The 115547-nt window shown below is 36.1% G+C and overlaps 2 protein-coding genes across 2 annotated transcripts; one reads left to right on the top strand and one right to left on the bottom strand.

The window, feature by feature from the left end:
- Positions 1 to 2047: 2047 nt before the first annotated feature.
- Positions 2048 to 12926, bottom strand: LOC149806735 (uncharacterized). Its single transcript, XM_089957015.1, has 4 exons — positions 12678 to 12926; positions 6071 to 6195; positions 3897 to 4104; positions 2048 to 2452 (listed from the first exon to the last, which is right to left on the bottom strand). Exons 1-4 carry the CDS (start codon positions 12769 to 12771, stop codon positions 2289 to 2291), a joined length of 591 nt encoding a protein of 196 aa, XP_089813141.1. The 5' UTR covers positions 12772 to 12926; the 3' UTR covers positions 2048 to 2288.
- A 165-nt stretch (positions 12927 to 13091) lies between these two features.
- LOC149806734 (putative ATP-dependent RNA helicase DDX53) lies at positions 13092 to 88095 on the top strand. Its single transcript, XM_089956987.1, has 20 exons — positions 13092 to 13717; positions 17000 to 17055; positions 25834 to 25990; positions 27652 to 27753; positions 37112 to 37193; positions 39595 to 39701; positions 41712 to 41767; positions 43192 to 43245; positions 46380 to 46444; positions 49199 to 49309; positions 53720 to 53861; positions 58568 to 58668; positions 59657 to 59744; positions 68341 to 68400; positions 72845 to 72915; positions 75223 to 75288; positions 78783 to 78890; positions 79519 to 79593; positions 81483 to 81570; positions 87160 to 88095. Exons 1-20 carry the CDS (start codon positions 13303 to 13305, stop codon positions 87322 to 87324), a joined length of 2169 nt encoding a protein of 722 aa, XP_089813113.1. The 5' UTR covers positions 13092 to 13302; the 3' UTR covers positions 87325 to 88095.
- Positions 88096 to 115547: the final 27452 nt, after the last annotated feature.

Raw genomic sequence — 115547 nt, 5'->3', positions numbered from 1 at the left:
ATGCTACCTCATTTTTTCCGAACTGTCAAAGACCTTTAAAGACTACAGGAACCCTGCGACCCATGATTTCCACTCTAACTGGAACTAATGTTACTAACTCTCCCTCTTAGGGAGATCAGCTTTGACTCAGTCTCAGTCCAGAATTCTACATGGGAATCCAAATGTCTACCAACAATACACCTAGAGATTGTCATTCAATCTCTCAAAAAGGCAGGATTATTCTGCAGAAGATGTCCAAAGGGTCTATAACACATTATGATCTTCCATTAATCTCATTTACATGTCCATATGGAAGCTGTATTGGAAGAGAAATATCTTAAACCATTTTTTTTCTTTATGGTTAGTTATAAATTTCATTACCCTGCCCCTTCAACTCAACGATTTCTAACTTTTGGGACAATTTTCAAACTTTAAAATGATGCAATATTGGGTCCACTACTTTCTATAGAAGACAGACACATGCACCACACAGACTAATATTAAGATTCTCAATCTATATTCTAGATGTATTCACTTTTACTTTTTTTTTCAGTTTCAATTTTCTTCATCTTGGTTTTTCAAATTATTGACGAGACATGCCTTTCAACATTCTTTTATGCTATGAAACGTGGTAATTGCCATGATTTGTATCCATGTTGATCAGAGTGTGGCCTTGATCCATTCAGGTTTTATCTAGGTTTTTGGACAGGAACAAATCTAACTCCTAAATTTAGACAATCTTGATACTGATTGTCAGAATTACAAAGCCCTCACTCAGACCTTTTCACCCTTATCAATAAAAATATTGATGAACCAGATTATAAATATTTATAATTATTAATTCACTATCAGGCTCGGCTAGCGTGGGTACGCAGGAAAGCCTGCCAGTAGCTTCTCGTGGGTCGGTGGTTCTTTCACTGGGTTTTCCAGGGTTCTTCTTCCACCAGTTATACTGGCCGCCATGTATAGCCTATCTTGTGCTGAAAAATGGTGTTAAACCCTAGAACAACAACAACAACAATTCATTATCACGAGGAAAATGGTGGACAAAAGAAATACCTGGAGGTATGTCCAATTATGATGGCTGATTTGTGAATTTATTAGTGTGATTGACAAGTGGAAATAGTCAAAGCTAAATGGCTCTATGCCAGCATACTTTTTGTCAAAATTCTTTTCTACAGTTTTCTATGCCAAAGTCATTTTAGTAAAGGTGACCATATTTATATAAAACTGAAATCCCTTATTACCAGAATGTATTCTGACAATTTTAGTTGATATTGGATGAACAGTTTCTAAGAAGCTACATCTAGTTCTGTTTAGTAATGGCATCCATATCTGATGGTGATTTGGCATCTTCAGCGTAGTCTGAAAGCCCTTTATGAAGGGATTCTTTCTATCAAATTTGGCTAAATTATGCTGAGCAAATGTTTGAGAACATGCCATTTATAGGTTTTTCTATTTATAGTAGCAGTGTCCATATTTGAGGCCAGATATTAGTCATATAAAACTGTAAACTATCTATGCCAGCATGCTTCTTGTCAAATTTAGCCAAATTCTGTTAAGCACTTTCTGAAAAGTCATTTAAAGGTTTTTCTATTTTAAATAAAAGTGATTGTATCTGAATGTGGAGGGTATAATGTAAACAAATCTGAGAGACATTTGTACGGTAACATTTAGACACATTCTGTTGAATCGATTTTGAGAAGAGGCAATGCAAATGCTTTCATATTTTTAGTACTGGTAGTAAAGTTTCATGCTGGATGAGAACCATCAAAAGATTGAAAGACCTTCATACCAGAATACTTTCTGTCAAATTCTGTTTAGAGGATTTTGAGAAGTCGGGTGTTTCTTTTTCTATTTTAAGTAATTGTAGCCATATTGATGGCAGATCCATATAATTTAACCAATACTCAATGCCAAGATGCTTTCTTTTAAATTTGGTCAAATTCTGGCCAGTGGTTTTTGAGAAGTTGTAAATCCTAACTGCGAACAGACCACCCTTGAGGGACCATACCTTAAAACTCAACTGGGCTTATGACCAGGTGAACTAATAAAAACTGTCACAATAATAATTTAATACATTTACTTGTGCTTCAAAACTACAGTTCTCTCTGACTTCTAACCATGCTTTTAAAAAACATATCCATTGAATCTGAACATCAGATGCAGGAATTAAATTGTTTTAATTCAGGTCATAGCAATAAAGCATTTCATCAAATAAATGGAAGTAAAACTGGTGAGACAGCATTGTTTAACTCTATATGCTGCCTGTGAATATATCTCTTGTTTTGTGTAACTGTGGCTGGTCATCATCTTCGTCGTTTTGCAGGTGGGGCATCGGGAGTAGCAGGACTGGCACTGGCAGATTGATTGTGTCTGGTGCGTTTCCTCTTGGGTGAGTTGTCAGGCGTGTTAACTGCATAAGTACTGGCAGAATGGCGAGTATCAGATCTGGAACCTTTATTGGTGCTACCTGAAAAAAATTGAAACGGCTATTGTATTTATACAAAAATGTAAATGAATGCATTAAATATGAATTGTACAACAGGTTCTCAAAATTATAGGCATTTTTAGAACAAAATTTTAAGTGTATTTACTATTAAAGCACAGGTGGATTAAAACTTCAAGACCTGCTAAAATCCACCAAGCTTTCAAAAGTGATCACTAACCCATGCTCTAAATTATATTAAGAACAGCATACTAGTAATATGGTATATTCACATGTACAGAAGATAATAAATGCTTGCTTAGTGACTGAGTAATTCACAACAGTATTAAGGTCAATACACATATATGGAAGATAATCAATGTTTGCTTTGTGACTGAATAATTTACAAGTGCCTAAGATCATCATGAAGTTACAAGTGTGTTCAGTAAACAAGTCAGTTCCTTGATCTTAGATGCTGGTGAATTATTCCAATTTTAGTAAATCATGCTTTTGAAATCATTATATTTGAGCAAATTTATAATTTTAGCATGTAAAAAAAAATACAAAATGAATCTGACATCAACAGACAAAATTCAATTTTGTTTTTATTGCTAATGGTTAAATGCTATCTAAAAATAAAAATATATATGAAATAATATCATGACAATCCAAAAAGACATTGTACCCAAGCTGTTGAGTCAGAAACTGTATATTCAACAAATGCCATAATAAGAGATAAATGCATGCAACAAATGAAACGATCACAAGTTGAGTCAAGTATGGCAGGCACATTGCCAATATACTGACAACTGTCCGATGTAAGGTTAAAATGTACATTGCCAATATACTGGCCAATGTCAGCTGTAATCTTAACATGCACACTACCAATATACAGAAACCTATCTGCTGTAAGCTTAACATTCACATTACTTTCAGCTGTAAGGTTATCATCCACATTGCAAAACTATAGATAGCTTTCAGCTGTAAGCTTAATGTGCACCTTAAGGAAATGGTTGTTTTTAAAATATGTTAGATTAAATGACATAATTTCAGTTACATTGTACAATGTATACATTTAAACAGGCTGGTGAACTTTACAGCCTTAATGAAGTCAAGACAAAGTGAAGGGAACAATACTTTTGTGCATGTTTTGTGAAAATGACAGGCTCAAAGATGATTATTTTTCCCAAATCACCCCATCTAGTAGTCTGGACCTTGATGAATACTGTGCATCAATATCAGATGAAGACATGATATCATAATAGATGGAATATCAAAGTGTGATGTATTTTGTAATATCATACTTTAGAAGCTTACCAATGATGTCAAGTAGTTTCCAGCAAAATGTCATATTTAGACATCTTTAATCTGATAACTGCCAAGTGAACACTTCCAAGTAAAACTCACCAACTAAATTTATCAGAAAAAAAAAGACCAAAAATTTCCCAACAAACCAATCTCAAATATGAAATAAAATCTTGACTCTTGCCTGATGATTCTTTCTCCTTGGCATCCTTGCTCTCCTTTGTCTCTTTAGAGGCATTCTCAGTCTTGATCTGCTCACTTTTACTACTCTCTTCCACACGAGAGGTAGGGGGCATGCGTGGGAAATCCTTCTGCATCAGATCTGAAAACTCTTCATCTGGAAGACTAAAATCCATCTCCTTGTTTGGGAATGGAAGTATCTCTGACTCATTCTGGTGAATAAATAATGATAAATTGTCAAGTCTTAAATGAACAAGTAAGCTAAAAACAAATTCATAACAGTATTATATGTTATTAAATAGATGCTACAATCAGTGGTGTACTTACACTTTTACAGCACTAAAGATGAAATATTTCATCTGCTTTTCATTTTCTCTGTTTAAAACAAATATTCTCTCTTAGATCTATAAATATGCAGATGCATATCTGTGGAAAGGATGCTAAGCTGTTGGTAATATTAGCAATTTGTGAAACATTCATATAAAAATTATACTAACATTAAAAATGACAAATTTTAAGATGCTAAGGCAAAATTAAAAAAATATGGTTCTGGTAATCCAACAGAACCTATCTGTTCCTGCTGTCCCTATATTTTCTTGGGGGGGGGGGGGTATAAATTGGGGAAAAAGGAAATAAAATGTCAGGAGAAGACAAGCTAAACAACAGGATGAAACTACCATCGAAATCATATTTAGGATGTGATTGATACTGATTTTCCACATTATGCGTCATTTAAAACCATCTGAACCAACAAATTAAAGTTTGTATTAACCAACTTACTCTAATTTTTTCAATGTAACCAGAACCACACAATTTATTTTTCCAACTAACATATATTTTACACAGATGTTTCCAATTAGGATTAAAAGAACATGCTGTACATTATTTACTATGTCAACTGATCAATGACATTATATAAATTTTTCAATGATTTTATTAGTGCATCAACAAAAATAAGTATCGGTGTGAACTATGAGAAAATACAAGGATGGAAATGATGTTGATAGTTTTAATAATAATAACAATTATCATCCTTTACATAAGATAAATGGCACAGAAAAATAAAAATCTAAAAGGGACTTTAAGAGAAATTTCAAAGAAAAACAGTCAAACAGCTATGTTGCCAACTTACTATTCTGGAAGTTTCAAATGACCATTTGGAGTGACTGGTGATACAAATCTTGGAACAAAACTACAGCACAGGCACAGGGAAGCTTAAAAACAAATTCTTAAAGCAATGGCCAAACTTTATGAAGACCCTTTTACAGATAGGCACAAAAAAAATATTATCAACTGGCATGGTAGATTCACTTAAAACATGTTCATACTCCAACAAAAGTATTAATTCATGCATGAAAAAAAAACTGATAAAAAGAGTTTTCCTTAAGATTTTAGGTTGGCACACATTCTATTATAAATTCAACTGAGAAAACAAAGGAAATGTCTGATAAATAAATTCTAATTGTTCTGGTTCATCGGTCAAGAAACTACCTGATCTCAGCTCAAGTGCAAAAACTCAAATAATGCTCATGTGGTTGATGTCAACAATATTTAAATAAATATTTTATGTGAATAGTTTTGAGCATTTTAAATTTAATACACTAATCAACCAGCCAAAAACCAAATTTGAATATACAATTATGACGAGATGTATTGGAACAGTGCATCAGGACAAGAAACTGTATCAAACTGATGAGCCCAGGACTTGTTCATAAAGTACTAGATGGACGTTGTCACTATTATTAGGACTTTTGTAGAACTATCAAAAAAGTACTCTTGATTCTCACCCCTTCCCTCCCTTAGAGTTTCAACATGGTTCTGAAAAAACTGTTTTTACCTATTACTCATAATTGTGAAACATAATATCAAACATGGCCACTCTTTTAAAACATCTGTAGGCAAAGTAACTCTATGTTTGGGTTACATGATAATATAATCCTGTTTCCCATGGCATCCATCTGGGCTGTATCCAGGGCTTGAAACATTTGCTGTCATCTAATCAGCCCTGTGAAACATCATACTAAATATGATCTATCTCTCTTAACTGGGGATGAAGGAGTCCAAGTAACACAGACATATGGATTCACGGGCATACCTGGACAACTATATCCACTAAAGTCAAAGTGCACATGGAAAAGAACATTGTTTCATAAAGGACAAAATCTACTTGAAACTTACCAATGCCTGTAAATCATACATGGTAGTGAGGTGATCCCATATCTGCTTTGCAGACAAGTGTTTGGTTCCCGATGCTCCATTCAGTTTTTCTTGTATAAACATCATCTGAAAATGCCTGTTTACACCTACAATAAAGCAGTACACGTACAAAGATCAAATGGCAATAAAGAAGCACACATCTAGATTTTAACAAATACTGTAAAGATATAACAACACACAATGTACTGATATTACTCTGGAGTTAAAAAAAACCTGAAAAAAATATCATAAAAATCATGATAAAACAAAAAGATCCATCTTATGACAGATTTGTGTAAAATAGTTACAATTTATTGCATTCATCCTTAGATAAGACTGGAAACAGCTTAATTAAATTTATCAAATGTATAAATGTCCAAGATGCATATATGGCAATACCTATTCACTGTATATCTTGGGACACAATAAAATAAATTATTTTTTCCAGTCCAAAAACTTATGATGAAACTTTTTAAAACTAGGTCCTATGTTATGCGGCTTAAGAAATGAAATAAATTTGTTTTGAATTTGTGCCCGCTCCTAAACTAACCTTGTGTTGTTACCATATATTCCTCAATTGTTTTCAACATCAGCAATTTATTTAGGACAAAAATATATCCACATACTCCATATATGTAATGCATGCATCCATAATGTGGTGTGTATCAATTGTTTCAGATAACATACCATACATTGTTCACTATGTGAATTTAGAGAAAAGAATCATGTTTGGTTTGAAGAAAAAGGTTTGAATTTGTTAGACTGAAAACTGGATCGAACAAAATCACAAATGAGAGACAGAGAGAGAAAACCTCTGAAATACAAGCTATTTAATTGATTATTAGAAACGATATTTGATTGACAGTTGGAAATGTTCTTACATAATGCCAGACATTTTTTTCCAGACAACTTGCTCTTTTTCCAGTTGCCAACTACCCCTTTTCATTTTTTGAAAACGTGTCTGCTTGATTTAATTTCAATATTTTATCATAGGGGCAAAAATATACCTGTGTACAAAGCTATTCATGTTGTTGTAGAGTTTAATGCCATTTTTCAGCACAAGATAGGCTACACATGGTGGCTAGTATTAATGGTGGAGGAAGAAACCGGGAAAACCCCGGAAAGAACCACCGACCCACGAGAAGCTACCGGTAAGCTTTCTCACATATCCACACTGGCCGAGACTGGGACTTGAATGTGTTGTCCCCAGATGTTGAGACCTTAGTCTGATTGGGAACGAAGTCCCAAATTGTTGTAATGTTGATATATTACTGATTATTTTCTGCTTTGTCCTTCACATGTAAGTTGTGCTCTTAAAGAGCTTTATATTTTCTAATATTTCATGTTGTCTGAATACTCTAGATAGGACTTCTGATGTCCAACAGATGTATGGCATATCAATGTTGTTTTTATTTGGTCTACTAATGTTTTTTTTCTTTCTCTGGAATTTTGAAAATCTACTCTGGATAGCCACTTACTTGTAGTGCAGCATTTGCATGCTCTACTTCTTTAATTCAATATGTCTCTTCAGTGACTACACTGCCTGAGCTAGATACTATGGGTGAGACTGGGGCATCCTTCTTATGAATTTTAGGTAACCCATACAGCTATGGGATGTTGGCACAATGTGTCAGATATAATTTGGTCTTTCTATCATTGTTTTAACATGTTAATCAGTTTGGTTTTTAGTGATAATGTTGGGTCTCTCTTTAATTTATGATGTATCATTAACCAACAGTTCTATGAGTTGTGTTTTGGGTAAGTCTTTGGAATGACATGGCAAGGGCTTGAAGGTGTGACCTCCTGCATCTAAGGCAAATGCTCTAATCAATTAGGCCACTGGTGTAGTACAAACAATACCATTTTATTAACATAATCAGCCCTATTGAGCAATATTGTGGTGCATCCTTTCTCGGCTGGTAAGATCACTATACTTTTAATTTTCTCTAAGTCCCATATGGCTATTTTCTCCTGGATGATTATATTACCTTGGTGGAGGGGGGAGTGACCCAAGTGGTCAAAGCACTACAGATCACTACCATCTCATCTCTGTCTACATGGGTTCAAGTCTCAGGCTAGGCAAATGTGGTTATGTGATAAAGCTTGTCTGTAACTACACGTGGGTCAGTGGTTCTTTCCAGGTTTTTCCTGGGTTCTTCCTCCACCATTAATACTGGCCACCATGTATAGCCTATCTTGCGCTGAAAAATGGCATTAAACCCTATATCAACAACAACCTCAGGGGCTTTACTACTCTTTAGATATTTTGCAACCTCACTCCCTAAGTTCTCTGCTACTGAGTGATTGGTAATCTGCTTACATGCCGCTTCAGTACATGAGATAATCTTGACTAACGGTATTGATCGTGGTGTGACACAAAAATTCAACCCCATCATCATTAGACTTTTCTTAAAGATTCACTATCCATTTTTCTTTTCTGATCTTATTTTACAGCCTTCTCATTGGGCAACTGAAAATAATAATAATGATAATAATAATAATAATAATAATGAGGACTTTGTATAGTGCCTAATCTTTAGAAGCTCTAAGTACTTTACAACATTTGACAACACCTATAACATAAAAAACGTGTAATATGATTACAAAAAACAAACACCATGAAATTAGAAACCATAAAAAACATGCTGAAATATTTAAGGTAGGAAACATTATTAGGTCTTTCAGTTTGTTCTTGCAGTCGAAATAAGTGAGTTTTAAGAGCACTCTTGAATGGGATCACTGTCTTTGTGTCAATGTTCAGAGGGCAATTCATTTCATGTTGCTGGGCCCTGGTATGCAAAAGAAAATTGTCCATATGACTTCATTTTCTTAGTGGGAATAATGAGTATACGATTGTCAGAAGAGGAGCGTAAGTATCTTGCTGGTGTGTACACATCGGTGAGGTCGGATAGGTGTAGAGCAGCTGAGTGTGTAGAATGAAGAGAACAGGCCCAAGAACAGACGGGTGTGGAACACCACAACATAGATTTACTGGGCTGGAGTGTATTCCATTTGCAGACACAATTTGTGTCCTGTTGACCAGGTAGGACTTGAACCACAGTAAGGCTGTATCATGAATGCCAAATATATGCTGGAGATGGTGAAGTAATATATCATGGTCTATTGTGTCAAATGTGCATTCTAATCAACGAGGGTGAGGACTTTTTAACTTGTCACATTTTTATTATGCCATTTTATGACACTGTGTTGCCTGTGTGAAAAATAATAAACGTTGCAGTTAAGACTGTCAGGCTCTGTATGCCTTTTTTCAGATGCAGTGTATTTAGAATTTGTCTCCCAATTACCCAGAGGTCTTGCTAGGATTTTAAAACTCAAAGTCCGGGACTCCTATTTTTACCATCAAAAGTTGCAGTCCCTTCTTTCCTACAAAATCAACACAGACGTGAGTTCATCTATTTTTAAATGGAGAGTTTTTCGTAATGTAATCAGTCACTATAATATAGCTTCATTACAACAGTCCGTTGACAGGATCGCAAATTTATGGTTTATTTATTTGCATATGTACTTGTAATTTTAGGCAATAGTATCTGATTTGCTGTTTTTACCCATATTTTCACAAATATATGTCAAGTCAGAAAACAGCTTAGACCTGATGTGGGCAGAATGGGTTTGTTCAGGGGCTGTGAAAATAACAAAAGGCGGGAATTTAATGAGGCAGGACATCGATTTGGTCGCCAAGTGGGTAAAAGAAGCGTGGAAGCGTGGGACTCAATTCCATTGGAAATGATTTCAAAATCATTCAGGTAGTGCTGTATCAGCAATGCCATGGATGGAACAGATCCGACAATGATGAGGAGAGTGAGAAGGAGAACGACACAATATCGGATGACCATGACGACGTATATGATGAAAGCACGCCCGTAACAGAAGCCGAGTTTCGTGAACTGTTTGGCGAGTCTTGATACAGAGCCAGATTTTGAAAGATTCTAAAACTGATAGAACTTTTATAATTCATGATTTTAGAATGAGAATTAATTAAATTTCCATTAAGACTGAACACTTTACAATTGTTTTTATTTCAACATATAAATTAGCTTTCTTACTTTCATTTTATTTAATAATGTGATTTGCCTAAATAAACATATTCAGAGCTCACTTTGTGCATCTTGTGATGTACTGGTAGTCTAAAAATTATGGGTCGACTTACATGCAGATCATGCACTTTATAACAGTTTTACCAATTAAGTTTGGGGGTGGTCGGCTTATACATGAACGGGCTTATATGCAAGTATATATGGTAAGTGTTTCTGAGATCCCTGTTACCCATCATTCATTATGGTGTGCGTAATAAACCCAACATTTTTCCTGGTAATTTGTGCAGCAAAGACACCATACAACAATAGTAGTTTTATTATCACTCTGTATGACTTGTCAGGCTGTGTATGCCTTTCTTATGAAACATCGAAAGATTTGTTGAGTTTGTCAACCTATGTTTTGGCAATCAGTCAAATGAACAGTTTATAAAACAACAAACATTTCAAATATCAAAATAACAAACATTTCAAATATCTTTTTTTTCTGACTTTTTCATTAATTATAATTATGTTGAAAACTAGTCCTTCCATTTGGTTAAATTATTCGTCAATATAATTTACAATATACATTTATCTAATATGACTTCATACAACTCTGTCAGGCTTTGCATGTCAGGCGTTGTATAATTAGGACATATTGAAATATTGCATTTTCTTTCGATACTCACTCAAATGAATAATTTATCAAATGATAAACATTTTACATTTGATTTTCTTATTATTCGAATTCGAACTTTGCCACCAAATTGTATTGGTTATTTAGTTCGGCATAATTATGTTGAAAAGAATTCTTCAGTTTAGTTAATTTATTAGTCAATATAATTTACTTGTCTAAAATGAATTTTATGACTGTCAGGCTTTGTGAGGCTTTGCATGACTTTGTGTGATTAGTATATATTGAAAAAAATTGCACTTTCTTTTCATAAGTTCAGTGAACAAATTATAAAGTAATAAACAGTTTACGTATGATTTTGTCATAATTTGTTATTACTTTTTCATTATTCAATTTCGAATTTGTACTCTGTAGTCCTATTTTTGGTCATTTAATGCATAAATATGTTAAAAACTACTCTTTTGGCTATGTTAATTTATTCATCAATATAACTTACAATATAAATACGCATTTTTTATTTGACTTTGCATGGCTTTGTGTGGCTTTGTCAGATTTAGCAGCATTAGCAGGACCCTTATTTACATGCCCCGAAAAATGCACATGACAAAATCAATGATAACGTATGTATACATATTTGAATGAAATGAACCTAAAGGTGTGATCCATTACAATCGGGATTGAATGCTGCACACGATGATGGCATAATAAATGCTATGCATATTGATAAACAAACTCGTACGACACTACTGGTTGGAGACCAATTCTCGCCACTTTTTCTTGGTTATTTTTAAATTGTCAACTACTGACATGAACTTGCTCATTGGCAGGAGAATACATAAAAGCAGGGCCTTTAACAATTTTTTTCATCATGTTAAATGCAAAATCAGCAACAATAACGGTTACGTGGGGATCGTTAATTAAAACGGTATTGGTGTTGAACTTTACGGGAGAGACAGTACCAATTTTTGCCACGTGTAGAAAATTAATGATCTGCTCACACATGGTTATTGGATTATATTTTTTCTTTCATTAAAAGAAAATTTCGTTATTTCTGATTAATTAATTTTTAATTTGTGTTGCTTTGTAATTCAAATTAATATTCTTTACCAGTTACGATTTATGATAGGAATACATGAAATTTTACTTAATCACCGGTTGAACAAACCAGGATTTTTTAACACATTATGTAACATGTAAAGGTTACATTAATGTCTACTTCTTAATTGAGGATGCTTTATTTTGGAAATGTTGTAATTCTCCTTTACAGCGTCTGCTATAAAAGCGGGAGCCTACATTAAGGTATTGTTTTATGACATAGTTATTGTCGACCTATGTATGCTAATTGTACCACATGACTCCCCACGTCAGTAAATGGAGGCGTAAGGGGCTAAAGTGGGGATTTTGGTTGTTTTCTTTACTAAATGGATTTACCGAATGTTTATTTGTTCTTGGACTTGTCGGCTTAAATCAATCTTCTTATTTTCTAGACAGGAACGAAAACTTCGCGTGCAGTTGCGAGTTATTATTACTATGGCGACAATTGGTATGCGGCGAGAATTGGTCTCTAACCAGTATATTGTGATGATTTCACTCGAAACGCTCTTTTCTTGACTCAAGTTTCCATGGCCACCACTGCGAAAGACCATAGAGATCGATAATGTTCGTCAGGAAGTTTCTTGATGACAGTTATGGTGCAGATCATTACAAAATCAGGAATGAATAAAGAAAAGTTTTGCTAGATTTAAAAATTATATTTAATTTAAAATGAGTAAATGCGCATACAAAATTCATGACTTGTACTATATATCCATACGTTACTTACTTCGTACACGTGTTCAAACTTTGAATAAATAACTTAATCCGTTCGAACAGTGCACCAGCATGACGTTCGTAAAGCTGTATTTAATGTATACGTCCTTACCTACAGGTTTATGGCCTCTCATGGCATGAAACAAGTTGACTTCAAACTCGACGCTGCCTATCGCACTCTGATCACCCATGAATGAGAACTGCATGCTATGAAACACTTGCTAAAGTCATTATACAATCTCAAAATGCATTTGTTAATCAAAATCCAGCGGGGTGTCACTTAAAGTGTGCCTTGTGACATACATTTAGACAGACTTTATTTTCAGCCAAGGAACACCGACTGACTCTTCGTTTTGTCGTCTTGAATCAATGAGACGCTTTGCTAAACCTCTTACAGATCGAGATTAGCAATTGTTTAGCTGCGTAAATTATTATTCTGGCTTTGCATTCTCGTCTTGCGTTAAAGAAACTTTAAAGTCTTTAAGTCAAACATCTTTCATTTAAATCATATGATTATTTAAGCTTTTATTAACTAAACCTGTTTGTAATTGTTACTCCTTGGTTATTCGAAACTACTTCAGCTCCTAGCTTTCCTTATTGCGGCAAAGTAACTTGTACGTTTTGCGGGAACAGTCGGTTTCGGTTTCACATAGTTTTATTTGTATTACAGTGTGACGTGCAAGTGCGTTTTGATATTATATTTATATAGTTTACAAAGCAATCATATTTTAGAAATCATGTCTGAAGACTGGGACGAGGAACTTGAAACTGGCGTCAAATCAGCATCCCGTTCAACAACCTCATGGCAGCCGTCTTTGGTCGCCAATTCTCGACAAGAAACGACTGCACCACATTTTGGATCAAGGCAGTGGTCACGTGGTGGTGGATTTCGGGCAAAATCAGAAGATGATAATAACTGGAGGAGCAGGAGAGGCAATGCCGATGAGGAGTTCGGTTCATCCCGAGGCGGAAGAGGAGAACTGCGTAGTAGGGGAGGAGGCAGGGGTTTCGGAAGAAACGATGACAGATTCCGGGACGGTGGCCGTGGTACGAGAGAGACTAGTCATGAAAACCGACCCAGAAATAGAGACTTCGACCGAGGTTCTGCAATGACAATGAGTGTTCCCAGTTCAAAGGTTGGACGTATAATTGGTAATTGTATTTTATGGATTAATAGAAATACACTCAAAAACCGAAATACACCTTTTTACCATAATATTCGTGGACATAAATGACTTATCAGGGCTCGAATTTAACACAAATTTCTTTGTAGCCAGAAGGACTAGTATATTGAGAAATTTACTAGTTCTGCCAAATCTTTACTAGTCCTGTTCACAAAACAATGTCACATTTTTCAGGTAGTTTACCGATTGAATTTTGAAGTTCAAACAACCCACAACAAAACTGGATTTTTTATGTGTGTTTGTTTTTGCGAATTGCGTACACCAGTTACACCCATCCCTTGATTTTCTTTGTAATGAGCCCCTGTGGTTACACTACATAACGTTCCTTTCTTCATCATAATTCAGCCATTTCCTGTCTTTTGTCCATTTATTCTGACATTTTCCATTACACTTTTCTCTATCATAAGAATTATTCCTCATCATTCTTGTTCAACTTTTTCTTTTTTTTCTGGTGGCTGAACAACACCTATCAAATGCCACATTTTGCCTGTCTTATAAGGAGGGAATTGTGCCGTGTTTTGAAATACGAGATGTTATAGAACATCTGACTAATTATTTAAAGCAAGAAAAGGAATGACACAGTTTACTATATATATAATAAAGTCAGAGCAAGAAACGTGTTTGAAAACACGTGTCTTTGCCCCCTCCCACAATTAAATGGCATCTTCCTAACAAAGATTTGACTTCAACGGGTGTTCGCATGATCAGAGCAGTGGCTGTTGTAAACACTGTTAGAAAATATTAACATCAAAAGATAGTGTTAGTTTCAGCTTGGAAAAGGTGAGTTCCCATCAAATGAAGCATCTGACACTCGGCGCATTGTGTTTAACAGCTCCAATTACAGTATTATAAGTTGTAGGTTTGGTAATTGTTCCTAATTAATTGAACCTCAGTGTATTGATGAAATTAATAATAAGGCAGAAAATTTTCAGATCTTAGATGCCCGTGCTCAGAGATTTTAATTCCCAACAAATGTACGGCATTCTGCTTGGATATCTCTACGTGTATTCAATTATTTGTTCATTCTTGTAAGGGAAAAATATAAAAACTATTCTTATCATCATAGAAAAAGTAGTTGTATGGAAAGGATGTGTAAATAACGTAATCACAATAAACTGATCTAATTCTTATAATTATTTTGATGGAAATTTAAAATATGTAGTTTCCTGTTTGTGACTGTTGGAGTGTTTGGGGAGCAAGCAACAACAAAAAAAACGTGAGAACTAATTCATTTGAATAGTTTTTGCCGTGTTCTTTTGTGTGGTGTACCGCTTTGTAGTTTGTTACTGTGGTCGAGGGAATAAAGTGAAATCACGTCATTTTTTCATTTAATTTGTTACCAGATTAATTAGGATCAATTACCAAACTTCTGTTGTTAATTACAGGACCATAATTTCACTGTTAAGTGAAATGCACAAAATCAGATGGATTCTTGTTATAGAAACGCACCTTTCCGAGGCAGAAATTGACTTCATCTTCTCGTGCTAATATGTTATGACTGTGTTTACAATGACCACTGCTGATTCAAATTAGTCACCTTAGAGTCTGTCATTTCACTTCAAATGGACCCGTCAATTTTACAATACGCCCACCCCATTTTGTTTCAATACAGTTCATTAATAATCAAAGTTAAATGTTGACTTTTGGTCAGTTTTTCCTTAACAAAAGATGCACGTGGAAAGAAAGGAAAAGAAGTTTTACATTCTGTAGTAAGTTTGGTGCTCATTTGATGATAATAGATACCAGAAATTGTGTTGCAACCTGCAGAATTCATACCAAAAATTAACAGATGAACCTTGTAAAAACAGATCAAAAAAGACTTTTCTTGCCAAGTTTGAAGCAAATAATGTATTATCCAATATTTCATCTTATATTTTGAAAAGAGGAGTTTTGCTGTCAAAGATATTGCTGATATTTAACTGTATCTTTGTTTGCATGGTTGCCATTGTCTATTATAAAAAGTGTGGTGAAGCAAAATGTGAAAAGTTTATATATTTGCACAAATGTTTCATAATATTTCATCATCAGTTTAATAATCTTACACAAAAGAATGCAAAGACATTAGTTTGACATGACAAATTTGAACTTTCACCCTATTTTTGCTAGCGTTGCCCTATTCTGGCTGAAGAGGGGTAATTTTTCACAAAGACGGGTAATTTAGCCCAAATACTAGTGTCCAGCTTGGACCCCAGTACTGAAAGAACATAATTTTGGGAAACAGGTCCAGTTCTTGCATCTCTGAAAAATTACAATCCTTGACTCAAATTCCTTATGCCCAGAATCGCCCCTTTTAATAAATATTAGTCACAAACAGTTGCAATTGCTATACTTCAAATATGACATGATAAAAACAAAATCATATTATACAGACTTGTGTGTTTAATGCGATCTAGAAATAATTCACGTAAAATCGAGTGTATGTTAAAGCATGGCTGAGTTTTAATCAAAGACTCCAAAGCTACCATGACCATCTCTGGTAAAATCAAATGTATGTTAAAGCATGGCCGAGTTTTAATCAAAGGTAAAATCAAGTGTATATTAAAGCAAAGCAAGCACTTTTTACAGGTAACAAAGGTTGAGCTAGACTTTGAATTTTAGGGAAAAGTGATTTTTCCTATTAGATACAACAGGGAAAAGTGAGAGCTAAACAGGGAGAAGTGGAAGCAAAGCAAGATACACAAAGAAAAGCAAGAAATTGCTTCTCTCTCTAAAATTCAGTTCTAGTCATGTAATTCCTTCCACAAACAAGAGCTTACTAGGTAACTTTTATATAATTGAGCAGTTAGATGCTTTCATTATTAAAAGATTATTACCACTTGCACTTGACGAGCATGTAGAATGGTTGACATGCATTTTTATTGGTTATGTCTACTGTTGCATGCAGTTCAGATGCTGATAGTGTAGTGCCATTACATTGCAGATAATCGTTCCCAATGTGCCGCTAATGGCGATAACAACTGTTTTATAATTATTCATTTAAAGTTATCACACACATACATACATCAAGGCACTCAAACATACAAAATTTTGTAGATGTCAAACACATATAATTAAGTACTTAAGGGAGAAATGGATAAAAGTCTTGACTAACACAGATTGGGTAGCACACTGGAATGTTTCCTAGGGTTATATATTTTGTGACCATGTATATATGACTGCATTATTTCATGGACCTGGACCAGTTGTGTCCAGTTGACTTGTATGTAAACATGTAGACAGTTATTTCATCTTTTGCATATGTAATTTTCAGGAAAAGGTGGTACAAAGATCAGAGAACTACAAGAATCAAGTGGTGCCCGGATTAAGGTATACTTTCAAGATAAATGTAAATCTGTAAGCTCTTGAGTTTTGTTGAGGTCACAGTAGTATGGGAGCAAGACATAGCAGTAAATTTCAGACAGTTTGTTAAGGCTTTGGTGTGAGTTGTTTATTTGCATATATTTCCTAAACCTCTTAATCAGTGTTTCCCTTTATCCTTACTTGTTCATCAGAGACCCCCAGTTGTTTAACTTAATCCTCAGTTCTGACACAGGTGGGATTTTTTCACCCTAACTCTTACACCCCTAGAGGAAACACTGACCTTGATACATTCTCATTATACATGCCATGAAAAATATAAAGCTAAGACAGTTCATTGTGCAACATGCTTTTCTGTTTCTTTGACCTTGGGGTCAGGGTCACAGTCATATACAATTGATATTGATCCTTTGGTTACAGTTTTTAATTTATATATCCTACATGCCTTGATTGACTCTAATATTCTACTCATTATGAATCTTGGACTATTAATTCCGTGCCATATTTGCCAAACCTTTTGAAATTGGGGGAAAGTAACATATTTTACAGCAATGTTTTGAATGAGGGCTTGACATGCAGACCCTAGTCATGTTGATTTTTGTGTGTGTGTGAGTTGGATATTTAACGTAGCTTTACCAGTTTTTCAGTCATATCGCTACGATGTCTGCAGTGCGGCAGTTTATAGTAATGTCTAACTTTGGGGCATCATGCTTCAGACATGTAGCATCATGTTCCACCCAATCACATCCTAACACCAGGCTAATCAGTCCTAACATTAACCTCTTAATGCTGAGCACCTAGCGAGGCAGTTGTTATTTCCAATTTTATAAGTCTTTGTTATGACTTGGCTGGGGTTTGATCTCCCACATCAGAGGCGGATGCTCTAACCACTAGGCCACTGGAGCAGTCAATTTTTGTTTGAAAACTACTTGCTGCTTATAAATTCACCATCTTTAATTTCACATCTTGAAAAAAGCCATCAAATGGTAAATGGAACTTATTTGATACTTGTCATTATTTTGAACTTTTTAAATGCGTTTTCCAACTTTACAATAGTAGTCAGGGATGGTCCTGGCTTTTAAAAAGCTGTCGCCAAAAAAATTGCCAACCTCAATAATTTGTCGCCAATTTTCAAAAAGTGTCGCCAAAACAAGTAGTGTACATTTTTCCAAGTGTTAATTTAGTCTATTAATGTAACAGGCAATGAAAATTACAAAAGATGGGTTAGTTAATACTTTAATTACAACAAGCATTAACAAAATGTTACAAAGTGTTACATGAAGATCCGTCGCGATTTTAGGGCTGCCCACTTGTTGAATGCAGTTTCAAAGTCTAATTTTTCACATCTGTACATGCTGATTCTCATTAAATTCTCGAGAGATGAGATGCAGAGCTTATTTCTGATGTCAGTTTTTATGAGGTTCATCTTACTGAATCCACGTTTACAGTCTCCAGTGATGACTGGTGACACCAGTAGTCTCTCAGCAGCCCCCCCCCCCCCCCCATGGCTAGCTTCACAAAGCTTGTAGTGAATTGCTTCCTAAATCCCAAGAATGATCACTGAATGCTGTATAAATTTTCTCGACAAGCAAAATAGGATCACCATTCCCACGAATGAAACTTACAGGAGTCAACACCTGGCAATATTGGACCGTATATGTAAGCATAAATGCACACCCAATTTAGGGATTCTTTCACGCCTGTATTTTGAGAAATAAATAATTATTATTAATTATGCAAAACCGGTTTGTTTTTTTTGCTACTTCTTGTTGCGGAGTTTAAGCCTCTGCAGCCGTAACACGGGAATTGATGGTAAAAGGAAAAGATCAATGAGTAAAATGCTGCACTGGCGACAGATATAATTGTGATTGAGATTTTTTCCATTTGCTTTGTATTTATACACAGTAGTCGGTACTTCAAAGGTTATCAGTTTTCTATGAAGGTTCAGCAAAACTATTGTATTGGCATATATAAAAAAAAAAAAAAAAAAAAAAAAAAAGAAGGATTAGCCATACAATTAATTGTATCTGTTCTGTTCGCGTCTTCAGAAGTCAGTCAGTTGTAGGTATACACCGCTCCCTCGATAACTCGCGCCCGGATAACTCGCGATCCCGCTTATAACGCGGTGTCCGTCTTGGCTCCCGATTTTTTCCAGAGAAAATGTATTTAAAATATCTTTAAAATATGCTGAACATGAAAAAAATTACAATAAGAATTGATAAATTAAACCTTGATACATTGCTCGTTTTATTATCGAAAATGGTGATTAATGCCCGTAAAAATATAATCCATATTTTGAAATTTGCAAGTTCTAGAGAAGAATTAATTTCAGAGATCTCGAAAACGCTTAATTACGCGTATTTGGACGCCAATTTTTGATCTGGGACGCAGAAAAGGCGGGAGTCCTCCGTACGCATGTAATAGGTGCGCGGGAAAATTCAAAGATTTGCCGGTCCTGTTTCAGCCACCTGCTTTGTGGGAAAATGTGTTGATCAGTTTACTGTGCTGATATTTACAATGACAGAATTCAGTGACTGAAAGACTCTTTGATGTACTGTTGCTATTTCATAAGAGTACATTAAAAAAAAAAAAAAAACATGATGCAACAGCTAGGCGGCTAGTTCAAAGGCTTTGACTTGGCGGCCGAGTGAAAAAATATACTGATATTTAGTGATTGAATTCAGAGGCAGAAAGACCCAGTTTTAAAATCCTAGCGAGACCTCTGTTTAAAGATATCATATATTATGTAAGTTTTTAGGATAAATAGTTGTCATTATACTGTAAATAAACAGTCTGGTGAAATAGCGATCAATGAAAACTTCTGGTAAATGTTAACAGGTGGCAACAGAGAATGAAATAAACACCAATTAAACGACTTCCTGTGTGAAAGTCACGTTCTAATCCTTTAATTCCGTTTCAGTGTAAACATTATAATTACAACATAGTCTGTTCATTGAAAACATGAAAAGAGTCAATCGACCGTCACATCGAAACCCGTGAGTACTTCTGTGAGAACCTAATTACATGTACATGCCAGCTTTGTTTTGATCAACAACTTGGAGAAGTGTTTGTTGCATTAAAAAAAAAATCGATTACAAGAGACCTCGGGTGCTGGATTAAGGGTCTTGGAGCTGCCTTTGACGTAAAGCTAAACAGTAACAGAGACAACGACGACGATAGTGACTTCGAATGTTTCAGTGAACTGATGTCATTAATGCCGAGGCTGTTTGGGAGAAATTAGTACAGACTCATGGTCCTGAGATGGGCGTTTCTCTTGATGGAGGAGTGGATTTGTTCTGACAATGATTGCCCTACAGCCGCATACATGTCAGATGAAACTATAATTATTTCTATAGCGAACAAATTTGCAGCAGAAGACGATTCTAACTGGAATAACACAAGTGTTGAAAGTGATGCAGACACAGATGTTGCACCCCCACCCCTCTGCACAGGAAGCAAATATTTTGATATTGCCATAAGGTGGCTGGAGACCCAAAATGTTGACTACGTAAAGCTCATGCAGTTGAGAAATCTGGGGGATTTTGCTCGGCGGCAGAGAAACCAAGGAGTAACACACACAAAAAAAATTAACTGATATTTTCAAAAAGTGAATTGATATTTGTCAAGCGCGGCACAAACGGCAAGTATTAACTTGTTCTAATTTACGTTGTTTTAAATTTGAGACCAATTAAATATGTTAGTACTGATTAACTCTTGTTTTTTTTTTCCCCATTTTACTTCTATCGCATTCAAATCTATCTATCTATCTATCGTTCGATCGACACTGTTTCTCGAAAAGAGTCGATCTTTTGTGTAAAAAAAATTATAATTTGGCTCAAACAATAAAACTAGAATGTATACAATTCAACATAAAAATTAGTGACGTAGTACACAATGTGTGACACTTACACATGTTCAGCGAACGGAAACCACGTGGAATAATGTTTTCGATGATCGCCTCAATATACTGTAATTTATCCTGAAATTTTTAATGTTGTCCTATGAGAAAATAATAAAGTACACCGTTATGAAGAGATATTTATTAACAGTTAATCTCAGAACGATTATAAAGTGAATATTCAACAGTATAATCTGCCTACCCCCCCCCCCCCATTTTTACGTTATGTCGTCAATCACTTTATTGGTTTTGGGCTTATTTTATAGGTCCCTCGATAACTCGCCCCTCGCTTATAGTGCGGTCGATGTTTCTGGACCCCGATGTGCGCGAGTTATCGAGGGAGTGGTGTAGTGTGGTAGCATGATTGACTGTATCGCAGCATACAGCACTCAGCCCAGATGTCGGCATAAGCAGATTATGATGTAACAGTGCACTGTAAAGATGGGGTTGTCAATACGAACAAAGGATCGTTTGTGTAACAGATTGATTCCAATGCATTGCTTAGTCAGGTTTGTGGCTTCCTTTCGTTCTCCCTTTTAATTTATCCAGTCCAAATCCATGATTGTATGTACAAATTAAATAACCAAAAAGTATGTCGCCAAAAAAATCGCCAGATGGGATATTTTTGTCGCCAATAAGGAAAAAAAAATCGCAATTTGCGACATTGGCGAAGCCCAGTACGATCCCTGGTAGTACATGATATTTTGAAAACTGATCCAACTTACTGAAAAAAATCAACTGTCTTAATGAGATGGTCTTGCTACGGTTAGGTCTGTAAAAATAGTAAAGCAGAATTTATATAGTACGTACATGAAAATATAGTACAATTGTCAAACTCTGCATAATTCTGTGATTGTTTCTCATTCGAAAATACTTTATCTGCATTTTTCAGAATTATTTGAAAAATAAGTTTATCTTTTCTGTAAACACCCATGGGAAAAGGATTGCAGTTTTTCCAAAGATGGATATTTCATGGAATATCAAATAAAAATGAACTTTTGATTTAAACAGTCCATTATGCTGTTTCTTTTAACATGTTGCATTATGAATTGTTATGACAATATGGTCTTAAGTAACAGAAAGAAGCAAAATTAACAACTTGTGTAAAGCTTAACAGATAATTTAATTATAAAATGAAAATTTAAGAGGAACTTACAGTATTGTGAATTAAATCCAAAATAGTCCTAAAAAGTTCCATCACAGGTCCTCAGAAGTGTTGATGTATTAGTAGCCTTAAATATGCTGAAGTGCCAACAGTATTGATGTATCAGTGGCATTGTCCAAAATTTCTTTGACTGAATAAACAATAATCCCAGAATAATACTTTTGTCCAAAATCAATAGGCACTTCATAATTCCATTGAATATTACCAACAAATGTTTCCTCTCATATAATATCTTAACACAACATTAAATACATTTGCTGTCTGATATTAAAACAAGAACATAGGATATAGGAATGAATGAATTGTCCACTTTTTCATCCTTACATACACATTACAGCTTTACATCGTAATATTTTGCAGCTCGATCTATTTTGCAATACCTCCTATGTGACATTTTACAATACATTCCATAGCAACAGAACCCACCTGACTCAATGATCCACTGGGAAAGTACCCAAAACTCGTCAACAGTTTCAGTATTAAGATTGTTTTTAAAACTTGTATACACCTATTTAAAGCTTTTCCAATCTACAGTAATGCAGCAAAAGTAGAAAAGACACAATATAGACATACATAAGAGAATGACGGTGTTGCTTGATATGATGTTGAGGAGTTCCCACCCATCTGCAGGGGTTGTTCGATCACCCATAGTCTCATACCGGTCTCATTATCTTTGTAACTCATGAGAGGGAATTGGTCTTGTTGATTCATATTTTCAACTCAAAAGACTGTTGGCACTTCAGCCTCCAATCTCATCCAGTTCTGTGAAAGAAGAGGCTATCCAACTCCAATTTTAGCAGAATGCTTTATCCAAAGCAGGCCAAAAAAAAATGTCATTTAAATATACTAAATCCATCACAGAAGGATAGAAGATACCAGCTATCATTCATACGATAAAGATAATTATTTTCTTCATTGTTTATTATAATCTCTCAGGCTGGTTGTCAAACTGACTCTTCCAGAGATATTCCAAAATCAACTGATCTTTGCACCAAGGATTGATTTTAAATTAAGAAATCAATGAATAAAAGCTAAGTTTTCAAGTAAGCACCCATGCTTGATGGGTATTCATCAACAAAGTACTAGATTGCGAGACCTTTAATTGCAGTTTTGCATGAAAATGGATAAATGTAAAATATTCAGAACAGTGTATCCCCCAGGGGTGTAAAATTGAGGGTTAAAAAAATACTTGGTGTCAGAACTGGGGGTCAAATAATATACTGAATCAACAATCGACACACGTTGAAAGAAAATCTCTGGTTATGTCTAACATAAATACATGAGTGGCCCATGAGCTAGCATAAACGACATCGGATGTACAAAGTAGTTTCGGTCCATGGTCTATTCCTACCCTTGGAAGTTGACCTTTGGGTCACACATTTTAAGACTGCATAGGACAAAATAGGAAAGCGAAAATAAATATGTTTGATAAACATTCATTTTCTGAACTGATTTGCAAATGTGCACAAGTCAGACATTCTGGATGTTTTATTTTCAGACAGTGCAATACTTCTAAATGTACTGAAAAAATTTCATCTGACCCGTACATTTTCAGCTTGAAATAGGATATTGCAACTTGCGCAAGATTCTCTCTATCTCTCTCTCTCTCTCTCTCTCTCTCTCTCTCTCTCTCTCTCTCTTGAAGCAATATTATAGACCAACACATTACATATAAGCCAATACAAACAGCCAAATAAATCTTTTTAACCAAATGGCAGTTAATTTACCGTCTGTCATAAAATGTGTACTATCATTGGTTTCATCGTACTTCGTCCTAGAACACATTTATCAAAAAATCAGGGAGGATAATGATTCATCTTCTTTCTAATAGGTTACACTGAAAATTAAGATATTTCTTTTATATCTCAGCAAAGCTAAAAACCATCAAAATTTGCAATTACCCTCTGACCTTATAATCCAAATAATGCATTTGTCTTGGCAAGTTTACTGATTTCATTGTTGTGAAAAAATGTCTTGGGTTATAGTGTATTCTCTAGCTATCTTGTGGCAAAGGAGGGCAGATTTTTTAATAATTTTTAAACTCTGTCATGAAAGGATTATTCACTTTTGCAGTCTTTGCAATCACACAATTACAAGTCACACTGGTAATCCTAATGGATGTGCTGTATTCCAGTCAAGGGAATTATTGTCTCCATTTTTCATTAAAGTTAGATCTACAGTTCCAGTTTTAAGTTGGAGATCACTTTCTAGTGCAACAAGCATTGAGACCTGACATTTTGCTGAGCTCGATGGAAATCGCATGAGAGCTCGCGAGATATGGTGAAGCTACTCTATAACATTGCCTATGCTAGTCTGGTTCCCTGTTTCTTATGCTTCATGCGTTGCACTCCACTATATGAATAGAAGAGTGTAATGCAGGGAGCAAACAAAGCAGGGAATCAGTCACTGCCTATGTCCGAAGTATAAACGATGCCATCCCTCATCCAAAGCATTGGATATTAAATAAATTCTGATTGCATTATGCGAATCCTTTGTGTTAAAAAAAAAACGCATGGCATGTTAATTTTCTTCAGCATGTGTCCCTGACGCACAAATGTGCGTAAAGGAAAACACTGATTCAGAATCACATTTGCAAACCTTAAATATGCTTCAGAATTAAGAGGTCATTGTAAAAATGTCGTTTACTTGTACATCTTTACTGAAAGGGAATCCCAAGTGAGAATAAAAGAACATCACTGGGATATCTGTAATAAAAAGAATACCCCAGTGTCTAAGTACATTAACCAATCTTACCACAACATAAACTGTGTTCATTGTTTGATAATAGAAATCATACAGTCTGATTCAGAGCTTTCTAGTAGCATTTTAATCGGACAGATAGAGAACTTTATTGGATACACCAATTACATACTCAGCTGGTAGGGATCAACATCTCTGTTTAAATGGGAGTCCAGGCATTTCTAACTTAATGCATAACAGAATGCATTGTATACAACCAATCTTTTTAACCAAAACAGTATGCTGTCTTAATCTGTCTACAGCTTTCTTCCTCTTCATTGCCACTCTAGTTTAAAGACAAGACCTTTTCCTAATCAAGCTTGGATGACACTGTTAGTTAATGCCTACTTTTAATTCATAATTCTTTGGATGTTTTAAAAAATTCTTCTTGAGGGGTGTTCTGCACTCATCTTAATGAATGCAAGAACAGAATTTAATTACTTTAATTTTCCTTTTAAAAACACAAACAGGAAGTGGTAATAAAAGGCAAAAGGCATGTATTTTAAACATGTCATGTTATTGGCATACTCTGATATCATAAGTATGCTGACTGCCTACTATGGATGTCCAGACTTTACTATTTTTATTGAATGGTTTAGAAATTTTAACAGGATTTTGTAGCTCAAGTTCATTAATAATATAATACAATTCCTTCTGAGGCAACTTCCATTACAGCTATGTGTAAACCTATTTTTGACTTCTAAACATGTTTGAGAAACTTTTAATTAGATTTGGTAAAGACCTAGTTATAGAATGTGTGCGAAGTTTCAGTCTAAGGCATGTTCATTAACAACATCGTGGGTTCTGATGTAACATTGTTCAAAATTATTTTTTCCTTTAGCTAAACATGCACATACAGCTATATACATGTAGTTGGAACAGTTTGCAAGCTTTGCATTTGACCTGTTATGGCATCATTACTAATTTACTGATAACTTCATTGTCAGACTGTGTTTTGTATCGGTACCAATCCACTTTATTTCAGATTCAGACAGGAGAAGACAACCATGATGAAACTAGTATTGATCTAATTGGAACTGAAGAAGCCCAGACTAAAGCAAAGGAGCTGATTGAAGAACTGTGTGAAGAGTCCTATGGAAGAGGCCGCAATGGCAGTACCTATACCAACTCATTCAGAGGAGGTAGTATTGAAAATTCTTAAATGCTTCAGCCATATCCAGATAATTTGAAGAGGGTGTTTGTGTAATGTGAACTGTACACAGTGGCAAAGTTATACTTGGAAGTTGAGTCAAGATGTTGTTTTATACATGCTCATTAAGAGCCATGTCATGCAAAATTACAAACAAATCTACGTAAAGATCCACAGAAAAGATGGTGTTGCTGTTTAGCACAGAACAGTATATTTGTAGAACATTTTTGATACATCATCAACATTGCAGAAACCTTGTTTTCGGAAGGATGTTCTTTTTTTATTGCTTGTTGAAATATTTTATTATGAAGAAATAATGATCATATTCATTTTGAAAAGTTTATCATTAGCATGACGAAATGGGGAAGGGGATTTGTATCAGAATGTCATTGGTAGAAATATTTTCAGAAAGATAGATTGTTCAATTTGAAATCTTTCAGGCATTTCCAAATAAAATTTCTTTAAAATTATGTAAAAATGAGTGACAAAATTATCCATTTTCTTTTGTAATTTCATGCAGGCAACATAATTTTATTGCTTTTGCATCATGTCAACATATTTTAAAACCATTGCCAGCAAAGCTAGTTGTCCATCTGGGCTTTGAGTTTGAGTCCTTTGGTTGGCCAGTAAACTTGTAAGTTGTTTCAGACCACCAGGTAATAAATTTTTCTGCCCCTGTAAAAGGCCTTGTCTCTGGATTAGTTTGGCAAATCTGTATGTTATAATCTGTTACAGATATAAATTATCTACTCCTCATCTTTTATATGCAGTGCTTTTCAACATGGTTAGTAAGAAAGATACCAGTTGTAAAAATACATAAAAAATATATTGGAGTCCTAATTATCAGTACAAATTGAATAGTTATTGATCAAAACATATAAACATTTACTTGTATCTTAAATGATATCACATCATGGGATCAGGTGTCTGATTGGTCAACGGCATTGTTTCATAACCTGTCGGGTTATTCCATGGTATCTGTGACTGACTAAATAATATGTTTGACTCGTATAGTAAAAAAAAAATATTAAATGCATGTATTTTTTGTTTTGATGAATAAAATGTGAAATGATTTACAGTGGTTACTGAGTTCATAACAGTGTTTTGTCTTCATGTATTTTCTTTATTAACTAAAGGTACAAATATTAGCATGTGGTGATCGGTAAAAAGTTTTCAAGTTAAAAAGGTGTCTTCATACTTGAAAAGGTTGGTAACCACTGGTCTAAGGTATTCGCCTTTATTGATCACTGACATTTCACCTCTTTCTATCTGGTTTTGAGTCTTAGACTCAGTCAGTATGGGTATGTGAGAAAGCTTGCTAGTAGCTTTGAGGTTTGTCCCTGGCTTTTCCCAGATTCTTCCTCCTCCAGATATACTGACCATCATGTATAGCCTTTCATGTGCTGGTAAATGTCGCTAAACCCATAACAACAACATCACATCTATATCTTGGGGGGAAGAGAGAACACCAGTAAACTAAGAAGTCCTCAAAAAACTGAAAATTTAATTTTGTCTCGAGTGACCTCTGTTTTGAGAGGTTTCACTGTATTTTTGTTCGTATATTTCCCTCTTTTTCTCTTCGTGTTGCTTGAGCACATACCAGATATAACATGTATGCACATTATTGAAGCAGTGGTATTTACATTTTTTTAGGTGGTCAGATCAATGAAACTAGCAATTTGGTAGAGAAGCCGAAGATAAATTGGGCATCAATCTGGGCCAACAAGGAAGCTAATGATATTTTGAAGTTTAAAGGTAACATTTTTGTATGCCAGAAAGAAAATATTTATTTGTAAAAGATAGACTACAAGGTTCTAAGTCTTGAGCTTCAGAAATGAGGGGAAAAATGCTATAATTGCATGAAAATATAACAGGTCATATGGTAGGTTCATGGATTTGACAAATGCTCAGGCTAGCTTGATTTAGAGACCTTAGTGTGTCATTGGGAAAGGCACTTGGTTACCATTTCCTCAGCACCAATAAATGAAGCAGCTTGTTCTGCATGCAGATTACAGTACAAAAGCAAAATATTCATGTTTATTATTTACAGTATCATAATAATGAAGTCAACAGAATTCATTAGAGTGATACTTTCAGCATTTCATGACAGCATTTATTGGAGGTACTTCCCTATAACAACACTTTATTTTGATATTGGTTTCTGCATTATAGCTATATCTAAGTTTGGTACATTTTAACCAAATGGTGTATGTTGCTTCATATTGTTGAGACCTTTAATGACTTTGACTTTGAATGAGTTTCATTTCCAGCATTCTACCATATCATTACAAGAGTTATGTCCCATGATTAACTTTCTTCCTGGCTTTTGTTTCCACATCATATCTTTATGAACCAAATGTGATTTGCAGCATTAATATTTATGAGACCTTGAATGAGTTTGATTTTATTCCATGAGTTATACCTTAAGATTGTCCTTTTTAATTTGATTTTACTACACCAAGGATTGTTGTATTGAGTAATATTTGGCAGGTATTTCTCTACCAGAGGCTTTGAATGAGTTTAATTTTCAGCATTATCATTTTGAAGAGTTATTGACCTTGATTGTCCCATTGCAATGCATCTATTAGTAATTGCTCTACTGAGTGTTGTGCATCAGCAACACAAAATAATTTGGTTTGATTGAGGTAAGCCTGCTTAAAGTTATTTTGCTCACAACTTATTTCTGAGTTTCAACATTCAAAGCTAATAGATCTAGTTATTCCAAAGATATATTAACATTTTTATTATAATTGTATAAAAAAAAAATCTATTAAGTAAGTCACTGATGACTTTTTTTAAAAAAATCTTTAAATATGAGATTGTCTTGATAACATAGTCGTGTAATATGTTAATTGTTCTCATTTGTTTATGTTTCTTAAACCCCTTGATGGATTTTCTTCGTACTTGGGATAAATGATTTGGATGAAAAGATAACTCATTTAGTGACTTTGGCATACATGCCAACCATTACGTTTTTTTCCCACTAAATTAATCCTTACGCGGAAATGTATTCGGATTACGCATTTTCGATATATCCCCCTCCCAAAAAATTGATAATACTCTGTGTCCATCATATATCCAAATTTATTGTCAGTCCATCCATCCATGCACATTTGCTATTTTTGACTTACGACTTGCAGTGTTAAAATTGGATCGGACGAGACAGAAATTTTCCCCAGAACATGTTCTACCAAAATCATGTTCCCTGTTGGTGTTCCCCTAGCATTGGTTTCCAAAACAACAAAAATTGAAAATTCATTTCCATTTTCAGAAGAATTTCAGAGCTGATATGGAGGAAATTTGAAATGTTTCTTATGACATGCTGTATAAATATTGTATTTGGATGTCTCCTCTACCACTGTTGTAACTTTCTTAACAGTGAGGTGGAAAATGTATTTAGCTTCTTCTCTAGACCAGCTCTGCCAGATTTTGATCAGCTGATGAGGAATGTTAGGAAATCCTCAGTCAGAAATTGAGTCAGGGCTGGTTTACTTAGCAATATTGTAGCTTTCATTGCAGATATATGGTAACCCCATTTTTTCAACTTCTCCATAACTGGTCAGCCAATTCTAATTAAACGTAGTAACAGTGCTTCTAAGGAAATGGTGAACAAGTGCTGTGTATCATGTGGTTGCCTTGGCAATGGTATAGCTTCATAGTCAACCATGTGGAATATATTTTCAGCTTATTCTTTAGAATGGCCGTGCCAGTTCTGATGAAAATCTGGAAATGTGCCATAGGACATGCACTATCCGAATTCCAGAATTGTGTTTGGGATGGCACTGCCAGTAATTGGGTGATGGCCATGGCAGCCATATTGAAAACCTTTTTTTAAAAAATCTTTTCTAAGACAACTGAGCCTGTTTTGATAAAACTTTGTAGGAACTTTCTAATATTTGTATGCAAGGTGCTTTGGTGAGCTTCAACAAGAGCCATGTGGAAAACCAATTTTCAACTTCTCTTGAACATCCAAATGAATTTTTATTAAACTTGGTATGATCAGTTATAGGAGACAAATGAGAATCATTTTCCCTCCAAATATGCATAAATGTTTTCTGGTTATGCATTTTCAGTATATATCCCTCCCCAAAAAAGTTTTTAAAAAAATTCTTGTTTTTATTAACATCCCATTAATCTTTCAGACCTTATTCTAGAAAAGACGGCTTCTATGGAACTGCGACATAAGAATACGCATGTCCGTCCTTGCATGCACTTTCCTAACAGTATCAGAGCTGCCAACGCTCACGATTTTTTGCATGAATTACCGAGTTCTTAATAGAATATGGACTACCCCTAGTAGTAAAAGACTACATTGGTCCTTTGTTCAAATGGATGTTTTCTGATTCCAAAATTGCAGAAATATGCATCTGCAAGAACAAAATCATCTAATATTGTTAGGTTTTTAGCAGAAGATAATGTGCTTAAAATTGCAGAAGCCATGAATATTGGGCCATTTAGTGTTGCAACATTGATTAAGATGACTAAATGTTGTACCTAGTCTGTGTAAGTGAATTTGACAACGAAAAAGTCTTCTTTCATCACCATAAATAACAGTAGATTCCACTGGAGAAAACATTTTTTTTATTTGATAATGCTTTGAATAAACATAAGTTTTCGGAACTGTGTGGGGTTTTCAGCTAATAATGCATCAGTGGTTAGAATTCGTAACAAAGCTGCATTCTGTATTTTGAAAAATGTCTCCATCAGTGTACATACCAGGTTGTCCCTGTCATGTGATGCACCTTGCTGCAGGAAAGGCTGCTGATAAACTAGAAGGAGATCCCCAGGAGTATCAAGTTGGCATTCTACCTGAAAATGTACTTCAGGCAGACAGAGTTGATGTGCAATGGCACCTTATTTCCCAGCTAAAAGATCCAGTAACTGGAAAATATATATTTCCTCTATTTTTGTCAGGTTATGAAAGGAATATTGTTCATTACCCTTCTAATGCTGACTGTGAGAGATCGTTCAGATTGTCAAAAAAAATAAAACTGTATTAAGATCCAGGCTCTGTAACCCAGCACTTAGTGCTCTGCTGGTGTGCAAAACGTAATCTCAGCTGGTACAAATTGTTTTGAAATGCAGTATGAGAAACTGGTGCTTTTTAAAGCTCATAATGCTATATATGAAAATTTGAACCAGTAATTGATGTTAAAAGACCAGATGGGGTAAACAAATCATTTTGTACATATGCTTATTGAATTTATTATATCATATGTAGATTACTCTTTTTCAGCTCGGGTTACTCTTATTGTCCACATGGATTACACTTTCTCCTCATCAGCACTGGCATGTATGCACTTGCCCTCCTGATGATCTAGAAGGGATAAATGAGCCCACTCACCTAGGTGTTTGACTAATAGGCTCTCATGAGCAGTTTTTTTAATGAGAACAACCTCATTTTGACATCTCCCTGTCAAGAGAGAGGTAGGGGGAGGTACAGTCCTGTCTCAGTTTGAAGTGGGCTTAAGATGATGATTTCATCTTTTTGTTATTGTACAAGACGAACTGGTGGCAATGGTCCCTCCTCCATTCGGGTCTCCATCTCCATGTTAGTGTAATCTAGGAACTGGTGGCAATGGTCCCTCCTCCATTTGGGTCTCCATCTCCATGTTAGTGTACTCGAGGAACTGGTGGCAATGGTTCCTCCATTCGCGTCTCTGTCTCCATGTTAGTGTACTCTAGGAACTGGTGGCAATGGTCCCTCCTCCATTTGGGTCTCTATCTCCTGTCAACTGTCAAGCAATGTGTTAAAGGGTGAGGAAGTTTGGACAGCTGATAGTGAATGAAGGCTGCTGCAAGACTTGTCCTAAACCTTCTGACACTGAGAACAAGTTTCTCTTCACTTTTGGGAGGCTGTCTGGGGCAGCATCTTGTCCAGATCTTTATTTGCCACCACACTTGCCAGTAGTCCAGGAGCTTACATAGAAGTTTTCCCATGGTACAAGAATTAGCCAGGCAGTAGAAGGGGTGGTCAGTATTCTTTTTGCTTGAGCTGCTGGTTTCTCTTTCCTGCTACAAGGTCCAATCAGCTGTCTGTCCCCTTTAGGTGGAAATGCAGACAGTGTATTTAGCCTTACACGGTGTGCCAACCTTATCATTGCATGATGGTTGCTTCAGAAAACATGTCAGTTGTAGTTTACTTCTGTGAGATACACATGCTCCATCTCTTTAAGCAGAAATCTTGAAGCTCCTCTCATGGGCAGTCTTGGAGGGGAACACTCTCAAGGTCCACCATATTGTGGGCAAGAGGAATATCTGTGCAGTCTGTCCAGAGGGTGTCATGTAGTCCTCATGAAATGGCCTTGCACTTTTTTGACTGTGTGAAAGACCCTTGCTGGACTGCGGTTGCTATGAGACTGAACAACATGCTCCCTTATTTTTCTTCAGTACCAGATTAGAGGGTCAGGGCCATGGTCATTTTCAATTAAAGTGTGATCATCGGTATTCACATGTTATTCATCTTTCATTATAATACCATAGGTGTTCTCTCAAGTCAGGATTGCCTCAGTATGACTCATCTTGGTACCCTGTAACCCAAGTGGTCATAGTTCAACAGCCTAGGCCGCCTTTTGGGAGACAAGTCAAAGAGATTACCACAGAGGATGGACCTGTTGTCACAGAACATGGGTTCTTGCCTCCACAGCAGCCCATAGATCCTGTTTTCACTCCTGGCACATCTCTTGTGATCAATCCACCAGAATCCGTTTCTGAGCAAGGTTGTCAATTCCATCATCAGTAGGCATTCTACTTGCAAGATTTACAATACAGAAAATCATTTGTGATTGTTACAATAGCAAATTTGTTGATCCTAGCTGTCCACCTTTTAACCCAGTTGTAGATCTTCATTCTGAGGAAAAAGATGTTTGGTGTCCACTACTAAGGTCCACTTCCTAACACACAAGTTTGGTGTTTACTGTTAAGGTTTATAGGGCATCCGTTCCTAACACTGAGGTTCAGTGACCACTGTTTCCATATGGATTGTCCTTGCAATCAATTGGGCTTTTCAGTTCCTCACTGAAATAGACCCTTTTTTCATGAGAATTAAAGCTCTTGATGTTAGTGCTGCTGCTGCATCTTGGGTCTTTTTTAATCACTCATGTTGAGATGTTATGAGAACCACCTTGGATCAATCTCACACTACTTTATCTTTTATCTTAGATCTTTGCGGCATCAGATTGAGAGTATTATAGGGTGATGCCTATAGTGACAGTACAATATGGCCCAGCCTTCTACTAGGTTACAGTAGTAAACACCTACCATAAGGGTAAGTACAATATACCATTCCCTCGATAACCTGCACTCTGATAACTCACGAACACACTTATAACGTGGGTCAATCGTGGATCCCATTTTTTTAATTAGAAAAAGTACCAATAATTTGACCCCGAATTGTTCAACATAAAAATTGTGATAAAAAATGGTAAATGAAACCTTATGATATCACTCATTTTATCGTCAAAAACGGCCGATGTGACCTGGAAGTTTGGATCAATATTATGAAATTGTCAACTTTTAATAAGAAGTCATGTATTTATAATTTCTTTCCAAACTTCATTCTTGGTACACCATAAATAACAGTATGCAATGAAATTTTGATCAATGAAAACTATGCTAACGCCCACTTGAGGCAGCTCAGTAATAAATACATACCAATTAAATAAGTTTTTTTATGAAGTGAAATGCACGTATTTTATCTTTTTGTTTGGTTTAAGTGTGATGCTCATAATTACAATTTTCCATGTTGTATTCAAACATGAAATATGTCACTCTACCGTAACAGCTATGACCATGAGCGTTTCGCTGAGAACCTAATTGCCGACATTTTGATACCTAATTTTCGTAAATATTTGTTGCAGTAAGATTGGTATTGTATTGTTGCACCGAATTAAATGCTGACCTTGTATTACCACATTAATTAGTCTTTTGTATTAAATAAAGGGGGTGGAATAAATGAAAAGTTAAAATGCATGCAAATTCAACCTGCATGAGAGTTAGTGGCCCCTCTTGAGTGAACACTTAAAATTTTTATTTTTTATTTTGTGACTGTAATATAATTAAACTACCTTAAATTAGCATACTCATTCACAACTGTAATCAAAGATAGCAAGGCAACCAAAGAAAATGAATACTTGATGACATAAAATTATGTTTCACAGATACATTTTATTAATGAGAAACTAGTTTCAGAGTTTGTAGTTAATTTGTAATTACTGAATTGGTACTTGGAGATTTCCTAATGGATGAGAAGTATCACTGTTACTTGTAATGAAATCATTGCATCAATATTTTAATAGAACAATAAAAAAAATGACTTCCAACGGTCACGGCTGTTTCACAAGCCAAGTCTTCAGGGGTTTTGTTGTGATCTTGCTTTTTTAATGAAAGGAATCTTGTTTGATTGTGAATTTTGAATCAGTAAGTAATCTTGTTCCCTGATTTGTATGCTCCTTGCGTTGAATTCCACTGTCACAGAGAGCAAATCTGGGAGTGTAAGGATCAGGGCACCAGACTACTCAACAACAGCATAAAGCAGTGATGTAATACACAGTGTTTTCACGTACAAGTGATGGTTGTTGAAACCAGCTGGAACATTTTTAACAATCTCTCACTGGTTGGTCATCTTGGAAATTTAAGGTCATTTTTACATAAAAACAAATAACTTTGTTAGAAAAGCACTCTATTGACAATTGTTCCCAACACAACATTAAAACGTACATTTAATAGACCAATTTTTATTTTTTTAGGCTTTCGGCCTCCTTTCTAACTGGTAAATTCAGCAATACAGTAGTAGCAGATAATGTATGACTGCTATTAAAATGTATTGAGGTGGGGGATAAGACTAATTTTGATACTTGATACTTATTGACTTATACTGCAAAGGTTCCCTCCTCCCACTCTGATGTTCTGTGATGTGGGTTATAGTCCAAAGAGTATGGTACTCTTTGTGTTGGCTATGTCTGAAGTGTCAGACTAGGATAGTATTCTTTTCAGTTCAGGTCCTCCTGTACTAATTTTAAGATGGAATAATGAATTTGAACAGGGGAATTGAGTCCCAGAAATTTAAAGAAATGAATTAATGGCAAGTAAGAATTATATAATTCAAATTATTTGTATCCACTCCCAAAATATCTTTTTCAGGAAGTAAAAATTTTCATAGATGTTATGGTTGCCTTATTCCAGCCATGAATGTAAATGCCGAAGAAAGCGTTTCTGGGTGTCTGTGTGTGCAAAAGCTCAAAACTAGTGCCTACAAAAATAAATGAATTCAGAGCATCACCAATTTCTACCAGATGGCTGGAATATATCATTGGGTGTCTGCTGTACTGTGGGCACATGATTTATTACTACATTTGTGTTTTAGACCATTGTTTGCCAAGTGGATAACATCAGACGCACCAGGGCCACTTCTTAATTGGACAGGTTTCTTCTGAATGAATAAAAGTAGAATGAAACTCTGATTTAATTAAATACCAAATTTTAAAACTGCCTAGGATATCTTCAGCAAGTGTGAGGCCAGGCTTGTCTGTTAAAACAATGATGCATGTACAAGACATGTCACTTGTCCATTCGCGCATATCGGGGTCCACAAACATGGACTGCACTATAAGCGAGTGCGTGAGTTACCAAGGGACCTCCAAAAATTGAAAAAATTAGAGAACTGGGCTGTTTAATGACTGAATCCTAATTTTACAATCACATCAATAATAATTTTAAATAACGTGCTTTTTATAATGAAGTTGTTTGTTATTTTATTTATTAAATAACATTTATTTCAAAATGTCCAACATGTGAAAGATCGTTCCAACTGCTTTCAACAACAATCACACGTGCGCAAAAATCTGTGTATTACGTCACTGCATTTTGTTTTCTTGATGAGTCTGGTTCCCGTAGTGGCGTTTAATAGTATCCTGACAAATCAGGAGTACCTATAGCAGGAAACTAGACTAAATGTTGATATCCCACCAAACAAAATTACTTTTTTTCTTCTTCAAAAACAAGTGACATTTATTTTGTGAGACAATTGTCAACAGTGAAACTCAATTTTTCAGTTCAGTTAGTACATTATTGATGTCATGATTTCATTGGAAGTAATAATGAAACTTCTTATCATCCTTGAGGATATCTCTAAGTGCCAGTTTAAGAATTCTCAGAAACTCTGTTGCCCACAATGGTCCATATCTGTGAAATCAAGCTCTTTCTTTTACGAAGCATTCATTTCGCTTGGCTGCCATGCTATCTTTGATCAGTTATGAAAAAGTTGGTTAATTTAAGGCACATATGTTACATACACAATAACACTTATAACAGTGTTCGATTGATTAAATGAAGTGAGTTCGCCCGACATAAGACCGGGGCTGCTAGATTTTAATTTGTAGGATTTTCATGCCTTTTCTTTTATTCCACCTCCTTTATTTGATTCAAAGACATAATGTGATAATACAAAGGAGGCCAGCTTTGTATTCAGTGCAACAATACAACAAATACTTCTGCAAGTCAGTTATTAAAACAGTTGGAACTTAATTAGGTACATAGAGAAACACTCGTGGACATGGCTGTTACGGTAGATTGGCGCATTTTACATTTAATTACAAGAGGACACATTGCAATTATGACAATTACTCTTAAAAGGAACTAAAAGATAGAACTAGAACACAAATTTAAATTGATAATTTTTTAAAATTTAATTTGTATTTATTTATTAAAGTACTTTCTCCACTTAACCTAAGTGACATTTTCATTGATCAAGATTTCCTTACATATTGTTAATTGCGGTGTACTAGGAATGGTTAAAATTTCCAGGTCCTATCTATCGATGGCGACGATGCAACAAGTGATGTATCAAAGTTTCCGTTACCAATTTTGATCGTGATTTTCTTCAAGTTAAAAAACAAAGAGGGATCAATTTTTGGGGTAGTTTCTGGTTTACAAATTGGGATCCATGCCTGACTCCACGTTATAAGCAGGACCGCAAGTTCTCAGGGTGCAAGTTACTGAGGGATTGGTGTACACAGCATAATTAATCCTGTTTTTATGCCCAATCCTGAATTTTATATTCCTCACAGTAGAGTTTGATTTGTCAGTGCAATTAACATGTATTTCTATTAAACAGACCTTCCACCGATCAAAAAGAATTTTTACTTTGAGGATCCAAATGTTGCCAACATGTACCCAGAAGATGTAGCAGAAATCAGGTACCATCAGCTTATACAGCACCTTTAGCATGGAATCTGTGTTTTTAATAAAATTAAACCTCTTTACCTTTCTGAAAATTTGCTCTAAGTAAGGCAATGCTCATTTGCACAAGAAAATCTTTTCTTATGCACCAAAAAATAACATTTTACGGACTTTTCACATAAAATATAAGAAAGCAATCTAGAGAATTTGAGCAAAATCAAAGCAATACTATTTGTTGTTGCTTACAAGTCGGGTCACACTGCAAACTGCATAGTCTAATATCTGCAAATATTGCACCAGCAGATTATGTGATTGCAGTTTCTGTCCACGTTGGTATTTTAACCTGACTTATAAGCGAGTATATATGGCTTTTTCTGATACTATATATATACACACACACACACACTGCATTTTAGTCCAGGTTGGGGCAGCATTCTGTTATGTTGTCCTGCAGTGGCCGAGTGGTCTAAAGTGCTCTTCGTTACGGATCACTGCCATCTCACCTCTGTCTGCGCTGGTTCGAGTCTTGGATTCAGCCAATGTGGGTATGTGAGAAAGCTTGCCAGTAGCTTCCCGGTAGTCGGTGGTTCTTTCCGGGGTTTTCTCTGGTTCTTCCTCCACCATTAATACTGGCCGCCATATATAGCCTATCGTGTACTGTGTTAAACCCCACAACAACAACAACGTGTTGTCCTACATTATGTAACATGATACATCTTCTCAAACTTGAAATAAGCTGATATCAGATATTGCCCCATAGATATCTAGTATGGCTTCCGAATTGAACAAAAAAAAATTGTTTTGGGTGTGTGTATTGGCATGGGGTTTTCGCTAAAAGTCTTTTAATAGTGTCCTAAAATGGTGCCACTCTAACAGCCAAAATGTCTGCCACAGCAGCTAATTTTGAAAGTCTTGCCGATCAAGACTGTCTGAGATAACACAGCAGTTAAAAGATGGAATAGTAATATCGTAAATTCTTGGAAATTCTTTTCAGCAATAGAATATCAGTCTCTTCAAGGAACATTAGTTTTTGTTTATGCATCTCAATGAGTTATATATTGACAGTAACTTCTCCACATGGAGGCTTAGTAATTAGCTTAGACTCACAACCCATGGGTAACATATTTGAATCCATTGAAGACCAAGTGAATCGGCTTTTACGACAAATGTCTTTGCCTGGCTCTCAACTACCATTGCCTCAGCAACCGTCTCCTGTGAGAGCCATATTGTTATGGCTCTAGCTCGTAAAATATGTAACAGAAACAAGTGAAACCAACACTTTTAAGTAAAATCAACATGCAATTTATTTCTACTCAATACAGAATGAAAATTCAGGAGACGTTTACATTATTGTGAATTAAATACCTAATAATTCTAAACATTCTATCACAGGTCCAAAATTATAGAATGTACCAAATGAAGTCCGATAGTTATGAATGTTATGATAAAACATACTTATGCAGTCTAGAATTCCTTTTAATGAGGTCACAAAAATCCAAACATCAATGAGCACTTTATTAATTTCAATTAACATTTTAAATAAATGATCCTTCTTGAATTATTTTTGAGGTCCACAACACAACTTGACTCCCAGAGACTGATCTGAAATAGGAATTCATAATTTATTTATTTATCAAGTTCCTATTTATACACATTTTTACTTTACCTATAATGTGGTAGAATGTGATGATTTCTAATAGAAAAACCAAGTCTAATTGTAAACAAAACTGGTCTTTAACTCTTGCAACATACAGTCATGGTCAAAAGTTAAGCACACAATTAAATACACATAACACTTATACCAGAGTGAGACCACTCTTGTTTTCCTAGTGGCTAGAGCATCCATCATGGATGCAGGAGGTCGTGGGTTCAATCTTCAGCCAAGTCTTACCAAAGACTTACAAAATTGGCACTCAGCATTAAGAGGTTAGTGTTAGGACTGGTCGGACAGATGTCAGGATAATGTGTCTGGGTGGGACATATGCTACATGTCTGTGACATGATGCCCTAGTGCTAAACATCACTATAAACTGCCACACTGCCCAACATTGTAGCGATATGACTGAAAAATTGTTAAAGCTATGTTAAAAATCCAAATCACATACACACATACCAGAGTGTCGGCTATCCCAGTGTGCATTTGTTGGCAAGACGATTCATGTTTACATGTAGACACCTTGTTCATTATTAAATGGTTATCATTTCCAATATGAATATAGAAAGCCCTGTGACCTAAGTTGACATTTTGTGATGACATCTATTAATTCATTCCATTATCTCTGTTACTATAGGATTTCTTGCTTAAAATTCTGTAGGGTTCTAAGAAGGTGTCATTGTTAGGTGTTCTCAAGGAGCATGACTGTTATGTTCATTTTCTAATGGAAATTAGAACTTTGATAAGGTTTGTCTCTATTTCAGGCGTGGAAAGAATAATATCTCTGTGATAGATCTGTCAGAAGATGAAAACAACCCAGGAAGAATACCTAATCCAGTTCGCACATTTGAAGAAGCCTTCCAGCACTATCGTAAGTTTGCATAATACATTTGAACTTTCCAGTTAAGTCCAAGACTGATTGAAGTTAAAAATAGTGGTCTAAATAGGGAGGTGTCTGGTGTAGATATTGATATTAAGTAGATTAATTTTAATGGGAATGGTCCAGTATTTTTTTAATTAGTTGTTTTCTTAATTTGGTGGTGGTGGTTCTTTTATTAGTTTTTTGCGTTTAGATTACTTTATCACTTTCAATCATGCTTCATTTCTATAAACCATTAGAAGAATGCACAAGCAAATAAATTGAAAAGGACATGTCCAAATAAATTGTTTTGGTCTGAAGCTATATTGACCATGCAAATGGTAGAGTGCCTGTTTAGTGTTAGCAATGTTCTGTGTTTATCTCTCAGTCTCTCCATGCTTATCTATTCTAACTATGACAGTGGTAGGTCATACACTGTAAGCCACATCCATCGATACATCTGTAACAGCCCAGTTAAGGTTTCAAACCTCTCACTTATTCTGATTTTCTCTGAATCTTAATGATTTTTTTAAATAAAAAAATCTGAAAATTCTGATTTTCGAATTATTTTAACCCCAAATCCAGAGTTGTAAAAATTCCCCCCCCCCCCCCCCCCCGCATGAAATACGCTAGTCTTACCATGAAAATCCCTCAGTTTTCCATTTTCATCTTTTATGCTGAAATTAATTGATTTAACACTAATAATCAGCATAAAAGGTGAAAATGTAAAAACGATTTTCATGGTATGACTGTAGCATACATTTTTTTAATTTAAGTAACTAGCATAAGACACAGGGTTCATACAGTCTTTGAAGGTCTTTGACAATTTGGGAAAAATGAGGTAGCATTTTCAAGGCCTTGAAAGTTTGGGAAAATCGAGCAGATTACTCTGAGATCTTTAAATGTCTTTGAAAATTGAAATAAACCCAAACATTTTAATTTCTTTCCATAATCATGAATAATATTGCCCAAGGTTGTTAGATTCGGATCTAGTCTAGTTTTCCTGATTTCTTTCTTTCAATGACCCTTTCAGTTTCATGTCATCATTAAACAATATTGTAGTATTTTGCATTCATTGTTTTCTCATATAAAATAATTTGTATTAAAAATGTTAGTGAAAGTAGGTCTTGGAAATCGATGCTTGTGGTCTTTGAAAGTTTGGGAAAAGTCTTAAGTGTTTATCATTCAGAATTCTGTATGAACCCTGAGACAGCTTATATGTCAGTTCCTTTGTAAGGTTTTTGCTCATAAATGGTCGCAAGCACTGATCCAATTTTCTTTCTCCAAATCCTGATTATTTTCACTTTTGCATCCTGATTTTCAATCCACTGATGGTGGTAGATCTGGTTTTGGCATTCAGTTCAATTTTAGTTACTGTGGCATGGCACTTTTGTTCTCTAATTTCAAGTGATTCCCCTAAGACATGTTCCCAGTAAGGAAGACAAATATGTGCAGTTCGGATGTGATATGACCTGGAGATACTGTAACTATTCGAGTTCTTTACCTCCTGAACTGGGGCCCCGAGTGGCCGAGTGGTCTAAAGCGCTCTCTGTTACGGATCACTGCCATCTCACCTCTGTCTGCGTGGGTTCGAGTCTAGGATTCAGCCAATGTGGGTATGTAAGAAAGCTTGCCAGTAGCTTCTGGTGGGTCAGTGGTTCTTCCCCGGGTTTTCCTGGGTTCTTCCTCCACCATTAATACTGGCCGCCATGCATAGCCTATCGTGTGCTGAAATATGGCGTTAAACCCCACAACAACAACAACAACCTCCTGAACTCACTAAGATATCAGATGTTACCAACATATTGCCACTGCTTTTGTCAAGTTGTGTTGGTGACACTAGGGATCAGATTTCCATTAGTGATGCAGCAGCAGTTTTAAAGATTTTCTTTCAAATTTTTTATGTCATATTCATGTGACCTATTTAGACCAACTGACTCTAGTGGGTGAAAAAGGTATACATTACAAACATCACTCTACTTGGCAGAAAATAAATGGACCTACTTTTTTCTCTAATTTCAGCTGAAATTTTAGATACTATATATGCACAGAAATTTGCAGAACCATCTCCAGTTCAGGTACTTTTATAAATTTTTCGATTTTATATGCCCACCATAAGGATGTTATGAAGTTGTCAGTCCATCCTTCTAGTGTCAGTTTAATTTTCAGGACATTATGTTGAATTCTCCACAATCTCAGTTGCCAACTTTGTAGATGAACTGCACTTAGGATTATTAAAGACAGATAGATTTTGGGTCAGAAGGTCAAAGGTCAAGGCCACTGGAAGACAAAAATGGCTGCTGGTTTCTCTACACAGATTTGTCAGTTCTCAATGAGCACTTACTTTTCCAAACTTTGAGGATGATTTGCATGTTGGGTAAGAAAGATGGCTGTTGAGTTTTAGGGTTAGTGGTAAAGGTTATTGGGACTGAAGAAGAAAACACTTTGCCTAAGGACTGTAACTCTAGACCACATACATTGGAGGGCTTGCACTTAAGGAAGAAGTCTTTTAATGTCAGGATCACAAATATCAAAGTTCATTGTCATTGTGGCTCCACTATACAATAGTTTTGCAAAATTTTGATCTGGAGTAATTTTCTTGACCAAACTTTGTGAATGGTTTGTATTTCAATATTACTGAACTTTTAGATTTGGGGATCATACGGTCAGATGTCAGGGTCATGGTAGGTCCAATAAAAATAATGGTTTTGGCAGATCAAGTTTAGTACAAGACTGCACACCTTGGCCAAAGTTTTTGGTAAGTCAGTAATCCAGAGTCAACCATGCCCTGGTATTGCATAGAGGACTATAAAGCATGGGGTGGGTATATAATATACCGTTCCTGGTATTGGGGAGGGAGTGTTGGGATCCTTATGGTTTTCCTTTACATTAAATAAGAAACTCAACTGTCAGATTCATTACACTGTTGATCCGATTTGGTATTTGAGATTGTATCAACAAGATCTTTGATACACTGTAAAGAGAATCCAAGTTGATTAGATGATGAGAACTGAGTATTCTGGTCATAAGTCCAATGCCCTATCCCCTGAAGCAGTGCAGCTGTCTTGGATGGGATCTCAGTGGTTTCTAAGTTATGACTCCGGGTTTGAGTTCCCACTGGATATTGAGAGACCTAGTAATCCATACTGACTTTACAGATTAACTCCCTTTATAATAAGTGTGTGGAGTGATATTATAAACAGTTTCTGAGTTATGAATCCAGACTAGTCTGCAAGAGCAGGGAATAATCCAGGAGAGAATATTGCATGTATAAATTACTTGTCCTTTTTTTATAAGAAAATCTGCACCTATATTTTAATCTAGGAAAGAAGATAAAATGATGCAAACATCAATCAACAATTTAGGAATTATATGTTCAAGCTATTCATTCTTTTTCTGCACTTTCACTACATACATGAATTTGCATTCACAATTTGCTGATATGTGTCAATTGTGTAGGTAAGCAATATTCAAGTTGTTTATAATTTTTGTTTTATTTTAGTGCCAGTCTTGGCCAGTTCTTCTGCAAGGAAGAGATTTAATTGGTATAGCACAGGTATGTACATGTAGATAATATTTGTATTGGTGTATTTGTGCAAAGGAAAATTGGTAATGATGGTATTTGTGATCTAGTAGTGAAGCCCTTGTAGTTCAGTGAACTGTTTACAAGTACACAAAAACTAATGCCTGCCCAGCAAAACATAAATGTTGCATATTGGTCATGCTTATGAATAGCAATGAATGGGTATTACTTTTCTAATGGCAGCATCAACAATGGTCATTTTGTTAAAATCCTATGTTAAAGGTTTAGATCACCTGGTGAAAGGCCCGTAAAGCTATGGTCTGTTCCATTTAAATATACATGGCACCCAGGGAAGGCAGTTTTCCAAAAATATATTCCAGGGTACTTTAATTTCATAGCATTCATATTAAACTGTTAAGAAAATTCTAAATTGCATCCATGGGTGAATATCCTACATCAGAAATGCCTTCCCTGGGTCCCAGGTGTTTTACTGGAACAGCCCTTATGCTGTGACCCTGTGTACACTATGATACCTGAATTGTCTGCAGAGTTTGGGTTCCACGATATAACTGCATCACAGTCTGTCAGATTTCATCCAGATTTGGCATACAGTCTTACATTGATAAACATAAAATGAGGGGTTTCTAGCATTATCCTCCTGATTTTGGTTCTGCTGTGTTACTCTACCAAGACTTGATTACTTTCAACCAGATTTGGTATGCAGCTCTATTTTAATGAGGTTTTGAATCAGTTAGGTACACATTATCATACATGAGTTACTGCCCCTTAAATACCCACTCTTCGAATAATGTTTCCAGAAACAAGTTCCTTTGTTTAAGACCCTGCCAAGCATTGTTTACAAAAACTTTCGTCTGTTTAAGACCCTTCCAAGCAAATTGCAGTAAGCAGAGCTGTTTGTGATGCATTCATTGCTAGTAGATACAGCTTGTTGTGTATTATATACAAGGAATTATTTAGACATTTAAAATTTGACCCAGTGATATGGATAAACAATGACTTGCTGTGACACCTGCTATGCAAAGGCAAGACTTAGTCCATCATTGTCCAGTGGAATTACTTGTGTCATCTGCTATGCATTGTCAAGTTATAATCAATCATTGTCCAGTGGAATTACTTGTCTCACTTGCTATGCATTGTCAAGACATAATCCATCATTGTCCAGTGGAATTACTTGTCTCACTTGCTATGCATTGTCAAGACATAATCCATCATTGTCCAGTGGAATTACTTGTCTCACTTGCTATTCATTGTCAAGACATAATCCATCATTGTCCAGTGGAATTACTTGTCTCGCTTGCTATGCATTGTCAAGACATAATCCATCATTTTCCAGTATAATTACTTGTCTCATGTACTGTGTATAGGCAAGACTTAGTCCATCATTGTCCAGTGGAATTACTTGTCTCACTTGCTATGCATTGTCAAGACATAATACATCATTGTCCAGTGGAATTACTCGTCTCACTTGCTATGCATTGTCAAGACATAATCCATCATTGTCCAGTGGAATTACTTGTCTCACTTGCTATGCATTGTCAAGACATAATCCATCATTGTCCAGTGTAATTACTTGTCTCACTTGCTATGCATTGTCAAGACATAATCCATTATTGTCCAGTGGAATTACTTGTCTCACTTGCTATACATGGGCAGAACATAATCTGTCATTGTTTTTATTGACATCAGTGTTAAATTTGTTTTCAATTAGCCCAGTTTCTCTGGCACCGTTTTGCATATAGTCATGAAAATTGATTAGTTGAATTTGATTTAGAGGGTCACAGTGACTTATTTCCACACTCAAGTGATCATGGCTAGTTTTTATATTTCCTCAGCTTTTCTTCTATATACACTCATGAAACTGTGTGGGTATATTCATATTGAAGGGTACTGTTCACATTGGGCAAAAGTAATTTCAATACTCCAGTAATTAGTTATGAATCTGCTATATTAATTTCCATTTTCCAATTTCCTCTGGCTGCCCCTAGAATTTTATATTGAAATATCCAATCGAAAGTTAGCAAATCTTGCTTGCATGAACTTTTCCCTCATTCCATTCATATCCATAACTTGGGTTACTAGATTGAAACTGTAATTTTACCTTTTTCCCTAGGCACCCCCAACAATATGTTTCCTTTTGCACTGGTTTTAAAATTAGGATAGGCAAGTCAGATATGGAAATCCCACCCATGGATCAGACTTTGTAGACAAGAACCAGAGTTTGCAGAACCACATTTCTGCTTACCAAGTCTGACCCTTGGGTAGGATTTCCATTTCAGACACCAATACATGTTATGAATTATTTATCTCTCATTTCTCTGCATGAAATAGTCTTGGGAAATAAAGCTAGTGGTATTGGTTTTTATATATCTTCAGAAATAATATTTTCTGAGAGTTTTAAGTGGGTTGAAAAAGCTTACCAATTTGAGTTTACATTGAAGATTCTGTTGCAGACATGTTTATAGGCTGGCAAAATTGATGTTTTGAGACTTAACATGCAAGAAACAGTGTAGTCATTCATGACATGATAAGCAAAATGACTTCATGTAAAATGTCACTGAGTGCACTAATGTGAGATAGGATTTTCTGAGATGAGCAAATTTTCACATGTAAAGGAATGAGAGAAAATGTGTATCCTTTTTCTGATTGTGCTGACGTTGACGTTGGCAATGTTAAGTTGCTGTATTAAAGGTTTTGAAAGAACCATACAAGTCAGTTGCTGTATTTAACTGAAACTTTCCTAATATATTACTATTAATGTGTAAAGTTAGTACCTGATGAGTTCCTATCTTACAAGTTCAAATAGGGGCCCCGAGTGGCCGAGTGGTCTAAAGCGCTCACCGTTCCGGATCACTGCCATCTCACCTCTGTCTGCGTGAGTTCGAGTCCAAGGCTCGGCTAACGTGGGAAAGCCTGCCAGTAGCTTCTCGTGGGTCGGTGGTTCTTCCCTGGGTTTTCCAGGGTTCTTCCTCCACCAGTTATACTGGCCGCCATGTATAGCCTATCTTGTGCTGAAAAATGGCGTTAAACCCTAGAACAACAACAACAACAACAACAAGTTCAAATAAAAATAGCTTTGCCATCTTAACGTTGTTAATGCCACAAATACACTGAACAGTTTGGAACATGTTTTCTCTTTTTATTCACAGACAGGAACGGGTAAGACGTTGGCCTTCCTTCTGCCTGCTTTTATTCACATTGATGGTCAACCAGTGTAAGTAATGCAATGATATGCATGAATTATTTCTCATCATTATGTCTGTACCATTGCAGATAAATTACAATTTGTCCTATGTATCCATCTGTCTGTCATTTGAGATGAGTCTACACCATTGAGATGGTGATCATAATTTGGTAGATTGAACACAAAATGTTTTGGGTCCTGGATGTTGCATCAAAGGGCTCTATTATCACAGATGTACACTACTTTCGTGATTTGATTTGGATAAAAAATACTCACTGTGATCAAAATATAAGATTTCTTATCAGAAGTTAATGATTTCACAACGTTGATTCCAAACTTAGGCACACTTGTCATATATCATGTTTGGCAAATGGGATTGACACCTGTCTCTGCATTATAAACGGGATTGTGTGTTATCCAGGCATGCTAAAGCAAGGGATTGGTGTATAGTAAAGACTTCTAAAACTGAACTTCCTTTTGGAGCAAATAAAATTGTTTTTAAAGTGTTTTAGTGATGTTGACTAAATTAAGATTGATTAATTATCATTTTGCATACAAGTAAATGTTTTTATATTCTGGTAAAACATCACTGTTTAAAATTAATATATTTGATGATCAGATCTTGGTTGTATCTGTGTGCATGTCTGTGGTGGGTTTTATTTTTCTTTGTTTGGCTTTAGGTTGTGGAAAGAACATTGGCTATCCACATGCTCAGGTTTGGCATAATGTAGATCTCTTTCATGTAAAACTGATATTTAAGAGCCAAATTTCTTAAGGTTTTATTGGTAGATGGGTTTTGGTTTCATGAGTTCAAATTGATTAAAATTTAAAGGAAAAATTTCCAGGCTAGAAGCATTATTCAGTTTCAAGTTTGTTTTGGTTTACTGAGGTTTCTGTCTTTGGAGGTTTTACAGGATTAAATTATTGGAATCATGCTCATAAACTGAACTCCTGTGTACACCAGTTTATTGAGTGGGAACATGGTATGATGTTCCATCAGGCTCAATAAGTGACGTCAGATTAATCAAGAAAATTAAGGTCATAGTGGACTATCCCTTTTTATGTGTATTTGACTTACCAATGTCTTGCATAATGTTAACGCCCAAGCAGACTATTTGCCATTCACATATGTACGCAAAATATGAATCATGGATTCCCAAGCAGGAATTGCAATTTTTTTTTTGTGTTCTACCAAGATGAAGATGATGATTTGGCTCTCCATTGATGCATGGATAGATTTGAGTCATGGAAATTTGGCATGCATGAGGTTTCTGATGAATGCAATATGTGCATAAATTATGTTTACTGTACATGACATCAACCTAATTGGAACTTTTAACTCACCTGGCCTTAAGGTTTAACTAGCTTATGGTGTGGCTTTGTATCCTGTGTTGTCCATCAGTTGCTGTTTTCAGCTTCTTTTTAAAAACCATAGCACCAATTTTAACTAAGTGCTACAGAGAGTTTTGTAGTATGATGGCCTTTCTATGATCTTTTGAATAGAATTAGACCAAGTATGACAGCATTCTGGCAATAAGGTCTTTCCTTTAAATGTTACCCAGTCATAATACATATGGACAGACCCTTCCCTCTCAGGCATACAAATATGTTTGACATGTATTTTGGCCACTGAAATGCTACAATGTCATCTGTTTGCCAGTGTGAATGTTAGACAAGAGTGGTCTCCCATTTGATAGAGGGAATGACACCAATTCTTGTCAATTATCAATTACTGCATCTGTTCATGCTTGGAAGCGTGCTCTTTCTGGCTGAAGACAATCATGTTATATCTGTATAAATTTTATAATGCTGACCATACCAAACTACTAATTGACTATGAAATGCAAAATCAAGGACTTTGGTATTGTCAGCAGTGTTTCACTCTCACTGCAGCAAACATATATGACTTTTTTTGGCCCCATCTGGACCATTAGTAGATGTTTTATCAACAAAGACAAATCCCAGTATGATAGTTTCTGCCTGCCCCTCTGGCAACTTGTACCCATCCCAGCTGCACAAAACTTATTTATTTCATTTTGTTTTATAATCTCAAACTTGATTGCCACCAAGCGGTCCCTAATATTGTCACCTTTGTATTTCAAACCTGACAGAACTTCAAGACTAATACAGCGTCCATATTTGCATGGGCAAGTATGTAGTGTTCACACAACAGGGCTTGATTTGACCTGATGAGACCTATACTAGCAGCACTACATTTCCAGGACTTTCAGCAGCATCATTATACACAGCTTACTCTTCCCATGGATTTGTGGGACTGAAATGTTTTCTCTAACCTGCATCTATGCATAAACCCACTGCAAGTATCTTGTTTGAAACTTTGAAGATACTTCATGTATGTTAAGAGTCTGGAGTAATTGCTAACTCCTTGATAAGGCCACAAAACTCCTTTCTTTTACTTGTTCTTTTAGATTATTATCATTGGGGTACATGTTTGAAGAAGAAACCAATCTTTTAGAGTAAGATGTTTCTTTGTTAATACTCGTCAGATTTGTCTAAGTTGGACACATTTTCTCAGCTCCTTAGCACAGTTCTGTTTATGGAGGTGCATAAACATCTGCACCAGTGGTAACTAACAATTAATAGGATTTATTGACAGTCCCTATATCGAAATGGAGACCACTCTAGTCTGAGCTATTTAACTGCTCTTGCATTTGGTAATTAGACAGATATCAGCTAGGTGAGTATTCTCGAGCTTAGGCTTCCTATTTTGCTGTCTTTTAAAATGTGTACAAAGTAAATCTTTGCTTCTATGTGATCTTGTAGACCACGTGAAGAGAGAGGTGGTCCAAATGTTCTGGTTCTCTCACCAACAAGGGAGCTTGCACAGCAGATCGAGATGGAGGTGAAGAAATTTAATTACAAAGGAATCAAAAGGTGAGTTGTACAGTCATATATTTGTGTCCGTTTGTCTTTTAGTGAGACGGTTTGCCCATGTGAAAAAGCTATACTTGAGACACATTTTCATCATTAGTGCATTTGGTCACAGTATGGAAGGCATTACTCTTCTTATGATTGTCTTGTTTTTCTGTAGTCCTTTAGCAGTTCTGACTTTTAAAAAATGACTTTATTTGCTTATTAACAAAAGTTTGTTTGCAACAAAGATTTTGTTGCATGCTAAAGTTTTCATGCACTAATGTAGAAAATACTGTTTTATGGTTATACACAAGAAATGATCCTTATCAGAAAATGATACTTTCAGGATCAGAATATTTTGGCAAGAACAAGCAAAAAGTATTATTCCTGCCTTCAAATTCTGATCCTAGGGTTGGATCCTCATATCTGATATCAACACAGATGATGAGAAGTCATTGGTAGAACCTCAAGCATGTGACATTTAATATTATATATGCCAACCCCCATCAATGAAATAATTGGTTACCAACTGTAATTTATTGGTTCCTGACACTTTTTGGCAGGACCAGTCAAATGAAAGGAAAAATAGCCAGTTATTATACAGTTATAGAGCATAAAAACAAGGGTGTCATCTTTTAGGTTGCTGCTAAATTATCAAATTGTTTTAAAATCGAGGTCATCTTGTTAGTGTTTGCAAAAGGTAAATTGTTTAAGTTACGTAATGAGTATGTATCCACCACACAACACATTTTATAGAGAGGCTGAAGTTGGGGGGTGGGGTGGAGAATAAAACTTGGGTTCAGAAAAGTTTTGTGACTCAGAACAAAATGACTTTGTTTGTCCTCTGGCAGTTTCTGTAGTATAAAAAACAAAAAGTGTCATCATTTTAAGGTTAAAATAAAAATTGTTCATCCACATATGTGACCCATGGCTATAGCTCTTGGGTAATGTAACATGCGTCAGTAGTTTAACAATATATTGACTATCACAGTAGTAAGTCATAAAGGTGATAAATGATTTTGAAATAAAAAAACTGTTTATCATTCTGAAGTTTCATAAGCCTATTATTTGAAGTAACTCGATGTTCGTCATCCAGCCTATACACCCCGCAAATGTCTAATTTATGTTTTATCTGAGGTTATACTCCAGATATGCTGTAAAAGTGAAAATGAATACTTGAATTTTATTACAGTCTTTTTATATGCCATGACATGACTTTTTGCATCCATGTCCAGTTGACTGCTGTAAATTTAGTTGGCACTTAGTCCATTAGATACTGAAGGTCAGAGCTTACAACAAGGTCCAAATGTTAGTTTATGGGAGAGCATAAAAAAGCAGTATGAAGTTACTGCAGACCTGCCAACCCTAACAAGATTGTCTCAGTAAGGCAGCTGATTTTTTTCCCTTAAGTTTGACAAATTTTCAGTAAGGTGCAACAAAATATCATGTACTGCTATTGTCAAGTTGGAAAAATTGTATTTAAAAAGTTTGGTATTCCAAACTGATACATCGACTGTAAACATTATTTTCATCTAAAAAATTTGTAAAGTACACATACACCTTATTTACCTCTAGCACAGCTGCACAGACTTCAGTTCCAAACCCTATGCAGCTTGATGACTTGTGCTATTTCTCAACTTTATGTAATTCTTGGAATATTTTTTCTTCATTTCACATGATGGCAGTCGTATTGCCAGCCATGTGACATACTTAAATTGACAAGTGTTGTCCAATAAACATAATTGTGCCCCTTCCTGCTTATATTCAGAACAATCTGAATATTCCTTTTTATTCTTCTGTACTGATTATTCAAACTTTTTAAAGAGACTTAATTGTTCCTTTCGTTTTTAGCCAGTATCAATAGCTGGATGCCATTTATTTTAAAAATTCTCTAAATAACCGTTTGATCCTGCAGTCACTTCTCATGGAATAATATATGCAGTTTAAAGTGTGCGAGGTACTACTATAAAGTTATTCTGGTTCTCTAATTCCACTAAAACTTATTTGAAGCCTGGATCCAAATCAAACACTGATGAGCCAGTTATCAGGATTTTACTGCAACATTCATATTTCCATAGTTTTTCTTTTATTTCCTAGTCCAGATTTTAAGGGTCATTTTCGTAAGGGTTGGCAGGTCTATTACTGTAGGGATAAATGATCATCAGAATATAATTGATGATACACCTTTTGATAATCAGTTTGTGATTTTCATTCCAATCCTGTTCCTAAGCACAGGTGGACAATTCATCATATAACCTCAAAAAAGATGAATAGTTGTGTATTATTATTTGATTTTCTTTAGTGATAGGACCACTAATTAATTTCCCATGGGACTTATTGTAACTATGTTGAGAAATAAATAATTTCTGCATTGGATTTGCATACAAACCAACTGTTTCTCTTCAGCCTTGAAAAATGTGTTCTGCTGCAATATTTAGCCTCATGCTGTTAAACTGGTGGATCCCCCTGTTTTGCACCAAGCGACAGTCTGTTACAAAGAGTTTATGCTATTTCATCGAAGGAAATTAAACAGAAGATATCCAAATAACAGGAAATAGTTTGTTACCAGCTAATGTACTTCGATTGAAGTTTATGATTTCAAGAATGCAAAAGTCTTTAATTCCATTTACTAACCAATGGATGCATCTCAAAATATTTAGTACTTTATTTTTTATTCCCCCTCAGTAGGCTGGTTGTCTGGCTGTAAAATAATTGGTGGTCCAATACCTTGAACCCAATCTGTTGATTGTCTGAAATTAAATATTGCCCACCCCTTTTTAGCACTACTTGTGATAGAATAATTTATTGGATAGCCTGTTTTCTGTTGTCTGTCATCCATCTATCAGCACAAATTTAATATTGCTACTCCTCTTAAATTACTGGGAACATTGCCATGAAACTTTGTACATATAGTCATCTTATGGTATAGTTGGTGTCAAAGGAAAATGGTACTGCTCGGACATCCACTATAGCCACCACAATGGCCATCTTGAATATCTTGTTATTGCTACTTCTCCATAATGTATAGTCTTATCAGCATGATCACTATAAGACCTGGTTGGTCCTAACTTAAAATGGTACCCATCAGACATCCAGTATGGCTACCATGGCAGCTGTCTCAAAAATTGTTGTCATCCTTTCTTCTGCATGAAAAGACATTGATATGGGGTTTTCACTAAAGACTTCATATGATGTCCAGTTGATCGTAAATTAAAATAGTGCCTCTTGAATGTCAGAAAAATGGCTGTCACACTAGCCATCTTGAAAGTTTTGTTATTGTTACTTCTGCTTGGATGGTCGTATCATTATGTAAATTTTGCTAAAAGACTTCTTATGATATCTTGTTGGTCCTAATAAAATGGTGTCAAATATAAAAACATTAAAACAACTTTTGTCACAAAAACAACTCATTGGAATTTGACCAAATTTAAGAAAAAGCAATGTGGCACAAAGGGCTTTCATACAAATGATGCCAATCCACCCTTATATATGATCACCATTGATTTTTTGAAAAGGGCAAAAAAGAAAAAGCAACTTCTCAAGAATCACTTGAGAGAATTGGATCAGAGTTGAAAGATCCTGGCATGAAGAGCTTCAGTTTTGAGCAAATTATGCTGATCCGCAATCAAATATGGCTGCCCTTTGTGAATATTAAAAACCTTTAAATGACTTCTTTACAGAAGCATTTGAAAACAACTTAACCAAATTTTACCGCATGCTGGCATGAAGACCTCTCGGAGTTGTACAAGATTATGCTGATCCATTATCGTATGGCTGCCATTACTAAATACAGAAATGTCTATAAACCACTACTTTCAAGGCACTGAACAGAATTTGACCATATTAACAAAAAAAAGCATCTTGACATGAAGGGGTTTAAATTGTTTAATGGTGCTCAAAAACGTTTGAGTAACTAAAAAGAACTGGAGTGGGAATTTGATTAAATCTGACCAACTGCATCCTGCTAAGAACAGGTTTCAAGTTTGTACAAATGATGTTGAAATGCCATTACTAACCATTGAAAGCAACACTTGGGGTAACTTCTCATCACCAACTGCTGAACAGAATTGAACCAGATTTGATGGAAAATAGTCAGGCCTAAAACCTTTAAATTTGCACAAATAACATTCACTTTGGTCATTGTTGCGAGAATAAAAATTGAAAAAACTTTAAAGGATTTCTTCACAAAGACCGATAGGAATTAGAAATTTATAGAATTTTGGAGGAAAAATATACCATGCAGTGTAAGACAGCTTCATATTGCGCAGATGATGGTGATCTGCCATCTAGTATCTCTGTCATGATTTCAGAAAATATTAAAATCATTGAACGTTAGAAAGGTTTCATACTTACTCACTTGTTTTGATAGGTATATATCAGCTAGGTGAGTAATCTCATGCTGACTTGAGCCTCTTGTTCCTTCTTTTGTAGTGTGTGTGTCTATGGAGGTGGAGATCGAAGAGCACAGATTAATGTAGTAACAAAAGGAGTTGAGATAATTGTGGCTACACCGGGTCGTCTCAATGATCTTGTGATGAACAAAATTGTCAGTGTTAAATCAGTCACCTATCTCGTAAGTCTTAAAAGTTTTCTGCTATTATTAGATCCAAACATGTTAATTTGATTAATTCCTCGCTATTAAAAAAGTCACTATATTCAACTTGAATGTTAAACTTCAATTTTCTTTTTTTTTCTTCATTAATCTTAATTATTACTTTCTTATGAGAATTATACTTGGTTCATTCCATGCATATAATTCTGAATTTCTGAATAAGAAATGAAAATACAGATTGAATTCATGATCGGTAATAGAAATTGTACGTCGGTAAACTTGAAATATCTATATCTTAGATGATAGTTTTAGGACAGAAACTTCATATGAATGTTATCTAATCTTTTAATGGTGTAAATTGTGACTTCTACTTTATGTACAAACTTAAGAGTCAAGTCCAGCTGCAGTTACCCAGATCTATGGTTGCATAGTGTGCTGGCAGATCTGGGTCTATGAAGTTTACAAGGAGTAATCAGTAGAACAAACCCTTATCTGCCATAGCATTATGTGATGGTATGTTGTTTCAGTTGGGCTTGACTTTTAAGTGAGTATAGATGGTAGGTCACTTGTACCAAACCTGATACCTGAGTATCTGAAAACTGTTTCAATTAAATATACATTACCATGACACATCTTATATACACATCTTATATACATCATCAAGCATAACTATGTTACCATGACCCATCTTATATACATCACCAAATATAACTATGTTACCATGAGCCACTTTATATAGACCATCAAGCATAACTACATTACCATGTCCCACCTTATATACATCACCAACCATAACTATGTTACCATGACCCACCTTATATACATCACCAAACATAACTATGTTACCATGATCCACTTTATATAGACCATAAAGCATAACTACGTTTCCATGACCCACCTTATATACTTTTCCAAACATAACTATGTTACCATGACCCACCTTATATACATCACAAGGCATAACTATGTTACCATAATCCACTTTATATACATCACCAAGCATAACTGTGTTACCATAACCCACCCAGTATACATCATCAAGAATAACTATGTTGCCATAACAAGCCTTATATACATCACCAAGCATAACTATGTTGCCATAATCCACCTTGGAGTGTATGGGATGAATTTATTTGTGTTTTAATTTTCACACTTAAATATAAAAAATTTAACTTCATGGAAATTCAGAAGTTGGGTATATCAGATAATGGTAAATTAAAATCTGCACAATTAAACGTGGACATTTTTTTCAGATCATAAAGTTGAATATTTGACAACACAAATTTCTCTGTTTGCATTATATTAAATTGATACAACTGCCATGAGCTACTTGGAGCAAATGTATCATTCAACAACTTTTATGAATTCTGTGCCTATTAAACATAACTGCAACTGTAGTGTTGCTCACGATGCTGTTTTGTGATTTTCATGTGTGTCATATCACTAGAAATTGTTGCTCATGATGTTGCTGTGTAATTTTTATGTCATGTCACTGTTCATGGTGTTGCTATGTAATATTTACATGTCACTGCTAATAGTTGTTCATGATGTTGCTGTGTCCTGCATCATGTCATTGATAGTTGATTCATGCTCTTGCTGTGTGCTTTTGTCAGTTGCTGATAATGATGTATGGTATTTATGTGACATGTCGCACTGTTGTTATTTGTGATGTTTGTGTGTCATCAGTTTTGTTGCATAACATTATGACGCTGTTAAAAATTACGTAAACAAAAAAGAATACATGGCATCATAGTATTCATATTACACAACATTTACTTTGGGCTTTTCCATTTAAAGATATTGGAAGGCAGTTTTAAAAAAAAGATATGCCAGGGTACTTTGATTTCATAGAGTTCATATTAAAATGATAAGAAAATTCTAAATTGCATCTGTGGGTGAGTACCCCACTTTAAAAGTGCCTTCCCTGGGTCCCATGTATGTTTTATTCAGACAGCCCTTATTAGGAGATATGCTTTATCTTCCATACAGTATTTTTTTTGAAAGGGGGTAATGCTGTCCCAAATGTATTCAAAAATGGAAAGATTAATTTTTCTTTCTATACAGCCACCATCAAATGCATTATACCAGGTTGTAAAAAAAAAAACTTTTACCAAGCTTTGTAACAACCATTTAAATTATGAAGCAGAAAACTAGAAGTTATTACTTCATAGCACCAGAAAGGAACTCCTTCTTTATTCATGCACCCTTGTGTGCATTGACAGTATTTAACAATGGTGTCAGTATAGGTCTGTTACTTATTTCATGAGATTTTTTATTATTTGTATAACTATTTATGATTAGAAGAATTGAACTTTGTATTTTATAGGATTCATGAAGTTATAAAGCTTGAAAATTGAATACACAATATGCATGAATGGCTTTCAGTCTACTGTAATTACTCATGCGGTTTTTAATTGATTTTTAAGCTTCCAGACTTATTGGATCCTTTCAAATATGTTGAATTCTTAGATGATGTCCTCCATACATTTTTATTGGTCATCTGTTCCACTATCTATTGTAACAGTATTTTGTATATAGCTTGAATTTGTGATAAGAAGAACACTATCAGTTACAGGAGTCAAAGATCAAGGTCACTGCAGCTGAAACAAGAAATATAGTTTCTGCACAATAATATTAGTTCTACAGTACAGATTGTGAGCAAACTTTATGTATGGCTTTCACTTAGAGTAAGAAAATAATCATTTGGTTTTGGGGTCATTAGTTGAAGGTCATGGTCGCTGATTCAAAGAAGAAAAATGGTTAAGCTTTAATTCTATAGCACAGACTTATTGAAGTTTGTCGATGACTTAGTGCAGAGTAGAAAGCTATAGATTTTGGGTTCAGAAGGTCAGTGATCTTTTTGATTGGAAAACATGGTTTGTGCACAAACGTTTCAGTTTTTGACAATATACCTTCACGAAAGTTTGTGGATTACACTTTGGGGGGAAATCCCGCACTCCCAAAAAAAACTATCAGTCAGGACTTGTCATTACAGGCTTTGCCCCAAAGTAGACACCAACCCCTACAAGAAAAAGAGGTTTCGTGCACTAAATGAGGTGAAAAATAAAAAAAAAGGCTATTTAAAAATATACTTTTACTCTAATACAGATGTGCCAATCAGTCATTAAATTTCTAAATTGTGCAATGATTGAAAATTAAAATAATCGAAGAAGTGATCATTTCTGATATCACTGGTTGCTGTGCTCAATCTGCCTCTATTGACCACACCGGTGGCTTAAGTGGTTAGAGTAACTGCCTCAGATGCGATAGGTCACAGGTTTAAAGCCCAGCTGAGTTGTTCAAAGACTTATGAAAATGGTACTAACATCTGCCTTGCTTGGTGCTCAGCATTAGGAGGTTAGTGTTAGGACTAGTTGGCCTGGTGTCAGGATAATGGATCTGGGTGGGACATGATGCTGTGTGTTGTTGTTGTTGTTGTTGTTGTAGGGTTTAATGCCATTTTTCAGCACGCGATAGGCTATACATGGCGGCCAGTATTAATGGTGGAGGAAGAACCCAGGAAAAGCCTGGAAAGAACCACCGACATACGAGAAGCTACTGGCAAGCTTTCTCACATATCCACATTGGCTGAATCCGAGACTCGAACCCACACAGACAGAGGTGAGATGGCAGTGATCCGTAACGAAGAGTGCTTTAGACCACTCTGCCACTCGGGGCCCCGATGCTGTGTGTCTGCAGCATGATGCTCCATTGCTAGACTTTACTATAAACTGCCACATTGCAGACATCATAGTGATGTGACTGAAAAATTATTAAAGCTACATTTACCATCTAAATCACACACACATGTGCACACACATAAAATATTAAGGTAACTTCCTTCTCTGTTTTCAGTGTTTTATTAACATTTTTTACTGAAGTAGAATTTGTAGTTATTGCAATTTTTGTATGTCATGTGCTTCCAATCACATGATATAAACATGAAACAGCACCATTTGCAGTTAGAAAGGCAGCCAAGCTTGACTAAGTTGATATAACCAATTTCTTCAATGCTCAGGATGTTATGATTAAAATGACCATAGAGATGATGAATCAAGTGAACAAGCAGGTTAAACCTTGTAAAGCTACACCAATCAAACAAAAAGCATAACTTCTGATATCTTGTTTTATTTTGTAATGAAAGTTGACCACCATGATCACACCATTGGCCCATTTTTCCAGGGTAGTGGCCATTTTCCCAGACCTATATGAAACACACTGAAGAAAGAAGTCTTTTCATTTTATGTTAAAAGAAATAAATTGAAAGGTATAGGTTACTTTGACTGGTGAACACTTGTGGAGGGCTCACACTTAAAGTAAGGAAGAGGTCTATGGATTTGGGGTGAAAAGGTCAAAGATCTAAATCATTGTGAACTGAAGAAAAATTGATTTTGCATCATAACTTTTGTTCTAGATTAAGTTTGTAGACCAAACTTTGTAGTTGCCTTGCACTTACAATAATAAAGAAACCTATAGATTTTGGTGTCATAGTCCAAGGTCATGGTCAGACTAGAAAGAAAATGGCTTCAGCACAGTAAGTTTGGTTGAAGATGCATGCCTTGACCAAATGCCACAATCTTTTGATTCTTAATAAGAAGACACCCATGCCTTGCTAATGCTTATGTAGAGTGCTCCTAAACACTGGATGGGAGTGCTGATCATGTTACTTGTTCATTTTTTGTTTTAATGATAAAAGAAAACTCAGTTTTAGGATTGATTTCTTTTAGGTGCTGGATGAGGCAGATCGTATGCTGGACATGGGTTTTGAGCCTGAAATAAAGAAGATTTTATTAGATATACGTCCAGATAGACAGACTGTGATGACAAGGTAGATTATGGGAAACGTAATAATTTCTTCTTTCCATCATCTTTCATTTACCTAAGCAGTCTTTTAAAATATGCCTGATCTTGAAGAAATCTTGTTAGGGACTAGTTTTACGTAAGAAAACAAGAAATTCATGTTGTCATGCTTAAAAGAAATGTGTTTTTTTCTTCAGAATATGTTATAAAAAAATAATGAACAGTAATTGAGATACCAAGACATAAGTCAGCATACATCTTAATTTGGGTCATTTTATATTGAAAATGTACTCTTAATCAGACAAGTTATTTTATATTGAAATAAGACCACTTAAACCAACAGGTCATTTTATTTTCAAACAGTACATTTAATCAGATAAGTAAGTTCAGTTTGAAATAAGGCTACTCTACTGACAGGTCAAAATATCTGAAAACTGCAATTAATGTGACATGTCATTTTATATTGAAATAAAACCACTTAAATCAAAATCATATTATTTTTACAAAAGTACACTTAATCTTATAGATTCTTTATTGAAAAAAGTGCATCTGATTGTATAGTAATAGATTTTATGTGTCAAAAGAGCATGTTATTCTGAAATCCATTATTATAATGAGAAAGTATTGTATTGTGTACTTCATTGTAAGGTAGTATACTCTATGCTGTCATGGACATCATTATAATGAGAGAGTACTGTATTGTGTACTTCATTATAAGGTAGTATACTCTTATGCTGTCATGGACATCGTTATAATGAGAGAGTACTGTATTGTGTACTTCATTATAAGGTAGTATACTCTTTGATGTCATGGACATCATTATAATGAGAGTACTGTATTGTGTACTTCATTATAAGGTAGTATAATCTATGCTGTCATGGACATCATTATAATAAGAGAGTTCTGTATTGTGTACTTCATTATAAGGTAGTATACTCTATGCTGTCATGGACATCATTATAATAAGAGTACTATACTTTTGGTTTCTCTTACTGTAAGCTCATTTTTGTTATCAGTGCTACTTGGCCACCTGCAGTCCGTTGCTTAGGGGAAAGCTACCTGAAAAATCCAATACAGCTCTTTGTAGGATCTCTTGATTTAGCGGTAAGTATAGATATGTAGAAAGGTTTTTATTTCTACTGGTCATAGACCAGGTTTTTATTTCTACTGGTCATAGACCAGGTTTTTATTTCTGCTGGTCATGGACCAGGTTTTTATTTCTACTGGTCATAGACCAGGTTTTTATTTCTACTGGTCATGGACCAGGTTTTTATTTCTACTGGTCATAGACCAGGTTTTTATTTCTACTGGTCATAGACCAGGTTTTTATTTCTACTGGTCATAGACAAGGTTTTTATTTCTACTGGTCATGGACCAGGTTTTTATTTCTACTGGTCATAGACCAGGTTTTTATTTCTACTGGTCATAGACCAGGTTTTTATTTCTACTGGTCATAGACAAGGTTTTTATTTCTACTGGTCATGGACCAGGTTTTTATTTCTACTGGTCATAGACCACGTTTTTATTTCTACTGGTCATGGACCAGGTTTTTATTTCTACTGGTCATAGACCAGCTTTTTATTTCTACTGGTCATGGACCAGGTTTTTATTTCTACTGGTCATAGACCAGAAGAATGTATGAGTTTGCCTGATGTCCATCGTCAGTCTTACGACTTCCCAAAGTTTAGTTTGTCATAAGGAAAATGGTACAAAAAGCTACTTTCTCTTTGACCCTCCTGTAAGTCCTTGTCTATTTTGCAGGTGAGATCCATCTGAAAGGGTGACTTTTCAGTGAGTCATAGTTGTACTTTGGCAAAATAAACAAGGCTAACTGGATAGGTTAAAAAATATCATCAGAACCAACATAAAATACAATTATATTATTGAGTGGAAAATGTCACACATAAATTGACAACTTACCATTTGTCCTAATTAAATCTGTTGAGATCCATAATTCTTGACATTTTATATCTATTTATTATGATAAATCCATAAGTTCATTTATAGGTCACATACTTGAACAAAGATAGTTTACAATGATCCAATTCACAATATTCTATATATGTTAATTCAGTTCACCTTACAAATAAACAATGAATGTTAGGTGCACATTTTTTTTATTCACAGTATCCTATAAATGTCACTGTCTAATGTCATCTGGTACAAAATCCAATGATTTTCCTCATTGTTTGATAAAGTTATGAAATCCTCCACCATCATCTAGTTGTTACAAATCGTCATTATGTAGTCATTGTAAATATCGTTCAACTCCATTTCCTCAGCTTGACTTGTTATATGCAGTTGTTTACATATGGCTGAGCTTGGGGTCTGTAAGTACCGTATATACTCGTGTATAAGCCTGTTCGCATATAAGCCGACCCCGCAAACTGAATTGGTAAAACTGTTATAAAGTGCATGACCTGCGTATAAGCTGACCCATAATTTCTAGACTACCGGTACATCATAAGATGCACAAAGTGAGTTCTGAATACGTTTATTTCGGCAAATAACATTATTAAATAAAATGAAAGTAAGAAAGCTAATTTATATGTTGAAATAACAATTCTAAAGTGTTAAGTCTTAATGGAAATTTAATTAATCATCATTCTAAAATCATGAATTATAAAAGTTCTATCACTTTTAGAATCCTTCAAAATCTGGCTCTGTATCAGACTTGCCAAACAGTTCACGAAACTCAGCTTCTATTATGGGCATGCTTTCATCATATACAGCGTCATTGTCATCATGGTCATCCGATAGTGTGATTCAATTGATCAAAATATGATTGGTTTCAGCGTGGACATTATTCAAGTATTGTGACAGTTTATAACTTTGAGCAGAAACCATGTCCACTACCATATCTCATTAAACAATACATCTGAGAGTCGGCATGTATCAGTAAAGTCAGTGGCATTGTGCAACAAAACACACCTATCAGAGATCTCGGAAACGCTTAATTACACGTATCTGGACGCATGTTATCGGTGTGCGGCAAATTTCAAAGACTTGCCAGGTCCTGCTTCAGCCACCTGCTTTGTGGGAAAATGTGATGATTAATTAGCTATGCTGATATTTACAGTGACAGAATTCAGTGACTGAAAGACCCTTTATGTACATACATGTTGCCATTATATGAGTACATCAAAAAGAACTTGATGCAATAGCTGTGCGACAAGATCAAAGGCTTTGTTTGATTGGCGGCCGGATGCGAAAATGTACTGATATTTACAGTCATTGAATTCAGAGTCAGAAAGACCCAGAGATGTGCATCTGGTCATTTATAAAAGTACATCAAATAAACAATTCTAGCTTTCGTTACTGTGTTCATTTCCGAATGTATCGGAACAAGTAGTGCACGAGAATCAAGACATGTTGAGACTTAGACAAAATGCCATTCGTAATTTGTATAAGTATTTTGGGGTTAAACGGCAAACTTACGAAGATTGTAATGAGATTCAGAAGAGTGCTAAAGCTGCTAGAATTGATAGTTCGGATAGGACAGTAGCCAAGTGTAAGAAAGTGTGTGATGCCTAGCTTAGTGTTTGGAATAAGTCCTGACTTGGATTGACAAAATTCAGTATCACTCTGATGGATGAACAAGAGCTATTTAAGAGGTACACTGACTGACCATACTTTTTTTTAAATGCAGCTCGCCTTAGCCGGGTTAGTTCCAGTGTTGTAGCAAAATGTATTCATCAATACATCAGTTGCTAGGCCTAGTTTTTATATCAATTACGTTGACAAATTCTTACCCATTCACAAGCATATGTTTTGATAGCTGATTGACCATTAACCCTTTTCCGAGTAAGGTAGCAACTATCAATTTCCTGCATGATATCCTTTAATGATAAAACATACAAACTTTTCTTTTAAGATCAGAATCAGTGATTATTAACTGCCTCGTGTACAACTCTAAGTGAACCATTAGGCCTGACGGGAAATAATGGCGGACTTCGCTAAGTCTGCGATGTACCAGTTTATTAGATTGTCTGTTTTCTAAACTATCGGGCAACTATTTTCAGAAAAATATACAGATCATTGAAAGCAAAGCCAAGGTATTATTTTATTAAAGATTTAACTTTAAAATGCAAATTATGTAGGTCAGAAAACGTATGGGACAATGACATATTGTGGAGTTGGCTAGATGCGCTTTAAAGTCTAATCTGTTTTCTGACCTGACATGTATTTGCGAAAATACGGGAAAAAACAGCAAATAAGGTACTATTTAACAATTGCCTAAAATTACTACAAGGACGTAGACAAATAAATAAACCAAAAAAATTGTGATCATGTCAATGGACTATTTGTAAGGAAGCTATATTATAGTGAGTGATTACATTACAAAACCTCTCCTTCTAAAAATAGATGCACTCACGTTTGTGTTGATTCTGTAAGAAAGAAGGGACTGCAACATTTGATGGTGGGACTCCTATTTTTACCAAAATGGGAGTCCTGGACTCCTAGTTTTAAAATCCTAGCTAGATCTCTGCCTATTATTCCCGAGGCATTTACCACAGATTAAGCATATGGTAGCTATTGTACAACACTCTACCGCTAACAAACCACTTTGCTTACAAACAACTAAACAACAGTACTATATAAACTTGTGGCTGCCGATTACTTCTAAAACACCTGTCAAAGAAATCCCACAAATTATATTGTTTTACAATTATTCACGCTGACTCGTATATTGCCCCGTTATTTACCCTTCCTAAGCGTGTGCGCAACAAACCCCTATGGAGCCTCTCGCTACTGTTCCTTTAAGACCTTCAGTATCGTAATTCTTTTATTTTTTTTACGTAGATTCTTTTCATATTTACACTGAAAAAAAGCTAGCGTGCATTTGTACGATACCCTAGAGTTTAATGATTACTGATTAGCTGAGGGTTAAATACTTGACTGGAGATTACTAATATGGAATATACATGTACCACCGTGTCTCATATAACACATATGGCTGCATTTTCTGGTGGATGGATATCTGTCAAATAGACGCCAATACGTTAAAACATGTTTTTCATTCATTATCCTACCACTTAAGTTAGAAAAAAAATATTTGTTTCACTTCACGACAGCACAAATCTTATGAGCTATGTGGCATCATTAGACATGTGATCTCATCTTCGGCGATCGACAGAAACAATAAATACTGGAAATCAAGGGAAAAAAGCGTTAAAAATTTCAGACTTGGACCTTGGCCCGCAGATAAGCCGACCCCCCTTCTTCCAGGGCTTATTTATTTCCTACATTTTTCGGCTTATATGCGAGTATATACGGTAGCACCTTTTGATAATACAGTCTGTGAAATCTATTAAAGACTGCAACTGAATGTGTCAGTTGTGTGGCAAGGCAACATGAAGTTCAAATAACCACCCTTTGTTACTTGGCACAGAGCAAGTATCATACTTGTGGCTCAATCAAAGGTTGTCTTGTGGGAAAATAAAGACGATGTTACCTTACATGCTAAAAGTGATTACAGTGAAACATTCACTGAAAGATGTACGGTTCTACTTGGCACTGAACAAGTACATATACAGTGCGACCTCGCCATAACGTGCCCCGCAATAACACGAATTTGGATATAATACGGTCATGGCGTGGCGCTCACTGAATGTGGTATATTCATTTGCACATGAAAAAATATTTTTTGTTCAGAGTACATGAAATAGTGTATAAAAAATGTATTATTATTTTGGGGAAGAGATCGCATATGAATTTGAATATAATACAATCGTGGTATGGTTCCTGAAATTTTAAATACATGTATTTGTATTCAATATTTTTTTAATTACGAGAAATAGTGTGTAAAACGTTTATTATCATTTTGGGGAAGAGTGCATATGAATTTTAATATAATACAGTCTTGGCATATCTTCTGAAATTTAACAGCTTCACCAGGTTCTTGAAGTGTTATGCCAAAATAAACATTATTGGAAATGTTACTTATTACTGATCCATGAGTAAAACTAGTAAGTCGTCTTTGTGATTGTCTTCAATTAATTCTGTATACAATCGTTGCTCAAACAATAACCAGTATATGGTTCTTCTTTAACTGCATACACAACCAAGCAGCAGACAATGCAGTGGTTGATAAAATATTCTCACAATTTAATAAACATCAAGAAACTAAAGCCGCCAACAGGTTTGCTGGGCCTTGTGGTGTTATGAGATGCAATCAGTTGACCAGTAAATAATGTCCTCTTTATTAGCTGGAAGTTGAAAGGGTATGAAATAGTACATGTGTTCAGCTTAATTTTTTTTAATAAAAGTGACTTGTGAATATTGCAGGCCTGCTGCACTTAGTTCAGGGGTTTTACTAGTGTATGGGGTTTGCTTATGTACTCGTTATTAATTTTATATTTTTTATAAAATTATTTTACCTTTAAAGAAAAGCAAGTTTACAAATGCAAGTTGTTATCTGCACTTGCACAATGATTAGTATAGTAGTTTTCACACATTTCTTTCAATATTCCCAAAATTTGAAGTAAAAGTTAAATGTATGCTTAAAAGCATGTGTTTATTGTTAATTATTCTTGCTGTAGTTGTTCAAACGAATAGGCATACAAGCGTTAATTATTGGAAATTTACAATGGATAAATGTACACAGAAATGCATATGAGAAAATTTCAGCAGTATGAAATTTGTACAGACACTAATTATTATGAAACTGGACCATGGAATCTGATCTTTTTATACAGGTCTGCTATGAGAGACCACCTATTTTAGAGACCTCTTTTTGTTGGCAGAAGGGGCGGGCTCTCATAACAGGTTTTACTGTATTTAATTAACCCTTAATAATTTAAAATCCAAATAACAAATAATGCATGATGAATACTATCTTCAAACAAATAAACACAGTACGTATCATATATGCAATTCTGAATGGGCGTAATAGCAGGGATATATAAAAGTATTTGAATTCACAGTATTTTTGTGTACTGCAAACATTTTGAGTTCCCAATATTGCCCCTGGGTTATCACATTGTTTTATGTCGCACTTATAAGATGGCCCCTACACATGTTGAATAAAATTTTAAGTAAAAGAAAAGGTAAACTTTTAAGCAAGTATATACAGTAAATGAGAATGGTACCATTGTAATGTCCTATATGGCCATCAAGGCAACTGTCTTGAAAATCTTGTTATATGAAACTGGCTTTACATAGAAGACTTATTATGAACAATAATTGATTCTAAACAAAACATGGTGTAGATGGTCATCTAATATGACTACCATGGTACTTGTCTTTTGTTGAAAACCCCAGTTCAACATATATTTCCATGGGGAAGAAGTATTAGCAAGATTTTGAAGAAAGCAGCCATTGCAACCATACTGACTGTCACATTGACATCATTTTCATTTAGGTCCAACTAGATATTGCAAGAAGTCTTTTGGTGAAAACCCCATGTAAATATGACCATCATTCTAGATTTAGTGACAACATTTTCAGGATCACAATTGTGGTGGCCCTATTTGGGATCAGCACCATTTCCATTTGGAGGTAACTAGACATCATAAGAAGTCATACAGTTAAAGCCCTATATCAGTGTGACTTCCTGCTTAGGAGGTGTAGTGATGACAACTTTTTTCTTCAAAGATATACCTCTGTCTAAACAAGAAGATTATGGCATTAATGGACTTAAATCCTAACACAGCATTATAGAACAGCAAATCTGGCATAATAGCCAGTAAAGTACTAATTTTAGAAAATAAAACTTGCAGAGCTTAAAGTGAAAAAAATGTTTGGAAGCAGAAGTATCCAAAATACAGTATATTTGAGCTGTCAAAAATTGTACATAACAAACAGAAAGAACAGTTCTCAAACTTGTTTAGGCTGGCCAAAGTTATTATGTATATGCCGCATCAAACTTTATGGTGTAAAAGAGGCTTCTCAGCACAGAACAATATTCATACTTAGATAAGTAACAGATTAAGCTCAGAAACAGTCAACAGAATAATGATTACAAAACTAGTGGCAACATCTTTTAAAGATTTTGATTTCATTGGAGCTCTTACAGTGGAGCAGGAAGAAAGAGAGATGGATATTGAAGTGTTAGGTAAATATTGAGCTATGGCCGTTTCCTTCTCCCCCAAATTTTTGTTCTACCCTGCCCCACTCCCCATATATTTGTGACAATCGGGGAGCTCTGCTCCTTTAGATAAAATCCTGGCAACATCTCTCTTTTTAGTTGGACCTCTGGTATCATATCCCGATTGTATATACCTGTGTAAGGGTTGAAACCATTCTAGTTTTAGATGGAGTTCTGTTGGGTTTTTTTAAAGCAAATTGATTTTCTTTTTTTTTGCTAAAATTTCTGGTGGACTTTTTCCATTTTTGCTATTGTTGTAATCTGAATATTTTTCCTGGCTATAATTCAAGTGGGAAAGAAAGTAATAAGAGACAAAGACACCATATATCAAAAGTTAACTATGCATGCAGGAATTTCTTTTTTGCATTTTGTTGAAGTTTTGAGTTATGTCTCTGACACTCTAGACCTTTTGAAATAATTTCATGGCTTCTACAGAATTTAAGCTTGTTGAAAGTGGAAAGTGTATAAACATCACTAAAATTGTCCAGTCAGTAAAAAATCATTTCAAATTGAGCTTGTTAAACAAAAGATAACAGTAAGGAGTTTTTGGGAAAAATTTGGAAATGGATGAATCTGGACTTGCCTGGTGCATGGGCTGCAAGGACATAATTATTGATCATCTGGCGAAAAAGCTTTTCTTAACCATGTTAAAATGAAAAAGCACAGGCATTGAAGATCTGATGTAAAGACGCAGATGTGCAAATGGCAATAACCACCTCACTGCAGGTACCACAAGCTGTGTATTGGAAATTTTTTGTTTTAGAGGCTGATTCCTTCCCTGCTATGTCACCCACATTATCATGTACTGCCACGTCAGGATTTTGCACATAGAACAAACTGCTCAGGCCCTAGATATTAATTATACATGAATAATTACAGTGGCCTCTCTCATTAAGAAACCTCAGTATAACACAGCCCCTTTTATACAGCAGGTAAGTTCATGGATCCCAGAACAATATGTCATATTAATACTATGTATAATGTACACTTGTATAATTCAACCTCAGATATAACATTCTTTTTATGACTCCCTTGAACATATTTATAGTGGGATATTGCTATATGTTATTAAAAGGTTAATTTGAATTGTGTGGGTATCATTTACACAAATAAGAGCATCCTAGAAACAAGACTGAGCAAGAGTTCAGTCCCTTGTGGAAAATACATTATATAATATTTATGCTGTGTATTTAGTTGATCTGTAAGGGTAGAGGATCAGAAAATGAGACAGTTCCCAAATCTTTGCTAGGAATGAATCAAGAGACATGGTCACTGCGCTAATGTCTTTTATTTTTGCAACAAACATTATCATGAATAATTTTTTCACACTTCTTTTGCTTTCAAATAATGACACCATGTGGCATCTGACAATTTCAGAAAGTAAAATGGCGAATTTTTCAGTAGGTTAGGACTGGGAGGGATAGAAATACATAGATGTGAATTGTTTTGTTACACTGAATTCATTTTTATCAGTGGGATTCAGTGAGAGCCACAAGTACACAGATGTAAGTGAAAGTAAATTACTTTACAGTATCTTGAAATTTGGTCATCAGGATAATTAATTTGTTTGTATTTATAATTAAAAATGAATCTTGGTGTTTATATCCATAGGCAGTACACTCGGTTACACACAGAGTGGAAATTGTTGAGGAAGAAGATAAGAAGGAAAGAGTAAGTAATATGCTATGATCTGTTTGATGCATTTTGACTGCCCATTTAATTAAAAATGTAACAGGATGGAATGATTGTGAAGGCACAGGTTTGACCATGACACAAAAAGTTTAGATAAAGGTTTAAAAAATGTATGGAAATGGGAATGGCTGGGCGAAACGTTGATGGAAATTTAGTTGGTCAGTTTTGTGACCTCTGCAAGAAGGATCTGAATTTCAGTAATCACGGTTGAAAGAGTTTGGAACAGCACCTGCAAAAGAATCTGCATACAGAAAAATTGAAGTTCATAAAGCATCTTGAAAAAGTGCAGTTAATTACTACAAGAAGAAAGATTTCTTGCATGAGAGAACAGGCGTAGCTCTCTGTCAGAATATGCGCACTGCATGTTGCCAATTCAAGCACCAGATTGAAAGAAAAAAGTCTGTCTTTGAGAAGAAAAAGAAATGATTGCACATTGATAAAAAAAAGTAAGTGGTGACAAAAAGGAAGGCTGAAGAGATCCTTGCCAAAGCCACAAAAAGAGATTGACTGGCATATTGACAGGTTGTGTCCAGTGGAGAAAAAGACAAGTGAATGTATGGGATTATTTGTATATAGTTGATGTACTTGGGTGTTTATTTTACAGATTTGTTATGAAAAGAGAGAAGTATAATATATTTGCTGCAAAAATTAACAAATTATTGTGACTTAATTACAGTGTGATCACTGACATACACATGAAATAACTTCAGCATCAATAGTATTGGAAAACAAATGTGACTATAAATATTGTGAAATTATTAAAGTCAAGTTGAACATTTTTGGTAAGTTTATTTGTTTTTCAGATGATTATTTTGGTTTATTTTATGATCATAACTTGCACCAGGAGCATTTTTTTAAAATGTGTTTTTGGCTGTTGGCCTTCAGCCTCCTGGACCCCCAAATCACGGGTGCTGCCCCTCAAGACCCCATTGGGGGAGGAACCAAAATCCCCCTTAAATAATTTTCAGATTTTTTATGGAAGACCAAAATCATGTCTGATTACATAACTGTAAAGGTAAATACATGTAAAATCATTGAAAGAGGACTGTGTAAGTTTCACTGCATGGTTTGTGAAGTTAGTCAAGTTTACATTGGGTGAGTATGACGTGCCTTTAAAAGAATTTTGAAACAATATTCTGTAGTATGTCAGAGAATGATTCTAAAATCAAGTTGAATTGTAATTTTATGAACATTTAATATTTGGAGAAAATTGAATTTTATGGTCCATCAGAAGACAGCAAATGGACTGTACACAAGTATAATTTAATCTGCATGCTCATAGTAGATTTTAACTAATATTTTAAATTAATCTGGATGGTCTTAAGTGCTTGATTTTACCGATCACTGCCTTCTCACTTCTGTCCATGTGGGTTTGAGTTTCGAGCTTGGTCAATGTGGTATGTGAAAAACTTGCCAGAAGCATCCTGCAGGTAGGTAGTTGCTAGGGGGCTCTTTCACACCCAGTTATGCTGGCCACCATGTAAAACCTACCTTGCGCTGAGAAATGGCATTAAATCCAAAACTGTGATGACAAATTCATCCAGAAATAATCTGGATGAATATGAAACTAAAAGAGAAATAGAAATACTTTCATTTATACAAGAAATTTAACAGCTTAAAAAACAAACAAACAAGTAATTAGATTGTTTCACCTGGAATTATCCCAATTTTAAAGTGTATAAATGCATAGTAAATAAAAGAATTTACTCTAACTTGATGTCACCTTATGCAAGAAGTGTAATCCAAATTCTCAAATGCTCGACTGCAGTGATTTGTGCAGGAATTCTTCAAACATCACATAGCTTTTGCTAAAGATAAAACTCTAAATTGCTAAAATTAGGGTGTATTTCATACTATGTAGATATTTAAATGGATTACAGATAACACATATCAGTATTTTCACAGAGTTAGTAGCCATTTTTGACAAAGTACATTACACCTATTTTGGTACTGGTATCTTGGGGGGCCCCGAATGGCCAGTTAGTAGCCATTTTTGACAAAGTACATTACACCTATTATGGTACTGGCATCTTGGGGGGGGGGGGGGGCCCGAGTGGCCAAGTGGTCTAAAGTGCTAACCATTACAGATCACTGCCATCTCATCTCTGCATGGGTTCGAGTCTCGGGTTCGGCCATTGTGGGTATGTGAGAAAGCCTGCTAGTAGCTTCTCATGGGTCAGTGGTTCTTTCCTGGGTTTTCCCGGGTTCTTCCTCAACCATTTTTACTGTCTGCCAAGTATAGCCTAACTTATGCTGAAAAATGGCAATTAACCCTACAACAGCAACAACTGCCATCTTGATTGAAAAGCTCGTTCATTGAAGGGTCACACAATTAATCCCTAAATAAGCTACTATAGAATGGATGATTACTACTGTAAATTGTTACTGAATTGTAATAAAATTTGTGATTTAATTCCATACATATTTATCATTTTATGATCCAAGGGGCCATGTAAAAGTGAATAATAATAATTGTGCATGTAAATTCTTATCTATTTATGTGTCTGGAAGTACTTGATGTATAAAATCTGATAAAAGGTAGCAGCAAGTGCAAAATGCATGTCATAATCATTATATATAGGTATTTATCAGGCACTAATTTTTCAGTGGACTTGATAAATGTAATAGGGGCCCCGAGTGGCCGAGTGGTCTAAAGCGCTCTCCGTCACGGATCACTGCCATCTCACCTCTGTCTACGTGGGTTCGAGTCTCGGGCTCGGTCATTGTGGATATGTGAGAAAGCTTGCCAGTAGCTTCTCGTGGGTCGGTGGTTCTTTCCGGGGTTTTCCCAGGTTCTTCCTCCACCATTAATACTGGCCGCCATGTATAGCCTATCTTGTGCTGAAAAATGGCGTTAAACCCCATAACAACAACAATAAATGTAATATTCATTGAAGCTCAACTTCAGATCTGTAGGTTATGGCTTAAAGAGTTTCTCCAGGTAACTTGAACATAGAAAACCTGAACATAGAAGTTAAGAAGACTGGTAATGGGTAATGTCTGCATGTGATGAATTTTCACTGTCCATTAATTAGTTAGTGCTTTTTTTTCTGTAATAAACAAAAATCAACATATACCTTCAAAAGGGCTGACTTCATTGTGAATGGTTTTTATGATTTTTTTCAATTTGCTTCAGTATAATCAGTGTTATACTGTCAGAAACTTTGATGCCTTGATTTTTGTGACTTACTGCCTTGATGCCACAATTCTCATGTTTAAACTGTTGACATGATGCTAGAAGTCTCTTGACTCGCTGTATGATGCAATGTCTTAATGCTGTTCTGATGTCACAGGTCTTGTGATTCACCCTGTAACTTGGTGCCTTGAATCTATTTTAATGCAAGTCACATGACTTGGTACCTTGATACCTTTGTGCTACAATGAATCTCATGACATGCCCTTTGACTTAGTGCCTTGATGCCATTGTGATGCCATGAGCCTTGTGACTTGCCAGATGACTTGGTGCCTTGGTACCATTGTATGCCATAAATCTTATGACATGACTTTCGACATAGTGTGTTGATGCCTTTTGTGATGCCATGAGTCTCATAACTTGCCAGATGACTTGGTACCTTGGTACCATTGTATGCCATAAATCTTATGATATGTCTTTTGACATAGTGCCTTGATGCCATTGCTATCATGCAAATCTCATGACTTGTCCTGTGACTATGTTCCTTGATGCCTGTTGTTATGCTTTGAGTCTCACCATGTTACTTAATGCCATGAAAAATTGAATTTCGAATATCTTTTTTTAAAAGAATTGGCTGCCATTGTAAAGCTTTAAGCTTTGTGAGTCATCCATTGATTTAGTGCATTCATGCTGTTTGATGGCACAAGTCTCATGAGTTTCCCTAAGACTTTGCCCGGATGCCATTGTGATGCCAAGAATTTTGTGATTCAGCCAATGACTTGTTGCCTTGATGCTGTTCTTATGAGTCTCACGACTCATTGTGTACTTTTGTGCTTTGATGCCATTATTTTGCCCTAAATCTTTAGACTCATTCTGACATTCAGTGCCATGGAAAGTTACATTTGGGCTGTTGTTTTCAGTTTTTCCAATGTCTGTATGAATGGATGTAACAATCTTGCTTGAGGATTTGAGGATGTTAATGGTGGTTTTGCATTTGCAAATATCCATTTTACAGTCTCTGCTGATATATTACCTATAAAATTCTGTATCCTCCAGCAGCATCAGCATCCACAGATCTTCATATTCAAGGTTTCTATCCCCGCGTTTTAGTATCCTTCTTTGTACTGTTCAGCTGGGTGTTGAATGGGGGTTTGAATGTATATCACTATATTTGTAGTTAGCTTTGTCAGGTACACTTTTCGAAGAAACTGCAGACTTAAATTTCTTGGAACTATTTGTTATAAATAAACGTCATCCAACTTTTATATCCAGATCTTTGTTTTGTTTCAGGTCATTGACTTCATCAATCACGAAATGGACCCTGATGATAAATTACTTGTGTTTGTTGGCATGAAGGTTAGGTGAGTGGTGTACTGTTTGTTGATTAGTTTATTTAAAACATTTTACTACAAATTTGGATTTTCAAATCTTTTATGCTTCAGAGGCTCCAATTTTTTTTAAAAAAATATCTGACTTGAAACTGTTTCAGGTTTCAATTTTATTAGTAGTCTATTCAAACCATTGATGTATCACTGGAGAAAGTGGAGTTAACTGTACAACATGGGACTTAATCATGTGTTGATTGAATTTATTTTCATCTCTCATGACAATAGCTTCATACAACCATGGTATGGAAGGGTATAAAGGTTCATGGCAGTTGAACTTTGAGAACAATTCAGACTAAGAAATGTAATGTGAGTGTGTGTTTATGTGTGCTTTGAACTAAATCTTTTGGTGTAAGAAAGAAAAGCAGGTTTTCACCTTGCTGTCTGATTGGCAAACATTTTTTATAATGCTGTCTCCATGCTTTAATCATAATGTCCATCTATCAGTCTGTTGAACACTCGCTTATTCACTGTATCCCCTATGGGTGAAAGATTGAGAGTCAAAAAAATCCCCATGGTGTCAGAACTGGGATCCAGATTGAGTAAAAAACAAACTTTGGTGTCAAAACGGTGGGTCAGATTAAAAATTTGAGGGTCTCTGATACGCAGATGAAGGTAAGTGAAACACTGCTTATCAGTGCAACTAGTCCAACAGTGTTTGATGATTGCCGTGAAGTTTGGTGAATATTCTGGGCATCACCTAATTATATGCTTATCAACTTGTCATATTCCTCCTGCAATTTTTTTTTATTTTTACGGTTATACCTATTTTGCCTTGTAAATGTGTTAGTACAACTAATCATGCAGTTTTTGAAGGATTTCCATGAAAAGGGGTTAATCTTATTGCATGCATGCCAACAATTATGCCTTTGGCTTAATCATTATGCTTTTTTTCAGCAAATTACGTTTTCCACAAGACTGCATGGATTGCGCTTTTCTGTTATATTAAGAACTAAAAAATTGATTCAATAAAAGTTCTTGTCATTTTATAATCATCTCTTTAATTTCACTCGTATAAATTTGAGAATATTACTAAAAAAGGTGACTGCAGCGTAAGAAGAGCATGAGAAGACTTGCCTTATATGCTATTTATAGCAACTGTATATGGCTGCATTTCCAAGAAAACAGATGGGTTGGTTCATTTTATTGATAAGCTAGTTAGGTAATGAACCAGTCTTTATTTTTTAACGGCACCAGATATTAAGTGAAATGCAATAGAGTGTGAGTTGCGGATGTTATATGCAGAAAGGTTAGTGTAGATGGATCTTTTCAAACTTCAAAACATGTCAGATCGGAAAAAGTGACAAATCTATGCTGTTTTAGACACTTTAAATGAAGAATATGTGAGTAATGTAATACAACACTCTGAGCACCTGACCATGATTATTGCAGATTTCCAGTTCACGATCATTCAGTGAAAGTTACACATGTAGGCCAGTTAAAATCTAAATGGAGTTCTTAAACCATGAAAGAAAATTGTTAGATGGTAGATGGAACCTAAACAGATTACAGATAAATTGCATATTTGGTTAAATTACCCATTTTAGAAAACTTGTATATGATACATATTGACGGTCAACAGTGTGACAGATATAATGCTTGAATTTACAACAAGCTTTACCATGTGTTCCTGTAGTTACGTCATGCCTCATGCTATTGCCAGCATTTGTATTATTATCAGCCAATGTTAGAATTTGATGTGTGGGAAGAAGTTGACTCATTATTCCAAAATTTGCACACAGCAGATTCTGTAGTATAATTTTACTTTGCTGTCTTAATTTTATATGTAATTAATAAAAGTTTTTTATCCTCTGCATCTTTCATGACAGGGCAGATTTTATAGGTAATGAATTAAAGTGTTCATCAATCTTGGATCATTCATGACATCTAATTTTATATGTAATTAATAAAAGTTTTCAATCCTCTTTTATTACAGGGAAGGTTTTACATGTCAAGTATTTAATAAAAGTTTTCAATCTTGTACCTTTCATGACCTGGAATATTTTATATTTAATGAATACAAGTTTTCAATCCTATATCTTTCATGACAGAGAAGAGTTTTGATGTAATTAAAAAACATTTTCAATCTTTCAATATTATATCTTTCATTACAAGGAAGATTTTATATGTAATTACTAACAGTTTTCAGTCCTCAGTATCCTTCAGTACAGGGCAGATTTTATATGTAATTACTAACAGTTTTCAGTCCTCAGTATCCTTCAGTACAGGGCAGATTTTATATGTAATTAATAAGTTTTCAGTTCTCTGGATCTTTCATTACAGGGCAGATGAGTTATCAAGTGACTTCACCTTGAGAGGAATAAATTGTCAGTGTATCCATGGTGATAGGTACTGTTTCACTGCTTGTTACAGTTACATTTACTTTTTATTCTAGATGTTTTGAATAAATAGAAGTACATCAGGGATTTTGTAAAAGATGACATATATCAGTTTCTTTAACCATTCAGTTGTCTGTCTTCTATTGATTAAACACTGTCTTACTTCCTCAGTTGCCTGTTCCTGTGGGCTAAAGCAAAGAGGGAAATGTCATTTCCATTATTCAGTGGTCACAGCTGCACTTTATGTGGTGTGCTGGTGTAGATGAAGATTTTTATTTAAGAACAGTCAGCTTATGGTAGTGATAGTAAAATATGTAAATGAAAGCTTTCAGGTACATTACTGTTCATTATTTTGACAACCCAAGCACCAGCGACATGGCAGGTGACAAATGTGCTGCCAAACCATTTGACTTTCCAGGATACAGGCACCCTACCTACCAAGTATGCAAAAGTGACATTCTCTTTGAAAAATATTTACAAAATTTCTGACCAATTAAAATCAATAGTTGATCAGTTTCAGTGAACCAATTGCCAATCTTTAGAACAGGTTCCCAACACTAATAAAGACAGCTATCATATGCAAAGAATGTATGGGCCAGAATTCGTTTGTGCCTGCATTACTGTAACCTATTTACACCTCACTAAACAGTGTAACATCCAGTTGTCAGGAGTAAACTCAGGTCTGTGCTCCACTGTTATGTGGGTATAAACCTGTGATAGATTTCAGGGTCCACACTAAGAGATAGTTCAGGCAAAACAGTTTACCCATTGACTGCTCAAATGCATGAGAAAGCAAAGTTGACCACCTATTTTTTCATGTTGATGTCACACTTGTAAACATCCTTTCTGGCCATTGAAAAAGCTTGTGTGTTCTGAGTACAATATCATTTCTTGTCTTGTGTTTTGTGTTTTTAATGATGGTTTATGTATGCAATTATGTTTCACTCTAGGAGATTTCCACCAAAAAATTCACATAAATCCTGAAGAAATGTGAAATTCCATGCATTTGTTGCCTAAATAAGAGCAAATTATTACTCAGTGAAGGTTCATTAGCATATTGCTAGTAAAGGGGAAACAATGTTATTTACATTTGTCCTGCAAAAGTAGAGAGAGAGAACTTGAGTACGTCACCCATTTCAGATAATAGACCATTTTCATGGTTTTCAGACAGCAGTAATTATATTGAATCAAACTAAAATATTTTAATACTTTTATAAAGTTTAATAAGTATTTCTTTTATTTTTACATTATTTGGCTCAAAATTTTAATAACTGACCATTTTAAGTGAACGTTTTGAACATTCTGAATTTTGTTCTTTCTACACTCATTTTTCCCTATTTTCACACCACATCTGCTATTCTGGCAGGGGAGACAAGTCACTCTGTAATAAAATTAGAGTCCAGTGTGGACCCTGGATTTGTGTCGGGCTGGTTTATCACCTGTGAGGCCTTTGAGTCAAACACACAAGGTAATTCATGAACTGACTATGTAATATCAAAATGGGATTTTCACCTGAAGACTAATTATGATGTCTAGTTGCTCCTGAATGAAAATGGCGCAGATTTGACCTAAAATATGGCTGCCATGATGCACATAGTAGAAAAAGTTTTGATTAGTTCTCCTGATTGGATGGCCATATCAATATTTGGTTTGCACTAAATGTCTTCTAATGGTGTCTAGTTTGTCCTGAATGAAAAAAAGTGCTGATCTTAAATCTGATATCGCTGCCACGGTGGTTAAGTTGGAAGTTCTTCTAGTTCCAGAATATCAGAGATGGCATCAACAATTCATTTTAGACTGTAGAGCATCTGTCCCATCAGGGGACTTGGTATGATTCATTGTTTTTTGAATGCAGTGTGTGATAGAATTTCCTGAATGTATATCATCTCATATCTTAAAAGATTCACATAAAACTTGGAAAGTGTTATGATGGTATGAAATTACACGAACGAGTGTCATCAAATAATTGTACTCTTGCAATTATTAGAATTATTGCCCTTTTTAAGTTGGATCCTGATGTAATGATGCAGATTTTGTCAGCACAGCTAGTCGCAGGTTTTAGTGGTTATCAATGAAACTTTTGTTGATTATGGTCATCATGTGCACGTCGAGATTACTGTTCTCTAAATTTGTTTTTTTATGTTTGCAATACTATGTTGTGATGATGTCCATCCAGCTGTTACTATTTTCATTTCTACACAATAACTCAAGTTGTCCGTCATCCACAGTTCCTAGACTTTGTGAATGGCTTGCACTTGAGGTAACAAAGAATGTTGTAGATTTTGAGGTCAGAAGTTCAAAGGTCAAGGTGACTGAATGAAAGAAGATAAATGGTTTCTGCTGTAAATTCTGTGCAATCTACAGTTACCAAACTTCGTGTTAAGTCTTGCAGATTGATTTTGGGGTCCAAAGTTCAATGTCTGTGTGACTGAAAACAGAAAAATAGTTTCAACAAAATGACTTCAGTTCTCCATCTAATCAAGTTGCCAAAATTATGAATGGTCTGCACTTTGGGTAAGGAAGAAATCTATTGATTTTCAAATCAGATGTCAAGGTCATTGTGAATGAGAGAACATAGCTGGCTCCTACATAATGATAATAGTTTTGCATTATATACTTGAACTGGGTGGCTGAGTGATTGAAGGTCCTCACCTTGACAGATAATGATATCTCACCTCTGTCTGTGTGGATATGAGTCTTGGCACTTTTGATCTTGGATACATGAGATAGCTTGCGAATATATTCCTGTTGGTCATTGGTTCTTTCTGGGGTTTTCTCCGCCAAATATACTGGCTGCCATGTATTGCCTCTCATGTGCTGAAATTTTGCATTAAACCAACAAAACAAATAAACATACTCAGACCAGAATTTGTGGCTGGTTTGCACTAGGCATAGGGAAGAAGTCTGTTGATTTTGGGGCCAATAGGTCAATGTTCAAGTTCACTGGGACAAAGAAGAAAAGTGGTTTCTGCAAAACAATTTCAGGTCTTTACATAGAATACTATTAAAAACAGTGTTGACATATCATGTACTGTTTACAGTACTCTTGGCAAAATTATTGCCCATTTGGTCATGCAGTTTAATGCAGTGTATGACATAATCTTATGAAAGCAACTAGTCCTGTAGTTTCTGATGGATCATGTTCAAACTTGGCATATATTAAGGTCATCAAGTAAAGATTTAGATACTGAAAAGTCTGTATGCTGGATGCAGTCTGTGACAGAAGTTTTGTGATTGAATCTACTTTGCAGTTTTCAGTTGATTACAGTGAAACTTCATACATATTAAGGTCATTATCAGAAGATTTCCATGTGTTTTCACTTGTTAAATTCAGTTTTTTTTCCACTTGCTGCATTTGTTTAAATTGCATTAGGACATTTTTGTGAATATGTAAAAATTATATATAACGAAACTTGTTGCTATTTGTGATTGATTCTGTATTTCATTTTTGGGGGCAGATTGCTATAAAACATTGTTATTAAATTATATCTTTATTTTGTGTAGAGAGCAGTGTGATCGGGAACAAGCATTAGATGACTTCAAAACAGGATTTGCCCGAATCCTCATAGCAACAGATGTAGCCTCTAGAGGATTGGATGTCAAGGACATAACGTAAGATGATTAGTTCCATTGTTCAGATTAGTGTATTTATTATTGATATGGATTACACTTTTAATATTGACAGTATTTATCCAACTGTAAACAGCATATACCCCAAATATACTCTTGTATAATACAGCTTATACCCCAAATATACTCTCATATAATACAGCATATACCCCTAATATACTCTTGTATAATACAGCATATATCCCTGATATACTCTTCTATAGTAGAGCTAATACCCCTGATATACTTTTGTATAATACAACATATACCCCTGATATACTCTTGCATAATACAGCATATACCCCTGATACACTTTTGTATAATACAGCATATACCCCTGATACACTCTTGTATAATACAACATATCTGATGTGCAATGTTTAAAATGGTATATTTTGAGTAATGGTGATCCTTTGTTGGTTATAATTTAGAACATTTATGGTTTTGTTAATAAAAAATTTTAATTTGGCATTTTGAGATTCTGATTATTGCTAATTTTGAAAATGAACACGAGATTTGTTTATATGTTTATTTAAAAAGCATTAATGTATTCTTGTTTTCTGCATATTTAATCTTTCGATCCATGTATAACCTATGGCAGACTTTATCATTGTTTATATCTATTTTTCAGATATGTGTTCAATTATGATTTTCCAAGAAACATCGAGGAGTATGTACACAGAGTTGGGAGGACCGGGAGGGCTGGGTAAGTGTCAAGTCCAAGAGTTGTTTTTGTCACTCAGTCAAACCTGTCACATTAACTACCTGCATATATGATCACCTGCATATAACAATAGACTTCTGACATTGTTTGTCCACTTTTCAGTTTACATTTTAGTAAATGAAAATAAATCACCAGAAAATAATCACCTAATACTTATACCACCTTCTTGAAACATCTTGTTTTAATCAGTGTTTGCATAGCTCTGATTTATTTATGTCCAAAAACTAATTGCTTACTATGTTCTCTCTGTAGCTGCATATATTATTAATCTTCTTTTCACTTAGTCGAGTGTCATTCACTTCAAGGGTCTCTTGTTTAGTCTTTCCAGCACTGGCAGATAATGAAATAATATTATCACTTATCAGCCACTAGTAGTAATGGTTAGTGACAACTGCATCATTGGCAGAAACAGAGTAGAATATGTACCATATAGTAAAGTCCAGCAGCAAGCAACATAGACCCAGATATGTCATCACATAATGTGGCAGCATACAAGGGCCTGTATTGTAATACTGATTAATCCTGACCAACCTGCATAGACCCAGTCTACCTGCACAGTAAGTGACAACAGATCTGGGTCTGTGCATGTAGCAGTTGGACTCTACCTATAAGTGAGTCTACATGGTATGTACATGTATGGTTTAACAGTGTTTTATTACAGTATTGACTATCACATTATAACTTGATTGGTCGGCAAGTCATGCCTGTAAGACGTTGATCTGTTCAACACTTGTGTATTTCTAAAGGATACCTATTTGTCAGTGAATAATTTACACCCAATATTGAATAACATAAACAGAAATCTCCCTTCACATAATGCACTAACAGGCAGTTAATTATTTTATGAACTACAGAACCAATCAGCCTATGTATTGTGGAATATTAAATACTATTTTTAAAGAATAAAGATTGCTGATTGACTGAAAATAATTGCCAGAAATGTTTTAAATTATTTTTGTTCAAAAGAAGGCCATGTCTTGGTAAATTATTCTCTACAGATGGCTTAAATTTAAACTATTTTCATTTTATGACAGACACTGCACATGTACTATTGAATGTAAATGGAGATTGTACATTTAATATTGAATTTAAACAGAGATTTCACTGGGCTGGATTTTTATAGTAGTTACCTGAAAGATAAATATTTCTCAAAACCAGAATATCATTTTGAACATTTAGGAGTTTTCTCTTGGACACTTTGTGTACACCGCTCCGGTGGCCAAGTGGTTAGAGCATCCGCCTCGGATGCAGGAGGTTGTGGGTGCAATCCCTGGCCGAGTTATACCAAAAACTTACAAAAAAAATGGTACTAACAGCTGCCTCGCTTGGCGCTCAGCATTAAGAGGTTAGTGTTAGGACTGGTCAGCCCGGTGTAATGATAATGTGACAGGGTGGGACATCATGCTACATGTCTGCGGCATGATGCCCCAGTGCTAGACATAACTATAAACTGCCACATTGCAGACATCGTAGCGATATGACTGATTTTTTTTAAAAGCTACGTTAAAAATCCAAATCACATCACATCACATCACATTGGACACTTTGTGAATGGGATGTACCATGTATACTTGCATATGCAAATGCCAACAACATAGACCCTAATCTGCCATTGAATAATGCACAGGCAGATCAGTGTTTATGCTCTTTGTTTTACCGGTTACTCCTCACAAACTGCCAAACCTTCCCATTATGGTCATTTGGGAATTGATTAGTTTATATGTGGTTGAAATTTTACATGGGGAAAGGGGGGTGGGTAATTTTGAGACCATTTTCCCCACATCATATTTGCCGAGATTGTATGATAAAATTAGAATTGTTAACCCTGTTGATTCATGTTATTCACAGGTAACAGATGTTTTCCATTTTAGCAAGACAGGAACAGCTGTGAGTCTAATGACTCGTGCAGACTGGGGATCGGCGAAGGAGCTGGTCAATATCTTGGTAGAAGCAAATCAGGTAATTGGTTCAAATTCAGATTTTTATTGTAATAAACTAGGTTCATTCATATTGTATGCGTCAGGCTGTATATTCTCATGAACCATAGTGACCCATTGATCTATAATCCACTTTATCCATTGTTTTGTAGAAGCCATTCACGGGCCACAAATATGAGCATGCCTCATGTCTGAATCGTTTATTAGTCTTTTGGGGGATATTGAGATGCCCTCTCCATTCCTCCCCATAAAGATACAGAATAGTGCCACAACATACTTAATCGTGAATACAGTAGAATTGTTGATGTGTCTAATGGGTGATGTCAAGATGGTGTCTCTACCCTCCATGAAGATGCGAAATAGCACCAGAATATACTATGTCCATGAATATAGTAGAATCATTGATTAGTCTAATGGGTGATGTCAAAATGCCCTCTCGGCTCCCCATGCAGACGTAGAAGCAGTGCCTGACCATATTAAATCTGTGTATACTGTAGAAGCTACAGGTGATTCCAATCAAGCCTTGGAATCATATATGATCAGTATGACTCAAATGACTTTGTTGTTGATCTGTCAACAAGTCGAAATGCCATTTTATATGTTATGATCCCACTGGAGATGTGCTTAGGATCCCACCAAGGAGGTGTGATGGCTCACAAACAAATATGACCATGCCCTTGAGGCCCTAGGGCTTGCAATCTTTTATCCCATCTGTGCATGACAGTATTAAGAAAACAAGCTGGATGTGAACTTGCCATTTGACCAATATAGATGGTCAGTCTGTACCAAATCAGTTAAGACTGACAGCCCATACCTACCTTTCTGCACCAGCTGCCCAAACTGGAAAGCATGTATTGTCTTTGGTACGCCATTCCGACAGCCAACCAACTGGTCCATCTGTACAAATGAGCTTTGTACAATTACATTGATCAGGAGTCTGTTGTCTCTGACCAACAAGCTGACTGTCCAGAGAGACTGCATAGTCAGCATGCCATACCAGTCATACTCTATCAGCCAACTAGATCACGGGGGTATTTAACATCTTTGGTACACGACTGCTGACCAACAGATACAGCTTTCTACATTGGTCATGGCTCTGATCTCTGACAGGCAAGGCAACCAATCGACCGAGCCAACCATTTCAATGAAATTTATAATGAACTGGCATTACTTACGAAACCTGCTCCAAACTGGCTGTGCTGGACTAGCATCCCATAATGTGATCATTACTGATGGGCAGAATGATGATATGTGCTGATGATACTTCATCATTTTCCATTGATTAAGGTGATGAAACCAATATGACTGAAAATGATGTTCGAATCATGGAACAGATGGAATTTAGTTGATAGCAATGATAGAGGAAATTTATAGGATTTTCTCTATTTTAATGCCATCAGTTGATTATACCTGCAGGGTCACTGCCATGGTATATGTAGACGATGATGACAGTTCATCATACACAATCTTGCTACAATTGTTTAAGATTGCAAAAAATTATCGGACATCAATTGGGCATTTGATTCCAGTAATTCAAGAGCTTCTATATCATGAGTCCGATGCATATAACTTCCTCATTCCACTGTTAAGAAGTCACATTCAGAGATATTTTTTCCACACATACCTTGTCTAGATCTTGATATACACAGCTGGATTTTCTTTTCCTTTTTATAACCTGGCCAAGTGAATTATTGGTGGTTATATTCTCCAATTTTCATATGGCCTTCCATTTATTGTCAATGATGCACCAGACTGACCATTCTTGCAAAATAATGGGTGATCCAAACCATCAGAAGGTCTCTAGATTTCATGGATTTCTTTGACTGAATGCCTCTACTTTTGTCAACCTACTTTCAAGAAGGAACTCCAAACAGTCACATAAAGGGAGATGATTTCGTACAAAAGAAAATGTTTTTCTGCTTGTAAAAGCAGGAGTAGATAGTACAGAAACTGCACAAACAGGGTTTCTACTCCAGAACATATCTGGTTATGAAGTCCAACAGCAGTTGAAACCTGTAATAGAGACGCAAGAAGCGTGTGATTAGTCTTTACATGTCTGACAAGTAATTCTGATTCATACAGCCCCATTCTAAGCCCTTTGACCTTCAATAAGAGTCAGGAGAGATGTCATTGTTCCTGCATGACACATGAGTTTGCTATCAACCAAGACGTTGAAGTTGAAGACCTTAGACCAAGTCATATCCTATTTCAGGACATCCTCCACAGAGAATGCAGCCTTTCTGTACAAGACACTACAGCACTATTCAGTAAGTATGAATTTTAGTCCAGGACAAGCACACCCATTTACAGTTCAGGCTGGTTAATCCATGTAGAGAAGTTGGACCTGATCCATTCTCAATATTTTAGATCTAGATATGGAATTCTTAACACATTAACTTTCTCTGAATGCATCAAAAGCATAGCTCATGCATCGTAGAAACATCAGGCAAGATGTTGTTTAATGAGGAACTTTCCTATAGTTCCCTGGTGTACTTAATGTTGGGGTAGACCTGTTATAATACCAGCAATCTGTTGGACTTGCGTTGGTCAGTGGAATGGGGATTTTTCACAAGAAGGCTCTTGCCAACCTCCAGGAAGTGAAAGCCATTCTCAATGCCTTTCTCATGCGAGTGGAACATATCCATAGTCCTGATAACGTCAGTTTGCTGATGGTGACTTCCCTCTGCAGTGGGAAGAGGGATATTCAATGCTTGACATTATAATTTTTCCATGGACCCAGAAGCATGAGCTGTACAGGGGTCTTTTAATCAGCTGGGAGGTAGTGGGGTCTTATACTTTCCCTCCATTAATTTGATTGTGAAAACAGTTTTAAAAAATGGGGCACAGACTGGAATAGCTCTGATTGCCTCACTAACATAAAACACTTGAACAATGATCTGCTCGATTTAGCAACAGATGTGCCAAGGTGAGTCATAGTGACCTCCATTCTGCTCAAGTAGTCGAGCTCACCACTAAACCATGTACGAACTTACTACTTAACGCCTGGCTCCATTCGAGGATGACCAGATTGAAAAGGAGTTTGGAACTTAAGTCCTGGAGAGGATAGCAACAGGTGAAGATCCTTCACTTTGAGGACATACGTAAGGAAATCGTGTGTTATCAATGACATCTGTGAAGTCACATTACTCCAAGTACCCATTTCCCAATGCCGAAACTCTTACTCATTCTCTATGAAGACAAGAAGTTAGCCCCTATCACATTCAAGAATTACTGCTTTGTGTGATCTTCGACACATTCTGACTTCATGGAAGAGAGTATTTTGGCCACGACAAGGTAACCTCTGACTTCTGGTCCTATTCTGACAATCCAGACCATGCTCGCTCACTTTGTTAACAGTGGAATCTCCTTGAGCCTGGAGCCTGACATGGCTAACTCATCAGTATTTCCCCCTCCCCAAACACACACTGAAGTATCAGTCATACCTGACCTACAGTAATTATGATAACACTAAATTCAACATATAATACATATGATATCCATAGAAACAAACTGCATGCAGTTCTGTTCTGATGATTAATTTGTTCTAATGACACAGCCTGGTTCCTTCCTAAGAACAGATTTCTTTCACTAGTCAAAAAAAACCTATTTGTTTCTTCCCCTTGATTGATCTTTTGAGAGACACAAAGGTGCATGACCCTGTACATACACTCAGATGTTACCCGAGACGCATGGATAGTATCTGCATCAACAGTAAAAGACTTCATACAGTTGAAGGCAGGAATGCCTGACATCCTCAAGTGCTAACTGCTTGGCCAAAGGGAATTATTAAATTAGTTTGTCCTAAACTCTCAGAGCATCAGGCACACTAATAAAGATTTCAGCTCACAATATATAAATGAATTCCATGAGGCTGGCCTTGAATATAATGTCTCAGTTTGGGACAAAGAGGAGTCAACTGATTGGACACACAGTCTGCCTTCTGAAGTTTCCATTTGCATGACATGGCCTCGCTAAGGAGAGAACTGAGGCTCGTTGGGTTAGTGGTACCTGCACAGGCATTTACTACTTCCCATTCATGAAAGTACAATCTATGACTGCGACATAAATTTGACACCCTGGCTGGATTCACCTGGAAAACTTGTGATGGCGAGACAGTAATCAAGTGTGGTATACCACATGGATCTCCCACATACTTTTATAAACAAATTGCCTCATGTTGTGATAAACTAACATTAAGAAACATTCATCCTTTTACTAGAGCCATCATGCTCCTTACAGGGTGCTCTGATAATTGTAGTCTCATCAGCATTTCCTCCTCTTCCTACCTATTCTCGTAATGTGATCGGGTATTTGACAGAGAAAGCATATTTGTCAGTAAATTATGTTTCACTGACAGGAAGATGCTTCTTATGATGCCCAGTTGGTACTGTATGAAAATGGTGTCAACATGAGATCCAGTTTGGCCATGACAGTGGCCATCTTTAAAATCTTGTTATTGTGACTGCTTGAGAAAAAAATCATCTATTGAAAATATTATCTGTTTTTCTTCAAAACGATAGTGTATCAACATAGGGTTTTCACCAATAGACTTCTTATACTTTACTGGTCGTAAATGAAAAAGATGCAAGCAAGTCATACATTCAGTAAGGCTGCCACAATGTCTTTAAAGTCTTGTTGTCAGTACTCCTCCAAAATGGATAATCATTATAACATGGGGTTTTCATCTAAAGACTTCTAATGATTTCATGTCTCCTTTGGTTCTAAATGAAAATGGTGGCAATCTGACATCCAGCATGTGTACCACAGCAGATAATTTGAAATCTTGCTATTGTCGAAGAATATCTCGAATTCCTGGAAATTCTTTTCACACAGTAGAGCACAATTCCCATCGAGGGACTCTTGATTTATCTTTTTTTTCTTGTGGAAATATTCTCATGAACAAATGTACTTACTATCATAAAGGACTGCTCTGGTGGCCTAGTTGTTAAAGTGTCCACCTCAGATGAGGTCATGGGTTCGAACCCTGGCCGAGTCATACCAAAAACTTATAAAAATGGTACTAACTGCTGCCTCAATATGGTACTAACTGCTGACTGGTCGGCCTGATGCCAGGATAATGTGACCGAGTGGGACCTCATGCTACATGTCTGCGGCACAGTGCCCCATCGCTTGACATCACTATAAACTGCAGACATTGTAGTGATATGACTGCAAAATTGTCAAAACTACATTAAAAATACAAAATCACACAGACACAAGTATAATTTCGTAAACTTGTTTGCTTAATAATGGATATAGTTTTTGTATTTATGCTCTGAAAAATTAATTCATGTCAGATTGTAAGAATAGATTGTCACTAATATGTTTTTACAACAATTTCTTAATTCTGTCAACGCAAGTTTTGTAGCATGGATAACTATTGGATACAAATATATGCTCTTTTTTTTTCATAAACATTTGATCTTAAAAGAAGCCATATATCCCAAATAATTGTTAGTGATAAATGGAACCACAAAAAGAATGAAGAATTTAAAATTCCGAGCAGATTTTCTATTACTGTTTGGATATTTGGTATGGAAAGAACATTTATTTTTATACACAAAAATGATATCTGTATAACATGACACTGTATCTTATCTACCTTTTGAAGGAGGTGCCTGAAGAACTCCAAGAAATGGCAGAACGTTATGCAGTTCACAAAGAGAGGCTTAGGTCTGAAGGAGGAGGTCGGTTTGGTCGTGGCCATGGAGGACGAGGAGGTAGAGGGCGACGAAGAGATGAGGGAATATTAATGCCCAGCTATGGGATAGCTTGATTGATATTTTATTTATCAGTGGTCATTTATGCTGTGATACATTCTGATGTGCTCTTCAGCAGTGATGAATCAACATGTGGTCAGTGATGACCATCTGATGACATTTCTCATGAACTGACTGTCCTTGTTGTGAAGGAAATGAAAGCCACTGCTTAGAGGACTTAGGTTCCAGTTTAGAACTCATGTGGTTTCACTTTGTTCTTAGGATTCAACTTGTAGTGATGTTTTTGTTAATATAAACCATACTCTCAGAGGCATATTTTGCAATGCCACAAAATAACGACACCCAGAAATAATATGGCAGAGTTTACTATGTTATAACCATGGTATCTATTCATCCAACAGTCTCCCTTGTCCATTAAAATTTGGGTTTTTGCATGATAACTTTTAGTTAAAGACTACACACCATGACCAAACTTTGTGGTTGGTTTTCACTTGAAGGCAGGAAAAGCTGTTTAATTTAGGGGTCCAAAGTTTAGATCACAGTGACCCAGAATAGAACAACATTTCATAATAGACAGCTTTAGTTCTAAACCACATATCTTGAATCTTAGTTGTCTTTTTTTCTGGTGACATGTTTGTACACACCAGGTAATAAAACTTAACCAAGCTGCGTCCATATTTATTGTTATGTGAGAATGATAAATTTCTTTGGGCCAAACATAATTTGGTAACTTTCATGGTGACACAAGCTATACATTTTAGAGAATTGAACAAAATCTACATGTGCTATGAGTCAAAATTTAATGATGAATAAACAGTCATTTTCGACACTTTTGTTAATGTTGTCTGTTGAAGTGTGTGAATTTATCTCTGACAATATGTTCTTAAACTAACAGAAAAAGCAAAACCAACAAGTTTTGTAAATTTAACAAATCAGTTCTCTGTGGTATAAATGAAAATTGAAGAGGAACTTATAGTACTGTGAATTAAATCCTAAATAATCCTAAAAGTTCCACTACAACAATAAAAGTATGGAGTGAATTAATTTCAGTCCTGAATGTGCTGATGTACCAATAGCCTTGAATAGATGGATGTACCAACAGTTTAGAATGTCCTTGAATGAATTCACAATAATCCCAAAATAGTGTTTGAGTCCGAAATGCCAGTGAACATTTTGTAATTCCACTGAATAATTTTAAATAAATGATTACTCTCAATTTATATCAAAACACAACAGTAAATAATTCTGGAGACTAAACATAAAGAAGGAATGAATTATCTGATTGATCTCAACCTTATATACAATAACCTTTTCTGAAGAAAACTCCATCATCTTAATGGAAAAATACTCCTAACTGTAAATATGTTCTTTTCTAGAACATTCTAAGGTCATAATCAAAGTTAGGTCTTGAACTCAAACCCAGGTAAACAAACAAGACCAAAATCCAGGTGCAGTAAAGATCAAGCACACAATACAAACTAAATATACATAACACATTCGTTGCGTGAATCTTGGGTATGAACTGACAATATATGAAGTTTGTGTAAAAGAAGGAAAAATGTCAAAGTGTGTAAAGGTTTGAATGTAACCAGGAAAGGTCCCTCACCCTCCACTCCAACAGATCTTGTACCTGGCTTCAACAAATATAGAGTTAACAGCAAAAGTATTCTTGCCTCTCCCAATCACCGAGAGAGGTCAGAAAGTTAAATTTTATTAGTTATTTAGTTGCTTGCAAATTTGCAGATGGGGGTAAGCCTTTTAGTACCTGCCTGATGGTGGAAAGCATGGAATTCAATCATGTCTACCACATAAGACTGAATATAAATGTAATTATGAAAAGATGGGTAAGAAATTAGGGTACGAGTATGTACCTTAAGATGGATAAGAAATTAGGGTATCAGTATGTACCTTAAGATTCATATGAATTTAAATTAAATCTGGAATTATAGCAATAATTCTTTGAGAGATGTAATTCTTATAATCAGGTTTACTTTCCATCAATGTATTTTTTTAAAGTTTCAAAGCCTATTGAAGTAGCCTTTTCAAACATGAATACATTATCCCACCTCCAGATATGCCACTATGGCCTTAGTAATGCACTGCCAAAGCCTATCTGTGACCTTGACTTGCAACCTTCTGACAATCCACTGTTGGGAATGTTTCATCTCCTTTATCTAACATGTGCTAAATCTGTTAACAATATATTTATAAAAACAGAAGACAAAGAGGTTGCTGAAGTTTACCAACATATATGTTCATCTGCATATAAAAGCCATACAGTTAACCATTTCACTATGCAGGCTTATTTAATATTGTAAACAGGCAACCCTATGTATGTTATTTCCCAACCTTTTTATGGTGTCAATTTTACATATATTACTATGCACTGAATAAGGGCTGTTCCAGTAAAACATATATCCCCCCGGGGACGGCACTTCAAAAAAACTTCTGTAGGAGCTTGTGTTTCGAACTATTTTAATTCTGACAGTGGAAGGTTGGTTAGGAAAATCACTTCTGTTGTGGGTTGTGCTAACAAAATGAGAAATGGCTGGTGGGTTTGTCAGAAAGAAAAATGAAAAAAAACCCTGAATATATATTTAAAATCGCATCTACCCCCCTCCTAGCGGTCTAACGTGAATAAAACATTGGGCCAGAAAATGATGCCAGTACACACGAGTGCACGTACTTTGTACGAATTCGCGTACTTTTAAAGCAGTGATACGTGTTCAGCAAATTACGTCAACACTGCGGATATAAAAAAATGTTCTTTGCGCAGTATGCAATTTTTATTAAACTTTTAACTTTAACTTAAAAAGTGCATTTCGCGACGTAATTCGCGCTGCTGCAGCTGTCTCATGATTGATGAGACATCCAGATATCTGGATATTTTGGTTCGACATGAATGGCTGTTAAACGAAATTTGATTCATTCATTGGCCCTGGAACAGGCATTTTATGGAGATTTAGCCTTACTTTCATTGTGGAAGTTTTACAAATGCGCATTTCCAATAAGGGCCACACATGAAACCAAAACGGTTGAATCACAACACGGTTTGTCTTCAGACAACGTTTTTCAGTCGGCAAATACTGCCTGGTGATAGCTATGATGACAATGAATTTCATGTATATCGGTCTGTTGGACATTGGAAAAATGTCACTGGAAATACCAGTGTGTGATATTGAGCCCAAAATTGATGTTGAGTGCGAGTCCGATGTACGTGTTGGATGGACAATATGCCGGTTATATTTATTAAATATACCCATGTCTAAACAAGCATACTATGGGAATGTTGGACTTAAAACCCCAATACAGCATTATGGAAGTCAAAAATCTGGCATAAGAGGCAGCAAAACACTGATTCAGGGAAGTGAATCTTTGGCAGGGTTCATGTTAGTGAAAACTGACAGAGGTCTCGGAAACGCTTAAAATCATGCGTATCTGGACACCAATTTTTTTTTATTTAGGCGGGCGGTAAAATTCAAATACTTGCCAGTCCTGCTTTGGTCACCTGCATAGTGGAAAAATGTGTTGATCAGTTAACTGTGATGATATTTACAATGACAGAATTTAGTGGTTGAAAGCACCCCCCCAGTCGTCACCATTATGAGAGTACATCAAAAGAACATGCTGCAATAGCTCAGCAGCGAGATCAAAGGCTTTGACTGGCAGCTGGGTGGGAAAATCTACTGATATTTACAGTGCTTGAATTTAGAGGCAGAAATACCCAGAGATGTACATGTGGTCATTTATAACAGTACATCAAATAAACAACTTTAGCTTTCATTCTTGTGTTCATTTCCAAGTGTAACGGAATAAGCAGTGCACGTGACCTCGGAATCATGACATGTTGAGACATAGACTTGAATGAGTATTTTGGGGTTCAACGGCAAACTGATGAAGATTGTGAGATTCAAGAGAGGGCTATAGTTGCTAGAACTGATAATTTGAAAGGTACATTAGCCAAGTGTATGAAAGTGTGTGATGCCTAGCTTAGTGCTTTGAATAAGACCTTCCTTGGATCAAAAAAATTCAGACTCACTCTGATGGACAAGCAAGAGCTATGTCAGTGTTATAAATATGTCAGTGTTATAAAGAATGAAGAAATTAAATTCTATGGCAACCAGTAGTTACTATAATTGGCATAGTTTTCTGAGAGGGGACTGCAACTTTTCCTGATGGGACTCATATTTTTACCAAAATGGGAGTCATGGACTCTTAGTTTTAAAATCCTAACGAGACCTCTGATTCAAAACTTTTCTTTCTGGGACAGAGATATCCAAGAGAGAATACCCATGGGGCCATACATGTGAGATGTTGAAAACTGCACAACAATAAAGAACAGTAACTTGTTCAAGCTAGTTATGCATATGCGTTTCAGACAGCAGGCAATGAAAGGAGTTCACAGCACAGAATAATATTTGTACATCGAGGAGGAGGATCATATTAAATTCAGAAACAATTAACAGATTAATGCTCATAAGGACCATCAGAGAATCCCCATACAACATAATTGAGTGTGTGTAGATCTCAAGTTGGCAGAACCACTGAGCAACAAAAGAATAAAAAGACAAACTTTTGTATCATATGCATATGTGTGACCAAATGATGTACATGCTCTCTATGTGCAAAAATTAAATGACATTAAACATAAGAGACTGACTGATCTGTGTAAACTCAAAGCAAGATGGATAAAATTTGACCTGTTTATGTTCGGTTCTTCCATATATATAGATCATGGTGGTATTTTCTGCAGACCTTTTGGCACTTAGTTCCAAGCCATCATTTGGTATTTGTATTGCAAAATGGATAACTAAAAAAGTATATTATCTAGTATAATACATTTTTAAGCAGTATCATTAACTGATGATGAAATAGATGAAAAAATACTTGATGTCATTCTGATATATGGATTTTTTTACTACAGTACTAATCTGTTTATCCTGATTCTTTTCATTTTTTTTACCAAATCCTTCAGGCTTACTGGTACTGGTGCTTTTAATAAAATTGTAACTTCTATTTTCTTGCAATCTAAATATTTATAATGATGTGTTATTGTCAAAAGGTAAAATATGCTTAGTGTTGTAAAATCTAAAACTATTAATTAGCAAGGGATTAAAGTAAAAAGTGGACAGAAGTTACTGCCATATTACAGTGCTGTTAGAAACAACTTGTACAAGATGTATTTTGCACAAAGTTGTAGAACTAGCACTCGTATTGTCACCACATATTCTACTTAAATAATTATATCATTATTTCTGTATAGTCCTATCAGTATTTTCCCAGTGGTAGTAATTTTCTGATCTGATGTTCATTTCTTGTGCAATTTTTACACATCAAGACTTCTCACTGTATCATTAAAAAACAATGTAATCTGCACCAATTTGAGAAGAAATTAATTTTTTTAACCCAAAAATCACTGAAGCTATGAGTTCCCTGCATTAAAGTCTCACATTAAATAACATTTGAAGTAGCCACGATAGTAGTTTAGGATGCAACTATACTATTCACCTTTGGTATATCCAAATCTTGAATGTGATGGAGGAACATAACTCCAAAATAAACATATCAATTTTAGAACCTGTTCAGTGACTATGAATCAAATATCCGAGTCCAACCGAAGTGTTAGAAATTTTTTAATTCTCCTGATAACATCGTAATTAGCTGTCAGATATGGAGTAAGCCTATGGTCTTTCTGTCCTCGAAACCAAGACACCACCACAACCACGTGACCATGCCCAATGACATCACAGTAATAATCGCTATACAACTAAAGATGACATCTGTTAGAGAATTTTGATTTCATTAGAGCTGTAACAGAGTGGAACAGTAAGAAAGAGTGACAGATATTTAAGTGTTAGGGAGATATTTAACAATGGCTATTCCCACCACCACCACTTCCTCATTGGAGATCACACACATACAAAACTTAGAGTACATCCTGAAATCCTGGCAGCATCCCTGCAGAGGAGATAACTTGACTATTCATTTTTATTGGTCTTTGGTTATCCCATGGTATTTATGTTACTTGAACATTATCTTACAGTGTGTCCATTCAGCATGGTCGAAAAAGGCTTACAACCATTGAGTTGTTCAAGGACTCCCATTACTACAGATGTGAAAGAACGAGAACCATACTATAAATCAGTGAAGATAAAATAGAGTATATATGTGTTTGACTGTCCCTGATTGGTTGATAATGAAAGTAAGATTTTAGTAAAAACAATCTTTTGAGAGCTTGTCCTACTTGTAACTGAAAAAAGTGAGGGACATTGTTTTATTAACATAATTTCCATCCCTTTACAGACCCGAGTTGGGACGACTCATTACTGAAATCAGCAGCTGATTCTTTGGTGCAGTATTGAAAGCACACATTTCAAATTTGTATAGATCCAGAAAATGGTGTGGCTGTTATGGGTTTTTTTCTTCACAAAAACTGTCATCATAGATGTGTCTATACTGATATAAATTTGATCATGAGCACTCAAAATTTTAAGTTACTAAATTTTAATATCGTGGTGTTTGCACAAATTTACATGGGAACTGAATTAGTGCAGAGTCCTGAACTCTTCAATTTTGTGCAGAAATATGGAATCCAAGCAGAATATATCCAGAAATGTAGAGGTTTTTAATCTTGAATTTAGTCTCCCCATTGTGTTTCACACTGATATGCATATTCACAGAACATCTTTATAGTAGTAGGAAAAGTAAGTGAGAAATTTAGATACATATCATAAACAAGACAAACAGTATGTGGGGGGAGAAGATCATTAGAACAGGCTGGAATGGAGAAGTATAATAAAAACAATAATGAGTAGAAGTGTGCCTCCTTTTTTAGGTGTGCAGCATTATTTTCTTAGCTTCAGTAAGAAATTTCATCAAAAGGAAGACAATAAAGGGTGTACAGTTAACTAAACCAATATGAATTTAGCTACTTAAAAGCTGCATCAAATTGATTTTAACCTTCTGGTCTGTTTCTGTCCATTCTGGTGATATGTCCACTGAATCAATATGGTTGATAAAAATATTTGGCAAATTTAAAAAATTAAAAATCTTTTGGCAGATTATGATTATACCCTACTTCTGCCTGAGAGATGTGAATAATTTTATTTCTTGGTTTGTTTATTGTAGTTGTTGCTCAATTCAAATGCATAATTGAAAAACATTGATGCATTCTCATACTTTGTTACAAATATTTATTACAGATGCATATCATCAGATATTGGTGAATATAGCTTGAATAAGTTACAACAGTTCTAGTTGGAACAATGAACATTGTTAAGAGAAAATTTAAGTGAGCTAAAATGTAAACTTTTCGGCAGTGTCTGATGCAGGATTGCTCAAGACTTTTCCATCTCATATGCTCACCATGAAAACTCCATTTGCACCAACTGATGATGACTTTCAGGTAACTGTCAGAAAGACATAATTGACGATATTCTATAGTCTACAAAAAATACTTGAGTCAAAAGTTGTAAACTCGTACAGCCATGGCAAAAATGATTGACTAGTACCTTTGCTGCTGTTGCTACAGTTGATTAGTTGGTTGATTCAGTGTGGTTTGATTTTTGGTTTTTTGGTGATTTTTTTTACAATATATTAGGTGGAGGAAGGACCCCGAAAGACCACCAACCTAAATTGGTTGATCTGTGACACCAACTCACTCTGTGAGATGTTTAAGTGATGTAAAAGCAGGCACCTTAGTACACTTGGGCACATGGAGCCTCTGTTGATATGACGTTTATCTCCAACAGCTGAAGTCATTTAGACATGAGCTCTCGGGGTTTCAGTAGATCAGTATGGCCTTACACCATTTTCAGATGAAGAAAATCTATATATGGCAGTCAGTTTTACTGCTGAAGAAAATCCAAGTCCTTTTGAGACACCAAACACCACTTATGTAGAACCACTGACCTTCCACAAGTAACTGGCAATATTCTCATTAGCACATTGGAGCCAAGTGATCATATGACAAGCATCTTGTACCACTGCCATGGAAGCCTCTCAGATCTGTATCATAAGACAAGCATCTTATACCACTCTGCCAAGAAAGCCCCTCAGGCCATAGGTATAAGTCTCATATGAAAGACTAGAAGTGGGAGATAGATCTGTGACAACTGGATTGAAAGTGCATAATGTTACTGCTAGGCCATCAGTGATGATGATGCTGTTGACAATGCAGTTAACTGCAATGACATTGATTTTATGAGTGCTCTGGGAAAAATGATTCCTTGACTTTCATCCATTTTTTTAAATCTATGATATAAAAATGTTTGACTTGATATATTTTGTTATAACTTTATATTAGTCTTGCAACAAGGCGTAAAAATAAGACATCGGTAACTGAAAAAGATGATCTTACAAGAAATGATATAGTGTAAAAGTAGACAAATGATGCAACATCACTTCCACAGGCGTCATTGTTTTTTTTCTCTGACAAATCATACAAGTTTACCAAAACATTTATTGGAAAAAATAATAACAATGAATCATAGAATCTGACCACACATTTAAAGCAATACAAGATTTAACTATTATTCTAATCAAAAGCAGCATGCCTGTGAACAAAGAAAAATAGCAAGACATATTGATCACTTTAGGAAACACAGAGTTTAGTAAGGATACAAATTCATGATTTCTGTATTAAAATGGAAATATCTATTATAAAATCTGTATTCATGGATGTTAAATTAGTAGGTATTAAGGGACTGATCAATGACATCTACAAATAATAACCACCATGAAAATCTCTGATTTCACAGTATCAGAGACATACTTGGCTGACAGAAAATCAAACAAAAGGACAAAAGACTGATTTTAATGAATGAATGTAAATAAAAATATGCAGTAGATTATATGATGTATATGAATTCAGTAGATTACCTCCAGCCAGCTGTCATTTAAATCACTTCTGTCCCCAACCCAATATTAAAATCGCTTCTACCGCCCACTAACCCATAGCCAGAAATTATGTTAAAAAATATACTTCTGTAGGGGGCAGTGATTCTCGATTAAAACACATCTGACGGTGGATCATAATTTTTTTAAATTGCTTCTGTTGTGGGTTGGTTGAATTTGAAAGTGCCTTCCCCCCGGGGGGTATATGTTTTACTGGAACAGCCCTAACAACTATTTCTAGAGATAATGGCAGAATTAATTAATTAAAGAATTAATATGCATAAATATTTCTGTATTTAATTTCATCCAAGATCTTAGTCATATAAACCAGTTTACAAGGTTCTACCCAAATCCAATGAGGAACATCATATAAACCATTTTACAAGGTTCTACCCAAATTCAACGAGGAACATCATATAAACCATTTTACAAGGTTCTACCCAAATCCAAGGAGGAACATCATATAAACCATTTTACAAGGTTCTACCCAAATTCAATGAGGAACATCATATAAACCATTTTACAAGATTCTACCCAAATCCAATGAGGAACATCATATAAACCATTTTACAAGGTTCTACCCAAATCCAATGAGGAACATCATATAAACCATTTTACAAGATTCTACCCAAATCCAATGAGGAACATCATATAAACCATTTTACAAGGTTCCACCCAAATCCAATGAGGAGCATCATATAAACCATTTTACAAGATTCCACCCAAATCCAATGAGGAACATCATATAAACCATTTTACAAGGTTCTACCCAAATCCAATGAGGAACATCATATAAACCATTTTACAAGATTCTACCCAAATCCAATGAGGAACATCATATAAACCATTTTACAAGGTTCTACCCAAATCCAATGAGGAACATCATATAAACCATTTTACAAGGTTCTACCCAAATCCAATGAGGAACATCATATAAACCATTTTACAAGGTTCTACCCAAATTCAATGAGGAACATCATATAAACCATTTTACAAGGTTCTACCCAAATCCAATGAGGAACATCATATAAACCATTTTACAAGGTTCTACCCAAATCCAATGAGGAACATCATATAAACCATTTTACAAGATTCTACCCAAATCCAATGAGGAACATCATATAAACCATTTTACAAGGTTCTACCCAAATCCAATGAGGAACATCATATAAACCATTTTACAAGGTTCCACCCAAATCCAATGAGGAACATCATATAAACCATTTTACAAGGTTCTACCCAAATCCAAGGAGGAACATCATATAAACCATTTTACAAGGTTCTACCCAAATCCAATGAGGAACATCATATAAACCATTTTACAAGGTTCTACCCAAATCCAATGAGGAACATCATATAAACCATTTTACAAGGTTCTACCCAAATCCAATGAGGAACATCATATAAACCATTTTACAAGGTTCTACCCAAATTCAATGAGGAGCATCATATAAACCATTTTACAAGGTTCTACCCAAATCCAATGAGGAACATCATATAAACCATTTTACAAGGTTCTACCCAAATCCAATGAGGAACATCATATAAACCATTTTACAAGGTTCTACCCAAATCCAATGAGGAACATCATATAAACCATTTTACAAGGTTCTACCCAAATCCAATGAGGAACATCATATAAACCATTTTACAAGGTTCTACCCAAATCCAATGAGGAACATCATATAAACCATTTTACAAGGTTCTACCCAAATCCAGTGAGGAACATCATATAAACCATTTTACAAGGTTCTACCCAAATCCATTGAGGAACATCATATAAACCAATTTTTACAAGGTTCTACCCAAATCCATTGAGGAGCATCATATAAACCATTTTACAAGATTCTACCCAAATCCAATGAGGAACATCATATAAACCATTTTACAAGGTTCTACCCAAATTCAGTGAGGAACATCATATAAACCATTTTACAAGGTTCTACCCAAATCCAATGAGGAACATCATATAAACCATTTTACAAGGTTCCACCCAAATCCAATGAGAAACATAGTCTCTAGAGAGATTGCAGTCACAGTGTGCAGATCTCAGTTACTATTGAACTTGTCTAAAACCATAAGCTTGTATTCCAAGTTTTAGCGAAATCAGAAATTCATCAGTTAGAGTGGAAGAAAGCTCAGTCAATCAAATACAAGATTACCTATTAAATGTGCATTCAGTTTGCTTATAATCAAATCCATCATCCAAAATCCAGATGATATAAAACAGTTGAACAGTTTCATAGACTTGGATAAGAAATGGAGCTGTTCAGGTGTTGCCAATCTTTATTGGTCATATGCTAGATTACCTCACTTCATGGATATCATTTAATATATATGAAGGAATTTGTTTTTAGTTGTCATTCTTTTTCATTTGTATGCTAAAAATTGGGTTAGTGAAAATTCTCTTGATTTTAAGTCAAACTCATGACCAGATTTTGCAAATCTCTTGATCTGCCTCTGTTCTGTCACATATTTGCAAATGAGATCTTGGTGATATAAGCCTATATTCGTCCAAGACAGAAAATTTGGACCATCAATATGGCCTCCAGAGAGGTAAGGAGCTCAGTCAGTCTGATACAAGATCACAAAATTAATGTACATCTTGTTGATTATTGAACTCGTCAGAGATCTTGATATTATGTCTATTTTGCTTGCCATATATAGTAAATAGTCACTCACAAGAGGTGCTTGTTCAAAACATTTTTGACCAGCTACAGGTATCAGATGTCAATGTGAAGTGTTGTAGGTTTAATGCCATTTTTAAGCACAAGATAGGCTATACATGGTGGCCAGTATCAATGGTGGTGGAAGAACCCTGGAAAGAAACACCTACCCACAAGAAGCTACTGGCAAGCTTTCTCACATACCCACATTGGCCAAACCTGAGACTCGAACCCACGCAGACAGAGGTGAGGTGGCAATGAAACGTAATAGTGAGTGCTTTAGACCAATCAGCCACTTGGAGTGTGGAGTAAAGTGGATTAATGACAATTGGCTGGTGTAAATCTGGCCACCATAATGGTGCTGAAATGTTTAGTTTTTGGTTAATTTTTTACTCTGAAGAAGTTCCAGACCAGTTTTAAGACTAATATAATGGACTAAAAAAACAAAATCCATAAATCAATATGAAAAGGTTGTATGGGTTTTACATTATATAAGAATAGCAGATTTTTATTTCAAGAGAAAAAAATAAACGTGCTGGTTGTAACACCTAGGACTTGTAGATCTAACCATTTACTCTCCATGTACATGCTAGTACCCTTATACAGACAAGAAAACTGACTTGTTCCATCACAAAACAATAATGGCAAAATTTTGAGAAATTTTTCCTAGCATCAGATACTTGAATCAAATTATCTGAAAGTAAGAGATACATTTTTAATGCTGTTTTTTCCAGACAAGGCTACAGTGGTATTATAAAAAAACTTCCGTTCATCCTAGTATGATTAATAGCCATCTATCTTGCCTTCTCCAGCGTCCTCATTTAGAATCACAAAACTTGACAATAAATTTCTCACGTTCTGATACATTTCCAAGATCATACATACATATTTACATATATATACGTACAAGATATTTTTTTCTTTTTCCAACCTCCCTTCCACTTCAGTTCGTATTCTCACTATTCCATAAATCACTTGTGTCAGCAAAGTTAGCCTAGAAGCTTTCATGCATGAATGATATGCAAAGCTCTTCATGATTGCTTTTGGAAACAATTTGGTTTCACCTAATTAATTACAAATTCTAAATCAAACAAGGAATGCATCTAGGATTTAACAGAAGAAAATTTAATATGAAGTGAAACTACTTATTTTCATTATCTACACAAAGAATGCTTGAGAGTTACAATTTGCCATCCTGGTGGAATATAAACAAGAAATGAAACCCCAAGTTTTGGGACCCCCCTCGCTGTCCCTCTTACTCTCTCTGATATACATCTAATTACCTTCACGATGATTAATTTGAGATGGGTAGATATGAAGCTTTTGATAATAATAATATATACTCATATTTTCCACTCTGTTACTAATGTTTGCTCACATAGGCATAAAGATTATATATGCTAATTTCAAATCTATGTGCATAGAACAAGATTTCTAATTGACACAAATAATTTGTGAAGAGAAAAATAGGTCATCCGATAGAAATAAATACCAATAACTTTATTAGACATTTTATATTTTTGAGTCAAAGATAAAGATGAATTGGATGGTTAGTTAAATATAAAGTTTAATACCTTTTACCGTTATTCAGTTGTCAGAAGAAAAGCCAGTTAAGTGTGAACTTGTATATATTCATTCTGGAACTTCAAGTCCCAGATCTTTTAACCTTTTACATTGTTGATGCCTTGATAATTTGTGTGACAACCAGGATTCTGGCCTGATGTTGGTAATTTCTTCAAATATGTTGCCTAATCATAATATCTTAGTAGAACTACTGATGCCTCACAAATTCAGCCCTAAGAAACTGAAAGTTAACTGCCCAGTTAGAGTGATCTCCCCTTGATACCGAGATTGGCGCCAAATCCAGTGAAATCGTCAGTTACTACTTCTGTACGTGCCAAGTAGTTCACAGGCAAGTAGTTTGGAAGTTGGAGTTTCATCCTTTAGAAGAAAATATACATTGTCTATAAATTTCCAACTTTGTTTTCCTATCGTCGAAGATGAAGTTTTATAATTATTAGTGTTACCACTCTGGTACCTACCTGCATGGGTCGCGATGGTGTCCCTCACATTGCTATAATATTGCTGTAAAATTTTCACTGTTTCCGGATATATACAGGTAAGTCTACTATATTATTTTGTCTTGGCGGCCACTTGATAGTTGTATACCTGACGCTTTACTGATTTTACCTGTATAGAACATCTTTGGGCCTTTTCCTACAGGTAATATTGTCTTATAATAGATATTGTTACATCTACTATCAATATTGATGCTTTAGTGACTTTTTTATATGCAGGCTTTATGTATAATATCTAAAACTCGTTTATATTACTGTATAGCTTCCGCTGTGGTTGGGACTGCTCTGGCAGCCTAGTGGTTAGATTGTCCGCTTCGGAAGCGGGAGTTCGTGGGTTCGAACCCCGGCCGAGTCGTACCAAAAACTTACAAAATTGGTACTAACAGCTGCCTCGCTAGGCGCTCAGCATTAAGAGGCTAGTGTTAGGACTTATTGGCCTGGTGTCGGGATAATGTGACTGGGTGGGACATCATGCTACATATGCTATGCCCCAGTGCTATACATAACTATAAACCGCCACTCTGCAGACATTGTAGCGATATGACTGAAAAATTGTTAAAGCTACGTTAAAAAATTCATAATCCTAATCCACTGTGGTTGGATACGTACAGGTAAGTTTTTTATATATGGATTTTCTCATAGCATCCAGTTACATGTAGTTACATTAAGCAACGCTTCACTGATTTTACCTGTATAAGAAAATTGGATCTTCAACAGGTAACTCGTTACTAGAATTTATTAGTTGGCTTCCAATTTGTACATATAGTTACTGTAAGCGACGCTTCGGTGATTTTACCTGTATAGGCAGTCAAAATTGGACTTCCTAGAGGTTACTTGTCACCCGAATTGATTCTTTAGCGTCCAGTTTGTAAATGTTAATGGCGATGCTCAAATTATCAACATGTACAAGTCATATCATTTTCTGCGGAGTGAGATGGAAGGCAACAACAGCCTCAGTTACAGTCTCGCATATCAGAATTATATCCCGTACCACATCGCAACCTCAAGAACTGGACAGTGTTGTGCCAGCCAAACTGGCCATGCTTATTCAGTACTGGGCTTTACCATGTTACTTTGATCTCAGTGGGCCACGGTCCCAATAGATCATACAGTATCAACCACCAGAAAACCGAACTTGTCAAGTTCCATGACTCGCATAGTGCCGATAGGCACTTCATGCGTACGATGCCCAATCTAGTACCTCGATATCCATGCTATAATTGTTGGATTGCTGTATATTGTGTATATGTTTGATATCGTCTATAATTTCATTGCTCAATACGTCCATCAAATTATCGCACAGATCGATCATTACGACTTTTTTCATAGTCACCACAGCAATTTCAAACTGACGAAGATGATTTCTTTTTAAATCAGGAATGCGAAGTTCCTTGTTTTGATGACATAAGTTTGCATGCCGTTGTGTTCAACAATTATCCCTTAGAATTATTATTTTGATGTTCTTCACTTTATCGAATAGATTTTAAAAAATCATGCATATCCTCAATTTTTACAAGTGTATTGCCATCAAAATTTATGATTATTAGTGCATAAAAAAATACTTAAAAGAGACGAGTCTATATAGTTCATATTCTTATTATTTGATGCATACAGTTTTATTAAATCGACCAAGCTGTAACGACCAAAGAATGCAAGGTTCAACGCTTTCATACGATTTTAGCTCACATTAAGTATATTTTCAACTCTACATCCCTCTGGATATGTGGAGTTCAAAGTCGCATCTGACTTTGTCGAAATAGTTATGCTGAAAATACATAGTTAATTTGGGGTTCCAAGTATCATTGCAGTGGGAACTAACTAAGCAGAACCAACTTAATATTCCTAAACAAATGTCAGAATTGTGTCTTTGTATGTGTGTATGTGTGTGTGTTCTGTACAGGTATATGACCATCATGGGACCCAAACGGGAATTGACATTACGCTGTAGGTTTACCTGTGGCTCAAGTGGAATGCAAGAAATCTGTTAAAATATAAATGGCCCATAAATTTAATATGTTTGACTCAAGCCAGAATGGCACATTGGGGATATGTGCACTAATTGTTTTAATGGGGATATGTGCACTAATTGTTTTAATAATGTATGGACTCGAACAGTTTTATGGCCCCAAGCTGAAATTTTCCATTTGGGAGACACTCTGACCTCAAGCGGGAATGGCAATGATAAGTTGTAGAGTCTTAAAAACTAAAATTGGCAGGACGTTTTCATCAGCATATCTCTTTTCTTGAGATCTTTGTGGTCCTCATAAGGGCCGTTGGGGTTTTTATACCAAGGAAGAGAGTTAGCACATAGCACACAGCATCATTCTTCTTTTTCTCAAGCTGTTTCGCACTGCCTGTCCATACACTAATATTCTCTGTAGACACCACTGCCTCTCTACATACAATATTTCTCTTCCAGATAGACGTGTCTGCGATCTTGGTCATTGCCCATGGTGCCATAGCATGTTTGAAATGATGGTAGAGGATACAACGTTTTACCAAATCTTGTCTTGAGAACAGGTGACAGAATGGGATAATGCGCACGTTATGGTACAATCTGGGATCGGATTGAAACGGGTAGCAATCTTCCACCAATCAGAACACGCGTAAAATAATTCAGCCGAAAGGCAGCAGATGCAAGACGTCACATTCAAAATACATATGCTCATTAGTTTTCCGTAGATGTGTCATTCTGGAACAGTTCAATGGTATAGCTATAGCTGAAACGAAGACAATGTATTTGGGCGCGCCTGCAGCAGCTACTTCGTATATTCTCAGTGACAGTACAATGACTCGTTCTTCATCATCATCAGCATATGATGATTTCAGAAAGATGCAAAAGCGAGAATTGTACTGTTGTTTGAAGCGTCAGATAGAAGAAAAATATATTTGTTCAAGAAGAAGAAGAGAAGAGGAAACCTTTGAATAATCAACAGAAGGAACATACTATTTCTTACAATACCTTTTTGGGGTAGGGGGTTAAGGAACCTGAGGTAAGGGTATCAGACTTCATTTGCTCAGCCAAATAGAAAGCAGTTACCAGCAGCAGGAGTAGGACTTGACCTTGGAAAAGGATTAAGAAAAGAGAACAGGTAAAACCAAAAACGATGCCAATGGTCATTTTCAAGTACACATAAATCTCTAAGAAAAACAGAGACTACTCAATAACTGACAAATCAAGGAATATTTAAACCACTTCATGGAGCAATGTGTGAGTGTGATTGAGTATCTTATATAGAAAGATACACCAACGTTTTTTTTCTTTCACATATTATTGTGAAATTAAAGTCACAATGAAATGTCTCAGTATATCACAAAAGTCCACCTTCCTGTTCTGTTTTCTTTGACTGCCTGTCTCTTTTTTGGATTTCTTCACTGTTCTTCCTCTTCATCGTCCATTGTTTCTATTTGTCTTGCTTTTTTGAATTTATTGACGGGTATGGTTTCGTCTTCTGTTTATGCTTCTTAAGAACTTTCCTCTTCCCTCTTCTATTTGCTCTATTTTTTATTTGGACACTCTCAAGACCAATGACCTCTTCTTGACATTGATAATGGTATGTTTAGTTTTGTCTCTCTTATGTCATGTCTTACAGGTTCTTTGTCTTTTACGTTGGGGCCAGTCTAGTGCGGATGACTTTTCCCTTGACAGACATAACAAGTAACTTGACTTTTATCTCTAGTGGATTAGTTTGTAGTCTTGCTGGAAGTGACCTTTTGAAATGACTTTTGGCAAATCTCTGAGGAGAGGGGCTATCTGTTTTGACTATTGTATCTTGAACTACTGCTAACACGTACACGCTGAAATTTAAAGAGTTCAAGTTTGAAGTACCACCAAACAAAGTGATGGGGTTCATTTTAGTAACAATGAGACTACAATGCCAAGTTAAAGAGACTACCCATTACTCACGACAGTTTGAAGTCTCCTGTCTGGATCAAATTTAGAACACTGGCATTGTACACATCTTCCAAAATTATCCAAAAAATGAACACGTCAAAAAGTAATAACGAATTTGACATGACCAATGGAAAAGTCACTCTTCACATTTCACTTTCCAGAGGTAGTGGACTACGCAGTTTTATTTGTGAAAGAAAGTGGCAGTAACAAACGCAGTTTCGTTCTAATTAAGAATGACCCTGACCAAATGAACTTAGCCCGGGCCATGGTAACGGCTCGAAATTATGCCGAGAAGATCGAAACAGTGAAATGGAAAAGCATTAGACAATCAGACCGATATAAGCAACGAAAAACAACAGATCTTTTGGAGAAAAGAAGCATTTCTAAAGACACCGTTTGTAGAATTCCTGAAAGTCAGAAAGTTCAAGCGTCTTGGATCTCCATTATATGCTGAAAGTATACCGTCAAGTTGTTCACGAACTCTCTTGCTTCGAGGACCAGATTTTTAGACGTGAAATACATTCACGCATATCATCATTAAGAATATTTCGAAGCCATTACAACCATCACAGAAGAAAAGGATTTTGCAGCCGGGACCAACATATTCGTTAAGGAGAGGGATGTATGGGTACCTTCCAGACCTTGCATTCATGAAGAAAAATAATTAATTCATTGCTTTACTTAGAAGCGAACATTTGTCAGTCCATCACGTAATGAACAATATCCAGGGCCGGCGCCAGACTATCTGGCGCCCTAGGCAAGGTTAGATTCTGGCGCCACCCCACCCCACCCCACCCCCGGAAAATATAAATTTCAAAATTTATAGACAATAATTTTTAAAAAAAATTTCAACATTTGAGCACAGACCAAGGGTAATTTTAAAAAAAAAACAAAAAAACAACATTACCCCTCTGTGCTCAAATGTCCGGACCCCCCCCCCCAAAGCACTACCTGATACTATTTTATTTGCAAAATTAAGACAAGAATAAACAAACATAAAGACTGACATTTAAATACCCCACACAGGCCATTTCTTTCCTTGTTTATACCATTAAAATAAGGAGTTACCCCCCTCAATTTAGTTTCCGCGGCAAACTGAAGGTTTCGTATACGCGTGATTCCACAGAAAAACTCGTGGCCTATAAAAACGCGAACGTAATTACGTCCTGAAAGTTTCGTATACGCGCGATTTTCACTCACTCATTTTGCTTGTTCCGGACAGACTGGTGTTTCGGTCAGACTGAATCTACCCGATTATTAGCAGCAGGGGGGGCGAATCGGACATTTTGTCCAATCGTTATTTTGCTTAATTATTACTTTCTGCACTCAACGATCTAGTGTCGTCAGCGCCTGGTAAAAAAAAAACGACGTCGGTCCATCCTACACGATGGTGACGTCATTTGGTTTAATTAACACCTTCTGCGCGCCGATCCCCAGCGTCGTCAGCGTCCGGTAAGCACATCGACGACCGCGTCGATGTCATCGCCCCCCCCCTGCTGCTATGATCTTACAAACAGAGTGATCACTAACTCCTCCTCTTGCAGATCAATTAGGTTATTTGACTGATCGGTAAGTCTGAAATTAATTCTCGTTAAAAACCGATCATGGCATCGCATATAGACCGGATTAATCGGACTCTCAATGATCAAAAATCCCGGAGGGGCTGTTGGTGAAAACGAATAAAGGATATACCCCTGTTGAGCTTGATTTGATTGCTTGGTATCCACCTGATAACTCCCTTCGATAACATCACACACTAGATTGATCGCTATCACTGATGCGATATTTACGTTGTATGGAGCAATATGCCTACCACCATCTCCGTTATCGTGTCTGAGGATAGTTGATGGGGGGGTGTCCGCGGGTGGATTCTTAGGCCATCCTAGTATGGTTCTTATTGAGCTGTTATAAATATCAACCATATACCCCGGTGTGCTTATTTCAATCGTCGACGATAACGTCGGTTCATGAACCGTAATAGCGATTTTTGATTCCTTTCCTGTGATCGATTTTATCCTGCGTTGAAATTCTTTATTGATTTGCTCTATTTGGTATGACCCAGTTGGTATTGTAACCTCCTCCCAGTCTGGGGTCCCATCGGGTTTATTTTTCCGTGCAAAAACCAGCGAGTTATTAGGTTGTTGTCCGTTAAATGCGTCCGCTCGGATATTAGGCCAACTGTGATATACTCGCAATTTTGCCAGCGCTATTTCCTTTACTGGAACCGGTGATGGAAAGTTTACACTGAATTCGGGTTTCGTTGATGTTATCGATATCATATTTGTTTGTACCGGAGTGGTATTCTCCGCGATCCGCTGAAGTAATTGAGACCCTTCGGGGTTCAGCGACATTATTATTATTCGTTGTTTTTAGTGTCTAATTTTAACAACCAGGTGGTTTCGGCTTCCAGTTGAAAATCCTCGATTTTTGACATCGCGGAGTTATATAACTGGACCATCGTGGAGAATTCAACATCGGATACGAACAAATTATCAATTGACAACGAGATCAACCCGGATAATTTCGAGTACGCGTCGGATACTATTTGATGTTTTACTGTATACTCGTTGAGTTTTTTCTGAAAACACGATGATATCTTCCTAGTGATTGCGTTGGCGACTCCAGCAATTGTTGTCATCGCGGAGACGGCGATTGGAACAGCGATCGGGGCTATCGTGGTCACCGTGGATAAAACGACGCCGGTACCGGCCACTATACCCGACACCGAGTACACGACCGCGTCGATGGTGGTTATTTTTCGGCGGTATTTTTTTATTTTTGCACGGTATTGTTCGGAAAGCGTTTTCAAGTTCGCGGAAAATTCTTTTGCGGTATCGAATCGATATTGATGTGACGTCGGTGATACCTCTGATTCAATTTCCTTGGTGGTCATTTTTATTTTAAAAGAGCTAGTGTTTTTAATTACTTAGATTCGCTACAAATTCCACATACCATGTAATGTTTGCCCGGGCTAGATTTCTATCAACGGCATAAATTGTAAACTGTTCAGTTGCGTTCCTGTCTATAATTGTTGATATTGTATTGTTAAACCCGGATGAACTCGACGATAATATATTAAACTGCATCATTGAAACCAGTGTCAATCGATAAATACCCTTGACAGTTGCGGTAATATTTACTGTATTCTGTGTAGGAGTCCAATCGAATGATCCATGCCGAATTGTGTATACTGTGTTGATGATGTTCTCATGAGGGATTTTTATTTTTTCGAATTGCTCTGCTACTCTCGGTAGTCCGTCTTTAATCGCTTCAACATCAGTTTTAATCGTTCCTATTTCCTGTATATGCGTGTCCACATCTTTTTTGTTCGCTGCAACCCTAGTAATGAGTGTATTTATTTCCTGTATATGCGTGTCTATACTTTTTTTGTTCGCTATAACATTAATTTTGAGTACTTCTATTTCCCCTTCATGCACGTCTATACTTTTTTTGCTCGCTATAGCATTAGTGTTAATTGTTTCTATTCTCTGTCCATGCGCGTCTACATTATTTATGATCGTTACAACATTAGTTTTGATTGTTTCTATTTCCCGTGTATTCTCGGTCATACTTTTTTTGTTCGCCGCAACATCAAGTTTGATTGTTTCTATTTCATATGTATGCACGTCTATACCTTTTTTGTTCGCTGCAACATCAGTTTTGATTAATCCTATTCCCCGCCAATACGCGTCTACATTTTTTTTGTTCGCTTCAACATCAGTTTTGATTGTTCCTATTTCCTGTGTATGCGCGTCCACACCCTTTTTGTTCGCTTCAATATCAGTTTTGATTATTCCTATTTCCTGTGTATGCGCGTCTATATTATTTATGATCGTTGTAACATCAGTTTTGATTGTTTCTATTTTCCGTCCATGCGAGTCTACATTATTTATGATCGTTGCAACATTAGCGCCGATTATTTCTATTTCCCGTTCATGCGCGTCTACACCCTTTTTGTTTGTTGCAACATCAGTTTTGATTGTTTCTATTTCCTGTCCATACGCAGTGATATCATTTATAGTTATTGTGATTTCATCCGGCTTGGTATTTTTTTTACCAAGGAATTTATCAAAGTTGTCATCGATCCTGTTAACATTTTTTCGTAACGTGTAAAATTGGCCCGACAGCGTCGTAAACTCCAAAATAGTATTTTTTATTGTTGCAAGATTTGGTTCGAATACTATCGGGTACCCAAAAAATCTATCGATAGTTGTTTTCACATGCCCTTCGAGTTCGATTATTGATCTATTCAACCTTATACCACCGTCTCGGATTAATTCTATCATTCTCTCTATCTCCACTATATTTTGACCCGGTCTGAGTCGTCCGTCGCTGGTATACAGCGCGATAGTGTTCTCGTCGGCATCACGCTGTCGTATTAAAACGTCATTCAGTGACACATTACCGGATTTCAATTTACCCTGGCGGTCTTGAAATACAACTATTTCAACTGGGTCAATACTGGTTAAGTTCAACGTATCAGCGATTTCATCCTCAATTAGTTTTTTTATGTCATCGGTGGCGGCTGTTTCCGTGGATTCTTTCAGCGCCGAAACCGATCGTCCCCAAATATCAATCATTATTATTGTAAATGTTATTCTCTAAAATCCGTTGAGCTTCTACGACCCCACTAGTGTATTCGTTTACAACCACATGAGGTGGTTTCCGCGATGATGAAATCGCCGCAAGTACGTTCAATACCTCGCGGCCACATATCGGTGGGTCACTTAATTGCTGTGTTGGCAGCGTGGAATAAAAAACCCGGGCTGAACACGCCGGGGCTGAACACGCCCGGATATACCGCATGAACTCTTTCGGCGGGGCTAACCCGTATGAATCAAAATAGACGATCGCGCGCGGATCAATCGCGTACGCAACCCAATGAGTTCCCGCTCCGGAGGACCCATCGAGGTTAATTATGCCGGTTTCAATATTCCTTGGTACCGGCGGTAATTGATCCCTCATAAAAACACCTCTGAAGTTTTTTATCGCTAACGCGTTTGCGGCGTCTATTAAATCAAAATTAGACATTGGAGTCATTAACTCAGGAGTCATTGACTCCCGAGTTAATAAACGGTTCCCGGTAGTCTTAGACCCTTTCCCGAGTACCATGAATACGGGGTTCCCGGTAGTCTTAGACCCTTTCCGGCCACGGGTCGTTTTTTTTTGTAGCCTTTCCCGGTTGCCTTCTTCAATGCCATCCCCGCCGCGGTACCAACGGCTCCTAACGCCGCCGCCTTAGCCACTGCTGGTGCGGCCGCGGCAATCAATGCCGGAATCGCAGCTAACAGCGGAAATATCCCACCGGTCTTTTCCATGTTTTTAATTGCTGCGGCTGAAAAATCTATTTGAACACCCTTTTTATTCTTCATCGCATCATTGAAATGTTTTATTTGACGCGCCGTCAACGATATCTTATGATTACCACCCACCATCTGTGACGGCTTCAGCGTTATTGTGGTCCCGCATTGTTTAGCCGACTTTGATCGTAATTTCTTGACTTGACCATCAGTCAACTCTACACTGACGACACTATACGACATTTTATTGTAAACGCGTTTTGTGCTTTCAATTACATGTTTTCCACTGGCGCATCAACGATTCTCATTCGTCCACCAACACCTTCTAGCAGCATTGATTTATCGCTGAGAATGACAGCAACCGCTCTATAATTAACACCACCCGGGGCTATACGAGCTCGGAAGTGTATATCAACGACGGATTGTCTCGTTAAATCAAGATGTTCAAGCGAAAAATAATAAATCGGATACAGGTTTTTAAAATCAAGTTGTGATATTTGCAAACCAGTGTCGACGTTTTGATCACGACCCATATACGACAGCAATCGATGATACACACGTGCGATATGGTTGTCACCGTAATTAAGCTGTATATCCTCGGATGGTTCCTGTTGTCCGTTTATTCTCAGCGAAACATCCCTGACTCCTAATTGATCAAATATCATATGGCTGTGTTCTTGATTACCCAATCGATTCCTATTCTGTAGCGCTATGAATATATGACGCGGGGCTGAAACACCCTGTTTTGACGCCAAGTGCCATGTAAACGTATCGGCGACGTTATCCTCTTTAGCATCAGTTGTTACCGCTAGCCAACTCAACAACGATTTCCCTCCCTGTTCCATAAATGCTAACAATCGTGCTTCCGTGGTAACTGATGGAGTCAGCACCGGCATCCACAATGCCATTTTAGTTAAAATGACTTTACCGGCAGCGACGCCAGCAGCACGCCATATTGCATTATTATCATCGCCCCTTCGCGTCAGCGCGATTGTATGCTTAGCCCCATAGATAACCTTCCTGACATTTCTGCAGAATCCAAATATGTGATGGAGTGGAATCGCGCATGAAAACTTTCGGCGTGGTCCTTGCAACATTCCTACTCGTGTTGCGAATCCTAGATTGAAATCATTGTTGGTGTTTTTTATAACAGTGAAATTGTCACCTGGTTTTGCTCTGCGGTCTGGGTTAGCTGCTTCATCCTGGTCAGCTGCGGTATTTCGTGGTGTCAGCACGTTGATGTACTGAATATGATCAGCATTATCGGCGGCGTCCTTCGCAAACATCATAGATGGGCCCGCCGATCTTGTATAATCATCCGAGTATCTCGCCAACCCAATTATCGTCGTTGCAACATCAACCTCGCGTTCTATTGATTCAATTTCTCGCCCGTCAATAAGATATCTGGCACTCTCAAATAACGCCATGATACCGTTGTTGACGAAACCAACTCGAACACGATGGTCATCTGCGTACGGTGCATTATCGGCAGCATTTGTTACAAGTTCTCCCTCAATTTCGATAAACGCTTCACACGGCAGAAAGTATTTACTGGTATCTTGGACTTGAAGTTCAATTCGCGATCGTAGGTCAGGTTGCGCTGCATAATAAGAATAATATTGATAATCACGGACAGAATCATCCCTGCGCACTGGGGCATCCATATCAAACGCGGGATCAGCGGTTCGCGCAAACATTCTATTATTTATCATGTTGATATTTTCAATTGCGATTTTTTCGTCGTAAATTCTTTGAATTTAAACCACTCCCCGCTATCGCGTTCATGAGCGCGTTGGTTGCCGCATCGGCGGATGGCGAAGTCGCCAACGACGGAGTCGTCGCCAACGACTCTAATTTTTCTTCCACGGCGTTATTTATTACTTTACTGACATTTGCAGGCATCACTGTCGTTGATGGCATTACCGGTGGTTTCTGTTTTTTTCTCCTGGATTTCACCAACGACATTAGTTTGTCTCGCGCGGCAGAAAACGCCCTTCCGGCAACATCTCCAATAGCACTAATTCCCTTATCACGAATAACATCAATAGCCTTCATTCCTAATTGTTTGGCTAACGGCGCTACTTTTGGAGCCATTCTTGTAAATAACCCCGCAATGGTGCTACCGAGACCATCTCCATAGTACGCGCGGTAAACAGGCAATCGCGAGTTTACCACGTAGACGAGTACTGGTTTATCATGGTTGTAGTGTATGATCATCCTTATTAAAAACACCAGTTTTCCAATTAATCATCCACGAGCTCGTCTATGAGCGTTCGATATGCATTAATGTCCATAATACCGCCTGCAAATAAACGCTTGCAAATATCAGCGGCCTCATTGATTATTTCCGTAGAGTTATTTCCGGCTCGTTTTCCTCCGATTAATACCTCTAGCCGTGATATATCACTGAGAACACTATTAGGACAGGTAACGCCATAGGATTCTTTACCAACAGAGTATCCTTTTCCTTTTTTTGGTGTTATAATCTTAACTTCCTTGTGGAATGCGTCGTAATCGGATTTACTATGATGTGGTAATGCATCTTTATGTTTACTTGCTAAATACACTATTCTTGCCCAGTCCTTTAACGACTTTATATTTTTCTCGTAACCGCTATTGATATGCTTCTTATCTCGTATGTTCTTAGCAAAATTGTTGGCAGTAAAATTAATTAATTCTTCCCTGTTGCTGAAGCCTCTAATTTGATCTATTGTGCTCTTCTTGAGTACAATACGGGGTATATTCCCCTCTTTTTCTTCCGGTATTTCTTCTTCTGGTGTTTCTTCGGGTATTTCTTCTTCTGGTTCTTTCGCAGTAGCACCTAGTTCTTCTTCGTCGGCCATTGTAACATAAGGTTCTTGTGGTTCGGTTATAGCGAGTGGTGGTGGCATCCGTGTTGTAGCAGCCGCTATTTTTGCAGGGAGTGTTTCTAAAGACCTTTTTGTTTGTTTTGTATCTGCCGCTATCTTTTCAAGCGCACCAAGAACGGGCACAGTTGCCGCCGTAACATCCTTAGTCGCTTTAGTTACCGGGGCAAAGAGTTGTTCGCTTCCAACAGTAAAATCGGTTTGCATTTGTTGTCGCGTTTGAAGTTTCTCTCTCACTCTGTCTCGTAACGGTATGAACTTTTTAAGCGCTGCTAGCCGCTCTCTGGCTAGCCGAGTAGTAAGTGATTCACCTACCATTATTGTAAATTGATCCGCAATTTTCTAATTTTCCGCCGAGTGTACCATCGGGGGCTCCACGGAGTTTTCGTCTATAATCCTTCTAATGTTTTTGATCTTACTAGAAATCTCCCGGCGTCGTTCATAAACACGTCCGAGTTTTTTTCGTATTATTTCAACGGCAGTGAATAGTCCAATGAATGCATTTGCGTCATTGTGGTACAGGTTCTCATTAATCGTATGTTGTAATCGTTTTATAAAAAAATACTCGCGGGCCAGGGTAAAACGCCCCCGTTTCGACTGTTCGTTAATAATCTCATAATCGGATAATATTTTTTCACTGTCGAGACCATCAGATAATTCAATTCCTTGATTTTTTAATTTTGAAATCTCGGCTAATATATTATTGATGTCTTCGATATTCATTATTCTTATAAAACATCTTGTTTCTAATATCAAAAATTTTAATAAAATTTAAGTTAAAATTTAATAAAATTATTAGGGGTCATTTTTGACCCCGTTTTTTGTATGGACAGTACAATGCCGTAAATCTCCACTCGAGTGTTGTGGCAGATTACAGGCATACATGGACAGTACAATGCCGTAAATCTCCACTCGAGTGTTGTGGCAGATTGCAGGCATACATGGACAGTACAATGCCGTAAATCTCCACTCGAGTGTTGTGGCAGATTACAGGCATATACATATACTTAATTAAGGACATTCACATCTTGGAACCCCAAAGCATACATCTCCGGGAGGGAGGCCTAGGGTGACAAACGTCATCGTAGACCGCCCAGAAGATATGCTTGGGGGACATCACTACATGTACTTAATTAAGGATGAATATATTTACAATGAAATGATTGATGGATGATGGGACGGCACAAGACAGCACAAACATAAAACGGCGGGGCGGAACTCTACGGCCAATTCAACCAATCAAAAGCAACCCAATTAAATTAACCCGGTTGCATGATTGTGAACAAAAGGCAACCACACGCCCGGGTCAAGAGCGTGGGTTAGTTTTGATTAGTTGAATTGGCTTTCGAAAGCCCCAGGCTTATAACGAGTCATCTTATATATAAAGTGACTAATACAGCGGCGTCAGTCACAAGGTGTGTGTTAATTTGAATTCCCTTGAATCGTTTGAATCCTTAAATACTTATTAATGGTGTTTCACGGCATTTAAATGAAACCAAATATTTGAATAAAACATTAAAAAAAAGAATACAGCTGTTAGATAATAGCGTGTATTTCATTAGTTTTCATCGTAAAATGATTAATTAATCGCAACATTAATTGGACTTCAAGGGACGCAACATTAATTAGACTTCAAGGGACGTAACTCTTGTCATGCGACGCTATCACAAAACGAGTTATCTCCCTTTGATGTTATATATGAAAATCGAATTCTATGACCCGTCTTTTTTGAGATCGCTGTTTGATATATTCGTTCTGCAACAAATTGTATTGAGGCGATACAAATGTCAAAATATTTTCCTGCCTCATTCATCGACTGAAATATTTTTTCCTCGTGAGTTGTTGTATCAAATGACTTTACGGGTTTTGCTTTCTTTGAGTATTTACCAGTTTGGCCTTTTTTACTATTTTCACTCTGAGAGATGGCTTGCAGATTACACAGTCTATTATTTTGATAATTAGAATCAATGTGATCAATAACGAGACTATCTTTGATCAATCCGTGGAAACATTCATAGATGATTCTGTGACAGAGATATTTTTTCCCTCCAGCAGTAAACATTAAATACCCGTGATTGTTTTTCCATCCAACCGGCTTCTTCAGTCTACGATTTCTAACAATACCGTCGCGAGATGCCTCGTAATTGACGAGCAGGGGATGCGGCTGAAATTCTTGGTCCATTTGTATAATAATACTACTTGTCTAATTTATTATTTGGTTTAATTATGAATCTTTCAACGTAGTCTTGGGGGGTTTTGATGACGAAGTCGGCGGTGGGGTTGATGACGGCGTTTTTAATTCGCTTGTCATAATAGCGTTTTAGTTCCCTGTATCGCTTTCCGCCACAATTGATACACAACTGTGATTTTCCTCTTACACCGACGTGGCAAACCAAGCACGGGAGAGGGCCAAGAGAGCCATTACGAACGCTTTGTAAATGATATCCGCAGAATTCACCTCTACATGATTTATTGCACGGGGTTGTCGACCCAATCATCAACCATTTGCATTTATTCATTATACTATATTCTTTCATTTAAAAACTTGTTTTAATTATATGGATGAGTTCGAGAGATT

This window comes from Sinohyriopsis cumingii, chromosome 1 (assembly GCF_028554795.1).
Source record: "Sinohyriopsis cumingii isolate HCF-2022 chromosome 1, ASM2855479v2, whole genome shotgun sequence".
NCBI classification, from domain to species: domain Eukaryota; kingdom Metazoa; phylum Mollusca; class Bivalvia; order Unionida; family Unionidae; genus Sinohyriopsis; species Sinohyriopsis cumingii.
Note: the sequence above shows the minus strand (reverse complement) of the source record. Positions and strands in the feature narration are given on the sequence as shown.

Bases quoted from the DNA above. Each gene is read 5' to 3' on its own strand.
- LOC149806735 (XM_089957015.1), bottom strand. From the start codon at position 12,771: ATGCAGTTCTCATTCATGGGTGATCAGAGTGCGATAGGCAGCGTCGAG. The intron at 6,196-12,677 runs GTAAGGACGTAT...GCTTTATTGTAG, and splicing joins GAGAGGCCATAAACCTGTAG to GTGTAAACAGGCATTTTCAG. The intron at 2,453-3,896 runs GCAAGAGTCAAG...AATTTTTTTCAG, and splicing joins CAAGGAGAAAGAATCATCAG to GTAGCACCAATAAAGGTTCC.
- LOC149806734 (XM_089956987.1), top strand. From the start codon at position 13,303: ATGTCTGAAGACTGGGACGAGGAACTTGAAACTGGCGTCAAATCAGCA. The intron at 39,702-41,711 runs GTAAGTTTGCAT...CTCTAATTTCAG, and splicing joins AGAAGCCTTCCAGCACTATC to CTGAAATTTTAGATACTATA. The intron at 58,669-59,656 runs GTAGATTATGGG...TTTTGTTATCAG, and splicing joins AGACAGACTGTGATGACAAG to TGCTACTTGGCCACCTGCAG.